The sequence below is a fragment of a genome, unplaced genomic scaffold (assembly GCF_019419815.1).
Source record: "Pyrus x bretschneideri cultivar Hongxiangsu unplaced genomic scaffold, Pyrus_bretschneideri_v1 Contig2, whole genome shotgun sequence".
Classification (NCBI taxonomy): domain Eukaryota; kingdom Viridiplantae; phylum Streptophyta; class Magnoliopsida; order Rosales; family Rosaceae; genus Pyrus; species Pyrus x bretschneideri.
Window position 1 is genome coordinate 126,530 of NW_025999501.1, and position 144,179 is coordinate 270,708.

General features: G+C 36.4%; 7 protein-coding genes across 14 annotated transcripts; 3 read left to right on the forward strand and 4 right to left on the reverse strand.

Moving 5' to 3' along the window:
* Positions 1–28,043: 28,043 nt before the first annotated feature.
* Positions 28,044–31,582, forward strand: LOC103953164 (lysM domain-containing GPI-anchored protein 1). Its single transcript, XM_009364897.3, has 5 exons — positions 28,044–29,144; positions 30,130–30,247; positions 30,335–30,496; positions 30,600–30,631; positions 31,082–31,582. Exons 1-5 carry the CDS (start codon positions 28,475–28,477, stop codon positions 31,360–31,362), a joined length of 1,263 nt encoding a protein of 420 aa, XP_009363172.1. The 5' UTR covers positions 28,044–28,474; the 3' UTR covers positions 31,363–31,582.
* A 3,127-nt stretch (positions 31,583–34,709) lies between these two features.
* LOC103953176 (very-long-chain 3-oxoacyl-CoA reductase 1-like) lies at positions 34,710–35,144 on the reverse strand. Its single transcript, XM_009364908.1, has one exon. It carries the CDS (start codon positions 35,142–35,144, stop codon positions 34,710–34,712), a length of 435 nt encoding a protein of 144 aa, XP_009363183.1.
* Positions 35,145–54,884: 19,740 nt separating this feature from the next.
* On the forward strand, positions 54,885–59,437 carry LOC103953166 (general transcription and DNA repair factor IIH subunit TFB4). 7 transcript variants are annotated; one of them, XM_048583037.1, is made up of 12 exons: positions 54,885–55,082; positions 55,176–55,264; positions 55,414–55,639; positions 55,895–55,941; positions 56,573–56,610; positions 56,708–56,753; positions 57,207–57,260; positions 57,374–57,442; positions 57,640–57,716; positions 58,377–58,472; positions 58,893–58,997; positions 59,086–59,437. In XM_048583037.1, exons 1-11 carry the CDS (start codon positions 55,052–55,054, stop codon positions 58,963–58,965), a joined length of 846 nt encoding a protein of 281 aa, XP_048438994.1. In that variant the 5' UTR covers positions 54,885–55,051; the 3' UTR covers positions 58,966–58,997; positions 59,086–59,437. The 7 variants fall into 7 exon arrangements, with proteins under 7 accessions (XP_048438994.1, XP_048438991.1, XP_048438993.1 ...); XM_048583034.1 differs by having other exon boundaries at positions 54,889–55,082; positions 55,366–55,639; positions 59,082–59,437; XM_048583036.1 differs by having other exon boundaries at positions 54,889–55,082; positions 55,366–55,639; positions 59,121–59,437.
* Positions 59,438–59,483: 46 nt separating this feature from the next.
* Positions 59,484–61,587, reverse strand: LOC103953167. The gene is made up of 6 exons (XM_009364901.3): positions 61,287–61,587; positions 61,054–61,165; positions 60,743–60,954; positions 60,630–60,657; positions 60,088–60,196; positions 59,484–59,817 (listed from the first exon to the last, which is right to left on the reverse strand). Exons 1-6 carry the CDS (start codon positions 61,539–61,541, stop codon positions 59,736–59,738), a joined length of 798 nt encoding a protein of 265 aa, XP_009363176.2. The 5' UTR covers positions 61,542–61,587; the 3' UTR covers positions 59,484–59,735.
* Positions 61,588–63,583: 1,996 nt separating this feature from the next.
* Positions 63,584–70,759, forward strand: LOC103953168 (glutamic acid-rich protein). The gene is given in 10 exon segments (XM_009364903.3): positions 63,584–63,803; positions 64,757–64,862; positions 66,415–66,719; positions 66,928–67,033; positions 67,126–67,617; positions 67,699–67,778; positions 67,861–67,916; positions 67,919–67,984; positions 69,414–69,683; positions 70,242–70,759. Coding segments are annotated over 10 exon segments (1,617 nt in total). The 5' UTR covers positions 63,584–63,690; the 3' UTR covers positions 70,265–70,759.
* Positions 70,760–71,351: 592 nt separating this feature from the next.
* LOC103953177 (gamma-glutamylcyclotransferase 2-3) lies at positions 71,352–73,075 on the reverse strand. Of its 2 annotated transcripts, XM_048583038.1 has the most exons (5): positions 72,796–73,075; positions 72,627–72,703; positions 72,184–72,259; positions 71,738–71,794; positions 71,352–71,644 (listed from the first exon to the last, which is right to left on the reverse strand). In XM_048583038.1, the coding sequence occupies exons 1-4, from the start codon at positions 72,881–72,883 to the stop codon at positions 71,766–71,768; spliced, it is 270 nt and encodes an 89-aa protein (XP_048438995.1). In that variant the 5' UTR covers positions 72,884–73,075; the 3' UTR covers positions 71,352–71,644; positions 71,738–71,765. The 2 variants fall into 2 exon arrangements, with proteins under 2 accessions (XP_048438995.1, XP_009363184.2); XM_009364909.2 differs by lacking the exons at positions 71,352–71,644; positions 71,738–71,794 and having other exon boundaries at positions 71,939–72,259; positions 72,796–73,074.
* Positions 73,076–95,576: 22,501 nt separating this feature from the next.
* LOC103953169 (WAT1-related protein At1g21890) lies at positions 95,577–98,079 on the reverse strand. The gene is made up of 7 exons (XM_009364904.2): positions 97,781–98,079; positions 97,538–97,600; positions 97,274–97,390; positions 96,856–97,090; positions 96,507–96,665; positions 96,245–96,396; positions 95,577–96,104 (listed from the first exon to the last, which is right to left on the reverse strand). The coding sequence occupies exons 1-7, from the start codon at positions 97,990–97,992 to the stop codon at positions 95,873–95,875; spliced, it is 1,170 nt and encodes a 389-aa protein (XP_009363179.1). The 5' UTR covers positions 97,993–98,079; the 3' UTR covers positions 95,577–95,872.
* Positions 98,080–144,179: the final 46,100 nt, after the last annotated feature.

Genomic DNA, 144,179 nt, shown 5'->3' on the forward strand with positions numbered 1-144,179 from the left:
TTATAATAATAATAACAATACTAATTCAAATAGTAATGGAAATTACCAAGGAAATGAGTTTTAGGTTCTGAATGGTTTACTGATTCGCATCCATTTGGTGTGAAGACTTTCTTTGTTTCATGTTAGGTGACGCACAAAATCTCACAAATGGTGGTTCAACAACCGACCTTGCTCCTAACAAACTGCAAGAACAGAAATTAAATCATATGAAAATAGTAAAAAATTATTCTTTCATTGTAAGTCATAAGGCTCGAAACTTTCTATCAAAATAATTCAGAACCTCAAATTGAAAACAAAACTTCAACATTGACAGTAACAACCCCGAGCAATGAACGAAACATTGAACTGAAATCAAATCATGTCACACCTTTTCAGGTCATGCCCCTATCAGGACATCAGATAATGTACCTCAAAATGGACTGAAAAGTGGCAATGAGAAGAAAACCAAGCAATAAATAGAAGCAAATACTTCATGATAAAAACTGGGTTCTGATGTACGACAAAAAATTGTAGTGCTTAGACAACTGTCTCAGTTGAGAGCAGCAAAAGGGAGACATAAAGAGAATGTGTTTGTGCCAATAAAAGCCTCCTTGAAGTTAAAGAGAGATATGAAGTACTACTCTACCTCTCTTTGATTATAACTTCTAGATGTTATTAGATCATCTATGTCATCTATGGATGAATAAACCATATAGGCTTGCTCACCCCCCGCAAGTGGTAAAAAAAAACAATGCAAGCTTAAGCTAAGGATTTCTGCATCTGCTAGACAAAGAAGTCAATACCTACGAGCAGTTAGTAGGCAAACCTGGAATATGAAGACTCAGATTGTCAAACAAAACCATTAAAGATGCTTACTTTGACCTTAAGCTAGTTCTTTACATATAAGATGGTAGTAATACCTTTTCATGGAACACGAACACACTGAAAAAAATATATCCAAAATTAGAGCGTGTTGTTTTAGCATGTGCTTCTAAAATTTTCAGTATGATTGTCGGACCGCCATGTGATATTATGTTTAAATTTCATATAAATAATACATATCTAATTAATGTATATCAACTGTCATTCACTCATAATTTAGCTAATGAATATGCGTAACTATGTGACTGAAGAAAGACAGAGCTCTTTAGTAAAGATGTGTCGAGCACCCCATGGGATTATGGAATGTTAATCCATCACTCTTGGAGAGCGGTGGAAAAGCTCTAATGAGGGAAAATCCCATAGTTATATCTATTGATGAGACAAAATGAATGCACGTAGGTAAACAGCAGGGAGTTGTCCAACAAAGGTAATGTCGCTTCCTCGTCCACTAATAATAACATTGTTTTGAAGGTGTAGACCACATAATGAAGCATGGAATCTAGCTTAACTATTAGTTCTCATGCAGTGGTAGTAGGTATCAGCTAAAAAGCATACCAAAACTTAAAAACAGACAAATTATCATACGCAAGTTCGTTCATAGCCATGTTTCAATAAGCCAAACTTTCTCTACCAAAGTCTTTTTTTGTGTTTATGATGTTTACAGAACATACACACAAAATGCGATATCCTAATAGCATAAGCTTAACCAACAGTGGAACTTTACATAGACATTTCTACTTATATCCCTTTTCTTTCAGTTTCTACAAGCTGTAAGGATAGTAGTTTGTAAAAAAAACGTAGTTGCGATTTGCCTAACTCGTCCTTTCGTTAAAACAGTAAATGAATTTGTATATTTATATAACAAGAAATGAACACCTAGCTTATATCTCCAAGAACAATAATAAGCTTAAACCCTGTATGGTTTCCAGTTTGATCTAACTTGAACAGATAGAAAAAGCACTTCAAACCCAACCTTTAAAAACTCCAAAGATTTGAAGACTTAATAAACAAATTGAAAAGTTAGATCTTAAAAATGCTGAAATTAAATATAAGAAACTCAAAATTACCTGTTTTTACTCCCCAAAAGCAATTCAATGTGTTGCAGCCCCAAATTGATTGTAAGAAACCCAACTGAAAATAAATAATGAACCGAGGAGCTTAATCTGATGAGAAATTGAAAGGGCGATGTGTGAGAAGCAGATAACCAGCATCGTGGGAGTGGAGCTTCTGCTACCCATGCCCGTCGCCAACTAAACGAGGCTGCTCACAGTCTTGACAGCTACGCTCTGTCCGCATCCTGCGAGTGCAACTGGTTCGCGGAACTACCCTGACTTCATCACCGATGCAATAATGGCCGAGAGATGCGATTAGGGTCCAACGCTCTGTCCTTCTATGGGTTTTGGCCTCTCTGTCTCCCTTTTGTAAGTCATCATAGGTTCTGAGAAGCAATCAATATATATCCCTACTTTGAAAACCAAAAAATTAACCAGCACCAGGTGCCAACAAAATAAATAATGAAATAAAAAAGTAGAAGAAAAGTAATTTTAAGAAATAAAGTTAGTTAACAAACACCAATATTGGTGGCTGATTTTTTAAGGCCACTGATATCAGTGGAATCCCACTGTGAAGCCACCAAAAAATAGTAAGAGTAGCAACTTTATATCTATGGCCACCAATTGCAAAGGGTGGGCAAAAAATGATGTGTAATGAGCATAATTCTAGTAGTGTTGGTGTGTGCTACAACTAATCACACTCATAAAGTATACCATTTGGGCAAAAGCATTTAAGTCTTTTAATAGCAAAGATGTTTTAGTCTTTTATTGTCTTAGGATTTAAAATAAAGGTTGCTCATTCCAACATGCCCATTAACTAGTTAAGTACTTTTTAAATATATGTCAACCAACAGAGAACAATAACGTCGTGAAAATTTGAAAAAAACAAGTTTGAGATAGGGTATAACTCTCACTCAATAAGTACTTCTTAAACATATGCTATTTCATAAGATCAACGACTATATTAGTTCATTCTATCCCAGGTTTGTTTAGCAAGTTCCATGATCAATCATTGAGTTCAAGGATGAAACCGTATCAAATGAAGATACATTTCTTTTCATGGTTCTTACATGTGTAAGTGGATATGTGATCAGATTTTGGTTATAGACTTATGACTATGATGAGCTTTCATTTATGCAAACGAAAAAATTCTTTTTAACTATCAGAATAGTTTTGTACACTCTTCATTAAGTCCATTGATATCTTATGACTATGTTCATTGGTATTCTTTAATGAAATACTACTAATTTGATAGATAGGTTGACATATTTGATAGTGGCTTAAAACTCCACAGTTTTCTTAAGCAATTTTGAATAAAAATTAATATCTTTGCGTTTACTAATGACTTGTACTTTTGATTTTCTTTTGCTTAATGGGTTTTCAATAGAAAAAGAAAGGAAACAATCAACATGGAGATTTTGTTTTTGCCTTGCCATCGAAGCAAAGAGTTTCTTAGAGGGGGCTCTAGAATATAATGATTGGAAGTTGCTTTTATTAGGCTTTGTGACAATATTTTTTTAATTGATGTGTTGGTTTTGTTTGGAAGATTGAAAAAACAAGTTTGAGGTAGTGTACAACTCTCACTCAATTGCTCTTCTTAGATAATATGCACGAGTTTATTGATGATACCATTTTTATTGTCAAATGATTATAACATATGCATATATGAGATGAAATTTAATTTATGCATTGGAATGATGAGAGGCATATATAACTGTAAGTTTCATGGGATAATCTTTTTGCGAATCGGAATATGAACACATTAAACAACACTTGAACTAAAAAAGTTAAAATCAAAGATCATATATACTTATACGACAATAATGGAATAAGGATATATCAACCAACAATTCATATTATTTTGACAAATGAAACACCTCATGATACTAGTTGGTTTATTTGGAGAGCACTCCTTAAATATGCAATTGCAAATATACTAAACAGTTTACTAGCCTTATGAGAATATAAGTACCAATTTATATACATCTGTTAGGTTTTTGAACTGCATTCTACATAAAATATTGCACTAGTTTCCGCAGCTCCTCCCCTGGTTATTTAGATGAACTATTAGTCTCACTATTAATTTTTGCACCATATACGAATTAACTTTTTAGTAAAAACTACATATGTTAGGAGATCACTTTTTTCATCAACATGTCATACTTTTTACACAAAACTTATCAAGCAATATTGCATTAAATACTCACAAAATCATTGATAACATATTTTAGATCATTCATTGTGCATATAAAATGAAATTAGAAGCACATAAAAAGTAGAAAAATGAATGCATTTATACAAGATGAAAATGTAATTTGGGTATAAAGGCGATAAAAATATCATACCTGTCGCGTCTTATAAGCCTAAGTTCACTTTGGTGCCTTTAACTACCATATTCACATTTGTGCTGAAGTTATCAAATATAGTGAGAATAGAGTCCTAATGAAGAAAAGAAAAGAAAAGACACTAATATTCAAATCATATGAATTGTAGGAAGCAACGATAACTAGAACAACATCAACATATTTGGCTTTTAGAGAGATAGAGAAGGGGGAAAATGCAAAGCAATTTGTTTAAAGAGAAAGGACATAGATTATTGTCATAAAAATCTTGTAAAGCACCAAGAAAAAAAATGCAAAATCCAAATGCACAAACACTTATAAAAAATTTGAAATAACTCTAATGGCAGATAATGCAGCCCACAACCTGCTTAACTCATCATAGTCATTTAGCTTAGGTGGCTTGCCAAGCCCTAAACCTCAAAACCAATGGCGTAGCCAGGAATCCATCTCAGGATGGGCCTTTAAGAGAGAGAGAGAGAGATATATATATATATATATATATAATTAGCAAAATCAATGATCCTGATTTAAAATCTTTTTATTTGAAAAAACTCAAAAATTTAATTTCTCTTCATGAACCTGGCATTAGCCAAACTTCTTCTCAAAAGATTTCTCTCAGTACCACTTTGGAACGTTTTAATAAACCCAAAAAGGAAATCACCATCAAAGATTTGCAAAAAGAAGTTAATCAAATTAAATCGGAAATTAAGTTTTTAAAATCCGAAAATATCGAAATTCGCTCACAACTCAGTAGAGTTCACACCCAAACACTTGAACAAGACAGTTCTTCTTCACATTCTGATTCCGACGCACAGTCAAACAAATCTTCTTCTTCAAAAAATCTTGTTTTAAGTCTTTTAGACAAAATTAGAATTCGTAAATGGTATTCAAAAATTAAGATAATAATTGAAGATTTTTCTTTCGAAACCATCGCTTTAATTGATTCAGGCGCAGATTTAAATTGCATTCAAGAAGGATTAATACCTACAAAGTATTATCATAAGTCAATTGAGGTACTTAGCGCTGCAAACCAATCCCCAATGAAATTAAAATATGAGATCCCCAAAGCCCATGTTTGTCAACAAAATGTTTGTTTTAAAACTCCATTCGTCTTAATTAAAAATATTTCTGATCCAGTTATTTTAGGACTCCCTTTCATTGCATTAATTTATCCTTTTAAAGTTCATCACAACTATATTTCGACAAAGGTTTTTGGCCAAAAAATTACTTTTGAATTTTGCATGGAAATCGATCTTAAAAAGTTAAAACAACTTCAAAAAGATAATGTTTCAAAAACCCTCAACCAGATTACTGCAAAATCCCAACAAATTGAATTTTTGCAAGATGAAATTAAACACAAACGAGTTGAAGAACAGCTCGCAAAAAAATCATTGGTCGAGTCTATTAGCCAATTTTCTGACAAACTTATTAAAGAAATTTGTTCTGACCTTCCCAATGCTTTTTGGCACCGAAAACAGCATATTGTTAAACTTCCCTATGTTAAAGATTTTGTTGAGTCAAAAATCCCCACAAAAGCCAGGGCCATTCAGATGAATCAAGAAATTTTAGAATTTTGTAAAACAGAAATCAATCAACTTTTGGAAAAAGGAATTATTCGTAAAAGTAAATCTCCATGGTCTTGCCCTGCTTTTTATGTCCAGAAAAATGCAGAATTAGAACGCGGTGTTCCCCGATTAGTTATTAACTACAAATCTTTAAATGATGTTTTAGAATGGATCCGTTATCCAATTCTTAACAAAAGAGATTTGATAAAAAGACTTTCTCAAGCAACTGTTTTTTCTAAATTCGATATGAAATCAGGTTTTTGGCAAATACAAATCCATGAATCTGATAAGTATAAAACTGCTTTTGTAACTCCTTTTGGACATTATGAATGGAATGTAATGCCTTTCGGCTTGAAAAACGCACCAAGTGAATTTCAAAATATTATGAATGAGATTTTTAATCAATACAGCCATTTTTCCATTGTTTATATTGATGATGTTTTAATTTTTTCAAAAACCATAGATGAGCATTGGAAGCATTTGCATGCATTTACTCAGATCATTAGGTCTAATGGGTTAGTCGTCTCGGCAACCAAAATTAAGTTGTTTCAAACCAAGATTAGATTTTTAGGTTACCATATTTACAGGTCTACTATCCAACCCATAGACAGAGTTATCCAGTTCACTGACAAATTCCCAGATCAAATTATTGATAAAACTCAACTTCAACGATTTCTTGGATCTCTTAATTATGTCTCTGAATTTTATCCTCATCTTCGTCAACAATGTAAACCTTTGTTCGATTGTCTCAAGGAGAATCCTCCATCATGGTCCCAAAATCATACTTCCATTGTCAGAAAGATAAAGAATCATGTCAAGACTTTGCCTTGCCTTGGCATTCCAACTCCCGGCTCTCTCAAAATAGTCGAGACCGATGCTTCTGATATCGGTTATGGAGGTATCCTCAAACAGAAAACTTCTTCCGGATCTCCTGAACAAATTGTTCGTTTCCATTCAGGAATTTGGAATCCGACTCAAAGCAACTATAGTACTATTAAAAAAGAGATTTTATCTATTGTATTATGCATTAGCAAATTCCAAGATGACTTATTAAACCAAAAATTTTTAGTTCGTGTTGATTGCAAATCTGCAAAACATGTTTTACAAAAAGGCGTTCAAAATATTGCATCAAAACAGATTTTCGAACGCTGGCAAGCCATATTAACTATTTTTGATTTTGAAATTGAATACATTAAAGGCAGCCAGAATTGCATACCAGATTTTCTGACCAGAGAATTTTTGCAGGGGAAGAATGGGTACTAATCCTACTCAACAACGAAGGCTCCCAGCCACCCTTACCCAAACCCCAGCACCAATAAAACAAGAGTCCATTCCCAACTCTTCATCAGCCCTCACCATCACCAACAGATTCACTCCTTTAGGATCAACAATAGGAAATATCCGTCCAAACTACCAAACGGCCTTAGCCACCCCTTATGATCCCTACTCTTCAGTACGTTCTCCAGCACCTTCACAACCCAAAACACCTAGCTATGCTAAAACATCCCCATATGCCCGAAACCCCAATTCAGAAAAGTTTTTTAGCATCCCTCTTCACATCGACAAAAACCAACCCCCAGAGCGCATTGCCAAATTACTCCTTCCACCAAATTTTCATTTCTTACCAACTGAATCCTATAAAAGCCTAAAATATTACCAGGCCATCCTTTCAGAAATAGAAAGCATTGCTATTAAGCCAATTTACAGCACCACTCATCAAAACAAAATATTGTATCATTCACTCCATATTGGAAAATTCCTTACCGAACTCGAATGGGGAATTCCCCTTTATCACTCAAAACCCCTTCATACTCAATATGTTCTCATCCCAAACAACCATTACAATTACTATGATTATATCCAAGCATGGACCAACATTTTCCTCCACCAGACAGAAAATTTTAGTCATTCATGGTTCATAACCTTTGATAAGAATTTCAGATTGCGGTTTCCTGCATGGTTTCCAGATTGGTGGGCTTCCCATGGCCCAAGCTCTTCTATCATTCCAGATGACCTTCGTCATGTGCTCACAAACAATTTCCAGCCCAGTTTTGACAGAAGTCGTTTCGACAACAGAGTTACTATTTTTTCACTGCTCATGGCCAAGTATAAGATCCCATGGATTCTCAAATGGAACTTTGAAGTAGACACTTGTGGTATTTACAGAACCCGATGGATAAAATGGTGGGATAAATTCAACCACCAAAAAATTATTGATCTTGTAAAAGTGGAATTTCCCCAAGCATCTTCTCAGGCACTGCTAATCAAAGTTTCAGCTTCGTCCTCACAAGCTTTGCCAATTCATCAACAATTTCCTGAGTTGCTAAAAACCCAGGAACCAATTCAATCCTTATCAGACATTAGTCCGTCGTCTTCCCTCAAAGGAAAACCTTCTAAGTCCTCCAGTTCGAAGAAAAAGGAGAAATCTGATAAATCCTCCCAGCTTCTGGACTTGGCTCAACAGCTCATGGCTGAAGCAGCGATGCTACAAAAAAGAAAAGGTTCAGATTCGGACTCTGACGCTTCTGATGCCTCATGTCAACTTCCCTCCAAATGGGCAGATCAAGCAGATCTCCAAAATGCCCAGGACCCATTTGATTATTAACCTACATTATTTGCCCATGTGATTGTACCAGCCAACAACATCTTCAGCAGTAGCTGCCATCAGAAAAGTCACTATTCATCAACAGTGAAAGACAAGAAGTCACTATTCATCAATAGTGAAAGACAAGAAAAGTCACTATTCATCCAACTTTTGTGAAAGAAGCAACGTGATTACACAGTTACCTTTCATCTTTTTATCAGCTTTCTTCAGATGGAAGCGGGATTCCCGGATCTAAATTGCAAGCATCATTCATTCTCCTCGCTCTATAAAAGAGGTTTTCATCTTCAGAAGACGCAGAGTTTTTTAAAACATAAGAATTCAGTTCAACAATATATATCTCTGCTCATCCACAAAGGACAAAGATTTTAAACACTTTAAATACATATATATTATCCAGGATGCCTGCGAGCTCCAGTCTTTTGTTGTTCATTATCTGCCATTAGGCAAAAATCAGTTTGTAATCTGCATTGCAGTAAGTTTAATAAACTTATTTTCAAAATCTATCTGCATCACTAATTTTAATACATTTTCAATATGAATATAACACCTATGTTTAGTTTAATTGTTTGCATTCATGTTATAATTGATCATACATGGATATTCCGCTTCAATCAACCTCAATTGTTTGTCATTCATTATCTCGAATTACTTCAATGTTTATATGTATTTTACTTCCGCACTCTGAATTCTATGGAAGGCTTTGCCTCCTACAATATGGAAGGCTATGCCTCCTACCATTAGTTCCACCCCATATATATATATATATATATATATATATATATATATATAGGGAATTGTTATTAGCACTCCAAAAATCTCATTCTACATTCCTCACAAGTGTATTTTTCTTTCTAATTATAGAAAGTTTGGAGTGCCAAATGAGATTTTTAGAGTGCTAATAACAATTCCTTATATATATATATATATATATATATATATATATAAATGTAATTAATTGGAGAAAATTTTAAGCTTTCTTTTTTTTTTTTATTGGCATGAAAAATTTATCAAACAAGAGTGATGAGACTTCTAATATTTTTGAAAAATTTAGTATTGAGATGATTATATCATAAGAACGAAACTTGTTTACAAGTTTTAATAAAAAAAAAAGGAAGATTCAAACAAAAATTTAAGGTCATAATTAAAAACTATTAGCTTGAGATTTTATTTTCAACACAACTGAATTTCCTCTAAATCGTATAAACCTTGTTTTATGTGAACTAACAAAGTTTTTTTTTTTTTTTTTTTGGTTGAAAAGAAATAGCTTTTTATGGTAAAACAGAACAGAATGCTATTAAGTGAACTGACAAAAAAAGTTTTTTTATGGTAAAACAAAACAAAAGCTAATTATCAGGTTAAAGAAAAACAAAAGGTTGCTGTCATCAACAAGTTTCGAACCCATGAGATAGGTAGAATTGTCAAACTACTCTGAAGATTAAGCTACCAAGTCTTTACTGTACAAACTAGCAGACAAAAGATAAATATTCAGTATATTTCAGGATGGGCTTGGGCCTACCCCGGCCTCTATGTGGCTCCACCCTTGCCCCAAACCCCATCCACATTTCTTTGTATGGTGCTGAAAAACAACGTGCATTAGTATTTCTAGGCAATCCTTTCTACATTCCTTTATCATGCCCCTTGTAAGCTCACGTGCTGCATTTCTAGTCCGTTCTATCAAAGTTTTTACGATTAATTTCTTCACCACTATGCCTAAATCTCGTCGACTTTGGAAGTTCTTCACTCAAACATACCCTTGGGGAAATTTAAATTGTGTGTTTATTTCGTAGGGGCAATACTTGCACACCAACGCTTTTGAATTTGTTCGCATAGGAGACAAAGAAATACTGATTAAGACGTTACATTCAACTTGTTGGGATGTGGATATAAACGATTATGGTCAATTCTTATTGCTTTCAGTTTCACGCCAGAATATGAGGATCTCGAACCTAGAGAAAAGAGAATTGCAAATTTTTTAACAACAAGAAGAGAAGCTAACAATGGAATAAAAACAAGAATTTCACATGCAGAGTTATATTTGGAGCTTCAAGACCAAGATGAATTAGTGCATATCGAAATCACCTTGAACTCTGTTATCGATGATGACCTTGGACAAGTATTATCTGTGGATGTGGTTTGTACTAATGAACCTGCTTTTTCAGTGCCATCTAATGAATGTAGATATCACCAGAAAATAACATATATTATTTTTGTGTCCATTCACACATATAGGTATAGCATGCCGACTTGCGTACACTAAATATTTTCACCCCAATCAAGAAAGTTTGTGTCTTGTTTCTAAAAGTTCATGATTTGAAGTTTGGATTACGAAATTGAATCAAACAAAAGATGGGTTGAAAATAATTTTGTGACCGAGTTACATGTATCCCAGTTATTGAGCAACGGACAAAATTTTGGTGACCCAATGACATTGCAAACGTTAATTTAAAATTTGTATTAACTATTTGAAACGTAATTTAAATTAAATTAAATTTCAATAATTTGTGGTTTTGTAGAGCCTCGAGTGCGTGGAATTTGTTGTGACTATTGTTTTAATACATATTGTGATTGTGTAAATCTTAAGTAGAGATAAATTAGGAATTCTTTGGGATCTACAAGATCTTTCCTAATAGACTTTGTATTACTTGGAAAGCAAGTTTCTCTCCTCCTTATTACTATAAATAATGGCACAAGGATTGGGGAATTAACACACAATTCCTCAAATCCATTCTCTACTCTCTTTATCTCCATGCCGCACCTCTTAGATAAATATATACTTGTATTGATTCAATTTATTTTTTTCTTGTGTTGAAAGTGATACAAGTTTTGAAGATGGAAATCTGAAATTGAAGAAATAATTTTATGCATCAAACCAGTTCATCAATATTATCACGCAATCAAGTTCTTCCAAAACAACGGTTTTTATCTTGATATTTTTTAAGCCTTAATAGCATAAACATTCACCATAATGCATGGCCCAACTTTACGTTTTTCGAATTTTAGATTCTACATAAATTGTGTATGCGTTATACTCATAATTTTAAATTATGTGAATTGATATTGCTAGGAATTGTATTGAATATGCATGAATTGAATTATATATGTATAAATCTAGAAATTAAAAAAAAATAAAGAAAATATGGTAGGGTTTTGGTGGAAATCCAACGAGCCGCTGAGTTCCCCTACGCCGAGCGGTGAGCTGTGAGCCAAGAGAGCCTGCAACCCTCCGTTAAACCGAAAATGCGACACCCATGGCATCGTCCTTGTCCCTTTGGGCTTGGACCTGTGAACCACTGCCATGAATACACATTTGGTGTAGCCTAGACCAACTCCAATGACCTGCAGTCATTGTTGATGATGGATATGGCCGAGATTTATTCAAAATCTCACCAGATTTTTTTATGAAATTTCGTTTCAACTCCGCAACGTCCATTGTTTGTTGCCATTGAGGATGCCCTTCCGCCAACCTATGATGGTTATTGGATGAACCATCAACTCATGGACTCGCCCCAAGGACTTCTGACCAAGACACCGTTGTCAAAACTGACAGCTCCGATTTTCTTCCCCGGTGAACCCACCCAGCACGGCTGGGATTCTTGATTGGATCAAACCCACGACCCTTTAGGACTGGATCACCTTGGCTTGCAGTAGGGCTCGCACTTGAGGCTCGTTACCCCTCGCACTCAGCCCACATGACACCAGCCCAATTGGGCTCTGGTGTTCCTGTACGCGATGCATAGGATTGGCACCCTTTTTGGGCCTCTGCCATCTGGGCATATGTCTGCAGCCCTTATCTGTGCACATGGGCCTAGCTTTTCCAGCCCAATTTTAGGGGTTGGACCTCCTATATATATATATTTATAATTTTGGCCATCTGTGGGCTTTGGTCCATTTGGGCCACCAATTTAATCACCTAAATTTTCTTTTGGCACTACTGGATTTATATTTTTCTCCCAATTCTCCTCATTGGCCCTGAAGATCAATCATTAATTAAATTATTATCATAAGGCCTGACGATCTACATGCATTTATTTGTTTGCAGGTATTATGAACTTGAAGTTCATACTTTCGAACCCGAAGTTTAGAAAAAGTGCCATAGAAACCTGAAGTTTCTTAACGTGCAACACTCATGTTGAGACCCGAAATTCTCCATGCTTGAATCCGTTTAAATCAAACCATGTCTTAGACCTTGAATGTTCTAATTTGATGTTTATGGAAATTTTATTTCTAAAACACCAATCACATTCTTGTTTCTCGCCATTTAGTGTATTGTCGAACCGTAACAAGTTCGATTTCACTGATTTGGAAGTTTCGAATAAGAAACTACTTTATTTGGATACAAGACGTGACATCCTGCTTGACTATGACTAGTTGCGAAATCATTGTAGCCAGTTATGGTGTGGAAGAGTTGAATAAGCCTCCGCCATGATCTTTATTTGAAGACTTATGCCTAAAGCATATCAAATGGAAGTACCTTACTGCTGAGGATTCCATGGCTCTTTGACTCGCTATGGACCGTTTCAAATCATGCAAAGATGAATTCATGCCCAAAGCAAAACATGATTGAAACCTTTACATCCATGAATAGGTATAATTATGAAGTTTATATCTGATCAAATTTTGACTGGAAGAAAATATTTCTTGTCCTTCTATATCTAAATTGCTCCTAAAATAACAGTATAGAAAGCGGAAGCTTATCAAATTCTCGGATTTGATTACTACCACACCTGTAAGAGAAAGTTACCCCAACAACTCGACTGGGAGGTATCAAACAACATAGACCCAGTTTCAACAGAAGTTTACCGAATGGTGGTGCCATGCTTTAGTAAGGATGCACTGACTTGCATGCTCTACTGCGACAGAGGTGCACCGAATGGTATTGCTCTGCTTCGGCAGAGGCTATCGAACAGACCCCTCGAGTTTCGGCTAGAGCCTACCGAACCCAAGTCTAGGTCTGTCTCTTTCATACAATCTAATTTCGAATTTGTTTTACAACCTATGGTAGAATTTGGGCCTACCAAGAGGTGGTGTCATGCCCGAAGCATGATTCGTGGCACCTAAGACCTAAAAACTTCAAGAATACGGGATAGTATTCCCGAACCTCAACCCTGCAGAATCTAACTCCGTTTTGACGGAATAAATCATTGGTTATGCATTTTTCAGTGCTTTTACCAATCTTGTTGAGGAGTATCATTCACATAGTCAATCTGTGAGACTAATTTTGCTCCACCTAACACATTTGGCAAGTGAAATTTGACATGGAAGGCCGTACTGGCCAAACCCCTTTGTATATTTGGTTTACTTTGTGAATAATTTATTTTGTTCTTAGATTTAAGATTAGTGTTTGGATGTCACTATTATTCTTGAATAAGAGTTAATTAACAAAAATTACCACATGTGACTAATACAATTAACTCATGCTTAGGTATGTTTTGTAGGAAAGTTAGCAATCTGGTTCTATGCTAACTTCATACCTAATCATCCCCAGGCTTATCCAACCTGGTTATGGTGCATGGCACTGCCCTATATTGTCCAATGGTACTAATTTTACCCTAAAGGGAAACCTTATACTCACTTCGTTTCGGAAGAACGCTTTTTTGAGCTTTAAGGATATTCGAGAGCACTATTATCATATTGAAACTAATGTAGAAAATGGAGTAAAACTCCTTTGCACTTCCTACGAATATAGCCAAAAGCGTATTCTAGAGAAGATGGAATGCTTAACGAGTAGATTACACCCATTCAAGCCCACTATGTGGTTGGCCAGAAACCCGAGATTCCGAAGGAATTTTCACTATGGATGTAAGATTGGGATATCTAGGATGATCTGTGATGCGTCGTTTTTGGGCATCCACTTACCATAAGTAAAGATATTATACCTGCAAGTGTATCATGCCTTAGCATTCTCCATCCTTTCTACAAGGATCCAATGGAATATTTGTGGATTGATTGAACTGCCCTGCGGACTATTTAGATACTTTATAGTATTGGATGATGCTTCTACACGTTGGTCACACGTGTGACTATTATCCATAAGCTGCATTCTCTATACTGGTGGCTCAGATTAACAAGCTCAAGGCTTACCACCTTGATTATCTGATCAAACCTTTTTTATTGGATAAGTTGGAGAATTTACATCAAAAACTTTCGATGGATATTGCATGTCGGTTGGGTTTTGAAGTTGAACATCCACTACCCCATCTTCATACCCAGAACAACTCAACAGAAACATTCAAATGATTGTGCAATTGATTGGTCATACGTACCAAGTTCTCGATCTCTGCTGGCCATGCAATATTGCAAGCAACCATGTTGGTCCACCTGAGACCCGTCATGACCTAACCTTATAAAGCGCGTGTCAGTTGGTTACCAAATATGAACCCAACATATCGTTTATATGCGTCTTTAGTTGTGCGGTCTATGTGCCATTTGTGTCGCCTTTACGTACAAATAAAATGGGTCCTCATAGAAGGATGGAAATCTATGTTGATTATGATTCTCTTTCTAATATTCGTTAATTAGAACCTTTTGACATGCGATCTCTTTACCGCTCATTTTACATATTATCACTTTTATGAGACAGTCTTCTCGCTGTTAGGGGGAAATAAGAATGTCAACGTTCTTAAAGAACGATGTGAATTATCGTGGATGTCCTCACTATGTCTCATCTAGATCTTAATCTAGATCGTTAGAGTATAATAAGACACTTCCTCTAATCTAGCAAAAGTGACGAGATCACATATACCAGTTGTAAATATGCCTGCAATGATGTGTACCAAATATACGACGGACTTTCATCCCAAAGTAGGAACGCCATTACTGTGGCCGACCCTCATACATTGGCAGCTAGCCAATCAATCTGTCATACACCAGAAGCGTGGCAGATCACTCGGTTCGAGGATTCACCTTTCCCAAAAGTGGAGGAATGTGGCACGAATGAATCTGCCCCTCGATCGCTGTCTTAATCTTTTCCATCTCATGAGATTAAATCCGAATTACTCCCGAGACCTGAACTTCTTAGTCTAATATACTAGTTTGAATGAGATATGGAATTGGAATGAGATTATCATAGATGATGTTTCATTTATATCGTAACTACAGACATAAATGAAAAGCGACGATAACAAACCGCGTTCCGTTAATTAGTGTCAACGTAGATCTGATTGGTCAACTAGAAAAATCAATTGATGATGAATGAGATGAATGAAATAGTGCGATATGATGCCTTGTGGCGCAAGGCTTCTCTCATATGTCATGTGATTGATTGCAACATTACAAACGTAGTTGTAATATCTTTAGGATCTTAATACGAAACCTACATGGAGTTTCCAAATGACTTACATGTATTGATTCAAATAATTCTAGACCATAAGAACACCCTTTTGGTTCTAGTGAGGCCTTCATTTTGCGGATGTAGAACTATCCAGGCGGATGTGGTATACCCGTCTAAGTGAATATTTGGCCAATTAGGGATACATGCCCCTGGGTGTACAAAACCCAAAATTGGTAGAGTTGAGAATACTGACTTGCACCTAAAGTCGAACTTTAAGATGAATGATCTTGGGAAAACTCAACATTACCTCGGTCTGAAGTTTCAAGCTAGTTCTGATGGTATTATGGTCCACTACTCAAACTAGACCCAGAAGGTGTTATGTATGAGTATACCTTGATCGTCTGTACGCTAAATGCAAATGAGACCTTTACGGAGCATATGGAGCATAAGGTTCCATATTGGAATGTGAGGCAACCATATCTAAGTACAATTGGCGTTTGTTGTACTTAGCTTAATGCACTAGATCAGACATCTTATGTGCTGATAATCTTTTGGTATAAAGCAACACTGCACCTACACGCCACCACCAAATTTGGTGTTAAAGACCTTTTTTTTTCGTTACTACAGGATTTGGTCTTATCTATCCCTATGCATCTCAGAATAGATCACACCCCCTAATCTTTGGAATGATGCCTACCTTATGGGATTCGCTGAATCAGACCATCTGTCTGACCACACAAGGTACATTCTCGAATGGTTATGTCTTTACCATTAAGGAACACCGCAATATCTTTAAGGTCCGTGATATAGACCTCTGTTGCAAAACCTTTGAATCGTTCTAAGATTCACTGTATCTCATCACGTGAAACATATGGTCGAGAACCTTTGTGGAGCATATTCGAACTCTTTGTGATTTTCATCTATCGTTGAGTTCCAACAAAAATTCATGAAGACAATGCCGTATGTATAGACCAAATCATGATACATCCAACAAGTCAACACCAAACATATTGTGTCTGCATCAGCATGAGCATCAGAAGATTGAAGTCAAGCAATCCGATTGCAAACAACCTTGCCAAACTTTACACGACATCACTGCCAAAGTCTACCTTCCATAAGCCTGTCCAAGGAATTGGTATGCGTAACTTTCTCACTTGCGATGCTTGTAGTTTCATTTGGAAGTTTAGTCAAACTCAAGGGGAGCATCTAGAAGTATATTCACTTGACCTTAATGTACTATTTTCCCTACTATTAGGAGTATTTTCCCATTGGGTTTTTGCTACTTGACTAGGTTTTGACGAGGCACCCATCCTAGGTTGGTCATACCCTTATGTCCATTCTACTTGCATCTTAAAGACTTTTCTCCTTTGACTATAGGCTTTTGTCCCACCTTGGGATTTGCCATAAAAAGTTTTGTGAGTTTTACTACCCATGCATTCTTCCATTTGTTTTGAGACTAGCATTTGCTACTGGTGCTAACTAGACGAGACGACTTCATCAACTGCTTCTACATTTGCCTAAAGATCTGATGCACCATCTACTTGAGTATTTGCACACTTAAAGGGGAGTATTGTAACATATGTTCTAATTAGGGGTGGTTTGGTATGGGATACTGAACCGAAACCCTAATCCTGATTCCCAAACTGAAATTTTCGGGATTCCCAATTTCAAGACCGATCCCAAACCAAATTTTCGGGAATCTCAATTTTCGGGAATCCCAAAATTGTTTCGGGATTTTGGGACAAATCGAGAATCTTGCAATAATTTTGAGCTTTTGGATTTTTGGGTTTTTGGGCATTTGGGCTTTTCAGATTTTGGGCTATAATAGTGAGTCTGTGCATTGTGCAGTGTGCAAAATAGGCTGAATAGCCAATCGGCCCAATTTGTATAACAGAACAGTGAGTCTGTAGAAATATATCAAAGTATCAAACCATGGGTTTGTGCAGTGTGCAGATTCAAGTGGGTTTGTGCAGTATGCAGTCTGTAGAAATAAAATCAAAGTATCAAACCAAAATCCTTGCATGTATCTGCCTATTCTACTACACATGCATGTAACAAAAATAAATTAAGTCCACAACCATAACAAGGAAGGGGACGCTCTCTTACAGGCACCACCAAAGTACACAATCTGGCACGTAAAACAGAGAATCAGATTCCAATCAATTCTTCAGTAATGCCCCAACAAGAATAACATATACAACATCTCACAGTAATGCCCCAACAAGAATAACAGATGAGCAAGGAGAGATACAAGCAACATATTCACATATGCCTCAAGGCTCGGGAAAAATAATCATAAAAATGTATATATGCATCTTGAACTTGATGGTGGGATTTGATTGTTCTACAATATTCATAGCCTTGCATTAATATGGTGGAATTAAGCAGGAAGCTAAGAGTTTGTTTGGCATCCTTCTCAGATCCAATGTTTTGTTTTTAAAATGTTGAATGTAACTAAATTACTTAACAGTTAACACTCATTAGCTTAAAGAAAAACTAAAAATTTGATCCAAGAAGGATACTAAACAAGACCTAATTGATTGATACCAAGTCTTGAAGAAATATATCTATCAACCAATAAATAAAGGACGTTAAGAATGTTTTGATCCAAAGTTCTAAACACTGCTTGCACTTGAACAACATGCAACCACCACAAATTAAAACTAAATTAGATGCATGTGTTTTCTCGTCCTTGTTCTACTTACAATATATATAATTAGATTTTATTGTGTAGTCAGTGTAGGGCAGTGTTCCCAAATCAATCGGCATACATTTTCAAAGCAACCACCACAAATTAACTGCGAAGGTAGCACTAAAGATGAATTTTTTGAGCTGTGGAATTACATATACAACAAATATTCATAACCATCTCAAACATATTTGATAAACCACAATGTCCAACAATTAGGGAAATTAATTATTGGGTAAGTTCCAAGAGCTCAAATCTTTACACTGCCTACAACAATTGAATTGAATTAAAACCCTAAAATCTGAGCAGCAACAAGGTTGTTAAAGTTGAGCAATTTGAAAGATGAATAACAATAATAAAGATTAAAGCGAAACAAACCTTGACGAGGAAGAATTGGGATCCCTGAGCAACCGAATGGAGTTCTGAATCCCTCCTTACTCTTCAGATGTTGGAATTAAAGCGCAGTCAAAACCCTAGATGGAGAAGTGGCCTTTGGAACATGCAGACTAAAAAGATTACTCAGGTGAGTCATTTGTGTGGTTGGATTCGAAAACGGAGAGAGAAATCGGCGAGGAGGGTGGTGACGGTGAGCGAGGTTTGAGTCTGAGGTGAGAGAGAGTTGAGTGTGAGACTGAATCGTGACTGTGTGAGTGAGTGAGTGAGTTCTGTTCTTCTGTTTTGAAGTCTGAGTAGGTTTGATAATATTCAACGGTTGAGATTTAATCTCAACCGAATCAAACGGCTATTACAATTTCAAAATATATTTTTTTTTATTTCGGTTCGATTTGGGATTACTGAAATCCCAAAAACTTGAGACCGATTCCCGCACCAAAATTTCGGGATCGGTTTGGTATTTTTTCAGTTTGGTTTTGAGAATTTTTCGATTCGGTTTGAGATTTTTGGTATTTTTTTCCAACCCTTATTCTAATACATATTGTGATTGTGTAAATCCTAAGTAGAGATAAATTAGGAATCCTTTGGGATCTAGAAGATATTTCCTAATAGATTTTGTATTACTTAGAGAGCAAGTTTATCTCCTTCTTATTACTATAAATAAAGGTACAAAGACTGAAAAATTAACACACAATTCCTTAAGTCCATTCTCCACTCTCTTTCTCTCCATGCTACACCCCTTAATTAAATATAGGCCACAACAGAATTCACTATTATAAACGCGTGAGTCACAACATGAAGACAAACTTCGATCTATTGAAGTGAAAATGTCAGAAAAACTCTCTATTGCACGCGTAGGATATAAGATATTATATATATATATATATATATATATATATATATTGGTCAGATATCAGTTTACCTTCAGATTGGTGTTTGATTAATGAAAGTAAGCTAGTAGCTATCCAAAACAGTCTAGTTAATTTAGACAACATAAAACAATATTTTGATGGAACTGTTAAAATCAATTTTGACCACCCAGCAAGAAGATCTTGTGAGTCAACACACTCACATAAATCATTTGCTCCTAGTAGAAATTCTTTTTTCTGGATCCATACCAACCGATAGGATGGGTTAAGATCAAGAATTAATCAATTCAATAGCGAATAGGAAATTAAAGGTAGTAGCCTCCAGTTCATTTGTCACTCAGCAAGAGTTAATCAATGACTTGATTAACATCAAGCTAAAGTCGGTTGAAACAACATCTCAGGTCACACTCCTAGTATACCAACCCAGTACTCAAGATCAAGGAGAACAAACTTCTCCTATTGAATCTGATTTTGAAGCAAGTCAGATTAATCACCAACTTTTAGTTTTAAACAAACCTTTTAAACCAAACAGGAAAAAACTCAATGCTGATATTGAAGCTAAAGAGAATATTCCTAGAAGGAATATTTTTAGAAATAAATATTCTCAAGAAGAAAAATTAGAAATTTATAAAAAATTGAAAAATTTCATGAAAATATATAGATTTGAAGTATTTTTCTTCAATTATGTTGAAAAGTATTACGAGTCTGAAAAGAAACTAGAGGTAACAAGCAAAGAAAATTGGCTTAAAGAAGACAAAACTATTGTCTCCTCTAGTCATCCCTCACAAGAAACAATTCTTATCACAAGTGCAAATACGCAGATCCTAGCAACTCCTTTTAAACTTCCTAAGGAAGATGCAGGAGTAAAACCTATAATTGAACAAAACAATTTTACCAATCAGAGTCTTCACACTATTGGTAAACAACTTGATAAAATAGAAAATAAAATTGACAAACTTTCCCAGCCAAAATTATTAATTAGGGAAAAACCCTGGTTAATTTCCCAGAGTCCTCTACAAAGGCAATAGCCTTAAAAACCCTTTCTACCAGTTAGAAAATTGATCAAATGTTAACAAAACTAAAATAAGAAAAGACAGTCCATGTCTTAAAACATCCATCTCATCAATCTTAATCGGAAGTATCTTCATCCTCTTTTGAATCAGATGATGATTCGGATTCCATTCGAAAAGTTGAACAAGCTTTTCAAAATCTTGAACTTAAAAGAATCACCAATAGGCGAGTCAATCCAACATCTCTTACCAAAAATTGGTATCCCAGGCCAACACCTCTGGATATTCAGTTTGAGGAAAGAAATATCCAAAACCAATTCTCAGTCTTTTCTGACAAACTCTAAGAATGGAATATAGATGACTTGTCAGAACAAGAACTTCTTAACAAACTTCAACATATCTCTATGGTAGCTAGTAGCTATATTACCAATCATAATCTCAGCCAATCCCAAGTTGTCAACTTTTTGGTCACTGGATTTACAAGAATGCTCCATTCCTGGTGGGAAAGACATCTCACTGAACAATCCAAAAATGAAATAAAAAACGCTGTTAAAAAAGATGAAGAAGGAATACCAATCTTTGATGAGCATATTGGACAAGGAGTCCCAGATGCAGTCAATACATTGTTATTCACAATTATAGAACATTTCATAGGAACACCTAGTAATGTCACCTCCAGGATCCATGATCAACTCAGCAATCTGAGATGTCCTACTTTAAGCGACTTTAGATGGTACAAAGATGTGTTCATGTCTAGAGTAGAGAAGATAGTAATAAACCATTATGGAAAGAAAAATTTATAAATGGATTACCAAATCTTTTTGCACATAAAATTAAAAGTGTCTTAGTTAACGAAGAAGATATCATACCATATCATACCCTTACTTATGGAAATATAATTAATATTATCCAGAAGGAAGGCTTGAAAATGTGTATTGATATGAAAATTTCAAAACAAGTTAATAAAGACAAATCCATAACCAAGTATGAGCTAGGAACGTTATGTGAACAATACAGATTACCTCTTATTGCTCCATCCAACAAAAAGAAAAAATCTCAGGTTTATCATAAGTACTTTAACAAGTACTTAGGTAAATCTTATCCCAAATACAAATCCAAAAATAAACATTTTGAACCCAATAAATTTTATGAAAAACTCAAACCCAACAAGTGGAAGAGGAAACCCTCTGGAAAAATCCACTCCAAAAACCCAAAATAAAAAGGAAATTGCTACAAATGTGGTAAATATGACCATTACACCAATGAATGCTGGGTCAAAAAGACATTCAATCAATTGAAGATCTTTGAGGAAGAGAAACTTCAGTTAATCCGAGTCTTAGATTTTAAGGACACAGACCATAGTCAATCAGAAGATGATTTGGAATTATTCTCTTCTGATAATAGCTCTTCAACCAACCTTTCATCTCCCGACATCAAGCTAGGATGTACCGATGCTTGCTGTAACAAAATCTCAGTCCTTAATAAATAAGAAGATCTTCTTATCGAACTAATAAGTAAGGTCGATGACCCTAAACTCAAATCCTTCTACCTCAAGAAGTTAAAGAAATTAGTTTCTTCTGATGAATCTAGCACTAGGCAACCTCAACCAATTCCAAAAATCTCTCTTAGCACAACCTTGGAAATGTTCAATAAGACTAAGAAGGAGATCACAATCAAAGACCTTCAACGTGAAGTAAATAAAATCAAAGACGAAATTAGGTTTCTAAAGTCCGAAAACCTAGAAATTCGTACACATCTCAGTAGAGTCCAAACCCAGATACTTGTCAATAACAATGACGAAGAACATAATAGTTCTTCCTCAGGACACAAATCAGACTCCCAGTCTGAAGAAAAAGATTTAATCTTAGGTCTTTTAGACAAGATAAGAATCCAGAAATAGTATTCTAAAATCAAAATAATAATTGATGATTTTCATTTTGAAACCATTGCCTTGATAGATTTGGACACAGACTTGAATTGTATTCAAGAAGGGTTAGTTCCTACTAAGTATTATCATAAATCCAACGAAATACTTAGTGCTGCAAACCAATCACTAATGTAATTAAATTTTCAGATTCCTAAAGCGCATGTTTGCCAAAATGATATTTGTTTTAAAACCTCATTTGTTTTAATTAAAAGCATTTCTGATCCAGTCATTTTAGGTCTCCCTTTTATGACACTCATATATCGTTTTAAAGTTCATCACAATAGGATTACCACCAAAGTCTTAGGACATAAAGTTACATTTGAGTTCTGCAAGGAAACAGATCTCAAAAAATTAAAACATCTTCAAAAGAATAGCATTTCGTGATCCCTTAGTTTAATTACTAATAAAACACAACAAATTAATTTCTTAAAAGAAGAAATTAATCATAAACGAATTGAAGAACAGCTAACAAACAAATCTTTGTTAGAAACCATTAATAATTTTTAAATGAAACTTGTTAATGACATCTGTTCCGACATTTCCAACGTCTTTTGGCATCGAAAACAACATATTGTTAAACTTCCTTAAATCAAGGAGTTTAATGAATAAAAAATCCCAACCAGAACCAAACCAATTCAAATGAGTTAAGAAGTTTTGGAATTTTGCAAATTAGAAATACAAGACCTTCTTAACAAAGGAATCATTAGGAAAAGTAAGTCTCCATGGTCATGCCCTGCATTTTATGTTCAGAAGAACACAGAATTAGAAAGAGGAACTCCTAGATTAGTTATTAACTATAAACCTTTGAATGAAGTTTTGAAATGGATTCGGTATCCAATCTCCAACAAAAAAGATTTGATAAAGAGACTTTCTCAAGCAGTTATTTTTTCAAAATTCGATATGAAGTCAGGATTTTGGCAAATCCAAATTCATGAATCTGATAAATACAAAACAGCTTTTGTAACTCCTTTATGATATTATAAATGGAATGTAATGCCTTTCAGTCTTAAGAATACTCTAAGTGAATTTCAAAACATTATGAATGAGAGTTTTAATCAATATAGCCATTTTTCGATTGTTTATATTAATGATGTATTTATTTATTCAAAGTTTATAGATGAACATTGGAAGCATTTGCATTTGTTTGCTAGAATCATTAAGTCCAATGGATTAGTTGTTTCTGCATCTAAGATCAAATTGTTTCAGGCAAACATCGGATTTCTAGGATACAATATCCACAAGTCTACCATTCAACCTATTGATCGAGTCATTCAATTTGCTGATAAATTTCCAGATCAGATTACTGATAAAGCTCAACTTCAAAGATTTCTTGGATCATTAAATTATGTCTCAGAATTTTATCCACATCTTCGTCAGCAATGTAAGCTATATTTTGATCGCCTAAAAGATAATCATCTAGCATGGCCTACCATTCATACTTTCATTGTCAAACAGATTAAAACACATGTTAAGACTTTGCCTTATCTTGGCATTCCAACTCCCAACTCTTTCAAAATTATTGAAACCGATGCTTCTGATATCGGTTATAGAGGTATCCTCAAGCAGTCTACTTCTTCCGGATCTCTTGAACAAATTGTTCGTTTCCATTCAGGAGTATAAAATTTTGCACAAAGTAATTATAGTACTATTAAGAAAGATATATTATCTATTATATTATGCATTAGCAAGTTTCAAGATGATTTATTAAATCAAAAATTTTTAGCTCGTGTTGATTGCAAATCTGCAAAACATGTTTTACAAAAATATGTTCAAAATATTTCATTCAAATAGATTTTTGTACGATGACAAGCCATATTAAGCATTTTTTTATTTTGATATTGAATATATTAAAGGCAACCACAATTGCATCCCTAATTTTTTAACAAGAGAATTTCTGCAAGGGAAAAATGTCAGGAAACAGTAGTAGCCAAAGAAGGCTTCCAGCCACCCTTCCACCTTCACCACCAATAAAACAAGAATCTATTCCTGATTCCTCATCGGCCTTAGCCATTACCCAACGTTTCACCCCTTTAGGTTCCACTTTAGGAAATATCCAACCAAATTACCAAAAGGCATTAGTCAGCCACTATGATTCTTATTCTTCAATGCCATCCCCTTCAATACCCAAAACACCTAGCTTTGTTAAAACATAACTTGATGTGAAGAAAAACCCAATGGAATACCTTCTCAGCATTCCTCACCATATCAACAAAAAACAACCCCCATAAAAAATAGCCAAAACAATTCTTCCACCAAATTTTCATCTACTAACTGAATCTTTCAAAACCCTTAAATATTACCAAGCCATTCTTTTTGAGATAGAAAGCATTGACATCAAACCTATTTTTAGCACCACCCACAAAAACAAGATACTTTATCATTCCTTCCATATTGGAAGATTTCTTTTTGAACAAGAATGGGGAATACCCCTCTATCAAACCAAACTCCTTCATTCCCAACATGTGTTTATTCCCAACAACCATTATAATTATTTTGATTGCATTAAAGCATGGACCAACATATTTTTACACCAAACATATGACAGTCGCTATTGGTTCATCATATTTGACAAAAATTTCAGGTTAAATTTCCTAGCATGGTTTCCTAATTGGTGGTTAAGTCACGGCCCAAAAGCCAGTTTACTACCTGAAGATCTCATGCAAGTTTTATCATCTGGTTTACTGAAAAGATTTAATCGAAGCCGGTTCGATGACAGAATCTCCCTTCTATCGTTGTTCATGGCAAAATACAAGGTCCCCTGGATCATGAAATGGAATTACGAAGTTGAAACAGGTCAAGTCTACCGATCCCTGTGGATCAAGTGGTGGGACAAATTTGACTACCAAAAAATTATCAACTTGGTTTCCTCTGAATTTCCCATTGTCCCTGTTTCGATGGTATCTCCACCAGCACCAAAGGCATTGCCAGAAATTCCAGAACACACATAATCCTTATCAGACATTAGTCTTTCAGTCTCCCTCAAGGGAAAGTCTAAATCATCCAAAACAACAAGTTCGAAGAAAAAAGAGAAATCCTCACATCTCAAAGAGTTAGCAGATAAGCCCATGGCAGAAGTAGCTTTGCTGCACAATGAAGAAGAAGAAACAAGTTCCGGTTCATCAGACGCTTCGTCTCAACCCGTCAAGTGGGCCGACTATCAAGACTCCCAAGACCCATTTGAAATTTGAAAATGTAATAATTCATAATCATTTTGGATTTTTACTCATGTATCGCACAGTAGAAAACATGTGATTTTATCATAGAAAGCAGATCCAGCAGTAGCAGTAATCATTCTAACAAAGCACTATTCACCAGCAGTAGCAGTAGACAAGTCACTGTTTATGAATAGTAAAATCACTTTTACTATTCATCCATCATTTCAGCAGCGGCAATGTAAATCCACAGTGAAAAGCATCATCATTCGCCAGCTTTTACAACCTTTGGAACATGGAGTGCAGTGGGATTCCCGGCCTCAATCATCTCATCCATTCCTACAAAAGGAGAGCTCATTTTTAGAACAAGCAAGTTCTAGTCGAAGCTGAACTTCTGCATATTCGAAAGAAGAAAAGCTAATATTCAGCTCCATTCCATATCCAGTTAAATCATAAAAACTTTTATTTTATTCTCCAAGAAATGAACCCTGCGTGCACTACTGTTTTTCTTATCAATCGTCAGTAGATGAAATTGTAAGTTGGTTTCTAATTTGAAATAAAATTTATTTTCAAATAGATCTGCATCATTAATTTTAATTCATTATTTTCGTTATAAGAAATATTTTCTTCATGATTGATTTTGATTCTCTTACTCCTAGACAATTCATTGAGTTTCTCAAATTTAAGGTAATTACCGATCAATCTTTTGTCCAGTTCTTCCTTTGCATCTATAGCCTTTGGCATGGTTTTTGTACTTTTCCTCATCATAATGACTATAGTCTTGAGTGCTGTCCTCATAATTTCTATCATTGTCAATAGACGGTAAGTTTCCGTCCCCATTTGGCATCAGAGCCAAGTGAGTGGTAATTGCATTAGCATCTTTTTAATCTGCAAGTTAGGTTCATAATATATCTCTCGATTTACAGTCTATCTTATCTGTCGGTCCTCTAAATTGTTTGTTCAACTCCCCATCTAAATAGTAAGACGTGGTCTAAACAATAAGTCCCAGGTAAAGGCATGAGCGGAGCGCCTAAGCGGGGAAGGAGTTTAGCAAATACGCGAGAAAGGTGAATCAGTATAAGTTTTCTGCATTTTGATTGTTTGATTTGTGAACTTTATGAGTAGATTATTTAGATCTAATTCAATGGCCAACACTATCTCTAAATCCAGTTTAGGTGCGATACCAAATATTGTTAATGAATAACAAAAACTTGATTTTCAAACTGATGACATTATTGATTTTTCATATTGGAATATTCCCAAAGTTTTAAGTAAAAATATTTACAAAAAGAAATGGTCAATAGCCTCATTTAGAAGTGAACATCATGTTAAAATTGTTGAAAAAACATATGCTCTTAGCAAAGAACATGAAATCTGTCAATTATTTTCTCCAAAACAAATTAAAAATCAAAGAAAAGATGGTCACAACTACATTCATATCGACTTAGTTCAGATAGCCGTAAAACCCTTAACACGTAGAGGCCTTAATACCTTTATTTTGTTATGTCTCCGAGATGGTAGATTTACTAACTTTAGTGATAACATACTTAGAATGATTAAGTTAAGCCTTTATAATGGACCTATTCATTTTTATTGTTTTCTAGATCTCACCATAAGCCTTTTAGATCCTCATATTCTGAAAGCACTCACTTTGAACATGAAAGCTTCAGGATATCAAGTTCTTGAAGGAACACAGCCCTTGGCCTTAATATACAGAATATATTACAAAGTCACTGGTACAAACATGAATTTTCAAGTTTTAACTAAGAGTCCTAGAGACCATACACTTTTAATCCAAACTAACCAAGAAAATGCAAACATTAAAGTTCTCAAAACCATTAGGTTGTTAGATATTAGTTTACCTTCAAATTAGTATTTGATTAATGAATGTAAGCTAGTAGCTATTCAAAACAGTCTAATTAATTTAGACAACATAGAACTATATATATATAAAGAGAGTATTCAAGGCCAACCCCAGCAAGAAAACCAGATATTTAAACCGACATGTCTGAAAAGCAGAAATCAAAACCCTACCCTACAAGACATGACTGTGGGGTACACTTGGATGCCCAAAAATCTTAAAAGCAAACTGTGAAATTACGAAAACATCACGGTCCAAAAACCACGTAAATCTTCAAACCAACTTTACCTCTTAAGAGAAACGACGTCGGATCACCTGGAAACATATGCGAAAAATGGTAGATTTGATGAGGACAAATTAGTCAGAACGGACATCAATCCGTCCCGAAGCTCAACAATCCGACTGGTGTCTGCACACAAAAACAAAAGCAATCTTTCGCTCTCTCTCTCTCTCTCTCTCTCTCTCCAGCTTTCTCACAAAAACAAAAGCAATCTTCCGCTCTCTCTCTCTGTCCAGCTTTCAAAACTACTTTCCCTTTCTTCCTCGCTCTCTCTCCTTTCTCTTTCTAAAGCTTCACAGGAATCAAACTCCAAAACCCTGAAAGCCAGAAGCCCGAATCCAGAAACCAATCTGAAAATCCTGAAAATTTGAGCTCCAAACCCAGCATTTTGCCCTCCTGCTTCCGCCGTTGAAAGAACCCATCTTTCTGTTTCTTCTGCTGGGTAGGAATAGCACCAGATGGGTAAGCAGAAAAAGCAAAAAAACCCAGAAAATTCTCCGAATTTCAAACCCAAAAAACCCAGCTTTTTTGCTTCGTTCTTAAACCACTGTTAAACCCTCTTTCCATTTTTGCTCTAATTTGAGAAACAGTTCCCAAAATGGCGATTCAAAAACCCTTTTCCAAAATCCAAATCTTCCTTTTTCTGATAGTTCTAGTCAATGTGGCTGTTTTCGTCACCTCCAAGTCGACAATCGAGCCCTGCTCGAATGCCGACTCGTGCAGCGCCTTGCTCGGGTACACCGTCTACACCGAGCAAAAGGTCTCGGAGGTCGCCTCCCTCTTCCAGATCGACCCAATTGCTCTCCTCACCGCCAATGCCATCGACATTTCGTACCCAGACGTCGAAAACCACATCCTCCCCTCCCAGCTCTTCCTCAAAGTCCCAATCACCTGCTCCTGCGTCGACGGGATTCGAAAATCGGTGTCTACCCACTACAAGACCCGGCCTTCCGACACTCTGGCCTCCATTGCCGATTCGGTGTACTCCGGCTTGGTCTCGGCGGACCAGATTCGGGAGGCCAATTCGATTTCGGATCCTTCGGTGCTCGACGTGGGGCAGACCCTTGTGGTGCCTCTGCCCTGCACGTGCTTCAATGGGACTGATAATTTACTGCCTGCTATGTACTTGTCTTACGTGGTGAGCCCGGAGGACACGCTAGCGGGGATCGCGGCGCGGTACTCGACTACACTGACCGATTTGATGAATGTGAATGCCATGGGGAGTACTGCTATTAAGGCTGCTGATATACTTGCAATCCCATTGCCAGGTAATCTGTAGTTTTACTTATTTAATCAAGTGTTTCGCAATTGGAAGCTAATTAATTACAATGTACTTCTATGTTGAAATTTGGTATGTTAATAGTTAGTGAGTGATTGTGTTGCTGGTTTCTAATTGCGCCGTTTTGTTCTTGGTTTCAGCTGCTGTACTTGTTATTGTTATAAGATACTTCATCGTAGAGAGTCGGAGTTCTTAAAGTTTGTGCATTTTGATGGGTTTTAATTAGTTCAACGTTCGGACTAATAACCATGTCATTTATGTTTGAGATTAGTTTACCGCCATAGCTTTACGGTTTCTGGGAATCCTTGAGGCCCTTATTATGGTTGGCTGTCTCACAGATTCGAATAAAGTTTTCATCTTTAAAGTATATCGTATACTTTTGTGTAAATGGACTTTTTTAGAATGATTAATAATCAAGACAACCATCACATAGTTTTTGTGTTTAAAACTTATCAAGTGGTTGGTTTGGTTCTCTCGCAAATCCAACTTGAGACGAAAGCCGCTAAAATATATTGGTGCGCTAGAAATATACTTCAGTATAATGAATAAGAAACCATTAGGTAATTGTGTAACAATTTCAGTTAAACAATTGACTACAAAGTTCTCAAAAATATTTTACCATATAAATTCCAAGACAGAAAATCTTCAACCTTTCCTTGAGAATACTCTGCTTCTTCATATATGACTTCTTTATGCAAGTAGTATGCTCAGGACGCAAACCAACCTTAAACATCACATTATCCTGACAAAAGAAAGTGAAAATGAATTTGGAAAAGAGTTTCTTTAAAGATATTGCTCAAAGAAGTCGTGAAATATGCACCTCTGCTTCCTTTGAGTGCTGGTAGTGCATCACATATGGAAATTGTTTTTCGTCTTTGAAACATGTCATGTATATTTTACTTATTGGCGAATGGTAACTAAGATTTTGTACTTGTTTCCTGTATATGTTTTAATTTTGTTTCTCCTGAGTGCAGCCTGTGGATCAAAATTTCCTAAATATGCCCAAGATTACGGCTTGATGGTGCCCAATGGTAGCTATGCCATTACAGCAAGTCACTGTTTGCAATGCAGTTGTGGGCCTGGGAGTCTCAAGTAATTGAGTTTGCTTCTATATCTACATGTTCTCCAACTTCTTCTGGAGGTTGAGTATTAATCACACAATCGTGTTATTTTCTACAGTTTGTACTGCCAGCCTGCTTCATTAGCAGTTTCATGTTCGAGCATGCAATGTAAGAACAGTAACCTCATGGTCGGGAATGTTACAGTTCAGCAGAGTGGTGGTGGTTGCAATGTCACTTCTTGTAACTATGGTGGTTTTGTGAATGGCAGCATCATCACAACGTATGGTTATCCTTTATGCTTTTACTTTTTCATTCTTATTATAGCTGTTTCAAAATGTAGTAATTCTGCTTTAATGTCAATCTGATTTCATCCTCCTCTGCAGATTGTCTTCATCTCTTCAGCCCCGTTGCCCAGGTAAATGTATAGATGCTATTATGTTTTTTGCTGCTTGGCTAATTAAAAGTAACAAAACTAAGAAATTGATTGCACTTGTAGGTTTCTGGATATCACATAAAATATGAATGTCTATGTGAAATTGGTTGTCTTATTTTCTTAAACCGAAGGAAGTTTTGCCCGTTTTATTTGTTAAAAATTGGTTTATGTTTTAATACTTTTCTTTATAGTACTGTAAAATTCTAATTTCAAATTATGGACTCGATTATTATCAAACAGTTACTAGTGTTATAAGGCATATAAGCAGATTGTATATTATTTTCTATTGAAAATAAGATCTTATTAGAAAATAGAAGATCAATCGCTTTTTGCATTGTGATTTCTTTAACTGAAAAAAAAAAGGCTTCATGGAGCCAGAAACCAGACTGATTAATTTGGTACTCAAGAACTCTATTTGAAAACGTGATGCAGGTCCACAGAAATTTCCACCACTTAAAGCCCCGCCGACCTCGGTAATCCATGACACAATGGTTGCACCTGCCTCTGCACCTGCACCCCAGTCAGATGGTTCGATTGGAGGGATACCCAAGTCGCCTTCAGTGTACCCCGGAGTGCATCCAGCAGGATTATCCCCAATAGGTGGCCCTGCTGGGAGTGCTTCTGATGCCTGCTCGTTGATCAATCCATTGGCCAATCTCCCAACCGCCGTTCTGCTACTTTTGTATGTCAAGTTGATGATGGTCATCTTATAATGATTTCGGTACCCTGTTCTTCATTGTTGCTTCAGCATTGGACCAGTCGGATTCTTGTATTTAACCTTTTACTTATTTGTAGCGTTTGAACTGGTTTGGTGGACGTGGCGAACCGTCATTGGGGTGTTTGAATAGTGATGGGTTTTGTTCTTCTCAACTGTCAGATTATGCACCGTGAGGTAGTGGCCGTTGCCATCTCTGTAATCTATTCTCGTTACCACTTTCTTGAGTCTCAGAGAGATAGTGTGGGCAGAGCCTTCCTCGTTAGTTCCTAGCATTTTGTTATCATCTCTATTCTCTAATTCTCTCCCTTATGCCCTCAACGCTGAATACATCACTTTGAAAGCATATTGTATCTCACCATACATTTAAACAAGAATTAAGCCAACTCAACTGGTTTTTTTTCTCATCAAGTTTTCACTTCTTGACTGTGTTCTTAAGCCATCTCAAATGGAGAGGGCTAAAAGTCTAAACGCCAAAAAATGATTTGATTTGCTCAAAAGCTCATTTCTAACTTATGATTGTGCTATAATTTTATGGAGCTTACTAGGTTATTATTTGGTCAAAGGGCTATCTGGCTGGTTAAATGTAGTCCCTCTCTTAGCCTTTTTTTTTTCGGAGACTTAGCTTCGTAGTTGCAATAATTAATTCAAATTAAACAGTTAGATTTGAAAATATCCAAATGTATAAAAAAAACAAAGTTTTATCACTCAAAATCATTTTGACAATATGGCAAATTTGTTCAATTTCTATCCACAACTCCGTCGAATATGAGCACCAGTTCATTTTCTGTCAAATACGAGCCCTAGGGCCCTCCGTCGAGGGCATTATCGACTCACAAAGGGGCATTATCGCTCAAAGCTTCGGCGCGAGGTTTTCTGGTGGTGGAAGAATGTTGGCACGTTGCACTAAAGTTGTTGCAGAGGCTGGAGAAATTTGTGATCAAATTGAGATGATAAATTGATCAAAGAAGGGTCAGAGAAGGGATTTACTCTTGATTGCAGGACGAGTTGTAACGAATGGCACTTGATTGTGTGTTTAAATGACACTTCATCGTCCTCCCAATCCTTGCCTGTAGCCGTTTTGAAAGCAGCAAGGAGTGATTGCCAACTTGATATGTCCATCGATAATGGAATCTCTCTCTCTCTGCAGTTGAGGACAAAAAGACGGGGTTTCATGCAAGTTGCACGATTGAAATCCCAGTCACCCACGACGGAACCTTGGCCGATGGTCTCGACCTAGAACACGGCTGCTAGAAGAGGCGGCGCTGGTTTCTTTCTCTGGCGACCACACCAAGCGATGTTGAGGTGTCTTTTGCCCAAATAGGCAGCCCACCTGTGTGTGACACCACCACAGCCCAGTCTCTAGGCTTGAGCTTTGCTCCACTTTCTTGTTTTCAAAAGTTCATTAATCTGATTATTGTGTGGGTCACTTTGCAGGTACAATTGGCTAGCAAATAAGAAGCTCCGAGCTGGAGTATACCAAGTTAGCAAAAGTTCATACCGTTCTCCTCCACCCTATGGTCCAAAGTTAGCTGGAGTATACACTGGTACAGAAAAAGGTCATAAACAACAGTTTTTCTTCCTATTCTTTAGAGCAAGTTCATTTAATCCACTCACTCATTGAACAGGGATAGATCTCATGAATAGTTGAATTGGCCAAATGCATCCATCTCTAAAACTAAATAGCCTAGTCAATTTTTATTAAAATATTATTAATTTTTATAATAAAATAATAATTTGATTTTTAATTTCTGACTTTATAATTTTTTTTTTATTAATTTCAGACATTTTATTTATTTTATAAAGTTTTTTGGCCAAAAAATCTGGACTGTTGATCTGAAAATCGAACGGTCCTCATTGTGCCACGTCAGTAGCCATTAATTTTAAATTTTAAATTTTTTTTACTGTTGAAATCCAACGGCCCAAAAAAATAGCCGTTGGAAATCCAACGGTCCTCATTGTCCATGTATCCACACGGAAGAACCCCATATTGCGCCTGTATAGTGGGCCCCACCTCTGCGATGCTGTTGGCCACTAGCGACCACGCGCTCGTGCTTTCCACATGCCTGGTGCAATAAAAAGGATATCAGGTGGCTGATGTCAGCCTAATGTCATGTAGGCCGGTCCTTGGCTCAGCACATTCTGGGCCGACCTAGAGACTGGCTTGGGCTGGGTGCCAGCCTATTAGGCTTGGCTGAAGCGTTTTTTTGGGGGTGCCCACTCAAATTTTGGACTTTAGGCCACCTACTGTCTTGGGCTGGACCTACTCTTAACGTGTCACATGAAAAGTTATGTGATACAACGAAAGTCCTATTTACATGAATTCTAAGAAAGTCCCCAATTCATCAATTCAACGAAAGTCCTGTTTGGCCTTTTGAATTTTGAGGGAGCATCACATGAAAAGTTCTTGCCAAAGGCCAAGGCAACTACATTTTGATTTGGCTTTTTAGCTAAACTAGTCATTGAGATTGTTACAACTCCTCACTTTGGCCCTTGAGATTTAAAATTGATATAACTAGTCCCTTAGTTAGTCCACCGTCAATCATTTTTGTCATTCCGTGAGAAATCTCCTTTAAATAGAAATAAAATGACAAAATTACCCTCAATTTTTGTCAAAATTATTTTGGCTCATTGTTTATTAAATTGAGGAGTATTTATTATTTATTTATTTTTGTCATTTTAGTCTTTATTTAAAAGTGATTTTTCACGGAAGGATTGATGATGGACAAATTTAGGAACCACTTCTATCAATTTCCAATATCAGAGATCACTTTAGCCAAAATACCTAACATTTTTACTAGAATAAGAAACACTTGTAAATGGCTAGTCAGTCAACTATTGTGTTTTCTAGTCTAATGATTACTTTCAAGACTAAAAAAATCGATACATTCTCACTTGCATCGTGGAAATTTGGGTTTTGTTGGTCACCTATGTTGGTCTGCATTTCTTTGTAGCGTGAATGAGACGAAGTGGAAAATGAACTGATTTGGACACAAACATGACTGGTTTGACGAGTTAGCATAGGTTACGTTTTTAAGTTTTTCACACGGCCAACGTGGCATGATTAGTTTGGACACAAACATCTTATCCCTGTTTCATTAATTCAATTAGTAAGTCAAGTCAATTCGCAGCCTCTTGGGAAGTGGAATTGAATTTCTAGAAGGAAGAGTAAGCCCTAGTTTTGTATTGAGGTGATTCTGAAAAAAAGTGAGTATAAAAAAAAGATGGGAGCTTTTTTGTGTTTGGTAAACATTCAACTTCAGCTTTTTTTTCACAGTTTTGGGTGAAAAAAAAAACAAAAAAACAAGAAGCTGCAAAACCCAGCTTTGAAAAACCAGCTTTCAATTAAGTTCCTCTGAGCAGCTCCGAATCCACCTCATGAAAGAACCAAGCATACAAGTACGAAATCCCAACGTTGTTAATCAAAAGTCCCACATCTAACCCTTCAATCGTCTCCTGAATGCGCTTGACGCCGTCTTCGAGGTCGCCGGTGAAGTCGACCACGACGGTCTTGATTTGGGTTTTGCCGTACTTGGCCAAGACAGCGTTCAAGACGTCCTGGAGTTTGTCCGGATTATGACCTACCAAGATCAGATTGAGCCCCTTCCGAGCCAGTTGGAAGGTGAAGGCCTTGCTAATGCCATCGATAGGTCTGGTGATGAGTGCCCAAGATCTGTACCTTTTTAGATTCTTGGCAGGTCTGAGGAAATTGACGTAGACCCATTGGAGGAAAGAAAGAGAGTTTGAGTAAAGAGAAAGAGCCGAGAGTGAAGAGTACATGAACCCAGAAAGGCTGAGCTTTGAGGTGCTCGAGTAAGCAGGAACCGATGTCTGTTTCTTGCTTTGGATCTGAATTCTTGAATTATGAGATTTGGGCCTTTGGAATTAGAGTGGGGAAGAGATGAGGGAGTGGTGTGAGGAAGAAGGGCATAGCAGGGAGTGAACAGTGGGATTAAATTTATAGAAGCGTCTGAAATTGGTAGAGAGGAAATGTTGGATGAAGTAGATGAGCGGATAACCACCCCAATTTATAGTTTACCAAACACTATAATACTGTTTTTTTTTTTAAAGCATTTTTACAAAAAAATTTACCAAACACTCTGCTGCTTATTCTCATAGCACAGCCCAGAAGCAGTTTTTTTTTCTTCAAAGCACAGTAATACCAAACTAGCCTTAAGTCAAGTCACAACCAAAGGGTTTTGGTCCATTAATGAATTTCCCCAATGCAATGTGGGTGCATTTGTTGCACCGAACCATCTCAGACTAGATTACTGAACTAAATTGGACTAACTTAGAATAGACTAAGCTGGACTAACTTAGTAAATGTTGTGTCAAACTAAGAAACTAGACTACACCTAATTTGAACATATTCCCATTTTGGATTATAGTGATGTGATATATTCTAACACACAAATTAAACCCTATAATATAGTATGTGTAAGTAGGGATCGTTCTAGGCCGGAGATTAGAAGAGATGTTAATCTACTCTAATTAAACTCTAAAACACTAAACTAGACTCAAAAATAGAAAATTAGACTTAGAAACACTCAACTAGACACTAAAAACTCAAAACACACTAAACAGACTCTAAACAGCGCAATGCTAGCAAATAGACTCAAAACAGACTCTAAGGAGTTATTTGGACGAATTTTAGACTAGTAAGACTCAAAACACTTAAAAACACAAGTTTGGACAGATTCTAACTAATTTGACCCAACAAAGTAAAGGGGGATTGGATTTTGGACGAAATTAAGGTAAAAACATACAGAATGTAAACTTAAACTAAGTTGCACGAAATTGGGGTGAATGAATGGGTGATAAGCTAGCTAGATGGTCCTTCTCCACACATGATGCACTTGCCTACAAATCGATTTCCAGTTGCTTTTCCAACAAACCATGAACCTCAACACCCCAGATTAACTGTAAACTGAAGGGAAAATATGAGATTTATGTGGGATTTCTATTGACTAGCATGCATATACAATTCAAAATTTATATACGAAAGCAACGGAAGCATGTCATACATTTTATCAAAACTATAGTCATGCAAATCCCCTTCAAGATGCAGAGGTTTATATAAGATGCATCAAAACAAAATTTATTGAAGAACAAAGTTTAGGAGTAGTTTTATACCTCTTGATTTAGATCTTAGACCAAGGATTGACCACCTCCAAGCTCTTTGCTCCTTGAACTCCTTGAGCCTAGCCTCCCTCCTTGCTTCCTCCAATTTGTAAAGTAAGTGCTCCTAGGTTCTCTTCAAGTTTCCAAAGATAAGAAAACCTCTAAAGATCCTCACCCACTTTGTAATGAGAAAGATGAAGGAATTAACCAAAGGGGTGATAAAATGATTAGCTAATTCCCCCTATGGTGGCCTGCCCTTTGTTGTTAGAGAGGGTTTGATATTCTTTTCTCTTTTGTGTTTTGAACAACCTAAACACCCTAACTCTACTTTCATTATAATGTTCCTTTTATTACATAAAGAAACAAGTCAACAATTGACCTTCTCTCTCCCTCTCTTTGGCCGGCCATATGTGTTTGGTTTGGGCTTTGGGCTTTTAATTATTTCAAGTCATCCAATGCTTGAATAAAAGCCCAATGGGCCTAATTAAACCCCGACGTTTCTTTAAGCCCAAAACGATCTTTATCGCTTTTATGATTTCTTTAGACTTTCTAAATTAATCAAAACACTTAATTAATCCAATTAATTATTTCCTTCATCCATTAGTTACTCACTACAAGAGTGTATTGGTGAACAATCTTTTAGGTTCTAATTAGCAAGGCAGTGAGGTGATTGGCACCAATCCAATTGATTATCCAATCACTTAGTGAATTAAAACTTACTTTTAATTCACCTTCCTTTTACTGACTACATTTAATCATCTAGAAGAACTCACAAGCCATGAGTGACATCTAATCATATATCATGGCTACCCAAGCTAATGTAGAAGTTATTCGGAGAACCTATTCAGTTGGAATTACAATGTAATTCGATCCTTCTCTAAAACAATACTCTCAATCACATTACTAAGGTATGGATTTATAATGTCAAACCCCTAATGTGATTATTCCTTCTTATACGATTCATTTGAGACGTATAGGAACGTTTTCCTTTATTACGCTCGATACTTCGGCCGAAGATTCCCGAATCATATCTTAGAGTATTCATCTTCTCTTATCGAGGATTAGAGATTCCTTGTTGCGCATTCACTTGCCTTTATGGCTAAGTGGCTTAACCCCAACGATGCCTTGGACACTCGCGAATGGAATGACTTTAACATAATCAAAGATTAAGTACTTAACCACAAGACAACGACGATGCCTCAGGTCAAAGGATTACTTACATTATTCCAACCATTAGAGTTACTTGCTTGACATGTGAGTAGACCTCCATGCAAGTACTCTCGTTCGATTGTGTTCAGTGAACTCATTCCCTTAATGAGCACCTACATGCTTGTCTTAGTGTCGCTACACGAATGGGATGAGACTTTCCATCCTTCCAATTGAAGCGGACATAGTATGTACCGGTCTATGGATTGTCAGTATCCCTCCGACAATCCTTATGACCACGAACCTTTTTGGACATGATGGTTATGAGAAGAAGGTCTCTGTAATCTAACATCATTAAGTTACTTCTTCCATCAATCCATTGTCCATGGATTCACTATTTAGGACATATTTTGTTCATTGAGATAGTCCTAATTAGTATCTTTGCCTTCCGATGTATAAGAGTCATATATACATCAATTCATTGTCCTGAAAGGTTTCTTCCAAAGATTGACTTTCAGGGCATATTTCCAACATGAACAGCACTAATTAACCCTCATATTTTCCTTAAGTCATTGAATTGGATGGAATACGCATCAGCAACCAAATTATTCTTCAATAGTTCCCTACATGAACATCATAATAAAGATACAATCAAAGATCATTAAGCTTTGTGAAAATCATAAGCATTGACAAGGCATTCGTAACTATGAACAGCATGATACTCTTGCCATGAATTTACTTAACACGATTGTGACTAGCAACCTCCACTACTTATGAATATAAGTTTATAACGATTAGGTGAAACTCCCTTATATTCTAGCATCAAATTCATGCATGCAAACTAAGTATGCATCCTTAATCAACATACAAGAATAAGTTATCAATCAAACAGTTAAGTAAATTGCAATCATGATTTATGAAATCACAACCGGAAGTAATCAATTCATATTGCAAATATAATCATGGTTTCAAAGTCTCCTTTAACTAAAACGAATTTAGTTCCTCATGTTTGCAAAACAAAGATAATTAAATTTAAACATTGAAAACAAAGAATAGAATACACCTAGAAACGCTCCAACAATCCAACGTCTTGAATGGCAAGCACATCTCCAGGTGGGTCCTCCTTCCTTTCTTGTTGTGGCACAATGGGGATTTTTTGAATTTAGGCTCTTGAGGTTTGGTGGATGGTGTGGTGATCTGATGGTAGAGGGTGGTGATTGAATTATGTGGCATAAACATATATTTATAGGCTTAGGTGCAGCACAAAAGTAGCTTAGGAAAAGGATTTTAACACTTCAAATCCATAAGGAAAAGGTCAGCTATATGGCAGAAACCAAAGAGGAAAAGGAGAGACAGGTGCGGCAGATTCCTAGGGGTAAAAGGTTACTTGTTTGCATGATTTTAGGACTCCTTAAATCAGATGGGAAGTGGTTTAATGTGATAAGGAATCCCCCTTGCAGCTGGAGATAAGGTAAGATAGGATTAGGATAAGATAAGATAAGATAAGGTTGGATAAGGTTTGGATAAGATAAGGTAATTTGGATAATGTTCCTTCTGTAGCTGATTCCTTATCTTCAATGCTTCCAAATTTGTTTCTCCAGATATTAAGCACATTCCTAGCCTCTCTTGATCTTCAAATTTGTCCATCCACCTTGCTCCATACTTATGCTATCCATTCCAAGCCCAAAACTGCTCTAAAATGCTCCAAAATGCCATTTCTTGCCAACTTTGCCATTTGGACCTACAAACATACGAAAATAGCTTAAATCACTATAATAAATAGAAATTAACTATGTAAATGCAAGAAAACAAGCTAACTAAGTCACATAAATATGCTCATATCATATAGTTACTAATCTACACCTAACTTGAACAATTTTCAATTTAAGATTCATCAATTCAAAACCTAATTCGTATCTAGAACAAAATTACATGAACAATTTCCGATTCGGATTCATCAATTCAAAAGCCAATTTTCGATTACTAATCGATAATGCTCAACCAATAAAAAGTAAATTAATTGAAAAATAGAGCTCAGAAAGAAAGAGAGACAGACAGACAGACATATCGATTAAAAAGAGGAATGAGGGCGCAATGGTCTGGTTCATGATTCTAGGTTCGGGGCGAGGAGAGAGGGAGAGAGTAGTGGTGGTCTGCTCTCGCTAGAGTTGACGAGTGTAGGAGATAGTCTCTGCTATTCATGAGAACGGAGAGAAGAGAGGATGCAAGGTCTTAGCCAGGAGAGGGGGGAGAGTGTCTCGCAAAGACGGTTTAGCGACGTTTTTAGTCGAGGCGAATCCTTTCAATCCCACTAAAGCTAGTCCCGCAGCGGAACAAGTACGTGATTACACTTATAGTTAGTTTAGTCTAATCCAGTGAATGCTAGTGAGGGCAAACAAACACCTCCTGCCTTCCTAACCGGTTCACAAAGAAAATGATGAAGGAAAATACGATTTTTCAGATTTGGATGCTCTTTTGGTTAATATCATTGCTGTGCGGTTGCCATTATCTTTATGAATTATTCATTTAGTAAGTCAAGTCAATAATTGGCTACTCAGAGTTGTCTTTGTGTAATTTATTAACTGAGATTTCTGGACAACCATTTTCTCCCTTGCATAACAAAAATAAACCAAATTGTGCGTCTCTCATTCTTTATTGTTCAATTCCGAATCGTGTCTTGACAATACAAAATATATAAGGTTCGCCAGAATCTGAAGATTGCAGTGCTTCAACTTCGGATTATAGATTGTTGAATCCTAGGAGACGGACTCCTATTGAACTACAAGTACAAAAGTAGGGACGAATTTTATCTTTAGGACATTGCATTTATGCAATATTCAATCTCCAAATTTGTCAGTATTTCTTACTTTTTCTCTAGTTGTTTGTGTTAATCATGTACACAATTGATGTTTTGATTTTTCTTAGTTTCTCTCATTGCAATCTTGAATCTTGATTCAATGACTTCTTCGAGTTCATCACCTCTGAATCCAAAAATCATCACCCCTAATTCTTCTCCGATGAATCCTAATTTCACGTCGATGGTCTCTTCTCCCTCAATTTCTTCAATTACAATCCAAAGTATTAGTTGTATGGTTCCTACGAAGCTATAATTACCTCATCTGGAAGGCACCGTTTGCTTCGATCTTTCGTTGGTATTGATTGACCGAAATTGTTTATGGCAAGAAATCTATTCACCGTCGTTTCTCCTCAATGAATCAGGCAAAAGTACTGGAACTTCGAATCCTGCATTCGATGTCTGGTATGAAAAGGACTGGAATGGCTTAATTCCACACTTTCTAAAGATCTTATGCCATTCACCATCGAAGTTACCTCTTCTCGTGAACTCTAGATCAATCTTAAGCAAAGATTTGGAGGAATTTCTACTGCTCACATCCATCAATTGTGTTCTCGACTACATTCTATTCAAAAAGGCGATCTTCTTATTTATGAGTATATTCAGCAGATCAAGAATATCTCTAATGCACTTATGGCTGCTGGTGCGCCAATTTTTGAAAGTGACATAATTACTGTTACTCTCAATGGTCTTTCTAATGACTATGAATCTTTTATTGATTCGATAATGCTTCGTATATCATCTATTTCACTGGATGAGTTTCATGGATTGTTACTCAACAAAGAAATGTTCATGAATTGCAAGAAGAATGCCACTATTCCTTCTGCTTCTTAACCCTTTCAAGCTTTTTGCTACTCAATACCAGAGTCCTCAATCTCCTTTGTTGCCAACCCCATAACTGTTTGTAGCACAATCTTTAAATTACAATCCTTCTCCCAAACAGTACAACAATAATGGTAAAGGAAATATCGTGGAAATAATTACAGAGGCAATTACAATAGTTCTAGAAATTACAGAGGGAATTCTAACAATTACAATCACAATTATGGAGGTAGTAATCGCAACAACTTTAGTGACCGAGTTCCTTGCCAAATTTGTCACTCTCAAGATCATGAAGCAATTGATTACTTAGAAAGGATGAATCACCCTTTTGCTAACTAAATTCCTCCTGCCAAGCTGCATGCCATGTGTGCTCATACCAATTCCAAGCCATCCTCTCCTACTTGGATCATGGATTCTGGTGCCATATCTCATATTACTAATGACATATCATCCGTTCAGTATTCTGTGCCTTATAATGGACATGATAAGGTCTATATTAGTGATGGTCAAGGTATGCATATCCAGCACACTGGTACATCTATTATTCATACACCTATTGTGACAACTCGTCCCTACTTTTAAGATTTTATTAATTTTAAAAGAGTGATTGAACAAAAATGCCCTTGAGGCGAGATTGTTGACCTTTATTGACTGCCAATTCGTGATGTAAACGAGCTGTTATTTTACTATATTCTAGAAGTACTTGACGGTACGAATGTATGGGCATAAGTGGAATCGAATTTAGAGCTACGATGAAGTTTTTACGAAACTACAAAACTTAAGGGTGTTTTATGAAATTTGAATTTTGGGTATTTTTAAAATATTTTAATATTTTCTGTTAGGATATTTTAAATAATTTATTATTTATATTTGGTCTGTGAGACCCACAGATCTCAAAACTCCCCACTCTCTCTTTGCCACATTTTCTTTATTCTCCACCACAAACTAAGACTATCTTTCTCCTCTCCATTTCTTCCCGTCTATCTTTAGCACTCTCATCTCTCTCAGCTCTCTCCCTCTGCAAATTATGGCGCCAACCGACACGCTTTCGCTGCTCTGACGAGATCCACCGCCACCAGTGACCACCACCTCGTTGTGCAACTTTTTTTTCCTCCTCGTCTCAAACTAGGAACCCATTCTCTCTCTCAGTGCTCACTGTACGAAAAATGTCGACGGGGATCAGCTGATCCCCTCACTTCTCGACCTCGATAAGGACTCGCACTCCTCCATTTTCTTCTAATTTTTTATTTCTAGCTTCAATCTTGAGCTTACTCGCAAGTTTTGGGTAGCTTTTACACAGAACTTAACTCGGGATAAATACTCCACGGTTTTCCGGAGAAACCTGCATGGTTGCAGGACCTGTTTTATGGCTAACTCTGGCCATGACTCCTTGTACTATTGGTATATTTCAAACCCTTACTTCATGAGCTTCCTTTTTAACTTTTATTTCATCACAGATTGTTGAGTTTTGAGCTCTTTTCGAGCTCAGGAATTTGTTGCCTAATTTCCGACGATAGAACCCGCGACAGGCACTTGGTCGACCCTACTGGAGAAGAAGAAGGAAAAAAAAAGGCCTTAGGCCCAAAACCTTAAGCCCAAGCCTTTGGGCCTTTGTCCTAGGCCAGCCTATTTCTGAATTAGGCTCATGGAATACTTTGAGAATATTATTCTTGGAATTTTCCTTGGGTTGATTTTTTGGAATTTTCTCAGGAACCCTCCTCGACTAATTTCGATGCTCGAATCCGTTTTTGACATCCATTTAGTGAAATTCTAAAGTTTAACATAGTTGACCACTAGAGCGTCTCGGTTGACTTTTTAGGGTTGATCATCAACCTTCTTGTTGACTTTTTACAAAATTTGCCAGGGCTCTCCCTAGCATATTTCAACGCCCTGATTCCAAATTCGCACTCCATTCTCCCAAATTTAATTGTTTTAGTGGAGTTTTACTAATGGGTCCTAATATTATGCTTAGGTGCGATTATTATTGGCGACTTCGGCTATTCTAGTTCGAACGGGTTCGACTCGACGACATGATATATGAATGGGTCTTTTCTTTATATATATATTGGTTAGTTTTCATATATACAATTATTAATAAATTCTTTACGTGATTGCCATGATTAAATTAACATTATAAGAAATGTTATTGTTGGGAAATGATGAAATAATCCCACGGGATGCACATGTAAGCTTATTATTAAGGGGATGCTTTAATAATATTTGTGGTCTTGAATAGTATTATATTGACTAGAAGTGTCGAATTGCTGTGGCATGATTATATATAAGTTATTTGCTCATCATTGTTGCACCGGTGTTAGTACTTGCCCTAGCCAGGGCCAGTCTTTCACGTGTATGTGCACATTGCACCATATGCTCACTTTGGATCCACGATAGGTGCCAGTCCTGTCATAAAGGTTGCAATAGGCAACTCCAACTCGTATGTGCTGCGCATAGCACTAGTTTTCACGTGATTGTAGTACTAAAGCATATATCATTATCACACCCAGTCCTATTCATGTTAGAATACCTTTGCATGAACTCGTGTGTTAGCATCTGTTGATGAGCATTCGATGTGATATGTTTACTTAGGTGAAAATATGTGATTACATGCGTTATGTACTTATTCACGAAAGTTGTGATGTATGGCATCCTTGAAATATTGCTGGTTATGGTAAGCATTTTTATACTATATGTAGAATGTATATTTTGGAAACTATACTTATTTTACGGCGAGGGATTATAACGTTTTTAGAAGGTTTTATAAAGCTTTATTTTTAGGCCCACTCACCATTGTTTTTCGCGCCTCCAGGTTTTAGTGGCTGAGCTTTTGTTTGGACGAGGATTCTTGGCAAATTTTGGTATTGGAGATTACCTTCGTTGGTATAATTCTCATCCTACCTTACTGTACTTTACTTATACTCTGACATCACGTGTAAAATGGGTTTATTCTCGCTCATAAGCGCACTATTATATTTAGGCACTTTTAGGTTTAAACTTATTCACATTTTCCACATCACTACACTTTATGGCTTCGTCACACTTCGGGTGTCGGCCAGCACAGCTCGATTCGGAGTCTAGGTGGACATTCCAGGTTGGGGTGTGTCACCTACTGCAGATTTTTGTTTGAATAATGTACTCCATGTGCCTCATATGAAGTTTAATCTTTTTCCTGCATATCAATTTTTAAAGGATAATCACTGTAAACTTACTCTTGATTATGATGTCTCTAAAATCAAGGATCGTTCTTCGGGGAAGATGCTTTTTTTTTCCGGGGCCTGTTAGTCAAGGTTTCTATCCACTACATGACTTACCCTCATTATCTCATTCTCCCTTAGCTTTTGACAGTGCCAAAGCTTCTCTGCAACTCTGGCATAAGAGGCTTGGTCATCCATCCTTTATAATTCTCAGAAAGATATTAAATATAAATAAGCTTGTTTACAGTGGTAAACAATCTAGTTCTTTCTTTTGTAATGACTGTGCAATTGGAAAAAATCATAAGTTGTCGTTTACTTCTAGTTTTAGCTCAGTATCTCATAGCTTAGAACTTATCCATTATGATGTTTGGGGTCTAACACCAATCCCTTATGTAAGTGGCTGCAAATTCTATGTTTTGTTTGTTGATGAGTATACCAAATATAGTTGATTATTTCCTTTGAAAGCTAAATATGAAGTGTACAACATCTTTGTAAACTTCAAAAGCTATGTAAAGAATCTTGTTGGTAATAAAATCAAGATTTTGATATCAGATTCATGGGGTGAATTCACTAGTTCAGTTTTAAATTCTTTTCTTTTACAATATGACATTGTTTACCAATATAGCTGCCCTCACACTCCTGAACATAATAGATGTGTTGAACAAAAACATAGGCACTTAACTGAAATTGCAAGGACTTCGATCATTGCCTTTAACGTTCCTCATATTTTCTGGGTTGAAGCAATTTTTACAACTTTATATCTTATGAACAGACTTCTTATTTTTGGTTTACACAAGTCTCATTGAGAACTTTTATTCAATAGATCTCCAAATTACTCAAAGCTCAAGGTATTTGGGTGTCTATGCTTCCCATGGCTCAAACTACACTACTTCAAAATTGGATGGTAATAATTTGCAGTATGTTTCTGGGATTACAGTTTCCAGCAAAGGATGAAGATGGCTAGATCCTCACTTCAAGACTTTACATTTCTCAGCATGTTCTATTTAATGAGAATCATTATCCCTTTCATGATTTGAAGACCGTTTCAGCATCATCTTCAACCAATGTTCCAACATCCTTATCTCTGTTTACTTTGCCATTTTCAACTCCCAGTCTCTCTACTCAACCATCAATAGCACAATCAAGATCAATCTTTGGTTTATCTGCTTAATCATTAGCATTACAACCTAAGTCATTTGACACAGATCAGCCATGCAAGTGCTACTTCCAGCAGGGCAGCCTTTAATCATGTTCCCTCTAGTCCTGCAACACCTCATTCTCCACTCAAAAACACACATCCTATGGTTACACATTCTAAAGTTGGTATTTTCAAACCCAAGGCACTGTCAGCTACCAAACATCTCCTTGATGTTCTCAGTTTTGTTCCAACTACATATCTTCAGGCATCCAAGCATAAGCTTTAGCAAAAGGCTACGTTAGAGGAGTTTTAGGCACTTCAATCCACAGGGACTTGGACACTTATTACTTCATCTCCTTATTAAAATTCGGTAGGCTACAAGTAGGTTTTTAGGATTAAAAGAAACCTATATGGCTATATGGATAGGTACAAGGCTAGGTTAATAGCTAAATACTTCCATCAACAAGAAGGAATTGATTTTCAAGAGACATTTAATCTTGTTGCTAAGCTAGTTACCATCAGGGTTTTGTTAACTCTAATAGTTCAATTTGATTGGTTCTTGAATCAACTGGATATCAGCAATGCTTTCTTGCATGGTACTCTTAAAGAGGAAGTTTATATGCAGTAGCCACCTGATTTCATTGATCCTTCTAAAGCTTCTTATGTTTGCAAGCTAAATAAATCTTTATATGATTTAAAACAAGTCCTTCGGGCTTGGTATGACAAACTTTTTCAAACCTTGCTTTCTCTTGAGTTTTCTAATTCCCAATCTGATTGCTCTTTCTTTGTGAAGTTTGAACCATCTGCGGTAATAACGCTTGTCTATGTTGATGACATATTGGTTACTGGTCCCAATTCCACACTTTGCAAAGCTTTCATTAACAAACTTGGTCAACTTTTTCTTGTCAAGGACTTAGGTGCCTTGCACTATTTTTTGGGTCTCGAAGTCACTAGAACTGCAAAAGGCATTTTTCTCTCCCAGAATAAATATGTAATGGATATTCTTATTAAAACTCATATGGAAGGTAATAAGTCTTGTACTACTCCTATTGGCACTCGAAAACTGGATCATACTAGTTCTCTTTTACCAAATCCCCATGAATGTTGATCCATAGTTGGTGCATTGAGGTACTTGACTTGGACAAGACCTGCTATGTCTCTCACTGTTAATCAACTATGTCAATTTCTACATTGTTCAACGAATACACACTTTTAAGCTGTCGAGAGAGTGTTAAGATTTCTCAAAGGGTCAGTTGATAAAGGTTTATGGTTCAAGAAAAGCAGTCTCAAACTCACTGCATTTTCAGATGCAGGCTGGGCAGGCTGTGTATTTGACAGAATGAGTACTAGTGGCTATTGTGTTTATCTGGGTTGCAATCTTATTAGTTGGAGTGCAAAGAAGCAACACAATGTTGCTTGTTCTTCCACTAAAGCTGAATATCGATCTCTAGCATATACTTCTGCTGAATTAACTTGAATTTGCAAAATATTCAATGATATTGGCTTTCCCTTGTCTCAGGTACCAATTTTGTGGTGTGACTATGTTTCTTCTATTTCATTAGCTTCAAATCTAGTCTTTCATGCTCATACTAGGCATGTTGAGATCGATTATCACTATATTAGGGAACTTGTTCTTGCTCATCTTCTAAAAGTTCAGTTTGTTCCTAGTAAATTTCAAATTGCTCATATTCATAATAAAGCTCTGTCAAAGGCCATATTTCAGTTTCTTCAGTCTAAGATCTCTCTTGGTTCCCTTTTGTCTAGCTTAAGGAGGTGTAAAGACACATATCAACAATATAGCCCTATGTCAGCAACACAATCAACAATATCTTAGTTAGGCTATTCTAGTTAGTTATAGTTTGTTACAATAGCAATGAGATTAATTAGTCTTTACTAGTCACTAATCATTTATTGACAAGTGTATAAATATCTCAATGTAATCCTCTATTCATTCAATGAAAGATACTTTTCTAATATATGGATCATCAGGTTGAATTTTTCAAATGCTCCAACTTCTCTTCTTGGACGATTTCTGAATGTTGTTAAAAACAACAAAAAAGCTGCATGTTTTAGCTCAGCAAACACATATATCTCAAGCATCGGAGACCTTTGTAAGGTCATCAGTCAGATGAAATATTTCACTTATCTTCTCAGGTGTTTTCCTTTCAATTATTAGTGCAAGAGCACGACTAGTAAGATCTACCAAGGACTTTAATTGGAAGCTGTCAACATCTGAAGTTAACTCACAGAGAAACTTTGTGTCCATTCAAATGTATTTTTCATCAAAAGCCTTGCATGCCTACACAAACTAGTGATGCTGAGTCATATGACCATGAGAACTTTACACCAGCATCAACATAAATATTTAATTCAATGGGCATGTGAAGATTAATGTCCTTGGTAGCTCAAATTTATATAAATAAATAGAGGTGACATAAAAAAAAAAGAGAACATATATTCAGACAAAAGAAAGAGAGTGACATTCGAAAAACATGTAGAACCTTGTTCGAGCTGTTTGTTTATGTAAGTTTAGGTGTATTTGGATGATTTATGCTGCAATAATCTTGAACAAGGAATTGAATGGTGAAGTTGCAGAGAACAATGGAGAGGGAGAAAGGTTGAAGAAGATGGAGTTTTTACTGCACTTTCCTTAAATCTCACTGTGGATTACTAGCATCAAATGAGTGTGTGAAGGCTACAAGCATACAGCCGTTGAACCTCCACAAGTGTAGTGCATATGAGTCACTTAAGTGAGTGATCTATTATGACAGATGGCACTCATTAAGCCTATGAACTTGTTCTAATCTTGACCGTTCATTTACAAACTTAAAAACTGAAATACAAAAGGTTGTTACAAAAATCAAACAACCTTCTTTCTTCATGAACATGCTGCAAAGGTTTAGACATTAACACTTTTGTAATACACCAACTCAATTTCATTTGGTTGGATTACTTCTCTGATGAAATGGAACTTTATGTGAATGTGCCTTGTCTTTTGGTGAAAGACAAGGTTCTTAGCAATGGCAATTGCTGATGTATTGTCACACAGAAACATAGTAGGCTCAATTCGTTCTTCACCAAAGTTCTTTAATACAAATCTCAACCATTTAGCTTGTGATATAGCTTCTAGCAGCAGTAACATATTCTGCCTTTGCAGTTGAAAGTGCAATAGTATTTTTTTTTTTTATTAAAGCCTAAGAAAACACACCTGAACTAAGATTGAATGCATATCCAAAGGTACTCCTCATATCATCTTCACTACCCGCCCAATCACTATCATAGTAGCCAATAGCAGAGCTGATTTTCCTTTGGTATATTCAATCCCATGATTTAGACTTCCTTGAATGCACCTCAATACTCTTTTGGTTGTTCCATATGCTTTTGGTTGGATTATGCATAAATCTAAAAAGAAGACTTGCAACAAACACAATATCTGGCCTTGTAGCTTTCAAGTACAATAGACTTCCAACCAGTTTTTTGTTTCAGATTCATTTGCAAGTTTACTACCATCATTCTTTTATAATCTATCATTCACAGTAAGTGGTATTCCCTACTGATTTACAATCCTTCCAAATTTCTCCAGTAGTTTCAATATTTCTTTTGATGAATGAAAATGCAATTCTCAATTTGAGCAACCCCCATATCTAAGAAATGATGTAGGAATCCAAGGTTTGTCATCTCGTAGTGGTTTATCATATCATGTTTAAATTCCTTAAGCATTGATGGACAACTTTCATTGTAGATAATGTCATCAACATAGAGAGATACAATGATGATTCCATTTGTTTTGATATGTTGTGTAGCTTCATTGTGACTCTTTTGGAAGCCAACATTGATAAAATAAACATCTATATTAAGAATATATATGTATTGGAAAAATGAGAGATGTCAAAAAGGGTGACGAGAGAGGAGAAGAGATGAAAGGAAAAAAAAAAAAAAAAAAAAAAAAAAAAAACTAAACACGGAAACTGAAATATTTTTATCTTTATTGTTAGAAAGCCAAAATGACACACCCCGATCCGAAATGTCCACTAGGACTCCGAATCGAGCTGTGTTGGCGATACTCGGAGGGTGACGAAGTCATAAAGTATAGTGATGTGGAAAATGTGAATAAATTTAAACCTAAAAGTGCCTAAAGACAAGAGTGCGTTGTGAGCGGGGATGAACCCATTTCACACGCAATGTTAGAACATAACTAAAGTACAGTAGTGTGGGTAAGGATCATACCCTCAGAGGTAGCCACCTATACTGAGATTTTCCAAGAATCCTCGTCGATACAGGCTTATAGCAACTAAAACTTGGAAGGGCGCAAAAACAAGGGTGAGTGGGCCTGAAAATAAAGTTTTTAATAAAAACCTTTGGAAAATGTTATAACCCCTCGCCGTAAAACCCGTATAATTTCTCAGAAAATAATAATACATACGTATATAGAAATCATGCTCAAGAGTAGTGAAAACCGAGTATATGCCATGTCAAGTATATTAGCAATAAAATAAGTAAGCCAGGTGAAATAAATCAATGTAAAATGATATGCCAGCCGGAGTCACCTAACGTGACATGTACGGCTGAACATATAGCTTATTAACCAATTCCTGCACAAGAGTCGAAACCACTTAATGTGGTCTGTATTACAGGGCTGGGTGTAAATAAGTACGCTTAAGTGCTACGTTCACGTGAAGGCTGTGCGAATAATCGCAAGGTCACCCACGAGTTGGAACCACCTATTGTAGTATGTACGATAGGGCTGTGCACCAAACTTGGATCCAAGGTAAGTGTGCAGTGTAGGGGTGAACATCACGTGAAGGACTATGTCTTGGCCACGGGTGGGAGCACTAACACTAGGGTGCAGGATAATGAGCTCTACATGCCTCTACGTATAACCATAACCAATGCAACCACTAACATTATACAGTACTCACCTGAAACTTACATAGGCGTCCGCAGCGTCATGCAATAATATGCATATCTATACTAATGCATATACTAAAATGTAATGCAATTGACATGACATTTGAAAACGTAATTCCATTTAAAACCATTTCTGGGAAAATGAAAAACATATATACGTATATATAGAAAACCAAAAGCCCACTCACCTAGAGTCCGCGCTACAACTCCCTAGCACAAATATCAAGGTGTCACGAACGAGCGGCGCCTAGAACAATTATCAAATCATGACTTAGAATTTTTATCAATAGAACATATAATTTACATATCCTATTTAGGAAGATTCGTAGGTCAAATTCCCGATCCGTAAGTTTCTAATATCCTCAAATATTACGTATTATAACGTATCAAAATTTGATGACAATCCAACGGTCGGATCGTCAATTGCTATAATAATCAAGTGGTGGACCTTAATGGAACTAAGTTCAAACGACGGAAATTCATCAATCAAACTTCACCAATGGAATCAGGGTATTCAAATTTAGCTTAGGAAGGTCAGGGGACATCTCGGCCCATGCGCCGCAGTAGGTGGCGGTTGGTCGCCTCGACTTGCCGAAAAATTTAACTATTTCTAAAAATTCTCAAACTTCATAGAAATGAAGATCTCAGTGAATAGAGCAACTTTCATACCTGTGACTAAGGCCAATTCGACCGGGAAACACTTCAAATTCCCCTCGATCCGTCTGAAACCCTATAAAGGGTGATTCTTGATTCGTCTTCAAATTGACTCCGACGCTCCAACCAATGATTGGGCTTTGTTTCTGGGTTCATAGAGAGTCTATTAGTAGTGTTAATTGAATGGAAATGTTTTAGGTTTGGTGGATCTCGATTGAGGGTCCTCACGGCACCCATGGTTCCCGTCAGGATGTTTTCCCCAAAATACAACCAAATTCATTATAATTTTAGGTGGAAAAGGAAAAGGGAGGGTAGTGAAATGTTTTCCAGGTGATGGATGGTGACGATTTGACGGAAAAACCAACGGAAACTGCCGAAAAAATGAAGGAACCCGGTCTGGTCGCGAGTCAATGGGGAACCTAGCGGGTTCCTCTCATTTTCCTCCTTTCCTCTTTTCCCATTGGTTCTCCTCCTTTTCTCCCTTCCCCATTGGTCTGGTTCCTCCCTCCTTTCTCTCCTTTATCCTCCATCTCCATTGACCATCTTTCTTTCTTTTAATCTGGGCCACACACGTGGCTCCACTAGATTTTGCTCCAAAAATCTGGGGCATTCCAGAAAATAACTAAATTACTAAAATGCCCCCGACTTTAAACGTTAATATCTCCTTCGCTATAACTCCAAATCATGATCCGTTTACGCCCACACGTCTGTAGCAACGAGTACTACAGGAATGCACCAAGAAAATGAACCTTACGTGACACGACACAATAGTCAACACTTTGTCTCGAAGGGCATTTTCGTAAATTCATCTTTTAAAAATTATAATAATTATAATAATTGGGAATGGGTCGTTACACAAAACCTTACATTGGGTTTACAAAGGCTTCACAAAAAAGACAAAAAAAAAAAAAAAAAAAAAAGAAACCCTAAAACAAAAAACTTACAACTGAAGTAGATTGTTCCAAGGGTATTTGTATAAGTAAAACAAAAATGAAAAATAAATAAAAGAAATTCAAACGTGGAAAAAGGAGAAAACTCCACCACATTCCATGCAAACTAGTTTCTCTCATGCTGTTTAGCTTCCACAAATCCCATCTCAAGCATTTCACTCTTATTTGATTTTCAATCTCATCTAGATTCTAATGTGTGCAGTGTAATTACACCTACCTTGATCATGCAAAAAAGAGAGAGACTCCATGGAATTTGCTGAAAGTCAAATCTGAATTGGTGGGTTCTTCAATCACCATTATGAAGTTTACCTTTTCATTCTATTGGCACCACAATGCTCAAGTAATTCGATTGAGTGGTCATTTTCTTCTTTTGGTGCAGAATTATGAAGAAGGATTGGGTTTTAGAGAATAATAGTAGCCTTTGCAAAATTTTAGATCACCTTTTTGGTGATTTTATTAGACTAACTCCAATGGTTGGGTTAAAACTCAAAATTTAAGTATTAAATTCACCCAAACTTCTCCAATCATTGGGCTACAAAAAGGTTTTGTTAAACTTACTTTTGGGACAAATTTAACCCAGAAAATGAGCCAAGATTAGTGGTTGGGACCCAATTGCTAACTCTGCCGGCCACTTGCGTAAAGACCAACGACTATTTTTTTTTATCAAACCCACGTGGTTGGACTGTGAAAAGAAAATCTAACAACCCAAACTTAAATTCAAAATTCACCAAAAAACTCTATAAATACCTATTATTTGTTCAAACATCCATACAAAGTCCACTTTCGCCAAACAATTCTTCCTTTATTTTTTCTTTTTATCCGCCTATGCATTTGTGTTTAAGAATGGCGTAGGTTGTATGGTTTTACATGTTCTTTCATGTGGTGCATATGCGTAAGAATGATGTATGTTTAGTGATTTTTCATTATCGATGAATTTAAATATATTCTAGCTAAAATAACTATAAAAATAAATTAAGATAATATACGTTAATTTTATCTTTAACCCAACCACTGGAGTTGGTTTTAGGTAAGGTCTGATATTTTTCTCACTATTCTAAAAATCCCCGCCTAGCGCCGCCTAGGCGCTAGGTGGCTGGTCACCTCCCCGATTAATGCCTAGGCGTTTGAAAATTAAGAAAGGGCACCTAGACCGCCTAGGCACCTGCATGGCCCACCCAAACCTGCCTAGGTTGCGACTCACTTAGACAGAAAATAGATAACTTTCAGTTTGTATTTAATTTGTTACAATAAATTGTAAGAGACTTGTTAAATACTTAAATGAGCACACATTATATGCTTGTTCCCCATGTTTTTATTATGTTCCAATACTTCAAAATACATATGTCATTCTATTTTGTAGTTTATGACAAAATTATAAATATTTTAAGTATAAACAGACACTTATTTACATGAAATATAATATATTTACTTAAATCCGTCTAGACCCCGTCTAGCCGTCTAGCCGTCTAGGCGCTAGACTTCAGCTCGCCGTCCGACTAACACCTAGCGTCTTTTAGAAATATTTCTCTTCTTTACTTTTATTCCATCGAAAGGCATTTTTATTCCAAGAAACATTGCAAAAGGACAATAAAAAAGCAAAAGCGGTGATGGGTCATTGAAGTGAAGCATTAAGCATGAAGTTCATTTGTATGGGCAAACCAGTGGTGGTTTGATTCTTTTATCTTTTTCCAATTCTACATTCTGTTTTTTACTGCTATTTTTTTACATTCATTTTTATTTTTACATATAAGGATGCTAGGAATGTCAAATTTTTAGATCAAATTTGGTAAATCATACGATGTGCTTATTGATAATTAGATATTTAAGTGTTGTTAAACGTGCTTATTTTCTATTACTGATACATCATATGATTTGCAGATTTAATCTAAAAAGTTGGTCTGTTTAACCTTACTTATAAATATATGTATCCCAATATTTATGCCTTCCTCATCTATTGCACATTGGAGCTGTACGTGATACATGAACACTTGAAAAAAAATTAACATTATATTTCTTTTCGATTTTCCCTCATTTTATGCAAATTCTTAACATTATATAATTATACCAAAATACGCTTTCATCCCTATTAAAAGTACGTGTAAACGCATATTTAGTTTTTCAAAACCGTTAGTTGACATAACTTTTAAGATGGCAAACACTAATTACCTTCTATTGATGATAGAGTTTTGTAAAACAACGTATTTTCTCAATTTGGAGTTTTTCCTAATTAAATTATTTAATTTCTGATCAAAATTCTAATAGAGAAAATTAGAGCAATATTTCCTTAAATAAAAATTCATAATCATTGGTCCATTAACTCATCAAAACCTACAACTATGTCTGTTTCTGTCAACTTCGTTAGAATTTCATCAAAATAACTTGTGTTGGAAGGACCATCGCAACAATTAGGTTAAAGTTGAGGGAGTATTGCTTTAATTGAGTTAAAGTTAAGTAATCATTTTTCCGATTAGATTAAAGTTGAGAGACTATTGCTACAATTTTTCTCATTTGGTTTTCCATGTTTTCCCTTTGATTTAGCCTCACGTGCGTGGCAGATGACTCATTTTGACGAAAGTTCTAACGAAGTTGACAAATAGCTGCACGTTTTGATGAGTTAAGAGACCAATAATCATAAATTTTAATTAAAAAATCATTACTCAAATTTTTTAATTGAGTTAAATTGTGGCATCATTGCAACAATTTACTTAGTCCTTATATACGTTCCTCAAGCACAAATGCGACGCCGAGTTCTGGTTAAGTATTCAGCCAAAACTTGACAAGCGGCGTCGTTCCACCGCAAGCTCCGGCGCGAGGAATTAACCAATAACATAACATCTCTGATCACTGACCAGTGCTCATCGAGCAGTTCAGAAACGCCCACATCACATCACAACTCAGCTATGGCTTCGGCCCCTTCGAAGCTCTACGCCGGTCACTCTCTCCTCTCACTCTCTCTCCGTCTCTAGAAATTCGCAGAGACTCGCTCCATCTTCAACCTCTAACCGTTTGATTGTGTGGTTGCAGACGATGTGAGCCTTCTGATGGTTTTGCTGGACACGAACCCTTTCTTCTGGAGCTCATCCAATCTCCCGTTCTCCAAGTTTCTCCCCCACGTGATCCCTAAACCCTAATTCCTCTTTTGGGTTTCTCATAACAATCTTAGTTTCGTTCGTTCTTTCGAATTGAAATTTAATTTGAATTCGTTTTCGTTTAGGTACTTACGTTTCTGAACTCGATTCTGCTGCTCAATCAACTCAACCAGGTGGTCGTTATTGCCACCGGGTACAATTCCTGCAGCTACATCTACGATTCTTCTTCGGACTCGAACCAGGGCTCTGATCATGGAAGAATAATGCCTGCGCGGTGCTCTAACTTGTTGCAGAAGCTGGAGGAATTCGTGATCAAAGACGAGCAATTGTTCAAAGAAGGGTCGAGAGAAGGGATTTCTTCTTCTCTGCTATCCGGGTCTTTATCAATGGCTCTTTGTTGTATCCTTTTATGCCAGTGCTTATTTAATTTTTGGGGTTTTTTGGTATCTCATTGAAAATACCCCTTTGTGTTCCATTGGCATTTGATAATGCAGTTTAAGTATATAAGTAGAGTTACCGAAAAAACTTAGGGGTAATACTTGTTGCATATGAGGAATTGTGTTAGAACTAGTACATAATAGCAAAGATGTTTTGTTTTGTTGGAAGATCTAAGCGTATCCATGCAAAGTTTGCTTAACTGTAGTTGATGAACAGATATACAGAGAGTTTTTCGATCAGGGCCACTTCATCCTCAACCTCGGGTGAGTATCATTGTAGTTTGTTGTGTCATTGTTCAATATCTGTTTATTTTGGGTGACTGGCATTGTAATCTTTTCCATACCTTGACATTGATAACGTCCTATAGTTATAACTTCTTTGCTGCAAATCAAGCTTAAGTTTCTATGGCCTTGTTTAGGTTTCATGAGCCATCAAATTGATGTGCATTTCTACGTAATATGGAATGTATGCAATTCTCTAAGCTGATTAGGTGCAATGACCAGCATACTTGCAAGTGGAATTGTTAATAACCAAAACATGGGTTAAATGCAATTTTTGGTGGATGGTTGCTGTTGGAAGCATGTACCTGTTCTCTAGATATTAGGAGAACCGTATTGTGAGACAATCTTCACTCTCCCCTTCAAGGATATAAATTCCTCTATCTTTTGATTATTTTATCACTACATTAGTGCACCCTTAGTGAGGTGGATTAAAATAAAATGAGATATTTTCTAAGCATCCAATGTTTGGCACCATATATTAACCAAACTTGTTAGCCTTTATCATTTAGGTCTGCAAAATGGATGTATGTTATTTATTTTTCTCTTATCATGTCTTACTTTCCTTTCACAAATGGGTTACCTTTTAAGTAGTGTGACTATGCATGCGATGCAGATTTTATGCTTGCAGGGATCATCGGATGGACCTGAACAGTACGTTCTTCTTTTGAATATTTTTTTTATGCGTTTTTCTTATTATCTTTCTCATCAAACCTCTTACATCAGAATTTTTTTTTTAATGTCCTTTCAGATATGTTGCAATCATGAATTCAATATTTTCTGCACAGCGTTCTATGGTATGCATTTGATCCATTTTCCTGTTTATCAAAAGCATATGTTTTTCGGGGGACTATTCTTCAATGTCAAATGCACTTTGATTTGTATCATTATTGTCCTTTCTAGTAATCTGTACTTCAATAATTATATATTTGGTTGCAAATGGCAAGGCGCTATTTGGAAATTACAAATTTTTGACTTACTGCCATAGCCAATCTTTAATTTTTCTTCTAAAAGATGATTGTATACAATCAACTGATTTGAAATCCAAATTTGCTCTCCTGGTGGAGTACAATAAACAATATCTGTAGCTGTTTGGCCAAATAACCATTTGACAGTTTCTCCCAGTTGCTTTCTCTCTCATTGTTATGCATTTCATTCAGTAAATATATAGTTAATTCAACCTTCCAGAAATCCAATAATTGCTTAAAAGTCACGAATATCAAATTATCATTGATTTACTTCCACTGCAGGTTCCTATAGATTCTTGCTATATGGGATCGAGCAACTCTGCCTTCCTACAGCAGGTAGCTTGTCTTTAGAGTGTCTTTTTGATATATACTTTTTTTTAGTATTTGAAACATAATTAGCTTTATTCTTATGTCAGTTTTACTGAATGCTTTTGATGGATGAGAAACAGGCTTCATATATTACTGGTGGTGTGTATCTGAAGCCCCAACAACCAAATGGACTGTTTCAGTATCTCTCGGTAGGTTAAGTACTTAAATTTGGTGATGTTGATACATCTTAACCTTGTGTTCACTTGTTTACCTTGTGCTTGGCTAAACAAAATTGATTTGGATTGGGTGTCAATGTGTCACTGTTTTCCATCTTGTGTAATCACAATTTTTTTTCTTGTTTTATTGCAACTTCTTGGGCTAATGTATTGTTTTCACTGATATGCAGACAGTATTTGCAACTGATTTGCATTCTCGAGCATTTTTACAGCTTCCTAAGTCTCTCGGTGTGGATTTTCGTGCCTCGTAAGTATACTACTTATGCTCATCATTTAACTGTCTTCATTTTGGTTGTTATTAGAAAAGAAAAGACGACGGATCTACCTAAAATTGATAATTTTCTGATCATTTTTAAGATTTAGTGCCCTTTTCCATAGGCTAGTATCAGTTTTAAGATTTAATGCCCTATTTCTGGGAGCAAAGAGGAAGGTTGTACCCATTTGCTGATCTTTGATGAAAAAATAATATTTTTTAAAAAGTACATTCTAAGTTTCTAGGCTTAACCTTTTGAAACTCATATGGTTTACAGAGATCAAAATATTGATGCGAATTAATTGTTTGAATGTGTAGTTTAGTTGGTCAATCTGTATAACTTTTGTACAAGGGTTTGTCTCAGATGGTGGTTCCCACTTTCCGGAGATTCATAGTGATATTTAGATGTTTGGTAATAATTGACCTAGCCAAATTACTTGATGTAATCATATAATTCTTTTGTAGAGAAAAAAATTTCACCAACGTATTCATGGTCGAACTGATGATTGGGTAAATGATTTTGCGTCATGATGCTCAATTTCAGTGCTTAGATTATTGTGCAAATAGGAAAAGAAGCAAGAAAACAAATGAAATTTTTTTTTTTGGCTCTACATATTCTGTGTATCATATGTTTTGATTGATTGAATTTTGCAGGTGTTTTTGCCATAAGAAGACAATAGACATGGGCTACATTTGTTCTGTGTGCTTGTCCATTTTTTGTAAGCATCACAAGAAATGTTCAACTTGTGGGTAAGTTACCTCGTCTATATGTAGACTACACTGTTAAAAGTGGATTAATCAAACCTTTGATTGACAAGAAGAGCTCGTATCATAATGATACGAAAGATGGTACAGCTTACCCTGTTTCTTGTTTTAGTTAGAAATTCTAGCTGAAGATACCCACAAACTTTTTGTTTATAGTGAGTAATGAAACTTGTGAAAAATAATTGGAAGTATTCATTTTATTTTGCTTTTATTTTTAGTAAGTTTGAGAGATCTAGGAGGAAAGAAATAAGTCACTACGTTTTGCTCTCTCAAACGAATGTTTCTCATACATGGCGGTGAAACTGATTGTTTTGTTAATAAGCAAAAGATTCACTGGACCTAGAAATGCTTTGTACTACTGTCATTTCTTACATCTCTTGAGTTGCGGCTTTGGACTTCCTGCAGGTCAGTATTTGGTCAAGCCCAGTTAGATGCTTCCTCAACATCCAACAGGAAAAGAAAGACGCCAGAGACATAATGTTAGTTCTCTAAAGCATACTTGATATTTATGTGAGTGATTTCGGGATCTTCCATATCATCTATACCAGTTAAATGCTAGCGTAATACTAAAATTGCTTTCGTTAACATTTACGGGCAGTGAGTTCTATCCATCTGGTGTTTGTTTTGTGAAAGCCGTCTGGGAACCAGTTTTGCCGAGATTCTTGCATGCCTTCTTGTTGTAGAATTTGGCCACCATAGCGAATTGCATCACCGTGTTTTGTGATGCCAAACTGCAGCATTTTTGTGGAGAGAAATCTGGCAGGGCTGATTATACAACTTATGGCGAGCTGATAGTGGTTAAGATTCTTTAAACTTTCTTCTTGTGTTCTTAAAGTAGTCATTTGCGCGCCAGAAAGAGCGGTGCATGCTTGTCCCGAATGATTATATGATGCTCAACAACACATAAGAAACTACAAATTGCATTCTATACACTTGTTTTTTGTTCTTTATCGGCAAAATTGACCTTTTCTTCCTTTTCATTTTTAGCAATTGCAATTCGTCACCGAAAATTGTTCAATAAGCATTTAGAAAACGACTCTTTCCGGTGAACATATCATCTGGCATGGGTTCGCCATATACAACATGTGGAAACAATCCATGGTTCAATACAATAAATCATTCAATGAAAACATAGCACAAACACAAGATCAAGCATTATTTACAATTATTTACATCGAACGGGAATTCTTATAAACAGGCGTGACGCTATTGTACAGTTCCAATCTGAGTTTTTTGCGGCTCCCTGCCTCACATTGCTCTCATAATCACTTTGCTGCTTGTGTGCAGCCCCATTGCGGCAAATTTTAATACCGCACGGCTCCTATACAATCTGTATTACAAAGCAACATGATATTCTTAAATTAGTAAGAGATGAGCAACCTCATTCAAAACGATTTTCCTAATTTGACGAAACACGTATGAAATATTCTAGGAAAATGTACGTGATATATCTTGGATAATAATTAAGAGAAGCGATGGAAAAGACATCCATTCGTATGCCATTTATTACCAAGGATGTTGAAGATAATCGAGGCTAACATTCTTAAGAGAATGCTAAGTTGCTAACACAATAGGAAGTAGGTGGGCAAGAAATACTTACCCGGCTAGAGCAAGTCCCCAGGTGGACAACGCATAGAACAACTTCCCCGCATGCCAAATACCCAATACCTTCTCCAATTTGCTGACACCACCCATTGCTTTAGCTACAACTGCAAATTACAGATTCACAAGGATGAGCTTCAATAGACGCATTCTCTATTGCCCAATATATATTCAAAGTCAAGCCCGAGAATCATTAAACGACAGAGATCAGACTTAGAGATGAGTATCTAGTTTGAGACCTAAAGACTAAATTAGAGGCATCAAATTTCTTGAAGGAAAGAAACAGAAGTTCAATTCCATTTTCTTGGTTTATGTATCCAAGCTTATCTGATTCATCATACCCTGCAATAATTGTCTAACCGCAACGCACAACAAAAATTCGCAATTAGTTTTCAAAATTACAGTAAGCATATAGGATTGCAAACTAAGGGGTTCAACATGATTCATGTAGAAACATGTACATAACCAATTATAGCATATTTGGGTTAAGACATTACAAGCACATGGAGAATCAATTGAGAGAGAAGAATAAAAACTTACTTTTCTGCAGCTCCTCCGGCGTCAAATTCTGCAATTCCAAGGAAGCAAAAAATCATGAGGCCAAAATGAGCAACATCAAACATCAAGCAAAAAGCTTTCGAGTGGATACGTACCCGAGCTTTGGGGTTTGACACAATACACTTAGCCATAAAATTGGCAACCCCATCCACCACATGCTCCTCACTAACAACAACATAGTTCTCATTGTCAATCCCACTCCTCTCCTCGACTTTACCTGGAATCATGTCATCCGTGATCCACACCCACCAACTGGGTTCTTCATTGTCGATTTTGATTAGAACTTCAGCTTTCTCCAAATCGCTTTCTAAAATCCAAACATAAATTATAAACAAACCCAATAATTATTATGTGGAATCAAATAGTGTATATACACACACATATATATTTCTATATATTTATGTACCTGTGGCTGGCTTGAAAGGAAACTGATATTCATCAATGGATTCCTTCTGAAGAGCTTCGATTCGAGTCAAGAAGCTGTTCGATTCCACCGTCGCCACTAACCGAGCATGCAGCTGAAATTTCAAAATACCCAAATGCAATTTCAGTTTTTGAATGAAAATTCGAAATCTAATACACAAAGTCAACAAAAGGGTGTCGAATCGAATGGAAAACAATCGACCCCAAATTGCTTACATCAGGAGGGCAATCGTCCAACACCGCAGGCGACTCGGACAGGTTCTGAAGCAGCTTGAGATTCTGCTCCAGCGAGTTCCTCAGCCGCCGATTCTCCGCCCGCAGAGCCTCCAGTTCTTCGTCGGAAACCCCACACTTGGTCCCCTCGTGGTCGTCGTGGTGGAGGTGATGGCGGCCGTGTTCCATGGCGGTCCACGCCACGTCGGCAACCTCCATCACCGTCTTGGCCACCTCTATCGCTCCATGTCCTCCCATCGCTCTCTCTCTCTCTCAAAAGTTTTGGGTCGCCTTGCTTGCTTCGTTTGTATTATATATCAGAACCCGAAGACGAAGCAACCGGATCTTTGCTGGATTTGGGAGGCAAAGGTTAAACTTGTAATTTAAACTAAGAACTATTAGACCAAGAGTCATGCTATTTATACCATGTTTTTGTACTATATTTTCATACCACCTTAACTGGTATTTGATGTGGACAGCTGCATCATTTGAATTAATCAGATTTTTAAATTTAGTTCATTATTTAATAAATTAATAATTAAGAAAAGCTAGTTAATTAAATGATGATTGTGGTATATGATGAGTCTTTCTCTTTCATTTCCTTGTGTTTTGCAAATTTTTCAAATGATATGGACAGATGTCACCTAAGGTGGTATAAAAATATGATATGAATAGCATTACTCTACATTAAAACTCTTAAATTTTAATTCAGAAACAATTTTTTTGCTTTAACTATCCTGCTTAAATTTTTAGTTTGAATTTAAAAAAAAATAAATTCAGAATAATTTTTTTTAATAATTTATTTGAATACAAAAATTAGGTATACTATCTTAATTTAATTAAACCGACATCTTAAAACTTCTAGAACACTAAGAAAAAAATATGAAACACATGAAAATAAATTTTGTATTATTTTAGTCGTTAGATTTAAATTTAAATGATTTAGACTTTTTTTCTTTATTATTAAATATGATCATATTAAATTTTAAACTCATAAATTTTAATTCAGAAACAATTTTTCTGTTTTAACTCTTCTACTTAAATTTTTAGTTTGAAATTATTAAAAAATAAATTCAGAATAATTTTTTTAATAATTTATTTAAATACAAAAATTAGGTAGACTATCTTAATTTAATTATACCAACATCTTAAAACTTCTAGAACACTAAAAAAAAAAAAATATGAAACACATGAAATTAAATTTTGTATTGTTTTAATCGTTGAATTTAGTAAATTTATAAATATAAAACAAAACAAAATATACATCTATATCTTTACTAATTAATAAAACAATCATTATCAACCAAAATCTTATGAAATTACTAGTTTAACCCTCTAATTAAAACATAACATGAATAAGAAATATGGAGTAAAAATGTAATTTTACATAACTAAATTTTACTGTTTTTTTTTCACTCTCTTCCTTTATTTCAAAAACAAAAAATAAAAAAATTTCCCACACTTTATATGCGCCCATATGCTAATCTCTATTAACGCATCCCGAACTCTGTGGGGGCGTTTGTTTGCCCTCACTAAGCTGGACTGGACTGGACTGGACTAGCAATTAGTCCAATACTGTGTTTGTTCCATGCTGAGACTAACATTAATGAGACTAAAGGGGACTAGCATGGACAAAACCCTTCACTAAGAGGTCTTAGCGAGACCCCCCAATAACCATGGGACTAGCTAAGACTATCTTCTCTTTCTCGTCCTCGTCATGCTCAACGACCACTCTCGACAGACTCCTCGTCATCTCCGGTCACCTAGATCAATCATTAACTTTCTGACTCTCTTTCAGATCCATTTCACAACCAACTTTCATACAAAATATACCAAATTGAAGCTGGGAGTGACAAGATTACGATTTTACCTGAATCGAGGCCAAAATGTGGTCGAATGTGGCTGGAAAATGACCTGGAAGTCTCGGCCTGTTTGGGCTTCTTCAAATCCATGACAGATTCGAGCATTCAAAGCTAAGATCTCAGTCCAGGGATGGTGATGAATTTTTTGGCGGTGCTAACTTCATCCAATTTAACGAGGAAATGGTAGGAAAAAATGAAGAAAAATATAAGATCATAATAAAATATTAATAATTTATATATTAAATAAATATTATAATTTATTATTATCCAGCTTTTTAGTCTAATACTGCACCAAACGCTTCACTAAGTTAGTCCAGTTTAGTCTAGTCTAAGCCAGTCCAGCTTAGTCCTTGAAGCTAATCCAGTCCGAGATAGTCCGAACCTGTAGGTATTAGCACCACACGTAGAACCGTAAGTGCAGCGTATTGCGATGTGAGCGTATACAGATTAAATTAACCCCGTCACTCTCCCCCGTTTCCTTTGGCCCCCTGCTCCCACGTGAGAAGAAGCTGCTTCTTTCTTAGAGGAAGAGGGAGTTCACAGTAATGGCGGAGGATGCGCAAGATAGCGAGAGCTCTCTGAAGGAGGCGCACGATGTCCAGTCCCAGATTGAGAGTGCTATGCGCTCACGCGTCCCTTACTTCAAAGAACAATCCGAGTAATCTCTCTCTCTCTCTCTCACTCTTTCTCTCTCTTTCTCTCTCTTCTTACTGAATTTGTGTACTTTTGATGAATTTAATTTAAATATTAGTTGTGGTTTTTCTTTTCTTTTATGCCGGAATGTGTGATATAAATTCATATAGGATTGATTTGCACTGAAAGTTTGTAACTTTGATTTGTGTGTTTAGGGTTTAATTATGCGTATTATAACTTAATTAAGGGCCAGTGTGTAGATGCAAGTGTGTGGTTAACTGTTTTTGATATGCTTTGTGTTCTTAGGATTGGTGTGTATAGTTGTTTTGTTTAGGGTTTTGAAGCTTCTGAGTGTTCTATACGCTCTATGCTTCGTTTGGGTTCGCAGAATTACAACGTAACGGACAGAATAAGTCCTTTTGCGCTGGTGTAGGTGAACTTTGTACATTTATGTGAAGTAAAGCACACCTTGCACTGTCATATCTCCGCATTTGTTCTTTCGAAAAACAAAGCAAAAGAATGTAGGGCAGGGAATTCCTTTCAGTAATCCGAAGCTTAGGATTGTTCCAGTCATTTCCTGCTACGGGAATTATTTATTCTTTAGCATTCCTTGCTCTAATTTGTATGGTAATACCTGACTTTCTTTATCTATTTTAAACCCTAACCCTGGAAACTGCAAAATGAGTTCCAAGAATTCAACTTCCCAATGATTTTGTATCTGCTTAGCGACAATTCTCAAAATAAGCTTTGGTGGATGAAGCCAATGCGCTCAACTTTCGCGGCCATGTTGAGAGATTTCTCTTCCCAATCGCAACTGGATTGCAGTCGTTCATTGTTTGAAGTTTGATTGAAATTATTTCATAGGGAAGCTCAAGAAAGTTGAAATTGTAAAGTTAGTTTAGATGCACTTGTGGGCTGAGCATGTTGGACCCCCATCCAAGGTTGGATTACTTTATAAAGTTATATTTTCATATGCAGTTCTTTGACTTTTGAGGGCGTCCGAAGAGTCTTAGAGAAAGACCTGGGCTTGGAGACATTTGCGTTGGATGTGCACAAAAGATTTGTTAAGGAACATTTGGTGGAGGTATATCTTTCATAATCGAAGCTCGTTGTTCTCATTTAGCATGACTATAGTGTACTTGGTCATAACATCATCATTTTTATTATGTTTTATTTGAAGCACTTTGAATTATGTATTGAAGAGTTTCATGGTAGCTTATTATGTTCCCTTTGTTAAATTTCGTATGGGCCATTTACTGTTTCTTAATACTTTTTCATTGTAGTTTTTATGTGTGTCAATCAAAAATAGTTCCCTGCAAATGATTTCTGGACTGGAAATATTCTTACGTTTTAAGTTAAGTTTTCTGGACTGGAAAATTTTTATTTTCCCTGAATGGAACTTTTTTCCTTCTGCAGGAAATTTTCTAGATTCATGAGCATTTAGTTTTTCTCAAGTAATTTCTTCTAGAGGAAACAGATACGTATCATTAAATTGATTTCTTTATGAAATGAGAATCAAGTAAAAGATATGCTAGAAAGAGTTGCCTAAAGTGAAAGTTTAGAAATTTTCAAAGGCTCCACTTGTTTTTTGTGAATTTGTTTCCAAAAGGGTAAGGCTTTTTATTTCAAAAGCTTTCTTCATTTATGTTTTATGTTCGATGGATTGAACAAAACTACCCTTTGGATCATATTTGTTTTTTTTTTCTCATTGGTTTTTGTTGGCGACTTTAACTCAACAAAAAAAAAAAACTATCTTGTCTTGTTCTTGAGAATTTCATTTAATTGAGATAATATTAAAAAAAATTTCTGACCCAGACATTTCCTTTTGAACTATCTAATGTGGCTAGCCCTGGCCCATCTGGTCTTGGATTTGGGCTGGGCTTTGACTCTATGGAAGGGGCAGGGGCAGGCCACCATCAAGTCTCAAGCCTGAGGGCCATATGCTGATGCATTTACCCAAGCTAGTTTTACACGTTTCCCACAGTTGCCATTTGATGGTTCTGGGTATTTTGATATTGGCATTTTCTTGATTACTTTGAATTAATAGGGTGTGGTCTCTGGGACTCTTGGCTATGGCTTGGAACTTCATGTTTGTACCCGTGCATTTGTAAATTAGATCTAATGATTGGGGAGTGACTAGGTGTCTGGGTGCTTTAATTTTTCCCAGAGATGAAGGTTGGATGTTACTGCAATGTATTTTTTAACTGGGGTGCATGCATGTTTACCAGATCTAATACCCGTCTGCAGAATTTCTGTGCCTAGTCCAAAGTACTAGCAGGGCTTCAAATTAACAAAAAAATCTTTGAACCAACAAGCCGAATAGGAGACCCAGCAAGCAATATGGTTTAGAGCAAGTGATGCTTCACCATAACCCTGAGGGCATCTTCCATGAGCTTGTCAAGTGCCACTGGTCCATTCAATCACCATATCCAAAATGTCCTCACTCCAGCTTATCCCAATGACTTATCATTAGGAGCCTGCCACTTTCCCTTTTGCTGCGAATGTTATATTTCTTGTGTTATTTCATTTTATGTTGTATTGATTTTTTAGTTTTATTTATTTATTAATTGGAGTCCAAATGTTTTCTCATGAAATATGTCATCTCCTAATTGCATTTATTCTTTTCAAAATGCTAGGTCTTAGAAGGTGCTGGTGATGACAATACCTCAAAGACATCAGGGGAGATGGATGGAAAAAGTTTGGTTAAAGGAGAAGTAGCAGAATCACTCAAAGGAAAGTCAAATAAAGACGCGAAGGAAACCTGTTCAGAAGATGAGGAGAAAATGGAAGACTCTCCCGTAATGGGGCTTCTGACAGGGCATAAAGTGGCGAAAACTGGAACCGAAGAAACTAAAACTACCAACCAAAATAAGGCTCCAACTGAGAGTGTGATAAAGTCAGCCCTTAGAAAAAGGGGTTCTTATATCAAAGCTAATTCCGAGTATGCTACATCTTTCTTTGAACTGATTATCGGTTATTGCTTTTGACAAAAGAAAAAAGATTACCGGTTATTGCTGTCAATTGCATTAATTTACTAATTTTCATGTATATTCTTTCTCCCCTTTTGATTGGCTCTTTAGATGTTAATTTTCAATGTTGTCAGTTGAGTAAATGAAGTACTCATTATTTATTCCTTCCTTTCACTACAGAAAGATTACTCTGGCTGGACTTCGCCGACTTTTGGAGGAAGATCTTAAGCTTGAGAAATATACTCTTGACCCCTTTAAGAAGTTTATAAGTCAGCAACTAGACGAGGTAAGATAATTTTGTGTCAAGGCATCTTGAAATTATAGAAGTGAATACGTCTATCGCTGGTAGTCATACTTTGCATATATTCTCTTTTTCAGGTTCTAGAATCTTGTGAAATTTCTGAACCTGCTACAACTGCCAAGAAAAATGTTCTGAAAAGTGCTCAAAGAAAAGCATCCACTAAGGTCAGAAGTGATGAGAGTTCTGGTTCTTTAGATAATGAAGGTAGTGAGGAAAAAGATGAAATAAAACCTAGAAGCAAAAGTGCTCCAAAAGGAAAGATGCAGAAAAGTGCTCAGAGAAAAGCATCCACTAAGGTCAGAAGCAATGAGAGTTCTGGTTCTTCAGATAATGAAAGTAGTGAGGAAGAACATGAAGTAAAACGTAGAAGCAAAAGTGCTTCAAAAGGAAAGATGCAGAATACTGATGGGCATAAGAAAAGGAAAAGAATGGCTAAGGAGACTAACGTCTCTGGAAAGAAGAGGATCAAGCCTCCTCAAAAACAACCAGAGGACAAAAGTGACACAGAAGACACTGGAAATGTCTCTGAAGATGATCGTTCTCGGTCATCTGCTGAAAAACCTATAAAGGTAATTACCTTGTATGTTTCTGAAACCACCATAAAAGTAGGCTTTGTCTATTATTGAATCATACTGTTTATCAAATTGTAGAAGAAAGAAGTTTCAACAACACCTGCATATGGGAAACGTGTGGAGCATCTACGATCAGTTATCAAAGCATGTGGAATGAGGTTTTTCATCTTTGATTCTATGCATAGATAGATTTGCATCCTTGTCATTGTTACATTATGATGTTTATTGTCTGTTATACAGCGTGGCCCCCTCAGTTTACAAGAAAGTCAAGCAGGTGCCTGAGAACAAACGTGAAGCTCACTTGATAAAGAGTTAGAGGAGATACTCTCTAGAGAAGGATTATCTGCACATCCCTCTGAGAAAGGTGAGTTTTTAAATGTAGCCTTTGATAGCGATACTTGGAATATCAACTGTGGATATGATTTGATATAATTTACCAAGATGTTATAAAAGGGAAACCTAGCTAGGTTTGATCTGGGAATTTGGGTTTAGGATTGACATGGAAGTTGTGATGCACAATGTTACTTGAAGTCTTTGAGAATGCCGAATCATAATCCTTAGTTTGTCCTTATCATCTTCACATGCATGGCAATGTCAATCCCCATGGATGGCATCGGATTATGTGGTTTCAGATGAGCTTTCAATGGGTTAGAGACTGAGAGCGTTAATTGGGTCACATATGTTGACCCACATATGTTGATTCTTTAGTATACAAAGAAATACAATGAATGCATTCAGGGCCAGTTTGGGATTACTGTGCTTTTTTAAAAATCTATTTCTGTTGTGCTTTAAGAATATTCAGTTGTAAAATAAAGCAATTGAGCGTTTGATAAACTGTATTTTTAAAACTGTTGTGAGTATAAAAAGTAGTGTAAAAGCGTTTGGTAAATTATACAATAAGTGATATAATTGTATATAATGACAAAAATGGACATGGTAATGGGGTGGGGGCGACGCTAGTGGTTGCAATTGTGATGGTGGTGGTATAGGCGGTGTTGGCGGTGGCGGTGGCAACTTTGGTTTTTGTGGTAGGTTGGTGATTGTAGTTGTAGGTGGTGGAGATGATGGACGTGACTGTGGCAGTGGGGGCGGCGGTTGTGATGGCATGGCAATGGTGAGGGTATGGTGGTGGTGCCAATAGTAGGGTGTGGTGGTTGGGGTTCAGAAGTGACAATTGTGGTAAGGGTGGGTGCAACGGGGGCAGTGGTGGTTATGGTGGTGGTGGTGATGATTGCAGTGGTGGCGGTGGTGACAACAATGGTGGTGTAAGGTTAGTGGTTGTAATCGTAGTAGCAGCGGTCACTTTTTCTCTCAAAGGGATGAAATGTGTGTAGAAGGATAAATATTGTCTTTTTTAAAAATAATGAGGGTAACAAGAATTGAAAATATTTATTAAAGGCTCAACTCCGCTTTTTATAAAAGCAGCTTGCTTTAGAGACTATTGTCTGGGGGTCGTTGCTTTTAAAATAAGCATGATATTTTAATTTTACCAAACACTTTTTGTTGCCTAACTTTAAGGTGAAGCATTTTTTGGTGAAAAAAAAGGAATACCAAACGGGGCCTCATTGGGTCATGTGGTTATTTATGAGTCTTCCTACTTATTTGCCAGAAAATACCTTAGAAATTATTCTTGCGAGTGTTAATCATTCTCCATGAATTAGGTCAAGAGACCCACCCCACCCTTACAGTCAAGGGTCTTATGACCTTCCATGGGGGCGTGGTTTCACCATACGTCTTTTACCCTGACTTTGTCACGCTTGTAAGGATTCTTACCATCTATTATCTTGTTTCAGAAATCAAGGAAGTCAAAAAGAAAAAGGAAAGGGCAAAAGAGCTCGAAGGCATTGACATGAGTAACATTGTAACGAGCTCACGTAGAAGGTCCACAACTAGTTTTGTGCCTCCTCCAAAGCCCAAAATACAAGTTGAAAGTGATTCTGATGATGCTGAAAGTTCAGATGATGACAATGATGAAGCTGACAACAGTGACAAGGAAGAGAATGAGGTTGAGGACAAGGACATTGAGGATAATGGTAATAGTGATGACAACCATAGTGATGAGGGTAAGCGTTAATTCATGAACTTTAATGTCATTTACCTATTATAAATGAAAGCTAGGGCAATGAGGATAAGAATTTTATGATTTACGGTGCTTCTGCAATGTTACATATGCATTCATTATGCCATTTGACAAGGTCAAATCATTACGGGTTGTGGCTTCCGTGCTTTACCAACGATTCTAGCATTTATATTAATCAAAACTGGTAAGATTGTGTAACATCCTACATATGGAGCTAATGGAGGTATTCGATGTCAAAAACAAAGATGGTTTTTTTTTTTTCATTAAATGCTTGCTCAACCTCCATTTAATTTAAGAAATCTCTGCCCTCAGTTAGTTCATTGATCAGAGTTATGAGATATCAGTGTAAAGAATAAGGTTCAGCAAAATGAAGTAATGAACTTTAGGATATAGTAATTTGAGCAGATTAAGCTTGTAACAGGGTGTCGTAAATACAAGTTCAAATGTTCATCTTGGTGGTATTAGTACATATGCAAGTATACTAAAAATCACTGAATTCATACGAAGTGATTCTGACGAAGTCTTTCCTTAATTTATGCAGATGAAGCTGATGACAGTGATTAAGTTTTAAACTATTTATGTACAATGTAGAGTCAGAATAGCCTTATTCTGATATTTCTTATGGGTGCGGGACAGAATAGCAGTGATGAAGTTGGACGAATAACTTTCAGTTATATTACCGAATAATCTTGTTACTCTTGCCACCATAACAGCTCTTTGCACATCAGAAGCAGGGATAATAGTTCTCTCAACAAATTGGTTTCTTCGGGTGGTTAAAGCAGACACCCATCTTGCTGCAGTTTGCATAAAACCTTTCTTTTGAAATTGGATTGAGCAACATCCGACAAGCATTTTTCTCAACTTTATCTGCTTTTAGTGACATGTATTGCGACTTTATTGTTCCCTTTCGATACCAGGGTATTTTTGTAGTGTTCAATTTACTGTATCTGGAAGATTGATAGTTAGTCACGGTTAATGTGAAATGCAAGCTGTTGTTATGTACGAAGGATTCTCCATGATGCAAATTAAGAGTGATCACTCAGGCAGAGGATCTTTTCACCTGTTTGAGATCAATGTCTGTATCTAACATCCCGACGTCGTAAACTAGTTTGTTTATGGTTCTGGATGAATGAGTTCAATAGAGTCTAGGGACCAATTCGATCATGTATTTTTTATGCAGGATTTCTGTGTGTCAGTGCACAATTTTCTGTTCACCGTGATTGTTTCAACTTTGCCTGAAATTACTTAGTGATGGTTAATCCTTACTGAATTTCGTCAAATATCCACACCTAGGAACATTCGTCTTCTTGTATGCAGTTCAAGTAATGCAGTTTTGTGAACAACGACTGTCAATTTACACTCAGTAGCGAACCACGACGACAGCATTGAAGGGGGAAGTTCATTCTCATTGTCCAACAGAACCTTCAAGCTAAACCTGTCATTGTACTGGTTAGGCCCCGAGGGACCTTGAGCCTGAACAATTTGCCTGCAGATTAAACAGGAAAGGATGCATTAGGGTCAATCGCATTTTTTCTTCTATGACCGTCAACTGCTTGAGAACTTCAGCATAAAAGCTAATGTTACCCAATCATTCAGATTTCAACGAAGCAGAATTCACGCAAACAGCTATCGTACGTCTTGAGTACTAAGATTTGAAGTTTAATTCGATAACGCTTTATAGATATATTCTACTACATCAATCCAGATAGGCATTGAAGGGATCAAGTTTACAAACTTGGCAATCCCTTCGGTGGATGCAGGATCCAAATAGTTCACATTACGTTGCTTGTCTGGAGAGGCAATGTATCTAAATAGTGACAACGGCAGTTCAGATCCGGTTGCATTAAACGCAAATAAACATGTATGAAGATGCGGAATGTTCTTGTTGATTTTCACTACTTAAACCAGTACACCTGAAACAGCTTGAGTTGTCCCCATTGGCTCCTGAGTGAAATTTCAACATTTTGCTTAACAGACAAGAAACAATAAAAATACAAGAAAACACACCACGGGAATGCAAAGGAATCTTATACTTACGGTGAAGAAATCAAGATAAGCCTTCTTGTCATACTGCTTCTCCCTGACTTCTAAATACTGTGTTACAATGCCAGAAAATCAAGTTCTGTTACAAGATACTAATCGTACTAATTGCAAGTTGACGAAAGTCACTGGAACGAGATTCTAAATGAGCAATTGAGCATTTCAAAAGCTCACAACTAGAAGTAGTAGAACAACCAGTGAAAAGGATGAATTGACATATTGTAGCAATTTCGGGTTCCAAAAGTTCTGAGCTTGATGCTATAAATTTGACGTATTGTGAGTTCCCTTCTACTGTAACACAAAGTGCCGAATGGCTAAAGATGTAAACTTTGGAACCTTGAACAATTTCAGGAAAAGCAATGCAGTCATAGAAAAATATGTGCACAACAGCAGCGCAACAAATCATATGACCAGCAAAAAGACCAAATTACGGTGAAAACAACCTTTTGATATGTAAGAATCTACCGTTACAGCAACTTCTTGATCTTCCTTCTTCGAGATCTTGTAGGCAACGCCCCACTACAAACTCAAAAACCAAAAGGGATTACAAATAAAATTGTATGCCGTCTGATTTGATAATTTCAAAACATAACAAAATCACTACAGCACCACACTCCTAGTTGACAAAGCGATATACTAAACTAATTTGATGTATGCCAAGGGGCATTCGAACTCAGGCAATACTTGGACTAGGATATGAAAGAAACTGAATTTCTTGTGTATTCAATCATGACAGTACAAAAGTAACCCAACTTAGGGAGACATGTAAACACAAGCACCTATTAGAAGGAATTATGTATCTTCAATAAAAAAGACTAACAGAAAAATATGAAATTGAAAGACAATAACTCCAAATAGTATTGAAAATTTTGAAACAGCAACTTACACAGACTTCTCCTTCTGCGGGTTCCAATGTGACTGTTCTTCCTGCATACTCAGGCGTCCCTCTATGGTCCGTAATGCCTAATAACAACAAACCCACCAAGCAAATTGAACAGATTGCAGAATACAATATTTGTATATATGTATGCATGTAGAGAGAGAGAGAGAGAGACCTTGGTAGAAGACACGGCGATAGCCTTTGTTGAAAGCCGGCAAGGCGCTCGTCGTAGTTAAAACCAGCCTTCCAGAGAAGAAAGCCATACCCAAATACCCATATCGTCAGTTTTAGCTTTTCTGATCAAAATTATTCCCAGCTCGTCACTTCTTCCACAGCATGAGGAGAAGTGGATTACAGGGAGTTGGGTAAAAACGCTGATGTAACCTTGTTTATGGAGAGCGAAGTAGAGTAGGAACAAAGAGGGGCATTGTTGTGAGCGCCTATGCCATGTAGTTTCCAATCTCATTTTTCGCTTCCAATGGAAAGTTGTCATGTCAACACAAATTTTGCATATGTAAAATGCATTGTTCTAAAAATCTCTATCTAGGTATTAATACCTAAATGTTTGTAAATTAAGAAATGGCGCCTAAACTGCCCAAACCTGTTTAGACACTTGTCTAGGTTGCAACACACTTAGATAGAAAATATATAACTTTCCTTTTGCATATTGTTTCCAATAAATTGTAAGAAACTTATTGAACACTTAAATAAACACACATTATATGTTTGCTCTTCATGTTTTCATTATGATCCAATACTTCATAATATATATGTCATTCTATTTTCTAGTTTATGATGAAATTTTATATATTTTAAGCATAAACAGACACTTATTTACACGAAATACAACAGATTTACTTAAATCCGCCTAGTCCGCTTAGAAGCCCACCTAGGCTTTGCCTATCTGCTTAGGCGCTAGGCCCCAGCCCTCCTCTTGACTAGCGCTCAACGTCTTTTAGAACCTTGGTAAAATATGCATAAAAATAGAACCATGTTATTCATATCATTTTTGTATAGAGGATATTATTTTAAGATAGTATTAAGTACGGATAAATACCCAACCTTTAAGAGCACGTCTATCCCAAACCCAATTGCGTGATAATTATTGTCCAAAATCAAATAAACTAGCTCCAACCCACTCCAAAAGCTTGGGCAATGAATAGGCCCAAAAGTGCTGGACCAAGCAATCGATGTCTGAACCAACGCTCGAGTGTAAGTTCATGTTATGTTGACATCAGCCACATTCTTATTATTATTTTTTTTTTGCGTAAGGTGCGTGCATAACACATGCTTGTAGCGGGCAAGTTGGTAGACAAAAAAGGCTGATGGGGCCCAACTTGCAGCGCACTCGGCATTGATTATGCATTCCAACGGTAAAATATATGGATAGTTGGATTTCCAACAGTAATTTTTTTTTTTATCATTTCTAATTCAATAGCTAGTACATGGGGTGAGACGTAGGCAGTTGGATTTCTAACTCATATAACCTAGTAGTCCATATTAATCCGTCTTTTTTAGGAATACATAATCAAAATAGGGAAAAAAAAAAAATCCTACTAGCCGTTGTGCCCACATGGCACAACTTGGGTTGTTGGATTGCACAAATGATTGTATCCCAAGGTCCATATAAATTTGGTTAGAAGAAAAATGTTAAAAAATGAACAAAATTCTTAATGGATCATGACACATGACTAAGAGATTGGTCACAAATCTAATAAAAAATGTCCACAAAAATTGTAATTTAGGGATAATAACACTTGACGTAATGAGATTGGTTAAGAATCCTATTGAAAAATAAACATAATATCATCTTTTTATTAATTTTATAAATTAATAAATTTTTAATGCCCATCGCCCGGTCAATTCATTTATGGGATGGAGATGTACTCAGACATTTAGTATTCACTAAGACAATAAAGAAATATTAGCTACCTTCTCAATTTAACTTTTCTTGCTTACCTTTCTCACTCATCATATCACTCATCATTTGACATGTGGAATTCACTGCCACTTTGAACTATGCAATTAATTCTCTAAAAACATAATTTTTCTTTTTCTCACATATACCCTTAATTGCTTTACAAAAAAAGAAAAAAAAAACATAAATACAATTTTGGGCCCACCACCTATCCATCTCTCACCTCACCAATCATAACATTTTTAACTTCGTCCACACACAGCAGCATCCTTGCCTTTGATGTCCAACCTCACATCTTTTTTTTTTTCATTTTCAAACCTAATACATATAGCAGTAGACTTTACTCCTACTTTCCACGTTTGTAATCTCTCACAATCTGTGGCAGAGTTACAACCAATAGCATCACTGTCGCCATCTCCCCATGATCACGTTAGAATCACTGTTGTCGTCTCCCCATGATCGTGTTCTACCCAACTTTTCTTCTCAAAGCTTTCCTCTTGAACACTGGCGGCCGCCATGGCCAATGATTAGCCACATCAACCCTTTATTCCCGCCATTAACAATAATTTTTCATACAACTTTTTTGAATGCTTGTAAATTCAGTATTTATCAATGAATGTGGATTGTGGTGATGATTGATTGTTAAGACTTGGAAATTCTCCCATCAGAAAACATTACAGCCTAAAGGAATTGGAAGGGACGAGAGAGAGTTTGAATTTATTATTTATTTTATTTTATTTTATCAACTTTATTATGGGTAAAAGAGGAAAGAAAGAATTCATGTTTTCAGAGAATTAATTTCATAGTTTAAAAAAGTAGTAGTGGAGTCCACAGGTCAAATGATGAGTGGGAAACGTAAGTAGGCAAAGCTAAATGGGGAAGGTAACTAGCATTCTTCAAGGCAATAATGCCTCTTGTCCAATTGCAATAATGGCCTCTTGCCCAATTGTTTGGGCAATTATTGCCCTAAGGGGTGGAACTGCTCTAAGAGTGATTTCAAATTGGATCACCCCTATGAAATGTTCTAAATAACAATCTAAAGAGTTAAAAATTAAATATTTGTTAGGTCACCAATGTTAAGTGATGACGTAAACAAATACTTTCAAATTGGATCACCCCTATGAAATGTTCTAAATAACAACCTAAAGAATTAAAAATTAAATATTTGTCAGGTCACCAATGTTAAGTGATGACGTAAACAAATACTAAAACTGGTTTCCACTAATTGTCGTCCTTAGAGCCCTACATACTTAAATTGACCCGTTTCAACTAAGTTTAAACCTAAATTTGTGTTGCTAAAAGAAGTTGATTTGGTTACCCAAAGTTGCACGATAAATGACATGAAAGGTAAAATACATTTCAATATTTGTCCATGCCACCACTTAACGCTACTGATCTAACAGATGTCCAATTTTCAAAACATTAGGTAATTATTAATAATGTTTTAAAAAATTTGTGACCAATTTGGAATCACCAATATTTTATCCCTTGAGGTTGTACAATTAAAACACCATGCATATACCTAATATACGTAAAATATATAAACGATAACTTGAAGAAGCTCCAGTAACAAGCATGGAAGTTGACAACATCGAGAAGAAAACATCAAGTCTTCGATGAACTCCTAGCCTTAAGACAATGTTCTATTAGAAGCCTTTGTGTCATGTGTTTTAGGGTTCACAGGGATCGATATCTATATGGGAACTTTAACGAAAAACTCTTGGTACTATTCACTTTAACGAAAAACCACATTTTTAATAACCATATGATGATGTGGCAAAGTATCATTGGTTAAGTGATTGAATAGATTGAGTTAGTAGGATAAAGTTGTTGGTGAAGGTATTTGAGTCTTTTGCAATAGATGGTTGTTACTACAAAAGGTAGCTGTAAGGCCATTTTCCTTAGTATGTTGGACTCAACTTTTCTGAGAAATACACAAAGCATTTTCTTTCATCTTCTGGTTAACTCATCATTCTGCCATTGTTCCTTTCTTCAATTCTTCATAATCTCATATGTTAATATGGTATCATCGTTAGGATTTGGCTCGTTACCGTACTTGATCCTGAAGGGTCTTCCGCTGTATTCGTCGAATTGGTTGATGATTTCTTGATCAATTGGGTTGCTGGTGCCTGTTTCTGGAGTTCAGAGTGCTGGGTTTTAGTGATTTGCTGATGGGTTAAGTTGTATCAGGTGATATTGTTCAAATTTTTCATCCGGTTTGTTCAATAATTTGTCGAATGATGGCTGGGTATCTGCACTATGATTGGATTGAGATTCTGTTATATTTCTATTGCTTTGGGAATTCTGTTGTGTTCTTTCTTGAATTTGTGGTAGAAATTTGATATGGGTGTGTTGAAATAGTTGATTGAAGTGTTGGAATTACAGCTTCAAGAAAGTGTCAATCTTTCTATGTTCAGGATTTGTTTGCATAGAGTGTTATTCTCTATGGTAAAGTTGTTGATCATATAATTTCTTGTTTTGTGAAAGTGTCGATCTTTCAGTCATGATTGCTCCTATAATCAAAGTTGAAGGTGTTTTGGGCATTATTACTATCAGGATTAGGGAGGATAATTTTGCAAAATGGGCATTTCAGTTTCAGTCTGTCTTACAAGGGTATAAATTGTTTGGTCATTTTGATGGCTCAACTCCGTGTCCAACAAAGTTTATTATAAGTCCTGATACTGGTGTCACTAAGGAGATTACAGTGGAGTATCTTGAATGGGAAGCAATTGATATGCGTTATTGAGTCTCTTACTTACTACTTTAACTGATGAAGTCATGGAATATGTGATTGGTTGTAGAACAACAAATGAAGCCTGGATTAATCTTGTAGATCGATTTGCTTCTGTTTCAAAATCAAGAGTTAATCATTTGAAAACTGAATTACATACAATCCAAAAAGGGTTAAATACAATTGATAAATATCTAATGAGATTTAAACATATTAGGTAACAACTTAGTGCTGCGGGTGAAATGGTCTCAGATAATGATAATGACATAATGATTGCTGGTCTTCTGGATTGCCAAAGGAGTATGGGGTTATTCATACTATTATTTTGGCTAGGGAATCTATACTTACTTTGAAAGAATTTAGAGTACTACTGCTTGGTGCTGAGAAAGAAATTGAGGGAGAATTGAATGCAATCACTTAGAATATGTCTGCTTTGTATGTTCAAGGATCTAGTTTTGGTTCAAGTTCTAGTTTTGGTTCTAGTTCATTTGCATCAAGTTCAAATCCTCAAAGTCATGGTCATATTCCCACTGTAATTGTAGGTACTATCACTGCTATGTCATATGGTTCAACTTCATCATTTCATGCAGATTAATAACCATACTATTCTCTTGCTAAGTTTTATGGTTATGGGTTTAATGCTCATTCTGGTGGCCAGAATGTACAAAGATCACAGTCTTCAAATTTTCAATTTCCAACTCAAGGCAATCAATATAGAGGAGGACATAATTACAGAGGTGGAAATAGTTACAGAAATAACAATGGCTTTAGAGGAAGGGGATACACTAATTCTGGGAACACATCTAATTCCTACTCTGGTGCTCAAGGCAGTTTGGTTCTGGAAATAATAATTGGTCTGGAAATGTTGACACTAGAGCTACTGTAGTGATTGAATGTTAGATATGCAATAAAAGACGACACACTGCGGTTAATTATTTTCATAGGAATACAAATGTTCCAGCTGTTGGATTTGTGATTGAGCATCAGATTTGGACAAGAGAGGTTATTCTGCATTGGATTGTTATCAAATGGGGAATTATGCTTATCAAGGTCAGCCTCTACCTTCATCATTGTCTACAATGAATGCACAACAGACTTCAACATTTGTTCCTCAAGATGCTTGGGTCGTTGATTCAGGGGCTTCACATCATATAACCTCTGATATCAATGCTCTATCTCAAGTAACACCATTTGAAGGGCTTGAGAGAATAACTATTGGGAATGGTACAAGTTTATCAATTAAACATATTAGTTCAACTATACTTCAGACACCAACACACTATCTAACTCTTAAGTTTTACATGTGCATGCTATCATTACAAGTTTACTTTCAGTGAAACAATTGTGTGCTGACAACAAAAACTGGTTTATATGTGATGAATCTGAATTTTTTATGCAGGACAAGAAGACAATAGTGATAGTGTATCGAGGAAAGAGTAGGACTGAAGAGTTATTCCAGATTCCTGTGGTGACAAGTTCAAGAGGTTCTCAGTTTACTATTAAGAATCCAGAAGCTTATTTGGGAAATGTAATGAAGAATAGCATTTGGCATAAAAGGCTCGGGCATCCAACTCATGATATAGTAGCTATAATGTTGAAACAGTCAAATATTTCAGCTCAAATAGATGATACACATAGTACTTGTATTTCCTGTATTAAAGGCAAGATGTCTAGGACTCCATTTCCACTTAGAACATATAGATATACTTTTCCTTTTGAAAAAGTGCACACTGATATATGGGGGCCTTCTCCTATAAGATCTTTAGAGGGCTATAGGTACTATATAACTTTTGCTGAAGAACATACAAGATTTGTATGGATTTTTCCAATGAGTAATAAATCTGATATGTTTCTGATATCTGTGAAGTTCTACAAGCTTATTCTTAATCAGTTTGGTGATTCAATCAAGTCTTTACAAACGGATGGAGGGGTGAATATACAAGCAAAATGTTTACTTCTTTTCTTGCTAATAAAGGTATTGAGCAGTTGATTTCATGTCCTTACACTCCACAACAGAATGCAATTGCAGAAAGGAAACAGAGACATATTGTAGAGACTACAATTACTCTTCTCATTGGCGCGGGTTTACCTTCTGAGCTGTGGTATTTTGCATGTGCACATGCAGTGTTATTAATAAACAGAATACCTTGCAAAAGTTTATCTTTTAGTTCTCCTTACTTCAGTTTGTATAAGAAAGCACCTGATCTACTGTTTCTTAAGGTGTTTGGCTCAGCTATATTTCCATGGCTGAGACCATACAATATGAATAAATTACAACCAAGGTTAAAGTTATGTGTGTTTTTGGGTTATACACAAGGATATAAAGGCCATATCTATTATCATATGCAAACCAAGATCATAATCTCTAGATATGTGTATTTTGATGAAAGTTTATTTCCTGCAAAAATGGTTAATAACACTAGGAATGGAATTCCATAAAGACATGAGCATCATCAAGAATTAAGAACCGTGCTTGTTATTGTATCTATACCTATATTAAGAAGTCAGCAAGGTGGAACACATGCAGTTTCACAGAGTTTATTGGCCCAACCTGAAACAAAAGTATCTTCTCCAACAAGTAATGAGAATTTGATAGGGTTTGATTCTATTGGAGTACACAGCAGTCCATCTAAAAGACAATCTAGAGATAGTGGATCGACTGAGTCAAAAATTCGGGGATCTCAGGCCATCACATACTCTTTGCTCTCCATAAGACACTACTCATTTGCTTCCTATCATGGACCCTGCACAGTTACAGGTAATCTTCCCGTTTACCTCATCTTCTATAAGTCATAATTCAATTATCACAGGAATAGATTCAAATCGTATTCAGACCAAACTACAAACTGGTGCTATTCCTCAAACCTCAGTTGTCTTCTTTAAACTTGAGGAGTCATATAATGATGATCAATCTAGTGCACCTAGTGAGCATTTTTCTGGGGGATTTTCATTCTTGGCTAATATCACAGATGGTGAAGAACCTAAAACATTTAAAACTGCTTCAACAAAACCAGAATGGCAGCTTGCAATGCAAGAGGAGTTTGATGCATTGAAAACCCAAGTAACCTGGCTGTTGGTCCCACCACCATCAAATCGATCACTTATTGGCAGTAAATGGGTGTACAAGGTGAAGAAAAATCCAGATGGTACTGTCTTGAGATACAAAGCTCGGTTGGTTGCACAAGGCTACACTCAAGAACAAGGTTTAGATTATTCTAAGACATTTAATCCTGTAGTAGGACATACTATGATAAGGATAATCTTAGCTTTGGCTGCTTAATTTGGTTGGCAATTAAGGCAACTCAACGTTAAGAATGCCTTTCTTCGTGGAGAGTTAGAAGAAAAGGTATATATGAAACATCCACAAAGCTTTATGGATCCTACATGCCCAAATCATGTGTGCAGATTGGTCAAGTCACTGTATGGCCTAAAACAGTCTCCTAGAGCTTGGAACTCCAAGTTCACAAACTATCTTCCAGCCATTTGTTTTAAATCATCACTTTCAGATGCTAGTCTCTTTGTGAAAATGGATGATGGTGATCTTGTTCTTCTATTACTTAATGTTGATGACATAATCCTTATTGGTTCAAATCCAGTAAAAATACAAGCTGTGATTGATAATCTTGCTAATGTGTTTGATCTCAAGGATATGGGGAGATTGTCATACTTCTTGAAATTGTATATACAATATAAAGATGATGGATCTTTGTTTATCACTCAGACCAAATATGCTAAAGATCTATTAAAGAAAGCAGGTATGGACAGTTGTAAACCTACTTCAACACCATCAAAATACTCAGGTTCTTGCAGGAGAATGGAGTTTGTTATCTGAACCTAGTCATTATAGAAGCATAGTTGGAGCATTACAGTACCTAACTTTCACTAAACTTGATATAGCTCATTCAGTGAACTTGGTTTGTCAATTCATGACACAACTAACTGATATACACATGTTATTGGTTAAAAGAATTTTGAGTTATATACAAGGTACTGTCGACTATGGTCTTCACTATACAAAGAACAAGAACTTTGATATCACTGCTTTCTCAGACTCTGATTGGGCAGCAAATATTACCACCAGAAGATCAATTATAGGTTTTGTTGTCTATCTTAGAGACAATCTTATCTCGTGTCAATTAAAGAAGCAGTTTACTGTGTTTCACATTTCTACAGAAGCTAAATATGAAGCTTTAGCTCACTGTGCAACTGATATCTTCTGGATTCGATCAGTTTTCAAGGATATTTATTAACACATATCAGCTTCACCTTCTTTATATTGTGACAACTTATCAACTTTAGCATTGAGTTCGAATCCTGTTTTTCATTCAAAAATAAAACATCTCGATACTGATTATCATTTTGTACGAGAAAAGGTTTAGAAATGTGATCTTACCGTTCATTGTATTCCAATTGATGACCAAGTGGCATATGTTTTTACTAAGGGACTATATAGTCCAATCTTCCTTAAGCATTGTAGAAGGCTTGGATTAGGGATTCTAACTGCAACAAACTCAGCTTCAGCAGCTCAGCTTCGTTTGAGGGGGGGGAAGTAATAACCATATGATGATGTGGCAGAGTATCATTGGTTAGTGATTGAATAGATTGAGTTAGTTAGGATAAAGTTGTTAGTGAGGGTATTTAAGTCTTTTTCAATAGATGTTTGTTATTACAAAAGGTAGTTGTGAGGCCATTTTCCTGAGTATGTTGGACTCAACTTTTCAAAGAAATACACAGAGCATTTTCTTTCATCTTCCTGGTTAATTCATCTTTCTGCCATTGTTCCTTTCTTCCATTCTTCATAATCTCATAGGTTAATAATTGTTACACTAAAAAGTCAATCCTGGTACTATTCACTTTACCCTTTATTTTGTCATTTTCATTAAAACTCAAAGTTTTAAAACCATTTTCTTTAGTTTTTCTTATTTATATAGGCCAAAGGCTTAAAGTTCCTTCCATAAAGGAAATGTAAAACCTACTTTCTTGGCTTCTAAATTAAGTGTCATAGTCATATTCATATAGGATTTCATCAATTCTATTTCCAATATAAGACACATAATACAAGATTGATATCTTGAAGAGATCAAAGCACTATCAATATTATTCTTTAAGAATACATTCCTATTACATATAGTAGACCATATTAAAGGTTGATTTATATTAGATAAATCCAACATTCTCCCACATGGTCTATAAATGTAATATTCATGTCTAACTTGAGATTAGAGACTAATATAACTTTAGTGGCCGTGTAAAATGATTTCATCTCATCCTTAATGCAATTTTCTATCCACTGAATCATTCAACATGGAACTAATAAGGTTGTAAAGTGGTCACAACTTAGAATCTTCATAATCTTGAGATGTTTTCCTCACTATAATTTTGTCTTACTTTATAACATCTTAGGTCCTCCTTATTGTAACCAACTAGTTACACTTTATTCTTCTAACAAGCCTGTATACTTGCTAATGCAAGTGACTGTCATTCAATGAATGAACTCAGCTTTCTGCAATTTTAAACAAGCATAACAAAATATATAACTCAATGCAAACAAGCAATTAAACTAAAGGCATTAACCTTATGTGAACACACTGAATTAGCAAAATAAAATGCATACATTCAAACCAATTTAGCAACAAACTACAATCCTCTTTGTGAGAGTAACTCACTTATTTACTACAATACTTATAGATTATCACCACTCCCACTAATTCAACATATCTAAACTCGAGATCAATTCCATGTTTTCCACATGTTGTCTAAAAGGCACAACCAACAATGCTTTATTCAAGGGATCTGCAAGCATTGAAGTAGTGTCAATGTAGTTGATTTTGATAAACCCTTGTTTGATTTTTCCCAATAGTAAGAAAACAGAAAAAAAAAAAAAAAATGCAACTTGTGCGACAAATATAATGTTTGTTGCAAATAGTTTACATTATTCAATTATAAAGAAAACGAAAAAGAAAATTTGGGAAAAATAATTGAAACTTGTGCGACGAATATAGTGTTTGTTGCGCAAATTATTTAAATTTACAACTTGCGCGACGAATACTATATTCGTCTCGCAAAGTAATTCTTCCAAAAGTAATCTTTATAAGGTGACTTTAGCTGTAGAGGCAAAAATTGCAAAATCCGCCTCTGCACCTCTTTTCCCTTCATTTTTCTTCAATTTGGCATCCGTCGTTCCCATTTTCTCTTAATTTCATCCCCTAATACTCCCTTCATCTAAATCTCTATCTTCTTTAGGTTGATTGAGCTATTTTGGTGTGTTTGCTAAGAATTTTTTTATTTTCATTTAAAAGTATCAACGTCAATTCATACTAACACCGTAAAATTCGTTGTGTATGTATAGGGATATTGTGTGTGACTAGCGCTTCGTGGATAACGATTTGGAAGGTATTTTCTTTGTTTTATTTAAAAAAAATAAAAATTAGTTAAATTATAGTCAAATTATGTTGTTATGTTTATATTAAGTTGTTAAATTATATTTATATTATGTTGTTAAATTTTTTATGTTATAATTATGTATAATGTTGAATTGTATATGTACAAATTTGTACATGACGTACAAATATGTGTTGTGATGTATGGAGTTAATTGTAATTAACTTCGTACATGTTTTTTTTTAGTAAAACTTAGTTTTCCGTTTGAAGAATTTCACGCATGGATGCGAAAGCATGACTGCGATCCAATTAATTCTTGAATTGTCCCATTATTTGGACAGTTTGGGAATGCAAAATTATGATGTGTAGTTTATGGTTAAAGGATTAGGTTTTGGTCGTGGGGATTTGGGTGTCATCTCTGTACGTTCTTCGGGTGGCATATAGGTATTTCATATCTACTTGAAGAACTGTACAGAGATGCTACCGAAATTTCTCTACATCGAAATCTAATATGAAGTAGCTGTAAATTACGTGACATAACTTTGCATTCCCTAATAGGATAGGGCTCTTACTAGAAGCATAAGTTGACAAGACCATATTGAAGTTGTTGTGATTGTTGTACTGTTATTGTGGTTGCAGGAATGATGGAGAGAATGTGGATGTAGAACCCGAACAAATGTGCCAACGAATGCTTGGATAGAATCGATGATTTTATTGACTTTTCACATACACACCACCTTGGGTGCAACTAGAATCTGGTGTCCTTGTAGAAGGTGTAACAACACATTAAGGAACACTATAAAAAATGTTCGATTTCATTTAGTAAGCAATGGAATGGTAGAGGCCTATAATATTTGGAACCATTACGGGAAACAATTAGACAATGCTTCGTCTTTAAACGTGATAAAAGTGGGCAGTGTTGAACCTAATATGGATCCTAATGAACAAGTCATGGAAATCTTAAATGATGTTTTTCCATTTGCGTTTGACAAATACTAATCAAGAAGGGGAAGATGACGTGCCTACACCAATGGACAGTGCAAAATTTGAACACTATAAAAAACTATTAAAAAATGCCAACCAAGAGTTATACGCTAGGTGTGAGGGCTTTTCGGTTCTCACAACTATTGTGGAACTAATGCACAGCAAAATAAAGTATCGTATGTTGAGCCAGTGTTTTGATTACTTTTTGGGGGATTTCAAGAGAATGCTATCAAAGGACAATTGTTTGCCAAAAGACCATAGAAACGCTCAATAAGTGTTGAAAGGTTTTAGATTCTGTTATGAAAAAAAATTCATGCTTGCAAAAACAATTGTATATTGTTCTATAAAGAGAATAAAGCGTTGAATAAATGTCTTGTATGTAATAAGTCGAGGTTCAAAATGACATCTCAGAATAGATCGATGAAGATCCCACAAAAAGTCATGCGTTATTTACCTTTGAAGCCTAGGTTGCAGCGATTGTATATGTCAACGCATACTGCCACTGACATGAGATGACATAAGGAAAAACGGGTAGATGACGATGTAATGAGGCATCCTGCACCAAATAACTTGGCCGATTTTTGTATTTTCGTATAATTTGTCACCATGGAAATGTATGAAAACGAATACGTGATGATGACTCTATTGATAACTAAGGATGCTAGTAGGTCAATCGATGTATACTTAAGGCCGTTGGTGGATGAGCTAAATGGTTTATGGGCACACGGTGTGCACACATACAATAGGTGTACTGGCAAGATGTTCACTTTGTGAGCAGCAATGATGTGGACTGTGAACTATTTCCTCGCATATGCAATGGTTTCTAGGTAAAGCACTAGGGATTATATAGTATGCCTGTATGCAATGATGATGTAACATCTGGTTGGCACGCTGGAAAAGTTTGTGACTTTTGTCATCAGAAATGGTTGCCATAGGACCCCGAGTGGCGAGAAAAGGATAAAGAGTTCAACAGGAAAATGAAGTGTCACCTCAGACTTAGAGAATGGTCTGATGATCATATTTTGGAACAACTTAATTGTTTGGATTTTGCTCTGTTCGACGAAAACTGTAAATAGGACCAGTCCTTTTACACATATGAAAGGGACACATAAGTCTATGTGTTTTTAGCTCTCGTATTGGTCAAAACTAAAATTGAGACATAACCTCGATATTATGCATGTTGAGAAAAATGTATTTGACACATTGGTCGGCATAATTCTAGATATCAAGGGCAAAACAAAAGGCATGATCAAAGCTCATCTTGATTTGAAATGAATAGGAATACGACACGGTTTATCGATGAAGAGGGATAGTGATAAAGCCAAAGGGGATTTTGTGTTTTTTTTTTTCCCATGAAACAGAATGACAAAAAAAAGTTTTTAAAGTTTTTATCGTCTGTAAAGATGGGTATGCTTCTAATATCGCACGTTGCGTGAACGTTGATGGGGGTAAGTTAGTTGGACTAAAAAGTCATGACTGTCATATGGTTATACAACACCTATTTCATGTTGGTATTCGACATCTCTTGCTAGACGATATAGTGAAACCAATCATGTTGTTATCCAGATTTTTTTCACAATTGACGTTAAGATCATTACGAAAGATGGACGTTAATCTGTTGCATCATGACATTGTTAAGTTTGAGATGATATTTCTTCAGCTTTCTTCACAAGTATGATCCACGTGATTGTTCACTTACTGAATGAGGCATTGCTTGCTGGACCAATCAACTTTCGATGGATGTATCCAATAGAAAGGTATACAATCCTCATTATTTTTATTAATCAATATTTGACGGTTACTAAAATTTGAATCATATCTTTTTACTTTGGCAGGCTTCTCAGAGAGTTGAAGAAAAGTGTACGAAACAAAGTGAAGCCCGAATGATCAATTATACAGGCTTGGGTGGCATATGAGGTGCTTACATTTTGTGGAATGTATTTAAAGGATGTGGAGACAACTTTCAATCATCCTCCTTGCAATAATGATGAGGATGTGAGAAAGGAAAAACTTTCAGTTTTTGCCCAAATCGCTCGACCCTTTGGAGACCCGATACGAGGCGAATTGTTTTTCAAAAAGGACATAGAGGAATTGTGATAAGACAATGTCATACCTAGACAAGCATGAAGATATGATGAAGCGGGCACATCCTTCACATTTGTATGCCAAGAAATACCTTGAATTGTTTCCGCAGTGGTTTCTCGAATATATAAGTTTGAAGTGTTTTTGTATTGGACATATATATTGTACCAATTATTTTGCTTGAATTAAACAATTTAAACGTTTGTGTAATATTAGGTGAATCAATTGAAAGCATTGAATTCGCCAACGTAAAGTGAAGAGTTATATAACTTGGCGTTCGTACTGATTCGTGTTAAATTGTTCTCGAGATGCCATGCTAATGGCGTCAAGTTCTTAGAGACTGCATGGGATGACAAGTTGTGTACAAAAAATAGTAGTGCTCATGTCCTAGGTGAGGCGAAAGTATAGACATTGAATTCTATGGTAAATTAACAAGTGTCGTGCAATTGCTTTACAAAGACCGATGCCAAGTGATCCTATTTAAGTGTCGAAGGTTTGATACAAACCCAAACAGGCAGGGAAGTGTTAAAAGAGATCATGGATTACAAGTGAACACTACCAAAACTTGGTACAATGACGATCCTTACATCTTAGCAAACATGGCAAAACGAATTTTGTATCTAGATGACCCTAAAACAGGGAAGGGTTTGAAAGCTGTTTAGAAGATGGATCATAAGAACGTGTATGCTATACCAAAACAAGACCTTAGTGACGACGACATCGACAATGTCACTAACCAACGTCTAGAATCTTCGATGGAAATTGGTGAGGAAACACTCCGAGATACTAATCTTATCCAAGAACCATTTCAGATAGAAGAAGTATCTTCAATTGAAATACCGATTCAATCAATCACAATTGACCTCGGTAATCTTCCACGATACAATGGTTTAGTGTGCACAAACGACAATGGTGACGTACCTATTGATGATGAGGAATAGGACAATGAAAATGATGATAGTGACAAAAGTGAAAGTTATTATAGTTTGGATGAATTAATGCAGTTTATTTGTAATTTTTGTTGTAAAATACATTAAATGGTTAATGCATTTTATATGTGAATTACTTTGTAAATAAATTTGTTTTATTAGTATTTTATAATAAATTTTAATCAAAATTCTACAAAAAAAAAACCCATTTTTAACACATAATTGCGCGACGCACAACACTTTTTTGTCGCACAAGCATTTTAATTTTATGTGGGTAAATTTAATTTTCAGACAATTGTGCGACAAAATCTAGGTATTTGTCGTAGCAAGTGTCTGAAAATTAAGGCGCCTTTTTTTTTCGCGGAAATTTTAAAAAACGTCGCGATGAAGTTCTAAACATTAAGCGACAAAGCCTCTGTCGCGCAACCTTCTATGTATTTAATCCCATGCATCGTCTTCGTCTCCTTACTTTTCTCTTTTTCCTTTTTTTTTTTTCCTGATACCCTCTTTCTTATTCCTTTTTCTCTCTCACCCTTAGTTCTTCTTCCCCAATATCTTATCTCACCCTTAGACCCTCTCTCACCCTCTCACTACAACTCTCCATTGCTCACCTCATCTCTTCGCCCCTCTCTCCGTCACTCACCTCCTCTCTCCGTCCTTCTCTCCGGCCTTTGCGTCTTCATCTCCAAAAGGTAATTTCCTCTTAATTTTTTTTTCAATTTTCTTTATTTACCATGTTAATTAGGGTTTATAGATTTATTTATTTATTTTTTTAAATTGGGGGTTAGAATTAGGGCAACGGGGTTAGATGTAGGGTTCGTAAATTAAGAATTTTTAGGGTTCTTAATTGGGGTGAGATTTAGGTCTTAAATTAGGGAAACGATTTTGGGTAGTGAGGTAAGATTATGGTTTTCTTAAATTAGGGGTTAGATTTAGGGTGCTTCACTGGGGTTAGATTAGGGTTCTTAAATTAGGAGTTAGAATTGGGGCAGTGGGTTGCAATTAGGGTCCTTAAATATGGATTAGAATTAGGGTTCTTAAATTTGGGGTTTTTGAATTTTAAGTTAGGGTTAGAATTAGGGCAGTGGGGTTTGTTGAATTTAAATTAGGGGTTACAATTAGGGTTCTTAAATTTGGGGTTAGAATTAGGGCAGTGTGTTTGAATTAGGGTTCTTAAATTTGCCTAATGGAATCGTTTTTGATTCATAGTTAATGATTATCATGTATCAACACCAATCTATTTCCTTTACGAAAAATTTCATGGGTTCCTTGCAGCATTGGCAATTGCGATCGTAATCACATGTGACTGACCCGTCCCTAATTTTCTATGTAATTTCTCCCCGAGTGTGTAAATTGATATTTACACCCTTGTTGGCAAAGTGATGTGGATGTGATTATGCAACTTTAAATTATTTTTCTCGCTATCGTAATTATTTAGTACTCATTGTTACGAACACGTGAGCATGAGTTAGGCTCGAATCAGACTTGTAACGAAAAAATTACGTTTCGTTAAAGTACGTAAATGATGGGTAGAATTGTACAAGTGCGTGTTAAATTATTAGTGCTAGAAACACTATTTTTGATAAGGGTACAAACGTTATTATTTTCTTTTTTTAAAAATTGTCCCGTGTGCCTTCAAACCCTCTCATTCACTCATTTTTCTTCAAAACCCTCATAACCAATCAGAACCTCTCCTTACGCCTCTCCCCCAATTAGAAACTGCTCCTTCACTCTCTATCTCTTTCCTATTTCTCTCTTTCTCTCTCCCTCGCTTGACCTCCTTTCCTCTGCAAACTCATACAACACCCTATACTTCACAGATTGAGCTCACAAACACCACCATTGTACTTCTCTCGAACCCACGAACCTAGCCGTACCAACCAATTCTTAAATGGTTAAGTTTTGACTTGCCAACTCGGAAGCTCTGAGTCAGACGAGTTTGCACCAACGTGATCCGAGCCGAGTTTTTATGTTTTTAAGGTTGTGGAAGCATTTAGCCAACTCCTTGGAGTCCTTAGACTAAGTTTGGAGTGAAGTTGACGTGAAAACTCACGTTTTTTAGGAGTCAAGCTTAGGGCCAAAAGCTTTTGAGGATTTTCAATCCTTTTCCGTCCACCTTTTGGACTTCTAAGAGGTAAAATCATGTTTTCCTTATCACAAGCTTCAAATCCATATAAATTTCATGGAAAATGGTTGAGAAATGAAGAAGTTATAAAGGTTGAAAATTTTCCAGAAAACCAGGGAAAATCCCTAGTTTCCGACGGCGACCCATTGGAGAAGACGATGAATATTCCATTAGACTTGATGGAATATACTAACAGCGTCAGGTAACGCCGTTGCTATTTAACGGAATATTTTGTCAATTCTGATGGAATATTCCTAGCGTTTGTTACGGTTTTATTAGGCGCGTGCTTGCGCGTATGGACTGTGGGTTGGGTGGCATGTGAGGGCACGTCGGATCTCCGGCCAGTGAGTGGTTGACACGTCCGGGTCCGTGACTTCGAATAGAACATTTTTGTATATTTAAACCTTATGTTTGAGCAAACTATGGGGAGTTATTCCTAGCTTTTAGTGTATGTCCTTATTAACTAATTAGTATTAGTTGTTTCACATATAGGAGAGACTTACTCCGAGGATGTATTATGACAAGCAAGACTAGGGGGCTACGATCCATCGACATATCAGTGAGTGGGCATTTTTGTTTTCGTGTATGTATATAAACTTTATAGTTTCAACAAATGCTTTTACATTGATTTATGAATTTTATGCCATGTTTTATTAATTTTAAAAATGTTGTTATGTGGTTGAGATTTATATCGTCATGGCATATTCATATGCTTTTTACCTGCTCATAAATGTTGTACTATTGTGAAAAGCTAAAATAATTAAGAGATGCGCAAGTAAGTCCAGGTAAGGTTATCATGTTGATTGAAATTGTTGAATCATTATGGCATGCTTATATTCATGCAGTCTGCTCATCATTGCTACACCCAGGTGTTAGTGCTCAGCCTAGGGCCAGGCTAGTCTTTCACGTGTTGTTCACATTAGCACCACACTGCTCGCCTTGGATCCAAGTAGGTGCTAGTCCTATTGTACAGATTGCAATAGGCAATTCGACTTGCATGTGACAACAAATAACACTAGTCTCCACGTCTTTGACTCATGTGCTAGTATAGATTGATCAGCAATAGGTGTAGTAGGTGTAGTCATACAGGTCGCATTAGGTGACTCTGACTTGTGTGCTAGTATAGATTGTTGAGCACATGATTATATTTATATCGCTGTTGAGATGTTCTACTATGGCATACTTCTGGATTTACTATTGGCATGCATTTGATTTCATACTAATACGTAGTATGATTTTCTGGAAACTATACATATTTTACAGCGAGGGGTTTGTATCTTCAGAAAATAAATGGATTTTATAAATCTTTATTTTTGTGCCCACTCACCCTTATGTTTTTCACTCCTCCAGGTCCTAAATAGCTGAATTACTCTGTGGTATACGAGGATTAGCTGGCGATTCTGACATATCCTTGTTAAGTGTAGGAACTTATACCATTGTGTATTAAGTACTTAATTAGTTTCGTTTGCACTGCTTGTGTTATCTCTGCTATGAACATTTGTATTCTTTGGGTTCTACCCACTACTGTGCACTCACTTTAGTAGTTTAAATAAGTTCTAGTTCGGTTGTGATTTATTCACATTTTTACATCATTGACACTTTTGGTTACGTCACCTTCGGATGATACCTCGACTTCGGTTGGGGTGTGACACACCCCTATGTAAGAATGAATTTTTCTTTGAAAAACTGGTATCTGAATTGAAAAATTGGAATTTGAATTGGACCTTTATTATTTTATTTTCTTTATGAGCTTATACTTAAACCCTAAGTTGTTCGTAACAAGGAATGGAGGTTTTTTCATTCATGGTCGCGAATTAGATTTACGAGGTTAGATTTAGGGTTCTTAAGTTAGGGGTTAGTTGATTTTAAATTAGGGGTTACAATTAGGGTTCTTAAATATGGGGTTAGAATTTGGCAGTGGGTTAGAATTAGGGGCTAGAATAAGGGTTCTTAAGTTAGTGGTTAGTTGATTTTAAATTAGGGGTTACAATTAGGGTTGTTAAATTTGGAGTTAGAATTGGGCAGTGGGTTAGAATTAGGGTTCCTAAATTAGGGGTTAGAATAAGGGTTCTAAATTTGGCAGTTTTTTAATTTGAAGTAAAGGGTTATAATTAGGGTTGTGGGGTTAGATTTAAGGTGCTTAATTTATGGGGTTAGATTTAAGGTTATTAAGTAAGGGTTAGTTGATTTTAAATTAGGGGTTACAATTAGGGTTCTTACATTTGGGATTAGAATTAGGGTTCTTAAATTAGGGGTTAGAATAAGGGTTCTTAAATTTGGGGGTTTTTTAATTTTAAGTAAAGGGTTAGAATTAGGGCAGTGGGGTTAGATTTAGGATGCTTAATTTACAAGGTTATATTTAGGGTTCTTAAGTTAGGGGTTAGTTGATTTTGAATTAGGGTTAGAATTAGGGTTCTTAAATATGATTTTAGAATTAGGACAGTGAGTTAGATTTAGGGTTGTAATGGTTTATTCATTTTAAATTTAAGTAGAAATTATTATGCATGTGTACGATAATTTTATCTTTGTAATCTAAAAATTTATTTCCAATTTTGTAGATGTCACAGCTCATTAGAAGTCGAAAGGTGATGACGACTACACCTCGTCCGACAACTACACCTCCTACTACTGCCTGTCACTGCTCCGGCAAAGATGGACCATAGGCTGGTGAGTCCAGTTGACCCAGTTGGTCCTCGAGTCTGACATGCACCGGCATCTTCGACTTCTTCGGTGGCATTACCTGTTAACACCGAGCGTGCTCACCAACGCCCCCGCACTCTGGGGCAGATGTCGTCGTTGAGATCCACAACCGATGCCTCAGGTTCACAGCCAGGTATAATATCCTAATAAACTCCCTCATTCCTATGTTAACTTAGTTTTGTTAAGTTATGTCATTTAAGGATTAAAAAGTTTATATATATATATATATATATATTTATAGCATATTGTTTATTGTTGACATTGTTCCCAACCCATTATTAAACTGTTGTGATCATTTTGTTGGATACATATATTGTTTATTTTATTTTCAAGGTTTGGGAAATGTTTTAATTTTAGAGAGGTTCTGCAGAAATTTTGGTAGCATTTGTTATTAGTTTTGGTTTAACGTTAATTTTTCATTTGTTTGCAACCAAAAAAAACACCCGGGGACCTTGTTGCCAATTGAAGCCGGTGAAGGTCACCCGGGTGACCAACAGTCGTATCATAATTAGATGAACGACATCGGGCTGAACCAATGGCAAAGTAGCATAGCGCATTGGCCCATGATATTGAGCATGTAATTTGGACCTTTTGCCCTATACGGTTGAAGTCTTGGAAGGCGATGCCGGAAGAGGTTAAGAACACGATGCGTAATTATTTGTCGGTAAGTATCCTTGCCTTTTTAATGGTTTTCATATAAAATTATATATATATATATATTTAATTATTTATTAATGTATTTAATTAGTAATATTTTTGTAATATTTGTTACATTGCAGACAAACTACAATTTTGATATCATCAATGAGCACATGTTGGCATACCTCAATTGGCTTTTCTCCAATGGTACAAGCAATGGAAGAGTGACTTGCATCAATATTTCAAGATGTTTGATGATCCATAGGTCGCTCTCGAGGAGGCTTGCCCGAAGGAGTTCGAGGACCGAAAAGATAGTTAGGTTTGGCTCTGCTGTCATTTTTAGGAGCCAGCCTATGTGGTCCATTTTTAAATATAGGACTTCTTTCATTTTACTTTTTAATTTTAACTAATGTTTATTACTTTTTTTATTTATATTATCTTTAAATATTACAACTAATACATTTAATTTGTGTATAACAAAAGTAGGCGACGGCAAACAAGATCAATTGGGAGAAGAATACTTTTCTCCACCATTTGGGTTTGAGGCCTTTCTCATATAGAATAGAGGTGCGGCGGAAGGTATATATTAAAGCTTTCACTTCCAAATTTAAAATGTCACTAATATTGACGTCTTTACTGACGTTTATGTTCGACCTGAGATGAGTTGACCGAGTCCCTTCATGTAATTAATGTCTTATGCATTAAAGTATTATAATAATTAATTCCAATTGTTTGCTATTAATATTCCATATTTTATTTCACAAGTGACTATGGTGGAGAAGTGCCAGTTAGTCATTCAGGAGTCCGCCTCCCAGCTTCCCCCGGACACACTGATCGAGTATATGGATCCCCCTTAGGATGTGGGGTTTCACATCCTTACAGAGACCTTGGACCAGACTTTTAGTTAGAGATGAGGGACATTGTCGGGGGGATGGGGAATACCAGGTGGCGGGAGAGTGGAGCCTCTTCATCGTAACTGTGGAAGAGCGAGGTTATGACTTTGACGCAAGAAGTCGTTGCCCTGAGGAAGGAGCTCGCATTGTACAAGACTCAGATGTCATTGGTTGTACATGTCCTCAATTCTTCCGGATCTGTCTCGGCGATTTTTCTGCACCATAGACGTCAGAGCCCCTCCAACCCAAGCATACCTAGCAATCAAACCCGTCGACCTCCGAGCCCGTCCCCAACCCCGAGCCCGTCCCCAACCCCAACCCCTTCCAGCTGCAAGATTACCAAGCACCTACGAACGACTTGGCTATAGATTACGCCACAATTTTTTCATAGTTTTTTTTCCCGCTTTCTTTTTAAACTTTGTAATTGTATGTACATTTTTATTTATATTGTAAATAAATTATTTTTCTATTATTATTATTTTTTTTCCAATTGTATTAAATATATATATTTTAATTAAATTCTATTTATTCTATTTTTATTTTTATTTTTATTTTTAATTAAAAATTACACTTGTGCGATGAAGTTAAGTTGCCGTGCAAAATTACGTGCGTCATAATTGTTTCATCGCGCAAACATTAAGGCGACAATATGTATGTTATTAAATTAATTCAAAATTTTGCTTCATCGGTCGGGCAAATAGTTTAGAGACAAAAAAGAGACGTTCCTAGAAATTTCTCGTCACAAGGCCCACTTGTATCCTCTTATATAGTGCAACGAAAGCCTTCATCCGTAAACATTTCTTGCGACGAGTAGTAAAACATCACACAATATTTTTTCCGCACGACGAATCTGGTCTCTTCGTCGCGCATGATCTTTATTCATGACCTTTGCTCGACAAATCTGGGCGACGATTTTTGCATCACCATAGGTGTTATGTGATGAAGAAATGCTTTGCGAGACAAATACTCTCTCGTCGCGCAAAGTGTTTATTGTAGTAGTGATTATAAGTCTTTTGCATAATTCGACGTTAAAGTTAAATTACATAAAATAAAAAAATCGCAATCTTAAAGTTAGCAAAAAATCTTCATGATTAATGAAGGTAGGTTTGAGACCAACAAGTAGTGGAAGCTGACCATGTTTAAGTAGAGAGTCGGTAGCAAAATTAGCTTCTTTGTAAGCATGTGAAACCTTTATGTCAAACCATGAGCATATAAATTATGTAATTTTTTCCGTCTTGAGTTATATGTCCGCTTTTCTAGTTAGGCCATATAACACATTTTTTTTTTTTTTTTGTAGTTTGTTAGGGAAAAGTGACTACCTTACTTTAATTAGGAATTCGCATTAGGTTGAAATTCCAATTAATCTTGAAAATTTTCTATGTTGCTTCTTAAGAATTTTCTTAACGATGTGTTGTTGCAATTCCAAACCTAGCTTGGTTGACTTTTTAGGTCTCATAAGGAAAAACAATATTCCCCGATAAAATGACAAACAAATGAACAAACTGAAGAGAGAGAAAGATTTGACAAAGAGAGAGAGAGAGAGAGAGAGAGAGAAATTGGAGAATAGAGACGATGTACGCAAACATAGTAGGATGTACATATATTTCCCTCATTCTCAAAGGTACAGCCAAAAAGTACACATTTTTCTGATCAAGTCTCACTTGTTTCCATGAGGATGCATGCATGATTTGATACTAAATTCACCTTTAATTTGTTGCAAGGTGTTTAAATTCGAGTTTTATCCCTTATATAAATTTCCTAAAAGAAAAAAGGAAAAAAACAAAACAAAATACAAATATTCTCACTTAATAAGATCTTGAAAATTGTAATTAAGCCTCTGTTGTATTAATCTTGGGCATATATAGTAGTTTTCACGATTCTTGTGCTTTGATTGGAACCTTGAAGTCCCCAGCAGCTCCAATAGTACTATCCTTAGTGTTGTTACCCACAGTGATTGATGACCTATTACTGTCGTCTGTGATTGGCAATTCAAGAGCAACAGCTTTCCCGTCTTTGATCAATAAGGCAGAGGCCGTAGGATCTTTGCTTTTACCCCAAACAACAGCATAGAGGCCGATAACTATGAGAATAGTTCCAAGTATGCTGCAATATAACAAAAGAAAATAACATGCACCATTAGGGTTTGGGGTTCTTTTTGTTGGAAGAGATCCTGAGTACGTAACGACAATTATTGGTTAAAATATATCGTTAATTTAATTTGTAGCTAGCATACATAATCATACCTTCCGAGGCGCACTTGCTCAGCTAAAATGATGGCGGCCAGAGCGGCGGTGATGATCATGGCCAGTGGGCTGAAAGCTGTCACGAAAACTGGACCTTGTTCCTTCATCACAACACCTTGCACATAATATGCAATCCCGGAGCAAACTATCCCCTATTCACAATATTCATTTTGTCATACAACTTTGCAACAATCCCAACAAGGAATTAAAGTTGGTAATTAGCTTGTAATAGTTATATTATATGATGATATATGGTCCTCACAGAGTAAGCAGCTGCTAGAAGCCTGGAGTCCCATCCGATAACCCAAACACTCATGCTGTGTTCCACTACGAACGTGGCAACGGCACCTTCCAATGCACCCATTAAGCATATCAAAGCAGTGAGAGAGAGCTCGGCTGGGTATAGCTTTAGTGTGAACGACTGCACCAAACATACAATAATAATGTTCAAATTAGCTCACATTTGATAAACATTTCAGTCTTGCAGCTAGACCAACTCAATAATGGGGTACTATAAATATATATCTGCTTATATTTTACGGTTTAGGGTTTCTCCATGAAATGACTGAAGTATAATATCAGCAAAGGATTTGGACTTGCTGTATACTCACTTGTACAATGAAGAAACCGGACCAACCACAAGAACGGGCTAGGAGCATCATGGTGCCGGTGACCCAATGTTGTTCACCGGATGCGGTGCTGGTGTGGTGGCTTCGTGATTGTCCACTTATAAGTTCAATGATGGGCCCTTTATACCACGTCATCACCATCGCTCCTGCGACTGTGATTGCAGTCCCGATCACCTTTGCTACACTAGGCAGCCTCTTGAAATTGATTTTTTCTAACCTAAACAATGGGATAATGACCAAGTTAGTGCATATTAATAATTTGAATAAATAACTACTTGTATTTCTTCTTGTGACAAACGCTCCAACAGATGTACGTTGTATATGTAATTAACATTGCTACTGCGTGATGCCCTAGACGATTGTGATAAGAATTATGTAATGATCGGCTATGAAAATTTACCTGAAAATAAGTGCAAAAATGAAGGTAATGGCGGGGAGGATATTAGCAGTGGCAGATGCAAATGTTGCTGAGGTGTACGTCATTCCCACAAAGTACAAATTCTGAGCAAAAACAGGCCTGCAGGAAGTGACCATTACATGAAAATCATGATTAGCTTTCAAAATGCAAAAGCTAATAACTTAAAATCTAGCCATGCAAAATCAAAATTCATTGTGTTTCCGGGGTATTGCGTATATACAACAAATTAGATCGACATATTCTTACTCGAGAAAACCAAGCACCATTATTCTTAGGAAGATCCCCAGAGTCAGTTTTGGCCTTATTTTCCTGTAAAACGAGTTGGAATTAAACAATAAGTTCAAGTAGTAACAACATACATAATTAATTTAATTAGGTAAAAAAGTTCACACACACACACACACACACACATATATATGTATGTATGTATGCATGCATGTATGTATGTATGTATGCATGCGTGCGTGCATATATGTGAGATAGAGAGACCTTTCAAGGACAAGTGCGAATGGTGCAATAACAGCAAAGGCAATCAAATGCCTGTACACAGAAAGAACAAAGTGATTGATTCCACGCTTCAAACCAACCATGCTGATAATATACATTCCTGCATATCCAAATTGCAAAGAAACCATAGCCACGTAAGGCTTTATCTTGTAAAGAAAGAGACTCAATTTTCCATTTGCAATTTGGTCTCCCATCTTAATTTCTCTATGTCAAACACACACTCTTTGTCTAAGCTTGTTGTATGATTTACTTGTACTTCTCTTCTATGCTTGCATGTCAACACTAAAACGAGAACATGCCTTTTTATAGAGAACGCAAAAGGCAAAAATAATTAAGATAAACCTAACTGTTTCTACTGTCTACATGTCCAAGCACTAATCTTTGGATTATCTTATCCATTAGCAATAAACAACCTATTTCAAGAAATTAAAGTCATTGTAGACTCTTATGTGGATTCCTACTCTACGAAATGAGGGGTTATTTTTATATTGGGGGCCTATTCATCCAATAAGTAGAAATTTGGATCCCCCAACTGAAAAAGTTGCCTACGTACGTTATTCAATCACTGAACTCCCAATCCATGGGATGGGAGGATTTAACGCGTCAATCCATCTTAAATGAGGGTTAGTTAATGAAATATATCTAGTAATTCCAATGGTTTCCACTTTTCTTACAATTTCTTTTAGACGAAGTCAATATTTTGTACATCAAAATCAATCTAAAGTTGAAAGTTCATTATATATGATTGTTATTTAGATAGATAGATAGATAGATAGATATATATATATATATATATACACATACATATTTTGTTATTTCTAACAAAAATTATGGAAATACTTATATATGTTACTAGAACTGTAATTAATTTGTTCATGTGTTTGTTAACTTCAAAAATTTAGTTGAGAAAAGTTTGGATGTACAAATTGAATATTGTCAGCATTCACAATGTGATTCAGTATAAGTTTTCATATGAATTATATGTGATCATTTTTTTTCTCTTATTTTTGGCTTGTTTGTGGAAAGTGGGGGACTCAATGACCCCTCAAACAAATATAGAGTATAGTGGTGTTGCATGATGAGGTATGCAAGAGGTTTATAGTGTGGTGGTGTTTGTACATATGGGTGCTTATAAGAGTGGCCACCACTTTAAAGACATGGCCAAGAGAACTCACTATCTTCTTGGGAGTTAAGTGTGAATGTAACTTGGCATAAGATCAGTGGACGATACGAAATGTCAGTAACTAAATTAATCAAGTTTTTTAAGAGATCAAATCATCTTGAAACATCATGAATGGTAATCGAAACATGCAATCCAATTCCTTTCATAAAAAAAAAAGGTACTCCTATAGTATGTTAATTAACATATATAATATTATATATCCATATTCCATCGTTCTTTTATAATCATATAAGAGCCCTTTGAATGGCTTTAAATGGATGATAAGTATAAGTTGTAATTATATGTTATATATGTAATGTAAGCTTGTTCGAGATTATACTTCGGCAGCTTGCCGACGTGGTACTTGGTCCAGTTTCTTAGGCAACTTTCATTAATGGAATTTGTTTGAGAAAAGTTTGAAGGTATTTCAGCAAGAGTGACGCTATCATATCATGTTTTTATACCATATTTCTACAATCATCTAGGTGACATCTGATGTGGATAGCGACATCATTTGAAAAATTTACAAAACCCAAGGAAATGAAGGAGAAAGACTTCTCGTATGCCATAATCATCATTTAATTAACTAGTTTTTCTTAATTATTAATTTATTAAATAATGAACTAAATTTAAAACTCTGATTAATTCAAATGATGTGGTTGTCCACATCAAATGTCACCTAATGTGATACAAAAATGTAGTACAAAAATATGATATGAATAACATATTTTATGGGTTATTTTAAGATAACAAGTACAATAAAGCAGACATAAACAAACTCACATGTATTTAAACGTGAAAAAATGTGGTATTTCAAGCATAGCATTACGTGCAAGATGAAGCTGAAGCCTCTCCTTTCATTCTTTCATCAATGTTTTCTTTTGCATTTTATGATTTTGAAGCCAGCATAACACAAAATCTGTTGTCAAGAATTGCCTTGAAGCAAACACTCTCAACCTGGAGGGAAGAGGTTCGAAACCTCATGCCTCCAGTTTCTGAATATTCGCATGGTTTTCATGATTTAAATATTATATAAAATAGCTAGTTCATTGTGAGGCTTAAACTCATTCCTCCATCCTTAGTATAGATAATATCGTTTGGTCAAAAAGAAAAAGAAAAAAATTATATAAAATAATTTTGCTCAAAAAGTTCCTTACCACAAATATTCAACATAAAGACTATTTCATTTTTCTTCTTTTACTGTTTTAATGATCTAGATGCTAGAATATGACGAAGGCGAGACGAAAGGTACGAAATCTAAAGTTAAAAAAGGAAAATATTTCCATTAATAATAATATTATTTGAACGAGTGGGTTGGTGTCTAAAACTAAGACAACCAAGTATATGTTGAAACAGAATTATTACAAAATGATAAAAGGCGTGGATGGCACGTTTTGTGAAATGCATGAGTACTATTGAATTGAACCATGACATATTGCCACGAAATGAGCTAATGGGGAAACCAATTAGTGTAAACAAATGGCCAGTGGGTGCTTTCGTACTTGGATCCCAACTTGAGTTCTTGTTAGTGGAATCATACCTCACACATGGAAATTCAAGCACTCAAGTTGTACGGACAATAACTAGTAGCTATGGAGGGTGCCTCCCTCGATTAGAAAGCAAAATTATTATTTGTGATGATTATATCACTTGACATATCAAGATATCGTTACAAAATTTATTGAGATTATAATCAGTATACAACCAGTCATGTATACATATATATTAGGTTTAGGGTTAATTTAACATAGAAAAAAAAATAATAATTCACCCGTGACACCAATTTTGTGCAAACCAGTGCAGGAAAAGTTTTATCATTAACGTGTCACGTAGTTTTACTATCATTCACAGAATTTCTGACTCGGCTGAGAGGGTGTGTTCCAGCTTTGTTTGTAGGCTGTGGGCTGTATCACATACAACAAAACACAAAGACTTTTGATGTAGTACTTGCTCGGGACACATTGTACGGGAACACCTGATGAAGTGGCTTGCAAAAGCTTCTGAGTGAATCGGCCTGATCTTAGGGTTAAAAGGGAAAGAACGATGGAAATGTTGCCAGGTTACAGAAAAGAAGTTGACTAAGACTGCTTCATTCCGTAGGTTTATAAGCACGGAATCAGTTGCAGGTAATATGTACTACGGATTTACACTTGTGGCATTTATTTAACATTCAAGCTTCTAGAACAACTTCTATGATATGAGTTCACTTCTACGGTGGTATCCTGTGCTAATAACATACACAAAAAACTAACATACATCTTGTATTATTAATACAAAATTTTATATGACGATGTACTCATCCTATACGGGTTCTCTATGCGGTGCATCAAATGAATGAGTCATACAAAGAGTACCAATTAAGGTGGAAGGAAGCATCAAGCATGCAAAGTGATGCAATTAGTGTTTGCTTAGGTAAGCGCCTCCTTTGTCTTTTCCCAATCATTTCATAATATGTATATATTTCGGTGATGCATTCTCATGTCTTATCAGATTGTAATTACTTCTTTATCCAACATAGAGTAATTAATTTCGGTAGAAGAAGAATGGTAGGGTCTGCGGATGGACGCGTGAAATGTTGATGTATGTGAACTTTACTATATGACATGTTCACTAGTAATCTTTTGAGCATGTGTGAGCTATTAGTAGAGTAAAATCTCTTATAGTAATATTCTATAAGGAATAACCTCTTTATAATAATAAAATATTTAGATCCCAATTTGGACCCCGTTATGTATAGAAACAAACTTCATAGTATAATAAGTTATATTTTTTCTAAGTGCCCATTAAAGAAATTTGCTTCTACATAGTAATAATTGTTAACAAATCCAAAACTATGCAATGTCACAAATAAAAGTTTAAGATGAACTAAAATATTTCTCTCAATTTCTTTAGGACAATATTATTTTTTAGAGATGAGGTCATCTATTTGAGCTTGAGGGTACATAATAGATCTTCCACATAAGCACTTTCTTGTTGATGCCAAAATGTTACAAACTTTTCAAGCATGTATACAACTTCTTGGCATGAAACTTTCGGTATGCTTTTAGAGATTAATTAGATGTCACTCTTTTTCTCATGTTTAAAACTTGGAATTTGCTAGAAAAGTTGTTCTTTGTATCTACAAAACTATCATTAAGGATAGGAAGTGTTATTGGCACTCTTAAAATCTCATTCTACACTCCTCACAAGTATATTTTTCTTTCTAAATATAGAATGTTTGGAGTGTGAATGAGAATTTTGGAGTGCCAATAACAATTCCCTTAAGGATAACTAAGTAAATAATAATACTTTTATAACTACACATCTATTAAGTAATAACCTCCTTATGGTAATAAAATGAATAACATTTTGAACCATCAAGTTTGGGCGCAATTGCAAATTCATACATCATCTTTAAAACATTAATATTCATACCAAAACTAGTATTTAATTACAATTTTAGACATCTATTAAAACATCTGTTAAATTAACCGTTAAGTGATGAAATAGCTGCCACCATTGTGCTATGTGGAAAAAACAAATTAAGAAAAAAAATTAATTATTACGTTGAGAAAAGTATTTTATTAATTTGAAAAGACTTCATGTTCTTCTTCCCCTCCCACCTAAGCAACCACTTCCATCTCCTCCTTTCTTCATCACCACCACCCATTCAAACTTTGAGCAACCACTTTCACCTCTTTCCGTCGAATCGTCGACCCACCCTTTTCGCGTAGAATCCTTGACCTAGTTTTCACATGCGAAAAGCTCGGATCCTCAACAAACCAATCAACCCGAAATGTAAAATCGAGAATGGCAGGTTCGAATCTATCTATCTAGGTCAGCTCTCCGCGGCGCCGCCGCATCCGGTAAAGCCTTCTCCAACAAATGCTTCTGCAATGAAATCCTAAACCTCTTCTCCATTGAAGGGTTGTTTCCGGGGTGAGATCTCCGACAGAAGGAGAAGGGATGTTGTAGATGGGGTGGGTCGCTGTGTTGTAAATAAAACTGCATAAAATTCACTTTTTTTTTTTTTTAACAGCTATTAAAATCGAAAACAATTCTATTTTCATTTTTTTTTTCATATGTGGCATATTTACGACATTCGTATAAAAAAAAAAGTGTGGGCTCCAGGCTTGTCACGTCAACACTTAACGATCAAATTGACGGCTTGATTAACGGATGTATGAAGTTACAATTAAAATACAAGTTTTTATATGGAATTTGATTAACAGATGTATGTAGTTGCAATTAAAATACAAGTTTTTATACGGAATTGAAATGTTTTAAGGATATTGTAAGAATTTGCAATTGCACCCAAACCCGAGGAGATAAAATGTAATTTACCTTTGATCCTAGAATTATGACTATATAGAGGTTTTACGGTATATATAGAGTATTATTAACTAGAAGTCTAGAACTGTGTTTAAATTTTTATTAGACATAATGAAGAAATAAGTAGGAGAAATGAGAGGGATGAGGCATGGTGTGATTAAAAAAAAAAAACCTCGAATACAACATGATGGTATGGTTGAATTTGGGAGCAAGTTTATGATTTCTCTTCCAAGAACCTAGAATTAAAAGATGAGATCTTTTGATATAGGCGCCTCAGTTTTGAATTTTCTAGATCAAACATTCATGTCTTTTAGTGATTTGATTAATTTTTTTTTTATCATAATTTTGGTGCTATATGCACATTGTATTGTAACAAATTTCCTATAAAGTAGCCTTTTGATTACACTCTCCTCCATTTGAGATAATTGTCAAAAAAAAAAAATGGTTAGATTAAAAAATTATTTTTCACAATAATGCTACAATTTAGCAATAATTATCTACGATTTAAGATATTTTCTTTCCAAAATAGTTTAAATCCCCCAAAATCAAACGTACCGAAATAAAATTTTCTTTTAGTATGTTAAGAGAAAATAGGATTGAGAATAATATAAACGTACCGATACACAATGTGTAGAAAATAAAACGTACCAAAATAAAAATAATATTAAAATAATTTATCAAATCAAACGTACTAAAATTGCAAATAAATTTACCAATTAATGATTTTTGTAAATTCAAACGTACTCTCAGATAATATATACGTAATGTATTTTACCTAATAATAATTCGTCAACAACTATTCCTAAAAAATATATATAATTTCACAAAAAAATTGAAAAAATTACATGGAGCTTTTATATCAATCACCAACTATTTGAAAAAGAAAAAAAACCATTTGGAAAAAGAAATAATATTATATGTTTGCATAACAAAAAAAAAAAATGTGATCAAAAAAACATATTTGGAAGAAGAGAAAATATATTTTAATTAATAATATCTCCACTTAATAAGGAAAAGTGCATCATGTAGATAAAATGATAAATTCAAAAATTATTTTAATTTTAAAAAATAGAGGTGACTATTGGTCAAAGTACTTTAATCAAATTTTAAAAAGGTATAAATGTTTAATCTAAATGATATAGAAAAACTGTAGATGATTCTAATTTTTCCTTAAAAGATTACATTATGATTGTGTTCCGTAGCTAGAGCTAAATTCTTTTGTTCACATAGCTTAAACTCATTCATCATACAATAAATCAAAGAATCCTTAAATTTGAGAAATTTTTTAGTGTGTTGGAAACACGGCTTGGTACCTTAAGTGTCATAATAGAATTGGTTAGAATTTTTTTTTTCAAGTTTCCAATCAGTTGGAGTATTATACTTAGTGTTTTAGGCCATGTTCCGGACACACTGAAAATCTCTCCTCAAATTTGCATGAGACCCTAGTTTTATTTGAAGCATCACTACTCCATAGAGTGACCATGAAAATTGAAATTAAAACTAATTTTTGAAAACTCATAAAATATATCATTGTAAAGCCCCAATTTTTCGAAAACATTCTCCCGAAACAGTTTATTGAATATGAATACGACTTCAACCTTGATGCAATATGGCACTTAAAAAGTCTCATGTGGCAATCTAGCTAGCGCAAAAAGGCAGTTCATGTTACAATTTAATGCAAACTTGTAGCACACGACTTTTTAAATGGATATCCTAATGATCTTAACGATTGGTGTGGTATTACGACACAAAAATTTAGTTTAGGTGGTAAAATATCGCAAAACAAAGTTTCAGGCGAAATTACTTTCAGATCATCTCCAATACTTGGCATAAAACCTAAAATTTTTAGTCCTAAAAGTTTACGTTTTAACCCAGAAACAGTTTTTTGTTCCAACCATTCTGGTCTAAAATTTTAGCCTCAGATAATTAAATAATGAATGTAGGCTATTTTTTAAAAATTAACTTTAAAAAAAAAAATTAAGTAGGCTATCCTAAATTAATTTTAAGAACATTTTAACCTAAAAATATTTAAATTCTAATAAACATTGAAAAATCACTAAACCGACATATGAAACTCATGAAACACTATAGAAGAATATGAAACATATAATAGAGATGTATAAACACATGACATATGAGCAAACACATGATTTTGGAAGATGGTAGAAAGGAAAATTGGAAGAATTGTAGGAGAAAAGTGAGTTTCGTGTGGATGTTTCAACAAATATATAGGTATTTATAGAGTTTTTGGGTGAATTTTGAGTTAAATAATTTTTTATAATTATTTTAACTGTTGAATTTAAATTTAGGCTGTTAGAACTTCTTTTTTTACCGTTAGATTTGATCATATTCGATCTCAATCGTTGGATTCAATAAATTTATAAATATAAACAAAAAATATTAACTAAATTAAATGCGGACCGTTGGATAATCAACAGCCTATTTGAATGTGAGCCGTTGATCAACTAAAAGAGCCGTTTGACTCAATTTTAATGGCAAACTAGTGGGAGACACACCCATGTGGGTGGGGTCTCCATCACTAATCTTAGCCTAAATCTGGTTCTTTTTTAGGTTTTAGGTCCAAATTAAAACTTGGGTTGGAATAGATTAGGGGAAGAATAGAAGGGAAATTATAAATTTTAGGCCATGATTTGGAGTTGGCCTAAAGGTGTAAATTTTAGGTGATATTGCTAAAATTTTCGCACCTTGTTTGTATTTAACAATTTTTTGTTTAATACCTTCTCTTTCATTTCTCCACCCTTCATTTCACCCACTCCACCTCTATTCCTTTTCATATGTCCTTCCGTCCTTCCCCCCAGGTACTTTCACTCTATCTTGCAAAAAAGAATTAAGAACTAAAAGATTATTAAAAATACCTAGAAGACCATGTGCATACTGCATAGACTTAAAAACATAGAATAATCGTTCCACTTTTGTCATATATTCCACACACATACTGGATGAGTATGATTTATTTCAAATAAATTATATTAATGGTCCTTTAACTTTAACTCAATTGCAGTAGGTTCTTCAACTAAAAATTTATTACCATTGGTCCCTCAATTTTAATCCAACTGCAGAAATGGTCTCTCAAACTTTAACCCAATTGTAGCAATTGTCCCTCAAACTTTAATCCAATTGTAGCAATGATCCTTCTAGCATAACTCATTTTGACAAAATTTTGACGAAATTGACGAAAATGACCATCGCTACACGTTTTGATTAGTTGAGGGACCCCAATTATAGCAATAGTCCTTCCAACATAACTTATTTTGACAAAATTCTGACGAAGTAGACGAAAATGACCATAGCTACACATTTTGATGAGTTGAGAGACCAATGGTAATAGATTTTTAGTTGAGGGACCATTGCTCTAATTTGATTAAAGTTGAGAGACCATTACTACAATTTACTAACTTTTGATTGAAGATCTTGCAGCAATTCCGTCAAGATCTGCTCTTTTCTTGTTAAAGAGAAATTTGATCATATATGGTTCGTCGTTTATAAAAATATTTTCTTGGCTATTACCATATTTTTGGTTGATAAAAAGATGGTTCCGTTCCATATTTGAAATATTAAAAGCCCAGGTCTGGATGAGTTACATGCCAGCTTCTACCAGGATTGTCGGGAGACCGTTAAAACTTGAGTCTTCAAAATGGTGAATGATTTTTTTTTTATTATTATAATAAATCCAGTCTCAGATTAATCAATCACACAATTGCTCTCATCCCCAAACTGGAAAATTAAAAAATTGTTGGCAACTATAGGCCAATTAGCTTCTGTAACGTGAGCTACAAAATAATTACTAAAGTCATTGTGAAGAGAATGAAGCCTATACTAAATCTTTGCATTTTTCCAAATCAAAGGGCGTTTGCCCCTGATAGATGTATACAGGATAATATCCTGATTGCCAATGAAATATTCTCTACATTTAAATTTAATAGAAAAGAAAGGAAGGACGGGTGACACGGCTATCACCTCTACATCTTTCTCAATCAATATTAATAGATATTCTCAGAATTATTTTTATCTAACAAGAGGAATTTGACAAGGTAATCCTTTATCTCCTGACATTTTTATTCTTTGTATGAAACCTTTAATTAGACAATTAAATGCTTTAGCTTCGATCCCAAAAACCAATGTTGGCCTTCTAAGTTTTCCTTTTGGGTACAAGATCTCTAACCTAATTTTTACAGATGATTGGCTGTTATTCGCCAAAGCTTCCTCAAAAGGTGCTAAGAACATTTTAGGTATCTTAAACAACTTTGCTAAAGCCACCGGTCAGAAGATTAATGTTCATAAATCCTCCCTACATTTCTCAAGTAATACAACTAATCAATTAAGGAGTGAAATTGTTAATATACTACAAATTCAACATAAAACCACAATTGGGAAATATTTAGGAAACTGTAATATGGTTTTTTTGGAAGGCGAATACCCTTTACAGGGCAGGTAGGTTGACTTTAGTACAATCAAAATGTTACGGGAATGCCAAACCACGGAATGTCGTGCTTTAAATGCCTAAATAAACTTACTACTCAACGCAATCATGAGTGTCAAAATTTCTTCTAGGAGAACCCTGTGAGTTGGAAGAATACATGCACACCGAAGAGTGCGGGAGGGTTGGGAATACGAAGATTAGACCATTTAAACGAGTGTTTGGCCAAACTGGGGTGGAGAGTCTTGATGGAGGAGGATAATTGGTTGGTGCAAATTGTGAGCAAAATGTACTTAAGACACGAACAATTGTAAGAGAGTAAAACCAAACAAAATTACTCGTTAGCATGTAAAGGTATCATTGGTTGCAGGAATGTCATTCAAAAAGGAATGAGGTAGGTGGTGGGTGATGGCAGGAGCATCTTGTTCTGGACTCATCATTTAATTTTCCTTATCCATTATTTCACTTAATTCTGAAAGCCTAAGGCTCCACATTAACTGGAATCTAAGTGTGGTGGAGTTCATAGATAATAAAATGTGGGATAAAGCTAAACGCCAACAGGTGGTGGATGAGGGTAAGAAAAATTTGTAGTATCCCTATTCCTATTCTGAATACACATGACAAGCTCGTTTGGAGGCCAAATGCCAACGGTAGATTCACTGTTAAGTCTGTGACTTGGATTCAAAATGACAAATAGCAAAATATCAATAAGAAGGACCACCACTAAATTTCACAATAGGAAAATGCATATTTGAGTTTTAAACTCGTATAAGATATCAGAAAGGAAAATTTTATTTAAACCAGCTTCGTTATCTCTACATTCAACGAAAAAAAATTTATGTTCGAAAAAAAAAAAAATTATGTACCAAACTTCCTAATTCACCCTTAAATAAATAAAAAAGAATAATTAATTTTTATGAACCCAAACATAAACATCAACAATAATCTCACTACACCCTTTTTATTTAATCCAGTGAATCCAACCCTATTGCTGGCAACCATTCTCAAAAGTCATCGCTAAGGCCATCTCCATCGAAGGGTCCAGAGGGCTAGAGGGCCAAAAATAGCCCGAAAACGTCTCCAACCGAGGGCTAGGCCAGAGGGCTCTGGAATCTGAGAGGGCCCCACGGAATCAGAGAGGGCTAGAGAGCTGGAGGGCTGGTTGCAGCCAGCTTGCTCAGGGCTGGCTAGAGAATTCAGTTTTCCTGTCGGTTATAACCGACAGGAATGCTTAAGAAAAAAATTCAAATGTAATGGCTAGCTAACATCAGCTAGCTGTTGCATTGAATTTTTTTTTTATAGTTTTTTTATTATTTTTTATTTACAAAATTTTTCCTATAACTTCTATTTTTAATTTTTTTTTAAATTCTATTTTTCCTATAACTTTTATTTTACAAAATTTGTTTCATTTTTTTTTAAATTCCATTTTTTCCTATAACTTCTATTTCACATAGTTGCTTTATTTTATTTTAAATTCTATTTTTATCCTATAACTTCTATTTCACAAAATTTGTTTCATATTTTTTTTAAATTATATTTTTTTCTATAACTTCCTAAGCCATTATACAACATTAAATTAAATTAAGTAACATGAAACAACATTAAACAATATGAAATAACATTAAATTGTAGTTTTTAAATTATTTTTATCCTATAACTTCTATCATGCTGACGTCACTTAGCCGTTGGATTTGAATGTAAGTTGTAGTTTTTAAATAATAAATTATGTTTGGCCCTATGGCCCTTTGGTCCTCGGTTGGAGATGGTTTTTTGTGGCAGGGTTAAAACGAGCCCTTTGGTCCTCTGGCCCTCGGTTGGAGATGGAGGCAAATATGGTCCTGTACTGTTTATTAAAATATTAATATCTTGGAGAATCTTGGAGGGCTAGAGGGCTAAAACAAGCCCTCTGGCCAGCCCTCAGTTGGAGATGGCCTAACATCCCCTTACGGTCTTTTTATTTTCTATTGTTTCTATTATATGATGAAGAAAGTACCTTCTTTTTCTTCATTTGATTAGTTGTTTGCACACGCACATGTAAGAGTGGTGTTGTTTTATTGTGTTTTAAGCGAAATTGAACAAGTACAATTTTATTTATTTATTTTTTCTCCTCTCTAACGATTATAAGTTTGTATGTTTTTCAATTTGGTTTAATGTTCAGCAAGATGGGTGTTGGAGTGTAAATGCACAGAAGCCTTGTGACAGTGGAGTTTGGTTGCTTTTTTTATTTACTAAAACTTAGTGTGTATAATTTATCAAAATTAAGAGAAAGCAAATATGTAAGCAAGGAATTCAAGAGAAGAGGAGACATACAAAAATAGTAGAGAGGGATTGTGGTCAATGAAGACATCGAAGAAGGGTTGCCGCTATTAGGGTTTAGTTCACTAGATTAAATGAAAGGGGTGTAGAGAGATTATTGTTGTTATTGTTGTTGTTGTTGTTGTTGTGTTTTGGGTTATAAAATTAATTTTTTTTTCCTCTCTTTTCAATGAATATTGTACTTTCTCTAACAAAAGGACAAATTGGGAAGTTTTGTAGTAAAATTTTTTAGTTGGATGTAGAGATAAGAAAGTTGGGCTCAAATAAAATTTTCCAAACACGGCATTAACAATAAGGACCACCTCTAGAATTATAATCCAAAAAATACCCCTCTCTTCTTACACCTGAAAAAATAATTTAAACTATTTTTTTAAATCATATATATTAAGTTTTGTATTCAAATAAAATTAAAAATTAAACTTAAAAGAGCAAATTGCTACACTATAAGGCTAGTAATTAATTAGGGCAGAGAAGGAAACTGAAAATTACTTTTAGCACGCATTAAATACATAATTTTACGTGTAGGAGGATTGAAATATGGCATTATGCGAAGTAAAAATATTAAAACGTAAGGGCCAGTGCAAAAGTGGTTAGCTTTCCTTCGTTTAATTTTTTTTTTTTTGGCTATTACCACATATTATATAACTAGAGACAAAGTTGCTTTTTCAAATAAGCGGATGCATTCTCAGCTAGACTATCCGTCATTAGCGGGAAAAATATTGAAAAATTCTTTTATAACACGAAAAAGGGAAAACTTCATACCAAATTCTTTTGTTGTTGAAAAAAGGAAAACTTCCCACCATGCGAGTGAAGGATACCTACCTCTCCCTTTATTTGATATGGTACAATGAAAAGGTCAGAAGATCGAAGAGGAACAGAAAAATAAAATTATATGATCTCGTATCACAAAAAAGGAGCCAGCTGTTGCAGCCAATTAAGACAAAATTCAAGCATCGATTTCCACCATCGCCTGATGTATTTCTTCAGCTTTTTCAACTCAGTGCTTTGGCAAATAAGGGTGGCTAATATGCTATAAAAGGTCAAGTTCACAAAAGAGGTATAAATGTTATGTTATAACTTATAACATAGTTTGACAGAACAATATGATCCCACTGTCAATCTAATCCATTGATTATAAATGATTTATATAAGGGAAGATGTTGCTATGGCCTATATCTAATTGAGGGGAAGAGAGGGGTGGGGCATGGAGAGAAAGAAAGATGGAGCAAAGGGCTTGAGGAATTATGTGTGTTCCTCCCCAGTCCTTGTGCCTTTATTTATATTAAACTAAGAAGGATTCCTTACCTTACAAGTAAGACAATCCTAAAGAAAAATGATCTTTTAGTATCCTAAACTCAATCTACTAATGGTTTACGCAATCACACATGTGCTAGAAGTATGTTCACAACGTCCCCCTTGAATGTGTAAATACTCAAGTAGATGACGCATTAGATCTTCAGGCAAATGTAGAAGCAGTTGATGAAGTCGTCTCATCTAGTCGTCACAAGTAGCGAATGTGAGTCTAAAAAAAAACGAAAGAATGCATGGGTGGTAAAACTCACAAAACCTCACTATAGCAAAACCCAAGGTGGGATAAAAACTTAGACTAAGGAGAAAAGTAAGAAGTTTCATTAAATCAGAACTAAATGTCTTCTGGATTCAAGTAGAAAAGCTCACAACGGTATAACCAGCCCAGGATGGGTGCCTAGTTAAAACCTAGTCGACTAGCAAAAACTAAGTGGGAAAAATGCTCCTAATCGTAGGGAAAATGAGTATACTAAGGTCAAGTGAGTATAATTCTGGATACTCTCCCAGAGTTTGACAAAACATCCAAGTGAGAACTATAAGCATCACAAAGAAATAGTTAGGCATACTAATTCCTCGAACAAGCTTATGAAAGGTAGACTTCGACAGTGACGTCGTGTAGAGGTCGGTAAGGTTGTCTTCAGATAGGATTGCTTGACTTCACCTTTTGATGTTCATGTTGATGCGATGTAGACACAATATGTTTGGCGTTGACTTCTTAGATGTGTCATTTTATGATTTGGTTGATACATGTGGCATTATTTTCAATAGATCATTTTTGGGACTCAACGAAGGATGAAAGTCTCATGTACTTCAAATGTCTTCAATAAGAGTTCTCAACCATGTCTCTCATCTCTGGCGTAGTGAGGTATGATGATTCTTGGAACAATTTGAAGATTTCATAACTAAGATGTATATATTTGGTTGACCTACAAGATATTGCGATGTTCCTTAACGTTGAAGAGATAACCATTGGGGAATGTACCTTAAGAGGATCAGGCAGATAGTCTGTGTCAGTGAAGCCCACAATTTAGGCATCGTTCCAAGAACCAAAGAGGTGATTCATTATAAGATGCATAAAGATAAAGTAAGCCCAAATCTTTATTAACGGAAAAACATCTTTGACACCAATTTGGTGGTGGCGTGTAGGCGCATTGCTGCTTTATGCCAAAAGATTATCAGCAATTGAGATGTCTGATCTAGTGCTTTGAGCTAAGTACAATAAACACCAATTGGAACTATTAGATTCATAATCGCCTCGAAGGTCTCATTTGCATTTAGCGTACAGACGATCAGGGGTATACTCAGAAACAGCATCTTTTGGGTGTAGTTCAACAAGGGGCCCAAATACCATCAAAACTATGCTTGAAACTTTAGGTTGAGATAATCTTGAGTTTTCTCCTATTTATCTCAAATTCTAACTTTAGGTGTGAGTCCATTTTCTCAAGCTATTCCAGAGTCTTAGTGAGATTCATGTTATTGACATAAACTGCAACTCTAGCAATTTCGGATTTTGTACATGCAGGGGTATATATCCATAATTGGTCAAATATATTCACTTAGATGGGTATACCACATTCGTCCAGATTGTTTCAAATCCGTAAAGTGAAAGCCTCATCTAAATCAAAAGGGTGTTCTTTGGTCTAGAACTATTTGAATCAATGCATGTAATTCTTCGGGAACTAATATGTAGATTTCGTATCATGATCCTAGAAATACGATACAACAACGTTTATAATGCTTGAATCAATCACATGGCATATGAGATAAGCCTTGCACAATAAGGTGGCGTTATATCACACTATGTCATTTGTCTTATTCAACATGGATTATTTCTTTCCAGTTGACCAATTAGTTCTACATTGTTAGTAATTAGCGGAATGCTATTCAATATTGACGCTTTTCATTTATATCGGTGGCTACCATATGAGTGAAAACAAATTATGTACACTCCAACTTCATATCTCATCCAAACTAGTACACTAGACAAAGAACTTTAAGTCTCGGGAGTAATCTTGATTTAATCTCATGAGATGGAAATGATTGAGACAACAATCGAGGAAGGGATTCGTTTGTGCCATTATTCATCCACTTCCGAGAGGTGAATCATTAGAATCGAGTGACCTGTCATGCATCCAGGGACATATAGATTGATTGGTTAGCTGTTGATGTATTGGATTGACCACTAAGTGCAGCAACCTACCTTTGATCGTTATAGTACATAACCGAGTAATTGGGTTGCTATTAATGATCTTGGTAGCTTAAGAAATAGTTTGCCCAGTGAAGATCAGTGAGCATGCTTAACAAGGTATGCTTCAAAGCACAATATCCTTTTCTACGGTGGTTTCAATATGGTAATAATTCTTTGAATATCCTTAAGCTCGAAAGCTTTCTTCCGGAATGAGGTAAGTACAAAGCTTCCTTTATGGTGAAATTAGTACCATCGAACAACATAGAGTAATGTCATGCCCCAGAATCTAGTTGGATAGGCCTAAAAGAATTATCAGGGGTAGTTAGGTAACAAGTTAGCATATGAAACTAGACAGTTAAGTTCCCCACAAAACATACCTAAGTAGAAGTAATTGGATTCATCACATGTATTAGCTTTCGACAATTAACTCATATTTGAGATTAATAATGTATTCGAAACGCCAACCTTAAATACAGAGGCATAGGAAATTGTTCACAAAGTAAACCAAATGTACTAGGGGGCTCGACTAACATGGTTTTCCATGTCATAATTTTGTTCTTCCAGATGTGTTGGGTGGAGTAAAATTAGTCTCACAGGTTGATAACATGAATGGTACTTCTTAATAACATTACTAAAGGCACAAACAAGTGCATAACCAATGATCTTTTCCATCAAAACAGAAATGGATTCTATAAGGTTGAGGTCTAGGAAGATTGTCCTGTATTCTTATAGTTTAGGTCTTAGGTCCTAAGGATCACGCTTTTGGCTATGATGCCATATCTTGGTAGGCTTTGATTTTACCATTGTTGTAAAACAAAAAAAATTAAGTGTGTGAGAGAGACATACCCAGACTTGATTTTTGGAGGTTCCATCTGAAGTTGGAGGTTCTCTTCGGTACACTTTTGTTAAAGGAAATCATATCCTTTAGTGCACCTCTGTCAAAGCAAAGCATGCATGTTGGTGTATCCTTGTCGAAGCATGGTACACCATTCCGTAGACTAGTAAAAAATTGGATCTATACTATCAGATACCACCCAGCTGAATCACTAGGGTATCATTCTCTCATAATTGTGGAAACTTATGCTCTCTATAATGCTACTTCATGAGCAAATTAAAGACATGGAAAGACGAAAAATCTTTTCCAGTAGAAATTCGATCAGATATAAAACTTCAGAATTGTACCTATTCATGGACGTAAAGGTTTCAATCATGTCTTTCTTTAGGCAAGAAACTATCTTTTCATGATTTGAACAGTCTGTATAAGTGGGTTAAAAAACCATGGAATACTCTTTGGTAAGATACTTTCATTTGTAATACTCCAGGCATAAGTCTGGGAATGAAGATCATGGCAGAAGCTTTCTTTTCCACACCATAGTTGGCTACAATCGTTTTGCAACTTTTCGTACTCAAGTGTAGAGGTATATCTTGTATCTATATAAAGTAGTTTACGTTCAAACCATCCAAACCAGGAAAATCGAACTTGTTATTTTTCAACATTTCGCTGAATAAAAGGAACAAGAATGTCATTGGTGTTATGGAAAATAAAATCTCCATAAGCTTCCAAGTTAGAACAGTCAGATACTAAGACATGTTTAGGTTTAAACGGTTTAATCTTAGAGAGCTTCGAATCTCAACATAAGTGGTAAGAAACTTCAGGTTTCTATGGCATTTTTTCGAAGCTTCTAGTTTGGAATTATGAACTTCAGGTTCATAATACCTACAAACAAACACATTATATATAAGAAAATGATATAAAGCAATTGAAAACAAATATAATAATAGTGGATAGCTTCACGACTCTTTGTGTGAAACTTTAGGGAATGACCTTAAAAAGTATGAAGCTTCAGGTATAAAAATAAAGTAGTACTTTAATTGGCTTGGCTGCGGGCTAGCGAGAGAAAAGTGGAACCCAAACCCAAATATTAGGTAAGAAAGAAAAAGTGAAAAACAACTGTTATTAAATGGGTCTATTTTTCATGGGGGCTGAAATAAATGGTGCCCGAATAAAAAAATGTTATTCTCATACCTACGTTGGACTGCAGGTCTACTGGGAGAAAACAAGTGAGCTAAGAAAGCCCAAAATGACGCAAAAAACCAAACTGAGGTGTTGTGCATTTTTGTATTTTCTTATTGTGGTATGTTATCAGATTTGGCCCAAAAATGCCAAGCTGAAATAAAAACACGTCTTAGGCCCATGACGGTGAGTTGAGCACAAACGGGCTTAGCATCAAGAGGAGGCCCAAGGCATTGGGTCAAGTTAGAGATTCCCTAATGAAGGCTGGGTGTGCAATCGTCGAGGGAAGAAGTGCACGGAGTTATTGTCAACGGTGATTTCCAATCAGAATCATTTTGGGTTTTGACGGAAAACTCAAAGTCTCTCGTCAGAGATGATGATATAGACTTGACAGACGACTTTCAATCATCGTATTTTGCCACAGGAGGACATCAGGTTGTTGAGGGAGACTGATTTCACCAGTTTCCATGAGTGGCAATAGGTTAGGGTGGACGACAAGCTATCTAGGTGGTGGCTCGTGGTCTAGAGAAAGAAGACGTGCAAAACGGCTTTGTTTTCCAGACCTAGGTTTTGAAATGATTTTGGCTCAGTGGCTCAAGTGCGCTCGACTCGAGCTTAGGTTGGCAATTCCAATGCTAATTGTATGCTCAAGCTCTGGGCTTTTAGGTCAGGCCCAGTGTTAAACATATTTTACATGTTTCTAGGCACAACTTGAGCTCTAGTTTGTTTTTTTTTCCTTTCTTTTTCTTGCTTACTTACACATATTCAATTCACATAATATAGAAATATTTTGACTATAATGTATACACAATTTATGTAGAATCTAAAATTTGTAAAATGTAAAATTTGGTCATGCATTATGGTGAAGGTTCATGCAATCAGGGCTAAAAAAATATCGAGATACAACAAATCATTGTTTTAGAAGAAACTGGATTATGTGATGAATATTGTGAATGGCTTTGTAGGAGTTCCTCTTATGTATTTTAGATTTCCATCTTCATAGCTTGTATCAAGTTCAACACAAGAAAAGTAAATTGAATCAATAAAAGTAAATACAAACTCAATAAAATTAAAATTTAATCAAATAAGAGTAAAACGTAGTACTCCCCTGAAGATGAATGAATTCTGTGTAGCACAGTGTCAAGAGCGTGCTGATAACCTGTTGTGACATATATTTAAGTGACGGAAGAGTGGGATGCGACATTAAGAGAAAGAGAGATGGAGAAAAAGGATTTGAGGAATTTTGTGTGTTATTCCCCAATTCTTGTGCCTTTATTTATAGTAAACCAAAGAGAATTTGTTACCTTGCAAGTAATACAATCTAAAGAGAAAAGATCTTCTAGTATCCTAAATACAATTTACTAATGATTATCTTCTAGTATCCTAACTATAATCTACTAATGATTACACAATCACACATGTGCTAAAGGTATGTTCACAACAGATGCAAGACTTCTCTTAAAATTGTTCAATTATTAGTTTTATCACCAAATGTATGTATAAAACTATCCACATCAACTATAGCGTATAAGTCATACATCACATTCAATTGTCTAATACAATATAAGTTTGTTTTACGGAAAAATAATAAAAAGGGCTTCAAAACTTTAATTTGTAACCAAAAACACTTAAACAACCTTATTTAATGTTTAGGACAAAAAGAAAAATGTCACATTCCACACAAAACATGCATACTGATGCGCGAGCCCCCTTTCACATGGTTTGTTAATTTTCTCTCTCACGTCATTCTTCCCCATATTCCTTCATCTTTCCTCTTTCACCCAAATCTCTCTCTCTCTCTCTCTCTCTCTCATCTTTCATGTCATTTTTTTTGTTTTTCCTAGTTTCTTTCTTCTTTCTCTCTCCACCTGTGGGTCAACTATTAGTAGAATTTGTGGGCCAATCATTCTTTTTTCTCACATTCTATTTATCTCTATATCCTCTTTATTACTATTTATTTAAAATCTTAATAAAGTTAACCGATTCTTAGTATTATATATTAGGAATAGTGATTGTCTAACAATAAATATTTTAAAATTAACGATTATTTTTCAATTAATATTTTTAAATAGTCTCAAATAGTGATTGTTTCTTAATAAATATTTTTAAAATAATGGCAATTTCTCAATAAATATAAATATTTTAGAAATAGTGACCATTTCTCAATCAATATTTTTAAAATAGTGATTCTCAATAAATAAATAAATAGTTCATGGAATGATGGTAAAAAAAAAACAATAACACATGAGTAAAGGGGAGAGAGAGAGAGTGAGGATGGATGAGAGGAGAGATGAGAAAAGAGAGAGGAGAGAGAGTGGGATGGGTATCAGAGGTGAGAGGAGAGAGTTAATGAGAGAAGACGAAGAGAGAGGGAGATATATATATATATATATATATAGAGAGAGAGAGAGAGAGAGAGAGAGAGAGAGAGAAAGAGAGAGGATGGGTGAGAGGTAAGATGAGAGATAGAGAGTGGGGATATGTTAGAGGTGAGATGAGAGATAAAGAGTGGGGATGAGTGAGAGGAGAGAGGAGAGAGATGATTGCATGTGACCCCATGCAGTTTATGTACGTATAAGAGGTTAGGGGTCCCATGTGGCTATACGCGTTAGTTGCCATTTTTTGTCTTCATTGTTAACTAAAGTTTTGTAAATGTCTAATTTGTTTCATTTTTATTAAATAAAGATCCTTGAGTGTTTTTTATTTGTTATGTGTGTTGAGGGCTTATCGACTCTCCTTACGAAGGCAAAATGTGAAGGTGTTTTGCGGGTATCAAGGTGTGTCAGCAAGCTCCGAGTATTTATCATCTATTTTTTTTTACAGATGATAGCTTTCTTTTTGCTAGGGTACGTTACACAAGTGCCAAAGTATCAAGCAAACTTTGTGTGTGTATGAAGTAGCACCAGGTCAAGCCGCGAATTTTGATAAGAGTTGTGTCTTTTTTAGCTCTAATTTCACGAATTATGACAAGCAACTACTTGCAGATTGTTTAGGTGTGAGGCAAGTTGACTTTCATGATAGGTATTTGGGTTTACCGGTGCTAATCAGAAAGTCGATGAAGGAAACTTTTTCGTATATGAAAGATCGGTTTTGGAAGAGCCTACAAAGTTAGTGTAGTGGTCTTTTGACCTGCGTGGGCCGAGAGTTGTTAGTGAAAACAGTGGCACAAGCATTGCCCATGTATTCTATGCAATGCTTTCTTCTTCCTAATTCATTATGTGAAGAGTTAAATACTATGATTGCAAAATTTTGGTGGAGCGGTGATCTGGGTAAGCGGAAAATCCATTGGCTCAGGCGCTAATTGTGTAAGCTTAAACATGAGGGTGGTCTGGGGTTTAGAGATCTCTATGCTTTCAACCTTAGTTTGTTAGCAAAACAAGCTTGGCGCTTTATTCAGCAACCTGATTCTTTTACCTATTGTGTCTTCAAAGCCCGATATTTCCCAACCACTGACTTTCTTAATGTTCGAGTCAATGCCAATGGTTCATATGTTTGGAAGAGTATTACGGCTACGTGGCCAGTGATTCTTAAAGGGTACCATTAGCAGGTGGGGGATAGGAAGAATATCAGAATTTGACAAGATAATTGGTTGCCGAGAAACTCTTACTTTCGAATGTTGAGTCCATTGCTGGAGTATTGGGATGCAGAAGTCACGGTGGATAAGTTTTTCGTTGCAGGTCTGAGACAGTGGCATGTTGAGCTGCTATAGGAACTATTCTCTCAGGATGAAGTAGAGCAAATTTTAAGTGTTCCTTTAAGCTTATGGATGGTTATGGATCGTCGAATTTGGCATTATGAACACAATGGGAAGTTCTCTGTATGGAGTGCCTACTATGTTGTTCAGGCACTTGTTTCTTTTGAAGGGGAAGACGCAAGTGTTTCTACTTCTTTGCCTCACGATAAAAGGGACAAGTTTTGGAGGAAATTATGGAATGCATGTGTTCTGGGAAAGGTTAAGATTTGTGCCTGGTGTGCATGCATGGAAGCTCTTCCTACAAAATCAAATCTTGCAAGGAGGCGAGTGGCTGTGGATACTTGTTGAGGTATGTGTGGTTCTCACGGTGAATCGACTGAACATGTTTTAAAGGATTGCAGCATGGTGAAGGCGGTTTGTTTTACCGATTTAGGGTTTAGGCTTGAGAAATGAGGCAATCAACAGTTTCTTCATTGGTTATCCAGCATTGTTGTGCACTCTATTTCCTCGATTTTTGAACTCTATTTGATGACTCTATGGATGTTGTGGAAGAATAGGAATAATGCTGCTTGGAATGGGGCTTGATTGTCGCTGCATGAACTAGTGGTCCGAACGGAGGGCTGGTTGCAGGAGTATCAGAAGTGGCACAAATATGGTGTGAAGAAGTCCACCCGTCCCCCACAGAAATGGATAAACTTGATGTTGGTTGGATTAAATGTAATTTTGATGGAGCATGGATCCAACAAGATTTGCGAGGAGGGTTTGGTGCTGTTATACAGGATCATAGGGGAGAATTCATAGCTGCAATTGATAGTTCCATTGGAAGAACACGCTCAGCATTCCATGCTGAGCACTTTGCCGCCCGCCAGGTTACTTTGTGGCCCAAGCTTCCTTTTGGTAAAAGCATAATTTTCGAATGCGATTCTAGTCTGGTATTGGCTGCTGTGAAGGGACAGGATGAAGACTACTCGCTCTTGGGTCCTATCATTAACGATCTTCATTATTTACTTCAATCATTTCCTCTGTTGCTGCTGAACCATGAGCAGCAGGGAAGTAACTCGGCAGAGCACCGTCTTGATCTAGTGGGTATTGGTAGTAATCAACAACTTTTGTGGTTTGAAGATCCCCCCGACTTGCTTAGGGATATTTTGTTCGAAGATACTTTGTAATTTGTTTATGTATTTTTATTTGAGGATAGGTCCTTTTCGTGCGGGACACTCTTTTCCCTTCGACCGGGTTGAAAGCCCCGATAATATTTTATGAAGGTCCATTATGCACACTATCTTCAGTTTGTACATGTTCTGATTTGATTGCAATGAATATCGTACTTCTCTTCAAATACATACATACATATATATATATATATATATATATTTGTTGAAATTCTTTTAATTAAAGTTTCCTTAATTTTTAAACCATTTCCTGTGTGCTACTATGGATAAGTTGTGTAGACATGACCTATAACTGTCCAAAAGATGCTATTTGATGAGTCATAAACATGAACCAAAAGCTTGTGTATAATAATGTTTACATAGTGGTGATTACTTGGTCACGAATTAAAGCCAATCGCATGGTGTTTTACATGATGGAAAACAACTCACTTTTCATTCTTGGTAGATCGAACAAGTAATTGATGACATCTACTTTTCTTTCGTTCCACTTAATATACATAAGCATGTTTCTATCCATAGAATAACTAGCCCTGCGTCAAGTCGCGCATGTACGATATAATTTCTGCCATACAATAACCAACCGTCAGCTATTGATCTTATGAATACTTCTCTCCCTATCATTATTCCATTTTCTTTTTGTTTTCCTTTCATGAACCTGGCTTACTTCTGATAGCCATCAACTTTATTCTTGCTATGTGAAAAAAGGTTACCTAATTAATTTGGTTGAAGAGCAGACGAGGGGATATGCTACGTAGCTTTAGCCAATCAAAACTGATTAGGTTAGAAGGCAATATATGTTAATGTGCCTTTAGAACTGTGCAAAACATAGTCGATCGAACTTATCTTTTATGTATTTGGCAGAAGGAGAGCACAACAAAGCAGAAATGACTTGAGAGACCGATCGGAAAACATCTATATCTCTCTTGAACTTTTACACCTAGCTAGCTAGTCGGAATACAGACGCTATAATCTTCTCTTATTCTAATGTATTAGTTCCATAAAAATTAATTCTTTTAAAACTTAGAAATCTACTCGTTGTACTCATGTTCACCCTCTTTATTTCCTTGTTAATAAATTTTTATTTATCCTTAAAAAAAATTTTAGTGCTAATACGTTATTCTTTTTTGACAAAAAGAATGATCATCAGGCCATGCAGACGTTGCACTCGAGCAGCCCTAGTGCCTGGCCTTAGCTGGTGTTGTAAATGTAGAAATATAGAGAATAATTTAAATGATGACTTTGAGGTACGACTTGAATCGTTTCCTTAAGATGTTATTTGCTCCCACTCAAATGAGTTTGCTAACGGGTTCTTGGCAAATCACTTCCAGGATACAACAAAGTATGAAATATTCGATTAGCAAAACCAAATTGTATTCCCTTAGAAATAACTAGAAAGAAGTTGTATGAATGTGATGGAGAGAGAATAGAGAGCAAAGAAATTATGTAGACAACAGATATAAAGCATTATCTAAAAGGCATTTTAATGAGTATACTTGATAGAGAGACCAATTACCTAAAGGTAGACCCGACAGTTTCTGACATGACACGAAAATAACGGGTTTCGGCTCAATACGATAACCAATCGGGTCATTATCGGTGACCCGTTAAGAACCCGTTAATAACAAGTTCTTCACAGGTATACACGCGGGTAACACCTAGGTAACCCGTTTTGACCCGTTAAGAAAAAAATTATTTTGATAATTTAAAAGTTTAATTACTAAAAGATTTATTATAAAATACAATAGCCATATTAATATATACAATATATTCTCTATTAAATATATAGTTTTGTATTGTTATTCTATATAAGTTAAAAAAAAAAAAAGTTTTAGTCATGATCTATTTTTATTATGAGAGTTCCTTATTATCATTTATCATACTAGGATAAATTTCACTTAGCATGTTTTCTGAAATTAAATTAAACAAGTATAGTAGACCTGGCAATTTCTGACACAATCCGTTAACATGACATGTAAACGACACAAAAATAAAGGTTTTCGGGTCAACACGATTACTAATCGGGTCATTATTGGGTCACACGATAATAACCCATTAATAACGGGTCCTTAATAGGTTTACACGATAGTGACACGTGGGTAACCTGTTTCGGCACGATAAGAAAAAAGTTATTTTGATGATTTTAATTTTTTAAAATACTAAAAAAACTTACTATAAAATACAATAGATATAATGAATATGTATATATTGTTTATTAATTATTATTCTATATAAATTTTAAATTTTAAGTTGTATTTATTTTTTTTATTTTTTTTATAGTATATTATAGGCAAGGATTGAGATTAAAAATCATAAAACACATTAAAAATAAAACTATCAAGTAATTTAAAAATACCAAACACATTGAAAAAATTGTAATATTTAATTTACATGTGCGAAAAATATGAAAAAAATATGCAAACGCTTGTAGTTGCATCCTCTACGCTTTGAGGATAGGTATACGATCGTTTGAATTTTTAAAACCACACAAACTCTCATGAATAGTATTTTTAAGGGAGTCCAAAATAAACAAAATTCATCATCATTAATGTATAAGTCTGAAAGATGTGAAAGCATAATAAACGTTTATAATTGCATCGTCAACACTTAGACGATGGTTACATTGTCGTTCAGATTTTTAAAACCCTCCAAATCTCATGAACAATGTTTTTTATTTGAGGGCAAAATTAATAAAATTAATAATAATTATTGTAGAAATGTGGAAAATGTAATCACTCTTAATGAAAAGCTTTACAACTTTTATGAAGGGGTCAACTCCGAAATTTAGTATGTATATACTAATTTAGTATTATGTTTTACATTTTTTTGGATCAAATTATGTTTTCATTTTCATTTTTATTGATTTAAAATATATTTTCTTAAAGGATAACAGGTCGGGTCATATTACCTGATAATATTAACGGTTGATTTCGGGTCGGGTCATATTACCCATTTACTTTAACGGTATTACATGACAAGACCCGTTAATGTGACAGTCCGTTCCGAATTATTCGTATCGTAGTTGTGAAATGACGATTTTGCCCCTAGTGGTTATTTGTCATTTTGGATGATTGTTTTGTGGTTTTGTTGGTTGCATCTGGAACATACACTCTCATCCTCATCTCCTCCCCCGTGTACCTCTCTTGTCTCGAACTCCCTCTCTCTCTCTTCTTCTCCCTTTTTCTTGAATTTCTCCGGCAAGATCCTGTGATCTTTGAGGATTGAAATAGGTATAACGTTGTTCTACTCATCTCCAGCTTTCCATTGGTGTAGAAATTGGTGAAGAAATGAGTGAGAACGAAGGGTTTAAAGTTTTTTCTAGTTTTTCGGCGACCGGCGATTCGCCGGAGAGATGATAGTATATTCCGTCAGTTTTGGACGGAATATGCTGACGCCATCAATCAGTTTTAATGGAATTTGTTAGGGTTTAATGGAATATTCTTGACGACGTTAACTGATGCAGTCAGTGTCCCTGGCACGTGGCCACGCGTGGTGGGCGCGTAGGTCCATGCAGTCATCGGCGCGTGGCGGTGCGTGGAGCATCGGAATATTATTTTAAAAATATAGGGTTGTTCGTGAGGTTGAGTAGGTCATGTTGGTGTATTCATACACCCCATTTGAGCATTGTATGAGAAGTTATTACCTAGTTTTGGTTATGTGCTTTACTTGACGTTTTTATAGTTATTTCGCATATAGGTGAGACCTATCCTGAGGACGAGCGCAGTCACTCAAGGCTCGGGGGTTACGACCCTTCCACATATCAGTGAGTGGGCTTTTGGTTTTTCGTATATACCTATATACTTGTGGTTTTTCCTAGAAAATGAAATGGAATGTTTATATGTTTTAAATGCCATGCATAGTCTTTGCCTATTTTATTTATGCATTAGTAGTTGCATATATTTTTGATTGGTACTGCGGACGCACAGGTAAGTGGCAGGTAAGTTTATAAATTATGGCTGTGAATTAGTAGTTATGTGAGATGCATAGAGAGCTCATAACCTGCACCCCCGGTGTTAATGCTCCCTCCCAGAGTTAGGGCACAGTCCTTCACGTGATGTTCACCTCCCGCACCATACGTTCACCTTGGATCCAAGTTAGGTGCACAGTCCTGTCGTACAAACCACTTTAGGTGGTTTTGACTCGTAGTGACCCGCGATTATTCGCCCAGTCTTCACGTGATTGTAGCATTTGAGCGTGATAATTTACACCCAGTCTTGTCTTACATACTACTTTAGGTGATTCCAACTCGTGTGCAGGTATAGTTAGTAAGTTGGAGATTTGAGCTCTAGATTCAGCTGTATAGGTCACGTTAGGTGACTCCGGCTGATATGTTACTTGCATTGATTGACATTACCTAGGTTACTTACATTTTATGTGGAGGCATTCGATATGGCATATTTTTTAACATGTTTTTTTTATATATGTGTATATTCTATTTTTTGGGAAACTATACAGGTTTTACGACCTGGGTTTAGAACTTTTGATAATGAAATGATTTTGAAAAGCGTTGTTTTTGCCCACTCACACTTTCTGTTTTGTGCCCCTCCAGGTTCTAGTTAGAAGCAACTTTAGTGGTTCATGAGGACTTGACGGTGGTTCTGACAAAACATCATAAATGTAGGATCACCTTTGGGTGTTGTGTATTTAGTATTCGTTCTTCTGGACTGCACTTAGGCTTTCTGTGCTCTGATTATGTTTATCCCACTTAGTCTTACACTAATATGTTACTTTAATTAGTTTTTTTAGTAGTTTAGTTTTTATTTATTCGTACTTTTATTATTAATTTTGCTTCTGCAATGTGCACATGGTTACGTCATTCTCACGGGACGACCAGCACACCTTGACTCTGGTTGGGGTGTGTCAATTTGGTATTAGAGCCTAGGTTTGGTAGTCCTGCTTATTTTGTGAGTGTTCTAATTGTTTTGGTATCTTCTGTCAGAACTATGCCGCCTCGTAGGGAACCACGTCGCTCAGCAGAGCCTAGTTTCCCTGATGTAGCTCAATTGGGGGAAGCTATTGCTACGGCTATTCAGTCGGTGCTCCACCCTCCCCAGAGGACTCATCTGGGGACCATGTATAATTTAAAGCTGGATAAGTTTGAGGGCCACCAGGGTTTTGAGGGAGCTGAGCGGTGGCTTGAGCATATTGAAAAGACTTTTCAAGTGTTGCATAATCAAGGGAATCTTCCTGTTAAAAAGTGGGTAGAGGCGACTTCATAATTCTTAGGTAAGGAATTGTCATCTTGGTAGGAACAGGAGGTCCGTCATTTGACCCTAGAGGAAAAAGCTGACTGGGAAGTGTTTAAGTAGTTGTTTAGGAAAACGATTGTACCACCAGAGTACATTGATCGTAAGAAGCAAGAATTTACTGAATTGAGTCAAGGGAAGTTGAAGCGAATGAATATTATAGCAGGTTCATTGATTTATCTGATTATTATCCGGAGGTTGCTGCTAATCCGATAGAGATGCTTCGTCGTTTTTGATTGATTACTAAGAAGAAGTGGCGTTCTATGGAGACCACTACTCCTTACGACTCTTATCAGGAGTTCTATGAGATTTTGTTGAGGATTGAGGATTCTGAGAATATTTCTAGTGAGAGTGAAGAAGAAGATAAAGATGGTAATCAAAAGAAAGATGATAGAGGCAAAGGTCAGGCATCTTAGGGACCTCGCAAGACCTAGAGTTTTAAGTGAAGTGAGACTAGTTCCAGTTCTTCCAGCGAAGGTTTTAGTGCCACTGGTCAGGGTAGGGGTGGTAGATTTTCTAGGAGTCCTAAAAGCCAGAGACAGGGTGATACTGGTAGAGGAAAAGCTCCGTTATGCCGCAGGTGTAACAATAGGAATTTTGGTGAATGTAAGAGAGGCAGCAGTGGATGTTTTACTTGTGGGCAAATGGGACATAGAGTTGCAAATTGTCCCCAGAGTCAGCAAAAGCCCCAGTAGCCTTTCTTACCACCACCAGCGCCAATTCAACAAGTTACAAGGCCTAGTAATTTTGGGCAAATGGGTCGTGGTGGTGCTTATCATTACCAGGGTGATGTTGTTCTTTTTGCTTCAGGGCAGTATCCGTATCCCCAAGATCCTTATTTTTAGAGTGGGTATCCTCAGTACTCTGGAGGTTATATGTCGTATCCTCCCATTCCAGTGGGTGGATCTCAGTGGTACCAGGGAGGACAGCCTCAGTATGGAGAGATTGCTGCTAGTAGTGCAGGATCTTTAAGGCAATCTGGTCAGCCTAGTCAGGGCGTAGTGTGCAAGGTCGAGGTGGTCAGACTAGTAGAGGTCGTGCTGGACAACAACTGACCTAGGGGCACATCCACAATATTTCTCTGCATGATGCTCAGAATAATCCTGACTTGATTATGGGTACATTAAATATCCTTGGTTATTTTGCTAGAGTACTGATTAATTGTGGTGTGACACATTCTGTTATTTCTCATACATTTGCTCAAGTGACGCAACCTCACCCTACACCTTTAGGGTATGATTTAGAGTTTGCTATGCCTAGAGGGGAGAGATGTTATGTCGATTGTGTGTATCCAGGATGTCCAATGATGGTGGAGGATGTAGTTATGCCAACTAACTTTATCCCATTAGATATTGTTGATTTTGATGTGATTTTGGGCACATATTAATTGCATTTTAATCGTGCCAATATTGATTGCTATAGGAAAACAGTTACCTTCCATCGTCCTGGATTACCTGTGGTTACTTTTGTTGGTGAGCAGAGTGGGGTGAGACATGGCGTTATTTCTGCTGTGCGAGCAAAAAAATTGTTATCAAAAGGTTGCCAGGGATACTTAGCTCATGTAGTGTTGAACGATGTTGTTTCTAGTAGTGTGGATGACGTAAGGGTAGTCAGGCATTTTCCTGATGTTTTCCCTAATGATTTACCTAGATTGCCACCAGACCGAGATGTGGAGTTCACTATTGATTTGCTTCTAGGTACTAATCCTATATCCTTAACTCCTTATCGAATGACTCCCGCTGAGTTGAGGGAATTGAAAATCCAGTTGCAGGAATTAGTGAATAAAGGTTTTATTCAGCCTAGTACTTCACCCTGCGGAGCTCCAATGTTGTTTGTGAGGAAGAAAGACGGGACTTTAAGGCTATGTATTAATTACCGGAAATTGAATAAGATAATAATTAAAAACCGTTATCCATTACCACATATAGATGATTTGTTTGATCAACTTCGAGGTGCTTGTGTATTTTCTAAGATTGATTTGAGGTCTGGTTATTATTAGTTGAAGATCAGTAGTGATGATGTCCCTAAGATAGCTTTCAGAACTCGTTATGGTCATTACGAGTTTCTGGTGATGCCATTTGGATTGACGAATGCGCCAGCAGCTTTTATAGATTTAATTAACCGAGTATTCCAGCCGTATTTGGATAGGTTTGTCATTGTCTTTATTGACGGTATCCTGGTATACTCTAAGTCTAAATCTAAGCATGTTCGACATCTTACTTTGGTGTTGAAGAGGTTGAGGGAACACCAATTGTATGCTAAGTTTAGCAAGTGCCAATTTTGGTTGGATCAAGTGGCATTTTTGGGACATGTCATATCTGCTCAAGGTATTTTGGTGGATCCTCAAAAGGTAGTAGCTATTGAGAATTGGGAGCAACCACGAACCGTCACTGAGGTACGGAGTTTTCTTGGTTTAGCAGGGTATTACCGACGGTTTGTAAAGGATTTTTCCGTGATTGCTTTACCACTGACGAGGTTAACGAGGAAGGATGTTAAATTTGAGTGGGATGATAATTGTGAGCAGAGTTTCCAGCAATTGAAGTATTGTCTCACTCATTGGTGCGAGAATTATATGCACACAAATTAAACCCTCTTTTTGTCAATTGTAGTGAAGTGTATAAGTAGGGATCGTTCTGGACCGGGGATTAGGAGGGATTGTTAATCACTTGGATTTGACTTAAAAACGTAAAAACACAATATAAAACAATATTTAATGCTCAAAGAATGCAAAACTAAAAATAAGAAAGATTAAGACTAAAACTTAAACAAAATAAGGGGGGATTGGATTTGGACGAATTTACTAAAATAAATACTTAGACACAAAACAAATTGTGAATATGGATTTGACGGAAATGAATGGATGGGAAGCTAGCTAAGGGGTTCTTCTCCACATATGTTATACTTGCATACAAGATTGATTCTCAGTTGGTCTTTCGATAAATTAAGATACTCAACACTCCGGATTAATTAGGTCCGCTTAAATTAACCGTCAAGTTTTCCTTAAGTTAATGAATTGGATGGGTTTGCGCAACGCAATTCACAACATTCTTCAAAAGTCCTTTACGTGAATAGCACAATAAAGATACAATCAAAGATCATTAAGCACTATGAAAACTATAAGTGTTGACGAGGCATTCGTTACTATGATGAGCATGAAACTCGTGCCAAGAATATGTTTAACACGATTGTTTAAAAGCAACCTCCACTACTTGTGAATATAAGTTCATAACGATTAGGTGAAATTCACTTATATTCTAGCGTCATATTTATGCATGAAAATTAAGCGCGCATTCTTAATAAACATTCATAAATAAGCTATCAATCAAACGGTTAAACAAATTGAATCCACAACTTATGAAATTCCAACGAAAGTTAATCAATTCATATTGCAAATATAAACATAGTTTCGAATCACCCCCTACCTAAAGGGGGTTTAGTTCCTCATAACCTTGAAATCAAAGAAACACCTAAACATTCCAACAACTCAAAGCTTGAATTGTATGAACGTTTAAGCACTCTTCTCTTCCATACATACAACACAAAGAGAATTAAAATGAAACTTTGAAATCAAAGAAACACCTAAACATTCCAACAACTCAAAACTTGAATTGTATGAACGTTTAGGCACTCTTCTCTTCCTCGTTGTTGTAGCACAAGGTTTAAGGGATGTTGTTGGTGTATTGAATGGATTGGGGAATTTATGGAAATGGAAGAAATGGAGGAGAAATGGAAGGGAAGCTTGCGGCCAAAGGGAGAGGAATGGATGATCTTGAAGAGTGTTGTGTTGTGAGTGAAAATGAGGAATGCCTTGAATGATGAGAATGCAAGGTATTTATAGGAGTAGTGGAGGGAACATATGGCTGCAATGCATGTGATAAAAGACTAGGAAAGTGGGTGGAAAGCTGAAATTTTCACAAGGGGGCCAAAGGGATCCCACGGCAAAGGAAAGAATTTGATGCATGTGGGCTGATTTGTTTGTTGAAGAAACATGTGTTTGGGAAGCTTTCTTGCTCATTTTCTGGATGCAATGATGAAAAGTTTAATAAATAATGCATGTAGGTGGCTGAAATGATGAAGAATGAGTGGTGGAAATGCAAGGGAAAGCTAGAAATACATGTGAAGATGTTGGAATTTCACAAGGTGAAGTGCACGGCAATGATGCTTGTTTGTTGATGAAAATGTGTTGGTTGCATGTTTGTGGATGAATGGGGTGTAAAGGTGGCTGCAAGGTTGAATGATTAAATGTGCATGTGGGTTGAAATGCAAGGTGAATGAATAATGAATGCATGTGTTGATGAAATTACATTTGGAAAGCTGAAATGTGGAGGGGATGCACGGCATGGATGTTTTGGTGTGTGAATGGTTATTGTTTTGCATGTGAAGTGTGTTGTGAATGTATGTGGGTTAAATGATTAAAGGGGGTGGAAGATGGATGAATGATGGATGAATGGAATGAAATGTGTATGCACGGTTTTGGTATGGAGAAAGGGTGAATGTGCATGTGGGAGATGGAATGGAATGTATGTGAATTATGTTGGGAAAGCTATGAATGTGCATGGCACAAAGGTGTGGATGATTTATGAATGCATGTGGGTGAATGATTTGTGGTGCAATGATGAAGAGTGAATAAAGAATGCATGTAGGGTTAGCTAGGAAAGTGGGAATGTGGTTGAATGATTAAAGGGACATGCATGTGGCTTGTTTGATTGCTTGGTGAGATGATGCATGCTTGTAGTTTAGGGTGTTGAATATGGATTTGCATGGCATTTGAATTGATTGTGGGCTTTTGGAATTGGAAGGAAATGCATGGCAAAGGGCTTGGTTTAAGAGAGAATGGGCTAGGCCCTTTGTTTTATGTCCAAAATGAATACAAGGCCTTCAAATTCGTCCAACATTTTGGCTCCAATCATATGCCATCCATTCCAAGCCCAATTTTGCTCCAAAATGCTCCAAAATGCATCTTTTTTTCTTCCTTAAGCCCTTAGAACCTGAAAACACACAAAAGAAGCATAAAGGACTAAAATAACTAGAGAAACATAACGTAAATGCACGAGAACAAGCCGTTTAAGTCGCATGAATATGCTCCTATCAAACTCCCCCACACTTATCTTTTGCTAGTCCTCGAGCAAAACAGAAAGAAAAACAAAACAAAACGAAACGAAACAAAACAAGTAAAACACACCTAAACCTTCCAACAATCGTCTTAGGGATTTCCAATGCACATGACAAGTTAAAAATCATCATTCCCACAGATTTTAGTCATCTTCACACTTAAGTACATTCTTAATCATAGTCACCATATACTAGTTCACAATTAAGCATTTAAAACCATGTTTTGAATGTAGTAACATGCCTTAGAGAATTTGCTCAATTCCTTACAAGATATGCACTCAATTTTCACTCAGATTTTCTAACTACACACCCTACACTAAGTATATGTGAGAAGATTGATGTAAATATGAAAACGAACACTCACATATATGTATCACAAGGAACGCAATTTCTGGAGTTAATAAGCATGTTTAGATATGATCTCATGAATGGAATGCTACTACTTAGACGCGAGAACCAGTGACACCATATGCTCATACCAAGTTCAAACTCCACAAATTGAAACACATAACACTCAAGATTGAAGTCACGGGTTGTAATGGGGCTTGGGGTGTGTGGATAACAAAGAAGGGATATGGAAAACAAAGGTTCTTAAAGAAATAGTGAGCAAGACAATTGAATCAACTTAGAATTCACTCAACTTTGGAACAAAAAGGGAGACAATTTAGGGCCAGAATTGGTGTTTTGAGCCCTTTCTTCAATCACTCATTCTTTCATTTTTCAAGCTCTTTTTTTTTTTTTTTTTTTTTTTTTTTTTTTTTTTTTTTTTTCTGTTTGAAACTCAAAACATACTTAAGAACAAGCATTCCTTCCCCCACACTTATTTTCTTGCATAATGTTTCTCAAAAGGAATTCATTTAAGTTATGCTCACTATCTTTTAAGAACAAGGGTGTGGATTGTCCTAAACTAGGCTAGGTGAGGAAAATGTGGGTAAACAAAGAATAAATGCTACACAAGGCTCAACGGGGTTAAAACTTATAACAAATACGAAATATGGGAAGTGAGGCTATTTGGCTATGGTGGCAACTACACAACTTCATCTTGATATATGTTATGCAAATCAATAACATGCTTTGAATGAAATGGGCATGAGTTCTAGCATTTGGAACTATATGATGAAACGCCTTCTAAGTAGTAACCAAGCAAAGAATAATGAGATCATGCAACGACTTTAGAAAACAAGAAATCACAGATTATACTCTCCAAAGAACGTTATAGGCTTAAGTCTCTCAGGGTTGTAGCGTTTGTTTGAGTTCCTTCCTTCAAGCATGTTACAAAAACGAATTTTTCTTTTATGATTGCATGTGAAGTCATACATTATAACCATAATCAAGCATATACCAAGAGTAAATCAAACTTTTCTCCATGTTTATAACTCTTTTCAACAGTCATGCAATTAGAAACCAAATCCTTATTATTGTGTTGGAAGGTGACCTACGACACAAAAACGACTCAAAACACTCTTTTTAGGCTTTTCAAAACATGTTTTTCAAATTTTTATGTGATTTTCAAAATTTTAAGTCAAAACACACTAAACACACTTAAAAACAGCAAGAAACAACATTTGAGGTTTATGGTGGATAAAACCCTACGAATTTGCATCAAAACACTTTAATAACTCCCCCACACTTAAATCAAACATTGTCCTCAATGTTAAAAACCACACTAAACACAAACAAACATATAAACAGCAATTAAACATACTAAACATGGCTGAATGTATCTAACAAAGAGAAGAGTTTAGAAATGCAAATCTGGTTGTGGAGTGTTCGTTCCATCTTCTCCTTGATCATTGCAGTGAGGCTTGGATCTTTGTGATTCCACAGGCTTACTCTTGAACTGCGCTGCTCCCATCGTTGATTTTCCTTTGTGCTACTCTTGAACTGGGCAGCAGGCTTCCTTTCGTCTCCCCCGAAGGTCTGAGCTTCCTCCTCTTATCTGTTTCTTTGTTCAATCTCTCCAATTCGTATTGAAGAGGGTTAGAGGATAGCTTAGCAAAGCTAGGTAAGCAACCAGGGAATAGAGTCCAGATAGACTCCAAGTGCCGGCTGATTGCTTATTTCACTTTGCCATGCAAGTAATATCAAGGACAAAGGAAAAGACAGGAAAAAAGCATGATATGAGATACCTTTGCTTTTGCCCTTGATGATATGAGATACCTTTGCTTTTGAAGAAGCGGTGAATGAATCAGCACATGTATGTGTTGTGCTGCTTCCTCCTGGATCATCTGTACTCCAGGCATCTGGTATCATCTTTGGGAAAGAAGAGAGAATGGAGTATCTCGAAAGGCTTTGCTGGGAGTGCACCCTCAGAGGTGAGAAAGAGTTGGGCATTTTCTTCAGTTCTGTCTTGCCAAAAAAAAATGAAGGTCGACATATATAGGGAATTCAATAGCAAGTGGTGATACTGTGCTTTTACCGTTGTCGACAAACATTTTGATCCCGCAAATCCGGCTTTTTGGAATAGTGACGACTCCTCGATCTTTGAAGACGTCTCTTCGATAAGGCTGCACGCGCTTTCTGAAAAGCAGAGAAAGCGTCGCCGAACTTTGCGCCTGTCGGCTAAAGACGTGTAGCTGCGATGATGGCCTCCACGTGTTGAACGCGTTTTCTGAAAAGCTGAGGGAGCGTCGCCGAACTTTGCACCTCAAATTCCGGCTTTTTGAATCGGTGGACGCGTTGCCTTGGCCTTTTATAGAGCTATCGATCACCGCCAACTTACACACTCTGAAGATTTCCCATTCTGAAAAAATTGGTTCCGGCCTTTCGAAAATTTACTCCGTCCACCCCTTCTTTTTGAACACTTTTGAAAAATGGCAAACCCATCGAACCTTAGCTTAGAATTGAGTCTCCGCAGTGATTCGGGCGTGCCGCAACAAGATAACGTATGGCGCCCTTCTTTCTTATCTTCTGACGGTCCTCTTACAGTTGAAGACTCCGTGATGCAGGACGCCACAACAGCTACGATAGTAGCTCGGAACCTCCTCACTCCCAGAGATAGTCAGCTGCTTTCAGGACGGTCCGATCAGTTGGCCGTTCAAGAGTCCCTGGCTCTCAGCGTGCAGTGCGCAGGCTCTGTGTCCAACATGGGCCAACGCCTCCTTGCTCGCTCCCGTCAGGTTGAATCTTTGATGGCGGAGGTTGAGATCCTGAAACAAGAGATCAAACAACTTAAGTATGAGAATAGAACTTTGCATGTGCTTAACAATAACTATTCGTCGGGCATGAAGAGGAAGCTTGATGAGATGCTGGAATCTCAAGGTCGGATGCAAAGTGACCGTCAACGGCTTGCGTCTTTCTTCCAGGGGCACCTCTTTCCTGGGTCATCCAGCGTTCCGCCAAGTATTGGGGCCTGGAATGCTCTATATCCTATGCCTCCCGCTCCTATGCCTTCTGCTCCGATGCCTCTTGCTCCGATGCCTCCTGCTTCGATGCCTCTTGCTCCGATGCCTCCCGCTTCGATGCCTTCCGCTTCTAGAGTTTTGCCTCGTGGCGGGTCTTCACGCAAACAAAAACAAAAACAACCTTTGTGAAGCTCCATTTGTTAGATACATTTGTAATTTCTCGAAAATTAATGAAAAAGCTTTGTTTTATTCACTGTATTGGGTTGCCTCCCAAGTAGCGCTTTCTTTTACGTCTTGCAGCCGGACGGTACCTCCATTTAAGCTTGACTAGGTTCCACGGCATGGAGGGGTACCTCCTCCACGACATGCTCCTCAAACATCTCGTAATAGGGCTTCAATCGATGCCCATTCACTTTGAATTCTTGCTGCGTCCTTGAACTTTTGATTTGTACTGCACCATGAGAGAAAACATTAGTGACAATAAAAGGGCCAACCCACTTTGAACGTAACTTACCGGGGAATAATCGAAGACGAGAGTTGAATAACAACACTTTCTGCCCAATTGAGAAGGTTTTGCCTCTAATCATCTTGTCATGAACGGCCTTGGTCTTCTCCTTGTAAATCCGGGCATTCTCATACGCTTCATGCCTAATCTCTTCAAGCTCGCTCAATTGTAGCTTCCTATGGTTTCCAGCCGCGTCCACATCCATATTGAAGGTCTTGACCGCCCAATGTGCCTTGTGCTCAAGCTCTACGGGTAGATGGCACGGCTTGCCATAGACTAGCCGAAATGGGGACATTCCAATGGGCGTTTTGTACGCCGTTCGATAGGCCCATAGTGCATCCTCCAAGCGCAAGCTCCAATCTTTTCTATTCGGTCCAACGGTCTTTTCCAGGATTTGCTTGATTTCTCGATTTGAAACTTCGGCTTGGCCACTGGTTTGGGGGTGATAAGGTGTGGAAACCTTATGCATCACGTTGTACTTCTTGAGCAATGCTATGATGGTGCGGTTGCAAAAATGAGTCCCACCATCGCTTATGAGCACTCGAGGCATCCCAAATCTAGAGAAAATGTTAGATTTCACAAAGTCTGCAACAACTCTAGAATCGTTAGTTCGGGTGGCTTTAGCTTCCACCCACTTTGACACATAATCAACGGCAAGTAAAATGTACGTAAAACCAAAAGACATAGGGAATGGACCCATAAAATCAATACCCCAAACATCAAAGATTTCAACAACAAGGATTGGGGTTTGCGGCATTTGGTCTCTTTGGCCTATACTTCCGGTCTTTTGACATCTATCACATGTTAAGCAAAAAGCCCTAGCATCTCTAAACAATGTAGGCCAATAAAAACCACTCTCAAGAACCTTAAACGCGGTGCGTTGTGTGCCAAAGTGTCCACCACATGCATATGTATGGCAAAAACTCAAAATGGAATTAAATTCAGATTCATGAACACAACGACGCACAATCTGATCAGGGCATATTTTCCACAAATAAGGGTCATCCCAAACATAAAAACGTGCATCCTTTTTTAATTTATCACGTTGAGCCTTGCTTAAGGTGTGAGGAACTTGTTTAGACACCAGAAAATTAACCAAATCAGCATACCAAGGCTCACTTACCTGGATAGACATTAATTGCTCATCGGGAAAGGTTTCAGAAATTGGCGCTACTTCCTCATGTACCATTCGACTTAGGTGGTCAGCCACTACATTCTCCACGCCTTTCTTATCCCGAATCTCAATGTCAAACTCTTGTAGAAGCAACATCCATCGAATCAATCTAGGCTTGGCCTCCTTTTTCGTGAGCAAATATTTGAGAGCTGCATGATCAGTAAAAATAACAACTTTAGTACCAAGTAAGTAAGATCGGAACTTATCTAATGCAAAAACCACAGCAAGTAATTCTTTCTCAGTGGTTGAATAATTTAATTGAGCATCATTTAGTGTCCTAGAAGCATAATAGATGACGTGGGATTGCTTATTCTTCCTTTGACCCAAAACAGCCCCTATTGCATAATCGGATGCATCACACATGAGCTCGAAAGGCAACGTCCAATCAGGTGGAAGGATGATAGGTGCCGTGGTAAGCTTGTTCTTGAGAAGCTTGAATGCCTTCTCACACTCCTCGTTGAACTCAAACGTCACTTCTTTTTGCAGGAGACGGCATAAGGGTTGTGCAATCTTGGAGAAATCTTTGATAAATCGCCTATAGAATCCTGCATGGCCAAGGAAAGAACGAACCTCTCTAACAGAAGTAGGAGAGGGTAAGTAACGTACAAGATCTATTTTAGACTTATCAACTTCAATTCCTTTTTCAGAGATGATATGACCCAAAACTATGCCTTGTTTAACCATAAAATGACATTTTTCCCAATTTAAGACAAGGTTAGTTTCCACGCATCTTTTCAGGATTAAAGTAAGATTATGCAAGCAATCATCAAATGAGTCCCCGAAGACACTAAAATCATCCATAAATACTTCAATTATCTTTTCAACATAATCTGAGAATATACTTATCATGCATCGTTGAAAAGTGGCTGGTGCATTGCATAAACCAAATGGCATACGACGATATGCAAAAGTACCAAATGGACAAGTAAAGGTAGTTTTTTCTTGATCATTTGGCGCTATGACAATTTGATTATATCCCGAATAACCATCAAGAAAGCAATAAAAAGAATGACCGGCTAACCTTTCAAGCATTTGATCAATGAATGGCAAAGGGAAGTGATCTTTCCTTGTTGCAGTATTTAGCTTCCTGTAATCAATACAGACACGCCAACCTGTTTGGATACGGGTTGGCACAAGCTCTTGTTCTTCATTCTTCACCACCGTGACTCCGGACTTCTTCGGAACAACCTGCACAGGTGACACCCAACGACTATCAGAAATAGGATATATAACACCACAATCAAGCAATTTTATAACCTCCTGTTTTACTACTTCCAACATGGGTGGATTAAGGCGACGTTGAGCTTCACGAGATGGCTTGGCTCCCTCCTCCAAAAGGATGCGATGCATGCATGTGGTGGGACTAATGCCTTTGATATCCGCCAAGGTCCATCCAATGGCAGATTTGTGCTCCTTTAACACCCTTATCAACTTGTCTTCTTCTTGGGCCGTGAGTGATGAGGAGACAATGACGGGCAATGTCTCGTTGTCTCCCAGAAAGACGTACTTTAAATGATCGGGCACTGGTTTAAGCTCAAGTACGGGTGCCTGAATCGCTGAGGGTAACAACTTATTAGTGAGAACTGAAAGTGAAATTGGGTTAGAAGGCTTACCATGGTGTTGAGGTTGTGACTCAAGGGCAGCCACTATCTCGGCCTCCTCCACACTTCTAGGTACGGCAAAACCAGATTTTTGCCCAATTCCTTGTGCAAGTGTTGTTTCAAGTGTATCCCTCTCCAAAGAATCGAGAAAATCCTGCGCCAAATCATCAATTATATCAATAGAAAAGCATGAATGGTCCTCAATAGGGTATTTCATGGAATCAGAAAGATTAAAATTAACAACTTCCCCATCGAATTCCATGGACAAAGTTCCACTATACACATCAATCTTCGTCCGGGCCGTCTTCATGAATGGCCTTCCAAGTAGAATGGGCAGTGAAGGAGCATGGTCCGATTCATCCATTTCGAGGACATAGAAATCCGCCGGGAAGATCAAATGATTAACCTGCACAAGAACATCTTCCACAACTCCCTTTGGATAGGCGTTAGATCTATCGGCCAATTGTATTATTACCCCATCATTTTTCAATGCTCCTAAGTTCATAGATGCATAAATGGAATATGGCATAACATTTATAGAAGCACCTAAATCAAGCATGGCAGATTCAAATCTAGTATTCCCAATGACACAAGGAATGGTAAAGCTACCTGGATCTTTGCATTTGGGAGGTAGTTTGCGTTGCAAGATGGCGGACACATTCTCACCTACCTTTACCACTTCTTTAGTCGACATCCTCTTCCTAGTGGTACATAACTCCTTCAAGAACTTAGCATACCTCGGAACTTGCTTGATTGCATCTAACAAAGGTATGTTAACTTGCACTTTCCGAAATGTTTCAAGGATGTCCTTTTCGGCTTCTTCTTTCTTCATTTGCCTGAACCTACTAGGAAAAGGAACATTTGAAGGGAAAACATTAGTAGGAACTGAATTTAACACATTTTTACCTTTATTGGCCGAATTGGGCAGATTTGGGACCATAGGGACTTGCGGCAAAGGTGGAATCACCTTTGCCGTGGGCAACCTTGTTTCTTCCTCTTCCATTTGCAAAATTTCATCCTCGTTATGACCTGTTTTTGATGTAGGACCTGCCCCAACTTCCTTACCACTTCTTAGGGTGATTGATTTGGCTGATTCGAAACCTCCCTTCGGATTTGGAATGGTGGAACTAGGGAGTTGTCCGGGATCTCGAAACTTCCCTACAAACTCGGCAATCTGCCCAATTTGTTTCTCAAGTTGATCCACCCTCTTATCTTGGTTTTGCATAGCCTTCGCTTGATCTTCCTGCCCATTAGACAACTTAGTTAGTATCTTAAGAAGTGCATCATTGTCAAGAGACGTACCTGAGGCACTTGGGCCGGATTGGGCTTGATTTTGGGGTGGGTCGTAGGTTTTGGGAAAGAACCCCGGTGGTTGTTGCCTAAAGCCTCCTTGGTTCTGAGGTTGCTGGGAATCCCTCCACTTGAAATTTGGGTGGTCTCGCCATCCTGGATTATATGTGTTGGAGTATGGATTATGTCTTGACTGATTTTGGCTTTGAAACCCAATGGCATTCGCACTCTCCAATCCGCCATTCTCAATAAGTTGAGGACACGTGTCTGTAGGGTGTCCTTGCATGGAGCATACGCCACAAGAAGCTATGGGTTTGACTTTTGGACCTTCCACCACCTGAGAAATTAATGTAGTAAGGTTAGTCATTTGATTTTGAAGTTCGGTTATGGCACTTACCTCATTGACTTGGTGTTGCCGTGGGGGGTCTCTTTGTCCAACACCTTCGTATTGTTGTGCATTATGTGCTCGGTTGGCAATTAAAACTTTTGCAGCCCCCGGGGTTTTATCCACCAACGCACCTCCCGCCGAGGCATCAAGCATTTGGCGTTCCATGGGGAGGAGTCCTTCGTAGAAGTATTGAATGAGCAGCTCCTCCTTCATTTGATGCTGTGGACAAGAAGCAACAAGTGATTTAAAACGTTCATAATAAGAAGGAAACGATTCACCTTGATTTTGTTGGATACCACTAATCCGTTTCCTCAAGAGAATGATTCTTGAAGTTGGGAAAAACTTCTCCAAGAAAGCTCTTTTCATACTATCCCAAGATGTAACCGTTCCGGGTGCTAATTCGAAAAGCCAATCCTTTGCTTTTTCCAAAAGTGAGAACGGAAAAGCTTTCATCATCAGAATGTTCCCGTCAACATTTATGGGTGTCATGCTCGAACAAACAACCTCGAACTCCTTGAGATGCTTGTTGGGATCTTCCATGGAAAGCCCATGGTATTTCGGAATGTGGTGTAACAAACTTGACTTCAACTCGAATTCATCGGTCTTGCCTTGGGCGGCCGCGGGGTATTGAATGCACAATGGTGCGGCATTGGCCAATCCAGAAGCGGAAAGCTCCTTGATTGTTCGGTTTTCTGCTGCCATGTCTTCTTCACCCACTGTTATCTTGGGTTCTTCTTCAGATTCAGAAACGGACTCGGAGCTTTCGCTTAATTCGCTAGGTTCTGAGTTCTTTCTCTTTCGTCTTAATTCTCGCTCGAAATCGGCGTTAAAGCTTGAGATATGTTCACGAATCGGATGAGAACTCCGAGTCATAAACTAGTACCTAAAACAAGAAACAAAACAAGATTAAAAATCTGAAATAAAATAAAAACAAAAGGAAATGAAACAATCCAAGAGATTAGCAAAATTGCTAATCCCCGGCAACGGCGCCAAAATTTGGTGCGAGAATTATATGCACACAAATTAAACCCTCTTTTTGTCAATTGTAGTGAAGTGTATAAGTAGGGATCGTTCTGGACCGGGGATTAGGAGGGATTGTTAATCACTTGGATTTGACTTAAAAACGTAAAAACACAATATAAAACAATATTTAATGCTCAAAGAATGCAAAACTAAAAATAAGAAAGATTAAGACTAAAACTTAAACAAAATAAGGGGGGATTGGATTTGGACGAATTTACTAAAATAAATACTTAGACACAAAACAAATTGTGAATATGGATTTGACGGAAATGAATGGATGGGAAGCTAGCTAAGGGGTTCTTCTCCACATATGTTATACTTGCATACAAGATTGATTCTCAGTTGGTCTTTCGATAAATTAAGATACTCAACACTCCGGATTAATTAGGTCCGCTTAAATTAACCGTCAAGTTTTCCTTAAGTTAATGAATTGGATGGGTTTGCGCAACGCAATTCACAACATTCTTCAAAAGTCCTTTACGTGAATAGCACAATAAAGATACAATCAAAGATCATTAAGCACTATGAAAACTATAAGTGTTGACGAGGCATTCGTTACTATGATGAGCATGAAACTCGTGCCAAGAATATGTTTAACACGATTGTTTAAAAGCAACCTCCACTACTTGTGAATATAAGTTCATAACGATTAGGTGAAATTCACTTATATTCTAGCGTCATATTTATGCATGAAAATTAAGCGCGCATTCTTAATAAACATTCATAAATAAGCTATCAATCAAACGGTTAAACAAATTGAATCCACAACTTATGAAATTCCAACGAAAGTTAATCAATTCATATTGCAAATATAAACATAGTTTCGAATCACCCCCTACCTAAAGGGGGTTTAGTTCCTCATAACCTTGAAATCAAAGAAACACCTAAACATTCCAACAACTCAAAGCTTGAATTGTATGAACGTTTAAGCACTCTTCTCTTCCATACATACAACACAAAGAGAATTAAAATGAAACTTTGAAATCAAAGAAACACCTAAACATTCCAACAACTCAAAACTTGAATTGTATGAACGTTTAGGCACTCTTCTCTTCCTCGTTGTTGTAGCACAAGGTTTAAGGGATGTTGTTGGTGTATTGAATGGATTGGGGAATTTATGGAAATGGAAGAAATGGAGGAGAAATGGAAGGGAAGCTTGCGGCCAAAGGGAGAGGAATGGATGATCTTGAAGAGTGTTGTGTTGTGAGTGAAAATGAGGAATGCCTTGAATGATGAGAATGCAAGGTATTTATAGGAGTAGTGGAGGGAACATATGGCTGCAATGCATGTGATAAAAGACTAGGAAAGTGGGTGGAAAGCTGAAATTTTCACAAGGGGGCCAAAGGGATCCCACGGCAAAGGAAAGAATTTGATGCATGTGGGCTGATTTGTTTGTTGAAGAAACATGTGTTTGGGAAGCTTTCTTGCTCATTTTCTGGATGCAATGATGAAAAGTTTAATAAATAATGCATGTAGGTGGCTGAAATGATGAAGAATGAGTGGTGGAAATGCAAGGGAAAGCTAGAAATACATGTGAAGATGTTGGAATTTCACAAGGTGAAGTGCACGGCAATGATGCTTGTTTGTTGATGAAAATGTGTTGGTTGCATGTTTGTGGATGAATGGGGTGTAAAGGTGGCTGCAAGGTTGAATGATTAAATGTGCATGTGGGTTGAAATGCAAGGTGAATGAATAATGAATGCATGTGTTGATGAAATTACATTTGGAAAGCTGAAATGTGGAGGGGATGCACGGCATGGATGTTTTGGTGTGTGAATGGTTATTGTTTTGCATGTGAAGTGTGTTGTGAATGTATGTGGGTTAAATGATTAAAGGGGGTGGAAGATGGATGAATGATGGATGAATGGAATGAAATGTGTATGCACGGTTTTGGTATGGAGAAAGGGTGAATGTGCATGTGGGAGATGGAATGGAATGTATGTGAATTATGTTGGGAAAGCTATGAATGTGCATGGCACAAAGGTGTGGATGATTTATGAATGCATGTGGGTGAATGATTTGTGGTGCAATGATGAAGAGTGAATAAAGAATGCATGTAGGGTTAGCTAGGAAAGTGGGAATGTGGTTGAATGATTAAAGGGACATGCATGTGGCTTGTTTGATTGCTTGGTGAGATGATGCATGCTTGTAGTTTAGGGTGTTGAATATGGATTTGCATGGCATTTGAATTGATTGTGGGCTTTTGGAATTGGAAGGAAATGCATGGCAAAGGGCTTGGTTTAAGAGAGAATGGGCTAGGCCCTTTGTTTTATGTCCAAAATGAATACAAGGCCTTCAAATTCGTCCAACATTTTGGCTCCAATCATATGCCATCCATTCCAAGCCCAATTTTGCTCCAAAATGCTCCAAAATGCATCTTTTTTTCTTCCTTAAGCCCTTAGAACCTGAAAACACACAAAAGAAGCATAAAGGACTAAAATAACTAGAGAAACATAACGTAAATGCACGAGAACAAGCCGTTTAAGTCGCATGAATATGCTCCTATCACTCATGCACTTGTTTTGGCACTCCTAAATGATAGTGGTAATTTCGAAGTTTACAGTGATGCTTCCTTAAATGGTCTGGGATGTGTGTTAATGCAACATGGTAGGGTGATTGCTTATCCTTCATGGCAATTAAAGCCTCATGAGTTGAATTACCCTACGCATGATTTGGAGTTAGCGGCCATTATGTTTGCTTTGAAGATGTGGAGACATTATATTTATGGAGAATAATGTAAGATCTTTACAGATCATAAGAGTCTTCAATATCTTTGCACTCAGAGAGACCTTAATCTTTGTCAGCGGAGATGGTTGGAATTTCTTAGTGATTATGATTGCACGATTGATTATCACCCTGGTCGTGCGAATGTGGTAGCTGATGCACTTAGCAGAAAATCTCAAGGCCGTATTAATGCGTTGTACGCTAGTCATGTTCCTCTTCTGGCAGATTTAAGATCAACTGGAGTGAGGTTAGAGGTAGAAGATCAGGAGGTAGCCTTACTTGCTAATTTTCAAGTTAGGCCGATTTTAATTGATTGTGTACTTGAAGAGCAGATGGTTGATGAAGAGACCCAAGAAATAATTCAAGCAAGGAATCAAGGGAAAAATAAAAACTTTAGAGTTCGAGATTCAGATGGCATGCTTATACAGGAAAGTAGAATGTTTGTGCCGAATAATTTGGAATTAAAGAAAGCAATTCTTGATGAAGTGCATATCTCAGCTTATGCAATGCATCCAGGAGGTACTAAAATGTATCATACCATTCGACCATTCTATTATTGGTCGGGTATGAAAAGAGAAATAGCTGATTATGTGAGTAGATGTGCCATTTGTCAACAAGTTAAAGCTGAAAGGAAGAAGCCATTTGGGTTGCTGCAACCGCTTCCCGTTCCAGAGTGGAAATGGGAAAATATTACTATGGATTTTGTGTACAAGCTTCCGCGTACACATAATGGTTTTGACGGCATTTGGGTGGTAGTTGATCAGCTTACTAAGTCAGCGCATTTTATTCCAGAGAGGGAAAAATATTCTTTAAGCCGATTAGATGAAATATTCATATCAAAGATTATGAAGTGCAATGGTATTCCAGTGAGTATTGTCTCGGATTATGACCCAAGATTTACTTCTAAATTTTGGGTGGCTTTTCAAGAAGTTTTGGGTAAGAGATTACTCTACAGTACGGCATACCATCCTCAGATAAACGGACAATCAGAGAGGACAATTTAGACGTTGAAGGTTATGTTGAGATCTTCGGTGTTGCAGTTTGGCAATGCTTGGCACAATCGGTTGCATTTAATGGAATTTGCCTACAACAATAACTTTCATTTGAGTATCGGCATGTCACCATTTAAAGCACTATATGGTAAATCTTGCTGAACACCATTGTGTTGGTTAGAAGTCGAAGAAAGGGTTTTGGTGGATCCATAAATTGTAGATGAAACTACTCAAAATGTTCAGGTAATTAAGTCTAACCTGAAGGTGGCCCAGGATCAACAAAAGAGCTTAGCGGACCAGCATGCCATTGACATAGTGTATGAAGTAGGTGATTGGGTGTATCTGAAGTTGTCACCGTGGAGAGGTGTAGTGTGGTTTGGAA

Excerpts from the sequence above, each read along its gene's own strand:
- LOC103953164 (XM_009364897.3), top strand. The coding sequence starts at position 28,475 with ATGGCGATTCAAAAACCCTTTTCCAAAATCCAAATCTTCCTTTTTCTG. Across the intron at positions 29,145-30,129 it reads ACTTGCAATCCCATTGCCAG|CCTGTGGATCAAAATTTCCT; the intron begins GTAATCTGTAGT and ends TCCTGAGTGCAG. Across the intron at positions 30,497-30,599 it reads AATGGCAGCATCATCACAAC|ATTGTCTTCATCTCTTCAGC; the intron begins GTATGGTTATCC and ends CCTCCTCTGCAG.
- LOC103953176 (XM_009364908.1), bottom strand. The coding sequence starts at position 35,144 with ATGTACTCTTCACTCTCGGCTCTTTCTCTTTACTCAAACTCTCTTTCT.
- LOC103953166 (XM_048583034.1), top strand. The coding sequence starts at position 55,052 with ATGGCTTCGGCCCCTTCGAAGCTCTACGCCG. Across the intron at positions 55,083-55,175 it reads CCCTTCGAAGCTCTACGCCG|ACGATGTGAGCCTTCTGATG; the intron begins GTCACTCTCTCC and ends GTGTGGTTGCAG. Across the intron at positions 57,717-58,376 it reads GGTGTGGATTTTCGTGCCTC|GTGTTTTTGCCATAAGAAGA; the intron begins GTAAGTATACTA and ends TGAATTTTGCAG.
- LOC103953167 (XM_009364901.3), bottom strand. The coding sequence starts at position 61,541 with ATGGGAGGACATGGAGCGATAGAGGTGGCCAAGACGGTGATGGAGGTT. Across the intron at positions 60,658-60,742 it reads TGTCAAACCCCAAAGCTCGG|AATTTGACGCCGGAGGAGCT; the intron begins GTACGTATCCAC and ends TTGGAATTGCAG. Across the intron at positions 60,197-60,629 it reads GCCGGAGGAGCTGCAGAAAA|TTGTAGCTAAAGCAATGGGT; the intron begins GTAAGTTTTTAT and ends TGTAATTTGCAG.
- LOC103953177 (XM_009364909.2), bottom strand. The coding sequence starts at position 72,883 with ATGGCTTTCTTCTCTGGAAGGCTGGTTTTAACTACGACGAGCGCCTTG. Across the intron at positions 72,704-72,795 it reads TCGCCGTGTCTTCTACCAAG|GCATTACGGACCATAGAGGG; the intron begins GTCTCTCTCTCT and ends TGTTGTTATTAG. Across the intron at positions 72,260-72,626 it reads CCGCAGAAGGAGAAGTCTGT|TGGGGCGTTGCCTACAAGAT; the intron begins GTAAGTTGCTGT and ends TTGAGTTTGTAG.
- LOC103953169 (XM_009364904.2), bottom strand. The coding sequence starts at position 97,992 with ATGGGAGACCAAATTGCAAATGGAAAATTGAGTCTCTTTCTTTACAAG. Across the intron at positions 97,391-97,537 it reads ATGGTGCTTGGTTTTCTCGA|GCCTGTTTTTGCTCAGAATT; the intron begins GTAAGAATATGT and ends CACTTCCTGCAG. Across the intron at positions 96,397-96,506 it reads TTCTAGCAGCTGCTTACTCT|GGGATAGTTTGCTCCGGGAT; the intron begins GTGAGGACCATA and ends TATTGTGAATAG.